The sequence below is a fragment of the Mytilus trossulus genome, chromosome 2 (genome assembly GCF_036588685.1).
Source record: "Mytilus trossulus isolate FHL-02 chromosome 2, PNRI_Mtr1.1.1.hap1, whole genome shotgun sequence".
Taxonomy (NCBI): Eukaryota; Metazoa; Mollusca; class Bivalvia; order Mytilida; family Mytilidae; genus Mytilus; species Mytilus trossulus.
In genome coordinates, this window is record NC_086374.1 from 82,171,135 (window position 1) to 82,274,772 (window position 103,638).

The following is a 103,638-nucleotide window of genomic DNA, read 5'->3' on the forward strand; positions in this document are numbered from 1 at the left end:
CTGCTGTACCAAAAATTTGAAATTATTTTACCTACTGTGTTTGTTCTGCTCACACATTGATGGCAATATAATGGAAGTTTATGGAAATGTCATGTAAGTGTTAGCATTGGCGGATCCAGGTTCCCCCTTCTTTTTGGAGGATCAATGCATTTGAATGGGAGCATATATTTGGACCCCCCCTTTTTTAAAATGGCTGGATCTGCCCCTGGTGAGGTTTAGCTAACTATAAAACCAGGTTTAATCCACCATTTTCTACTTATGAAAATGTCTTTACCAAGTGAGGTTTCCATTTGTTTGATTATACAGATATGTATGAGCTTTTGAATTTTGTTGGTATTCCATTCCCCTCCCCCCTTTTCAGTCAGTTACTAAACTTCTATACTTCACAAAAAATACAGTAACATAAAACATAACCATAAACCTCAAATAATAGTTTATAATTCAAAACACAAAACCCATATTCAGTAAACTTTTATTTATTGTAACAAATATAGGAAACATATACCCTGGACTGTCTGGAATAATTATGGTCAGTATTTTATTAAATAAACCAATCAAAACACATATTCGTAATTCTCTTAACGTTGCATTTTACAAATGTTACAGATACAAAACTACATACAAGGGCCTGAAAAAACAGAACATTTTTTTTTAAATGGCCTTATAATATCTTTTCATACACAAATTATGGAAACTGAACAATGTACAAAATGAATACAGTTATTCAAATTTGGAATTAAAATTAAAATTACAATATTTTGTTTCTTTGTATGAGGAAATCTCCTATGTGACACAATTAAAATGACTAATGAAACAGTTATTTCATTTTTTTTAAATTTGATTTATTTTTCTGAGATATTATTGCTTTGTAGGTATAGACCTAATAAATAAACAATCTTGAGCAATACACTTCCCCTACCATCTAAAGCAATATCAAAAGACATATTCTACTTTTTATATACCGGTATATCTTAAAGTCCAAAAGACACAATTCTGAAAAATTTCAACAGATCAAATAAAAAATTTACCTTTGATTGTAAAGAGTCATTCTTAATCATTAGGCATGATTCAATGAAGAAGACAACACTCACAATTTATCTATTTCTTATACATTTTTGTATATGACAAGACAGCTAAAATAAAACTGGAGCAAAAAATAGTAAAAAAATGATAGAAAAAACAATAGGTTGTAATTTCCTTTGCTTTACTTATAGGGGACCAAACATGCATTTGGATGTCTCACCATAAATTTATTGAAAAATTATGAAATCATCAATTAGTACAAATAAATATTTTCAAATTATTTAACAAAATTTCCAACAGATCTATTTACAAATAAGTCAATTCTAGAAATGGTTAAACCAATCATAAATTATTTACAGTTGTTCAAATCATCTTCTAACATAATTACATTCTTTATCACTGGTATTTTTTTGTACCATATACTGTCACCTTTTTCTTTTAAATTTGTAATCAAAAGACAGTATTTTCTTTCGATTAGAGAGGGGGATAGGACCTTTATCGGGACTCTGGGATCAGCTGTTATTAAGCTCGGGATTTCGGGATTGACCCTTTCAAGATCCGGGATTTTTTTTTGAATTTCAGGACCTCGGGAATTCATGTTTTTAAGCCCAGGATTTCGGGATCAAGTCTTTTTTAGCCCGGGATTTCAGGACCAGGACCCCTCCTACACCCTCTCATTAGACTATTCAACACTCTACTGCTTTTAAAACATCTGTTTTGTAGTTCACATTTTGTAATTGGTCAGATTACTTTGTTCACAATTTGAATAACTCTAGCACTGTCTAAGTTACAAATACAAACAATGTTTAATTTGATATTTTAAGGATTTAGAAAAATTGATACACTTACTATTCTTATATCTTTAAGGTACAAAAGTTTTTTTCACAAGAAATCTTAATAGTAAAAATACTCCTAAGTCATGCACATTTCAGTATAAAAGTCGCTTAGGAATACCAAAGTTTCTAAATCGGCTACAATTTTCTCAACAGTGATTTTGTCAACTGAATAAAAATAAATCTTTAGTAACCTCAATCACTGTTGAGGGGGGATAGGACCTTTATCGGGACTCCATGATCGTGTGTTTTTAAACTCGGGTTTCAGGATGACCCTTTCGGGATCTGGGAATTATTTTTTTGAATTTCGGAACCCAGAGAATTCGTATTTTTAAGCCCAGGATTTCGGGATTTCGAGTTTTTAAGCCCAGGATTTCGGGATCAGGATCCCTCCTACTCCCCTCACTGTTCTAAGCTTTTTAAAGCAAAAAAGAATGCAAAACTGCTTGTAGGCTTCATCCTTTCTAGCAGTTATTCCATGAGTAATCATGGCCGTCTGTCCATTAATCTTTATAACTTTACCTCCTTCTATTACAAATATTATAATTTATTGATACAATGTCTAATAAAGAAAATAACATACTTCCTTGGCATTTTATACTACTCTAACACAATAAAATGCCTTTGACTGGTCTGGTACAAATTTCATTTCAATGAAAAATTCTGACACATTCAATATTTGATTTATAAATAATTTACTTAGTAATGACATTATTTTACATCTATAAACATATTTTATAAGAATGCTTTAGATAATTTTGTATAAATAACAGCAACAGAAATAATATGCAGAAAAAAATTTGTTGTTTTCTGCAAAACTGTAAATAAAAATCCAGAAATGATGAGGTCAACATATTTTAATTCCAAGGTGTCAAGGGTGTTCAACAACCTCGAAGAACCTCACTGATATTCAAAGTTGTTAAACATGAAAATATAACAATTTACAATTGTTGAAGTTACTGAAATTTAGAATACAAATGTCTAGAAGTTATATACATAAACAATGTGTTTAGTACTGCAAGAAAACAAAAGAAAATTATAAAAATCTCACTTCAAAATATCCATTATACAACGTTCATGCCATGTTGGCAAACAAAGTATAAATAGAAAATAATTAAAATGACCAAAATTTGAGCAACTTGTTGATTGTAGAAATATAAAAAACAGTGATTTTTTTTTTTAAATAATCAAAACAATTCTTACTTACAATTCTTAAATAGCACTATGTTATAGCAATATGATGATTTATCAAATATAATACTGCATACCCTGTAGATAAAATGAGGAAGTTACACTGGTGCCAGAGGTGTAATCAGGGGAGTTAACTGAGGGAGTGAGAACATGAAACGATTAAGAGAGGGAATCAGACTAGTAAGTATCTGGTTACATTTACCACATATTCAAATACAAAAAATGGGTAACTCTGACAATTCATTAATTTAAATGATGTTTTAGTTTTGAATATAAGAAAATATAGATTTTTGTCACTGAGTTATTCCCCTTTGAAGGTTTTCAGTATGAAGAAATAATAAAAATACATTGACAATCAGTTTTTTTATTAATTTCATTTGAACAAAAACATTCAAAAATTGGTAGTCGCTTAATCTGATTTAAAAAAAAAGTACATTAGAGGCTAATATAAAATTTAAGGATGATTAAAATAAGAATCCATTGATTTCCTTGAGCTACTCTTTTTAATCTTGATGCACAATTTCATGATTTCAATGCAATTTATGAAAAAAATAGTTTCAGTCATGGTCATATGTTTAGGAATGTAATTTGATAAGTGATTTATGAGCAACCTTTAACATTTAAAATAAAACCAACATGAATATTTCACAGAACTGTCTGGGAGATAACTGTCTATTATAAAATGTACTCCCTTTTATAGAGGTTATTGATTATCTCTTCGAAACATTGTATTCCCTATGTTGGTATTTGTGTAGCAACAGTTATTTCTATTGTATCTATAGAATTCATTTTTGAAACACCTGCCTAGCAATTTATCTTACTTTAAAAATACTTCTCAAGTCACTTTTTATCATTTATAACTTTCCATTGAATTTTTTTTCACCTAAGCAATTTTCTTTTATGGCAAAAAAACAATGGACCAAAATGCATGATAACAATAAGAATATACAAGTTATATCTCAAAAGGACAGATAACTCTTGTAAGTTAATAAATGGGAGACAACTGGCATGTTTTGGGGGGAAAATATTTCACCGGCATTAGAAGTGTTAAGGTTGATAATACATGTATATGTGAAATCATCTGGACTAGAGATCCCAATCAAAAATATCAAATTCATAACTGTTTAAGTTGAGGTGTGTCCATTTTTCAGTGATTTCTGAACCTCCTCTGCTGGAACATAACTGCACCATTCTTCTGATTTTGGGTCAAGGTATTCAAATGTATCAAGGAATTTTTTGCCACTGAATCCACCGACAGCATAAAGTCGATTGTTAAAACTGACCACGCCCACATTGGCTCTACCTATACTCATTGTACTTCCAAGTATGAAGTTGTTGTTGTCTAGAATTTCTACCGATTTCAGACTATTAGATCCATCACTTCCACCAACAACATGTATTTTACCTAAAAATAGATCAGAAGTATGAACAAAAGTACATTGACTAAAATGCCTTACCTGTTTAACTAATAATGATTGAATTTCATGTTGAAAGTCTATGAAGATCATGATATTAATATATAATTTAATTTTGGATGTAACGCGTCTCCCGATTGGGCTGATGTTATTTTGTTATGAGCCCATAGACATAATTTAGTCATGTGACCGTGACGTCATCAACGTTTTTTCATGGTTTTCTATGGTTTAAAATGGATATTTAGAATTAAATTTTAAGAAATGACTGTACTATTTTTTCTGTCTATTCGAAATAATAAAAAAATATGGTGCACACTGTTAAATAACCCGCTACCCGTGTTATTCAGTGTGCACCAATTTTTTATGTTATTTCTTCATAGACAGAAAAAATATTACAGTCATTCCTTAAAAGTATAATAGAAACCTTATCAATGATCCTTCAGAATAAGGTAATTAACTTTTTCAGTGCATTACGTTTGCGCGCAAAAATCATTACGATTGCGCGCAGCTTTTGATTACATTTGCGCGCATTTTTTTGACAGGTAAACTCAGGTAAAATACAGACAATAACACTTATTTATTTATTTATTTATTCGTTCAATTATTTACAAGAATAAGAACCCCATCCGTTATTCTAAGTCCCCTGCTCACCAACGAGGAGGTGGACGTGGGATTTCGAGCAACGGGTCTGGCAGTTATGTCTTCTGTTGCTTTTTTCTTTACCACTACGCGGATAATCTGCCTCTCGCATTTCTAGCATCGAACTCATGTGTATGTTCACAGTTACCATTAAAAATGACTGTCAGTTTTTATTCTGCCTTTATCCAAGATATATCCCTAGACTTCAGTGTTTTATCAATACGGAACGTAAATCCATCGTATATTAATGATTTTTCGCCACGATTTGTTTAAGAAAAGCGAAACTCCATTTTTGTGCTTTGGTGTAACTTTACAAACTAACTTAGATTTTTTACTAATTTTAAAAGCGATCACTATTCGTTGAAAAATTATTCAGTCTGAAGTATTTGCAAATTTAATTCTTATTTATATTTTTACCTGAGTTTACCTGTAAAATAAATGCGCGCAAATGTAATCAAAAGCTGCGCGCAAACGTAAAATATTTTAATCCCCAAATGCGCGCAAACGTAGTGCGCCCAACTTTTTACCCTGGGTTACAAAAAACTGTTAATCATAATTGAAAAAAAAGAAGTTGTTTGACTACCACTTATACAAATCTCGCTTAGGAAAATGAACTGTTTAATAAGGTTTCTAATTCTTACAATAGATGAGAAACTTATCAGTAATATAAAAAAGAAGATGTGGTATGATTGCCAATGAGACAACTATCCACAAAAGACTTAGTAAGTTATATTAACCATTGAATACATCATAAGTTATGGTTTGATAAATGTTTTACATACCATTGACTATACCACAACCAGCACCTCTGCGAACCACATTCAAGCTTGGTCCCATCACCCATTTATCTGTTTTAATATCATACACCTCTGTTATTCCTAGAACATTCCAACCATCTGTACCTCCAATGGCATATATAAGACCTTTGTGATAGCAGGCTGCAATCTGGTATCGTCCTACAAATACAATGTAAATTCTTTAAATCCTCAAGTTTTCGTATTCATTTTTAAGGCTAAAGTTAAGATTATCAGGTAACTGTCTAATAGTGTACATAGAAAATACATTTCAGTATAAACTTTATTATTCATATTATTACCACTGCTTTGTCTAAATGGGATTTGAGTAAAATGATAAATTTATTTTTAAGCCATCCCATATTTTGGTTGCAATCAGTTTATCACCTAATTTTTCTTGTGGACCCACCAAAACCAAATACATGTTTACTACTTACAATTTCTGAAATCTGCTGTGGAAAAACTGTGATAGGAAAGAAAATAAGAATAATACAAGTTACAAGAATGCAGGCTTTATCCTGCATAGCATAGCCAACTCATTAATCAAAGAATTTAGAACCAGAAAATCAGAGTTTGACAGATGTGAAAATTCTTAGAACCCAACATTGCTATGCTGCTGCCAAAACATGAAGTCATTCTGTGTACTGGCAACATGTGTGACATTTTTTTAAAAAGTTCATTCATCATAAGTATTGTGATCTATGAAGTAGGTGTCTGATAGATCGATAAAGTTATAACTAATCACTGCCAATCTGCAAACCATATATATTAAGTCATTCTGTTTGCCAGGACCTGAGAAAAGATTGACAAAAATATTGTTTGTACAAATGGACAGGCTGATTGCAATATAGTGAGGATATAATAATTTAATTTTCCAAGAAATTGGAATAAGATTCAAAGAATTTCTAATCTAGGTTACCATCAACATTTACGATATACAGTTTCATAGATAATATTTACCTGTATTTAATGGTGCTATTTTACACCAACTCTTTGTCTCTGGATCATAAACTTCACAGTCAGGGACACTTTTGGGTCCCACACAACCTCCAATACAATATAACTTGTTATCTACACATACCAATGCTGAAATTGAACAACAGATATAAATAGATATTACTCATTCTCTTGTATAAATTTCTTGCGAAAAATGCGACAGAGTTGTAAAAGCAATAATTTTAACTCGCATTTTGAAATATTTAATATAAATTAACCAGGATTTTTCTAAAAATCTTAAAAATTAAAATCGCATTTAAGTCTAAACTGACAAAATCGAAATAATAAATGCACGCAATAATTTCTGAATTTACAGTAGCAAAAGTGAAAACAAAAATATAGTAAAATTCGTCCTTTACTCCTGTAAGAAGGTTTGATGAAAATGAACAAAATAGAATATTTCAATGTTTAGAACATTTTATCCTGTCAGGTTTTCTTTAATTATAAAAGGAAAAACTTGCAGTTTACCCTATATATAGATATAGGAAGGTGTGGTATGAGTGCCAATGAGACAACTTTCCATCCAAGTAACAATTTATAAAGGTAAACCTATATTCTTAGTCCATCAGCTGGTAGGGCAAAAATTAAGTTCTGTGTTACACCCCAGGGTACCGCAATTTTTTTGTATAAATTTAAAGAGTAATATCTGAAGAATATTTCAAGAGGTGTTAGACTTTTGAAAAAGTGTCCAAAAGGGGTTAAAAGGGGACTTATTTAAGGGTATATCAAAATTTTTGTTTTGCACATATTTACAGAAAAATGTAAAAATAACCAAGTATACAGTACTATACTTTTTATTAAATGGAACACATCATATCTTATTAATTCGAAGGCTAATTTATAATTAATTTTTAAATCGTAGAGGTCCAAGAAAAAAAGGGGGAGGGTAATTTCCAAAAGTCATGATTTTGAATGAAAAGAAGCATACGTACTAATTTTCTTGATAAACTGGTATATTTTTTCCATTGAAACATAGAGCAAAAAGTACAATGTATATAAAGGCTGTTGAAAAAAAAATTAAAGGTAAGAAACAAAAAACATAGAATCAACGACAAACACAAACAAAAGCAACCAGAAATGCACGATTCTGTCACAAATTTATACATCACATTCATGAATAACTCGCATATTGAAACACACAAAACTGTCAGGGTTTCTAGATTTCTATTTTTTTTTTAAAATTTAACAACCGAATCACCACATTTTAAGGTCACGCAGAAGGTCAATCCATATAATCATCGTCAGTTTGGTCATCTGCATCTACCGAATTATCATGATCATGATTTCCATCATCTTTGTTGCATCGTTAGCAATATTAACGATTTGATAATGCTTATATCTACAAGTTTTCGAGCATTAACATACAGCTATCTGTTCTGCATGGATACACCTTGTTGAACACATGAACATCTTTTTTGGTACAACAAGCTTTACATGAACAGCATATCATAATTATCAAAGCATCTAACGCTGGTGGTTGGTCTAGCAAATTGATACTGATCAAAGCGTTCTAAACAATCCAACCATAGTTGTTTGGGAACAGAGCAGTGTTGTGTTTAAGAGCAGATTTACAAATCTTCGTCTGAAAGTTGGCTTGTTTAATGTGCTTTAACATTGCATCTTTTGCATTTCAAAACGTTCTGATCTTTACTCATCGATATTTGTTTATTGCGTAGCCATATATAGAACACGAAAACCTCTCAAGTGTTTTGACAACTCTTAGCCAACCTCTTCAAAGGTTTCACCAAGATGGAATAGACCTTCTGAAAAATCCACATAAAGTGTCAAAAAGCCGAATGCTTTGCTTTTTTTCTTTACCAGACAAAACACTTACTGAATCAAAACCTGTATTGGCGTGAAATCCTGGCAGTTTTCTACAAACATTCTCACCAATTTTCGCACACATTGATTGCACATTTAACAATCTGCATTTGGAAGATGTATCTGTCAGACTTACAATGTTTCTTCCATTCCTAAGAACACGATTGTGATGGTTTAGAACTTATCGTAATGATTTGCCCTCCCAATGACCTGCCGTTCTAATTTTCTATGAATATTGTGGGATACTAATCAGTGACAAAATCAATGCGGGACAACTTTTCGAAACTAAAAGGATGGTTTTTAAGAATATAATTGCCAAATCGAAACTAGTGCTTGGTATCCTAGTAATGGTTTAAATAACTACCATGTCATCAAATATCCACATGCTTTCCTAAGGAATGAGTCTTTTCTAAAAGACCACTCAGGACAGATTTTAATTTTTCATTACATGTGTACCATCAAAATTTGCAAAAGACATTGAAAGAGGACCTAATTCAAAGTGGAGAACCTATCGAATAACCAACTATCTTGTCTGAGCTATGACAAGCAGGCGACATTTTTTTTCATCTGCTCTCAATGTTTTGTTGTTCTTATCAGCCATTAACTGCTTGCCTTTTATTTCCTTTTTTAAAAATGTAAGCAATGATTTTCTTTTGAGTGTTTTGAAGATATCGTTTGTCTTTTGAATGAGCTGTTCCGTAATGAAAATTTCTGAAGCAAATTTTCCCTTTTCATACGCGTTTTGAAGGTCGCACAATAATTCCTAAGAAGCAATAGAACTCGAGAACAAGCCATATAACTGTTCAGATGTTATAATGGAATTGGCCAGCTTTGCAGTGTCTGAAACAACTTCAAAACATCAGTTTCGTCTCGCTTCATTCGAATTTTTCTGAGTTCTTTTTGGGCGGATGTTTCAGGGTTAACCATTCCTACCAAATCTTTAAGCCATTTTTTTGTATCTCTGAGAAACCTAAGAAAGTAAAAAGTATTGCCAAATCCCACAACTGACTATTTGACGTTCGTTCAATGCGATGTTTGTCGATTGAATGACTTAACAATCTTAAGTCAATCACTACATAGCTAAACACAAAATGTTTTCAAGCACACCTTCATTGAGTTCGAAAGAGTGCACCTTTTCTGAACGCAAAAAAATCACCTAACTAGAATTTTTTTCATAAATATTTCGTTACACATTTACTTTATAAAATATTTTTCCTCACAAAAACATCATAAATCGACAATTTAATGTTTGTTTTCAGTTGCAAATTGATAATGCTTATGTGTGAATACATTGTACATGTTGTATACTGAATCAAAGACGGTAATTTGATGATTCCCGGTTTTTCACGAGTATTTGCACGTACATATATTTTATTGAATAAATCATATTTTAGACTATAATATACATACTGCAAATGATTTAAACATTGCACTTTGATTAATTCTCAAATTTAATTAACTAAAACGGGTAATTGAACAACGATTTTCTTTATGAAAGGAGAAAATATGCCTTAATCTAAACCCAAAAAACCGGATTGTTTGTAATGTAAAAAAACTTTTTTTTTAAAGAAAAAATCTTCCGAGTTACATTTAATATGATCATTTTGTATCTGTTTTAGTTGTTTAAACCTATACTTTATTTTTTTTAAATCGCTTTATATCAAAAATTTTAATTAAAAATTACTTGGTCGTGATTGATAAATGAGGGGACCATTGGAAGGGACGTTTTTAATCCTCTTTTGGACACTTTTTTTTTAGTCTAACACCTTGTATTTTATCAATAAGATAATGAAGTTGAATTCTATCAAAAAAAATCGCGGTACCCTGGGGTGTAACACAAACTCATTAACTAGCGCGCTTTTGAGAACTAGCTGATGGACTATCTTTTTCTAGGCATGGTGGTTGGTAGGTGAATCAAACAGATGTTTTTAACTAGATAACCCAATGATGATTGTCACTAACTTTGGTTTAATTTAGCTCAGTACTTTCAGAGAAGATGAATTTTGTAAAAAAAAACCTGTTTTGTCAGATTCCCGTATCCCACTTACACTATGTACGTAAGCAATTCTCATGTTTTTGTCATTTCCCGGGTCCCACTAGACCTCATTTCCTGTTTTCAAGACACAATAATTTGACTTTCACGTGTCATGCTTACAAAAAATCAGCAATCCTGCATCACGCTTAGACCCCAATGAGACCCACTTGAAGGGAAATTGCAGTTTTGAATAGACTAGTTGTTTTGATATTTCTGTATGATTTTTATTAGGTACACAGACTGTCTACCAAGGTTTTTGTTTTATAATAACACCAATTTCACATCTACCACCAACCACCAACATTTTTAACAAGCTAGTATATAATACTGATTATGACATCACCAATGAGAGGTGAAAAGACTGTCATATCTGAAAACTGGTACAAGTGTGCAAGACTGTCAAGAAGATGATATTTGTCTCAATTTCTTTAATCATTTTTTGTCACCTGCTTAAAATTGGCATAAAAAAACCCTAAACAATCACACCTTTAATTTACACCTTGATCATTCATCAGGTATCTAAACATGGGTAATATTTGTAGTACAGTAAAGTGCATCAGGCTAGCAAATAATCTTCTAACAAAAGTAAGTTATTATATGCACAATTTCTTTACAAATTCTTTATAAATGACTAGTTTGTCTTCTTCTCTTCTGTTTTGCTTTATTGAATTGGAGTATATTGATGGTGAGGTTACAGATTTGAGGAAGATTTCATTTAGTTGTGATTGTGAGGTTTTGTAAGTTGATTATTGTTATAAATGATTCAATAATCATCTGACAGTACCCATTGTCATATTCACTCCATCTGACCAGTGACCACTTCCTCACCAGAGGACAATCTAACAGTACCAATTGTCATATTCACAGCATCTATTCATCATACATAGTCCCCTACTAGTCAGAAATTTATTGTAGTGGAACAAAATGCTACCTTGATCTATAACTTGTCATTGTGTAAACTATACTAGAACACACCCGTGAAATCGCGGGCATTCAGAGAGTGGTTGCAAGTATGTTCACCTGTTATAGGAAGAATTTTGTAAAAGAACTGGTCATTTAAGTAAATGTTTTAAGTCCAAGGATCACAAATCTTCACAAAATGATGAGAACGGAACAAAATTTGAACTTTATATGTATTTGTCATGATAAAACTATGTACCAATAGTCTATTTTCCAATTCCCATAATTGACCCTGTATTTAGAGATCCCATTTTTAGTTGTCTCCCTTATAAGGAACATTAATTTTATTTACAATGGAGAGCTAGCAGAAAGAGCAAATTTACCTGTGCGAAATGTGAGTTAGCTTTAAGTAATTCAAATCTTTTAATTACATTAATTTGTTGTTAGGCTAAATACTTTTGACATCAGAATTTATTTTTCATAATTAGCCCAGATTTAACCCCTAATTTGTCTATTCTCCAACTATAGTGACATATTTTTTACCTTGAGATACTTTGGCTTTAGCCACTTGAGATATTGTTGACCATTTATTTGTCTCATAATTATAACATTCTACTGTCTTCTGTTCTATTTGACCATTTGAACCACCAACAGCATATATAACATCTTGAACATTTTCAGTAGAAAAGCGCCCTCTAGGGACCGACATATCTGCAGCTGGAATCCATTTGTTTGTCTGTGAGTCATAGAACTCTGTTGATTTCATACATTCTCCTCTGTCATAGCCACCTGTTGAATGAGATCCAATAAACATTATTGGTAAACAAGAATATGTGTACACAAGATAGAATGCCCTTATAGATACCAACTGCATACCAAATACCATTGATTTATCATGGTGGGGGTCTCATTGGGGGGTTCCCCAGATCCCGCTTACTGTTTTGTCAGATTCCTGTATCCGGCTTACACTTTGTACGTAAGTAATTCTTATTTTTTTGTCATTTCCTGGGTCCCACTAGACCTCATTTTCCGTTTTCACAACAGAATAATTTGACTTTCACATGTCATGCTTACAAAAAATCGACAATCCCGGGTCATGCTTAGACCCCAATGAGACCCACTATGGTGGTTCCACCTCGTTCTACACTAAATCCCCATATTATCAATAATTTCCGTACCGATCCGATGGCATTTTAATAGAAAACCAGAAGTGGGTACGCGCAGCCTAGAATGGCAATTTGACTATTCGTACCCGCATGCGGGTACGCGCAGACACTGCCTACTTTGATACTTGTGTAGTATACATTTTAGTTAAGATTGTTTAAATGTTATTCTTTGTTGTATCTATGCTATTAATGGTTATGTTCATAATTGAGCTTTCTTTAATAAAATATTTCGTATTTCGTATTTATTTAAATAAAATACATTTTATATCTGTGTTGTTACATTTATTGTGTAAATTTGTCCATCTGTTTTGCAACTTGGAAATTTGCCTTAATAAAGATACAATAAAACTTTTGTTGTCAGCTAAATTAGCCTCTGTGTGTTCTTTGATGTCATAACTTACTGTTTTTGTATTTGTTCAACATTAAGAGTTAAATAAATCACACTCATTTTGAAAAGATAAACCGCCATTTTTTTCTAATGTATCAGGTGATTGCAAGTCATGTGGGTCAGTCATGTGACTTTATGCTGTAAAGTGATAATTTACTCTAGGAGAAGTTTATTTTTATAAATACGTTTTTACTTTATAACGTTTTTTAAAACTTTCAAGAAATTAAGATTGAAAACATGATAATACCATAATTGCAACCTGAATAAATTTAATTAAGAACAAGGTCAACCTGTCACTGATTTGTTTTGACATGGATTAGACCTGTTGATGAGGTGTGATAATCCACATTAGCAGCTAGAATCATTAAACAAAAAATAAAAATAATGAGATTTTAACAACTTATTACAGCACTAAAAATATCAAAAGACATGTTCAAAACAATTAGATTTTAGAATGATTTACACTTACCACAGGCAAATAGCTTGTTATTCACAACCTTCAGACCAAATCCACACCGAGGTACTGTCATTGATGCTAATGGTGTCAAGGACACGGCTCTTTCCAAGGTCATACCATTGGTGGTGGGTGAATCAGGTGCTTCTGATCCACTGTCTGGTGGACTGTGGGCCTTCGTTCGACAATGTATGGATAAAACAGCCAAGTCACCATTCAGCATACACAAGGACATAAAAGTTTTATCTTTGGTTTGGTAGTCAGCTATAACTAACCATTCTTTAGGTGAGATTGGGTTTTCAGGATTGATGTTAAATTTCAGAACATTTCCATTCAGTGGACTGTTTAAATTGGCAACTGGGTCTTTCTGTGGTACTACCTAAAACATACACGTGGAATTATTTATATGTACTACATCTCATTCACAACTTACTTTGAAGTATACCACAATATAGAAATAATTAGTTAAACATGTGTATAAAGGTCACCTTCAGGGCCATATTTGAAACTACAATACAGGTGACCTTTAAAGTAATCACATAAGCAACACGACGGGTGCCACATGTGGAGCAGGATCTCCTTACCCTCCCGGAGCACCCGAGATCACCACTAGTTTTTGGTGGGGTTCGTGTTGTTTATTCTTTAGTTTTCTATGTTGTGTCTTGAGTACTATTGTTTGTCTGTTTGTCTTTTTCATTTTTAGCCATGGCGTTGTCAGTTTGTTTGAGATTTATGAGTTTGACTGTCCCTTTGGTATCTTTCGTCCCCTTTGAAATGAGAATAAAAATGTATTAAAACAATGGGACAAGAAGATCAGACTGATATTTGCTAAAATAATAAACAAACTTACTTGTCTTTTCTTAATACATTTATATTCACGAACATCTTCTTCTTCTTTCGTCCTTTCATCATTAATGTCCTTAAAGTCTGTCAGAGTGTTGTCTTTGTTTAAATATAATATATTAACCTATAAAAATAAAACTTGTATTGATTTTTTTATGTTACTGAACCATGTAAATGAGGTCAAGGACAGCTGAAATGTGTGAAATAGAAAACTCACAACGTAAGCCATCTCTAAACAAAATGTGGGATGTTTAATTGGGGTCTCATTGGGGGTTCCGATCCCGGATCCTGCTTACTGTTTTGTCAGATTCCTGTATCCCGCTTACACTATGTACGTAATCATTTCTCATTTGTTTGTCATTTCCCGGGTCCCGCAAGACCTAATTTCCCGTTTTCCACCACAATAATTGACTTTCATGTGTCACGCTTACAAAAAATCGGCAATCCTGCGTCACGCTTAGACCCCAATGAGACCCACTTTAATAGCTCTACTTCCATCAGAAATTTAAAACTGTATATAAAAACGTTAGCAAAGTCCCTTCAACCAGCTGATTAGCATTTATGTTTATGGCAAAAGAACCAGAAATGAGCTGTTGAAGGCCTATAGTTGTTAATTTTTGTGTCATTTTGGTCATTTGTGGAGATTTGTCTCATTGGCAATCATACCACATCTTCTTTATTATATTTAACATTTTACCTGCATTGGATAACTATTACCTGTTCTAACAAGTTATCTAGCCTGGGTTTTTCTGTATCTATGCTATCTCTAGCCCAACTTAGTACTAACTCTGCCATATGATGACTGTTACTCGGCTCTATCAATTCCTCATCTGCACCTGTTTAGTACAAACAACTAAGGGTTCAGACTAAGTTAAATAACTTGTCAAATAAAAATAACATTTTTGGCATACAGAAGGATTTTACACCAAATTGAAATGCTTGTAAGCACTAGGAGGTAAAGATTTCATTTATTTTGCAGTGGGAACTTTTATTGTTGCATTGTGGGAATTGAAGGCAATATTTTGAATTAGAGATTATCATTTGTAACTTGAATATCTTGGTACATATTTCATTGGCAAATTGATTGACATGTACATGGAAAGGATGTAAAGAATATTGAATAAATATTCACCACAATGCACTACCCGTATGTGTTTTTGTGCTCTCAAAAGGTAGTGATGAGGTCTAGAAAATACCACTACATAGTCAGTCCCAATGGTGAGATCAATGTTAACCCTTTACTCCATAATGACGCCTTTTGACGCCTGTGTAGTACCTCAGTTGAAACGCTTTGAATACAAAATGTCTGCATCAGACATAAAAAAAATAGTATCTTAATGAAAAGTATATTCATGAGAATATCTGATTTGAATTACATTGATGAAATATTTATTTTCACAATGCATTAATACTTTAAACCCGATGATTTTTTTTTACAAAAAAAATCCTATGCAAATCAAGTATTTAAGAGAAAACATTTAGGGATACCAATTATTCAGGTTATTGTTCCAATCTAATTACTCTTAAATAATGAAAAGTAGCAGGTCTACCAGAGATAAGTTTTACCTGTCATATTTCTGTATTTAAGGTTTATTATTTTTCAGCATTCAAACCAAAGGTAAAGTATATACTTACCAATAATTTCAACCAGTACTGTTGACAGACCAAAGAATAGTTTACTGCATGTCACAGTATTAATGTTATTTTGGATAAAAAGGTCTGTTTTTTTCCTCAGATCATCATCCACAGCAAATCTACGAACACCTGAAAATGAACAAACTACATTATAGATACTCAGTAAAGAAGATTAAACTATCAACATTGTGTATAATATTGACAGAACTGAATTTCATGGTTTTGATATACCGGGTAACATGAAATCTGCATATTATCAATACAAAGTTATAATAGTTGAAGCAATTCAATAATAACTGTAATTGTACTTATTTTCACGAATTTCACGGTTGGCTTATAATCGCGAAAATAAATACATGCAAATCTAAATCAATCCTTCAAACTAAAAGGCAATAATTATTAAAATCACGAAAAATAAATACCCGCGAACATGTTTGAAATACACAATTCGCGAAAATAAGTACACACGACAAAAGTACAAGTACAGTAAACAAGAATGGATGAGTATTCAAATCATTTTCCATAAAACTAAGTCAATAAACTGATGGTGACATCTCTATTAAAATAAGACTTTTTGTGTAATGAGACTGTTTTTAGATATCTAAACATTTTTTGTTTGTTTATCACAGCACAGAAATGTTGATATCAATATGCTGCCTTTTTTCATATAGGTAATGGGAATAGTTGACTTTTTTCCATTTTGTACCTCACTTCCAACATTTTTTGAGTATAGTTTGTTTTGAAATAATACATTATCAACTTATAAACCAACTATTTCAATAGAATATTCTGTAATCATTTAATCAAAACTTGCATTTGAAAAAAATGTGCGCCACATGTTTCATTTCATCATATGTATATATATAAAAGTTGCAAAGTAAAGGAAAGTACTTTTTAAGCAACCCTTCTTCATTTTTTATTGTATATAACCCATGTTAAAATATATCTTTTATAAAATATTGTCAACCAAGCATCAATATAACATATATAAGACATAATTTATTAGAGAAAGATTATAAACTTTTGAAAATAGAAACAAGCATTTAAATCCACCTAAGTTTTGATTCAGAGTGGGGAAATATTGAATGCCAAGTAAGTCTACTTGAGAGATAAAAAATAACCCTATCATTTTCTAGTGACTTTTGAGCATGATTTTTGTACTCGAAAATCAACCAATCAAATTGCTGGATTTCATATTTCGAGCATGATTTTTGTGCTGAGAGGACTGAGCAAAGTTTTATGCCTTCAAGGCCACGTTTTTTTTAATGTGATTGACTTTGATATGCCAAAAACAATGCCAATGGCTTTATCTTAAAATGATTAGGAAATTTGAATTCCTAATTAAAAGTTCAAATAACATTGATCCAATTTAAAAGAAGCATTGTGGATTGTGTAATATGAATAGTTGGTAGATTCCAAAATAAACCCACAAATTAGAAAAATAATAAATTGTACTATTAGTAAAGAAAAGATGTCCACTGCAACATATTAGTAATATGGACCAAGGATGTTTTTTTTGACAATGACGTTATTATTATGCGCAATACCATAGCACATTACTAGGAGAATAATATTGACTTAACCAAAGTCCCATATGAATTTGATATCATTCATACAATGGCAATCTACCAAATAGTTGTTTATTTCTTTGTCCTAGAAGGTTGTCATTTTTTATTGTACAACTTTAAATTATTTTACACATTAGGTGACAATTAAGGTGTATAAAGTGATTCCATGATCTAAACCAATGAAAGATGTCATGATTTTTTTCAATGATCTGTTGAAACTATAAACACATGTATCTATTTTAAATGTGTTTACAATAGATGTATTTAAAAACCACACAAGACTTTTCTGGTTTGTAAAAGCTACTGTACTGATATGTACATATAATAATTACAGTACAACACAATACCTAATCCCTGACTCCAATCATTGCTTTCATGCATCTGAAAAAGTAATCATGACAAAACACTGTCAACCCCTATACATATAGTCAGACCTGAGGATGTATCGCTCAACTCTATATTGGGGGTCTCATTGGGTTATTTTCATTCTTCATGATCGACGCATTTTTGCTATCGTCATTTGTTTTTCTACAGATTTTTTTTTATATTTTCGTAATCCGTAATTAAGTATATTTATTTCTGTGAATCATGATTGACAAAAATATCAACTCATGAATCGTGATGAGACTCTCCAATCAGGCGGCCCCTCATATTTATTCATCATAATCTTTTTTTTTTGCTATTTGTGATAACCTTCTTCATTCTTTACATTCTGATGTTTCTAACGCAGCACTGTTTCAAACAGATGCTTGATGAACGTTTAAAGTGCAGGGATACAGGCGATCCCCTTTAACTGGTAAATGATGTCATAAAGGCAGCATAATTGACCATTTTTTTCCAGTGATAGACAGACTCGAAAGTGGTCTATTATTTGACGGTCTCTAATGTGATGTGAGTAAGCTCAATTTGGAACAATCACATTGCCAATTGATCTTCAAATACATTTTTATTTCTGTGTTTTTTTTCTGTTAAGTTTTGGTATTGTTGTTCTATAAGAGAATATCAATAATAGCCATGTGAAGTCACATTCACCTGGACTTTGCTGAGGTCTTTTTATAATACATATTGACTTCTATTAACTGGCAACAACTGTCAAGTTCATATGTTAATGTAAAGCAACAACAAAAAATTTAATTCTTGAAGTTTATATCACTAAACAGGGTATCTAAAGGACCTCCTTAGGGCTATTCCATTAAAAAGTATGTGGGAGGGTAGGAAGGGAAATTTGATTATTGAATGGGAGGCATGGGTCTTTTATCAAAATGCATCAACATAACCATTATGCAAAATTATCTAAAAAATGCTTCTTGGTTGTAGGGATATTTTGAGCGTCCCTTCCTACCCTCCAACATACATATTAATGGAATAGCCCTTCATATAATCATTGATTCAACAAGTGAAGAGAAGTGAAAAATATCTCAATAGATAATTGACGACAGATGCATAGTGATGGCAACAGCTCACATACCATATGGCTTGGTAAGCTAAGAAGGCGTGTTTTATGACCCAATGAAGTCACCAATGGAAATACAAGAAGTACGACACTCCAAAATGTTTTAGGATAACCCTTTTAAAACCGCCAAAACGGCCATTGAGTCATTGACTTGCAAATACAGATATGCACAATTTTAGCATTAACGGTTAATTCATGTTCCATTGCAATCAAATTATTATTTCCAACAACGAGTGCTTCCTTTTAATCCTGTTATTTAGAATTGTTCATTTCGGTGAAAATGGGGATTAAAAAGTCTTTTCAAAGGTGATTATTTGTAATGGAAGTAGAAAACTTGGTAAATACTGATAAACTAAACAATCCAAAGGAAAAACAAACCGATAAATAATTAACAAATATGTGAGACATGTAAATGTTTGGGACAAATATGATGAAATTCATGCTTTTTATGGGTTGAAAGGTTTTCTGTTTCTGTATACCCAATAAGTTAATTCTAATTTTTACAAAATTATTTCATTCTTATTAATTTCAATGAAAGTAGTGTTTTAAGGCCAAAACATTTGTGATTTTATTTCTTTTTAGTCACAAAATTTTAATATATAAAAAATATCCTTTATAATAATTCATGAAATACCCTAAAAGTCTTAAGCTTAATATTCATGATACATGTACTTACTATAAAATTATGGTACATAGGATTCCAATTCTGGTCAATAAAAAAAAGTTTCAAAAAACGTTTAGCTTCATAATTATGAGCTTAAATTAATTCTCAAATCAAATCATAAATGTTTCTTTGAAGTCAAAAAATGGACAAAAGATTTTTTGGAAATGTTATATTGAAAATTAAATAAATCTTTTCTTTTTCAAATACAAACACAGATTTGTTTCTGTGTTTGGCAAATGTTTATAAATAGAGTTTGTCTTTAATGATATAAATCGTGTGAATTAAAATTTACAAATATTAAGGTGTTTTTATTTTTGGATCTTACCATTTTTGAAATTTCTTTAAAATTTCTTTTCTTGAAATTCCACTAAGGGGAGACAACTTTAATCTGGAGTGGAAGCACCATTCTTCATCATCACCGTGACAACACACTGGCTACAATCCACAATAACAGAAAGGGAAGAAACAAGGAGTAAGGAAATTAAGAAGATTATGGGAACATCTACCTATAAAAATTTTATAGGCAGATATAAAATACCTAAACAGTTGGCTACGGAGAGATTGGAAGCTAAAAACTGGGAACAAATTCTGGCAGCGTCGGCTATTTTCAGTCTGACGGCTGCTTTGTACACCGCCTTGACATGTGGGCCAGGAACTGCCAACCTGAAAGGAAAGCAAGCAATGAGCATGATATGGTAAAATAAACAGTCGAAATAACTACATAACTAGAGGCTCTCAAGAGCCTGTGTCGCTCACCTGTTACTGTATTTACTGATGTCGGTCATCTTGGTTGGTAGGTGGGGTCATTAGACACTTTTTTTAAATAGATACCCTAGAAATGATTGTGGCCAAGTTTGTTTAAATTTGGCCCATAGTTTCAGAAAAGAAGATTTTTGTACAAGTTACAAAAATGATGAAAAGTTGTTCAATTTTGACTATAAAGGACAATAACTCCTAAAGGGGTCCTCTAACAATTTTGATCATGTTGACTTATTTGTAGATCTTACTTTGCTGAACAGTATTGCTGTTTACAGTTTATCTCTATCTATAATAGTATTCAAGATAATAACCAAAAACTGCAAAATTTCCTTAAAATTAACAATTTTAGGGCAGCAACCCAACAATTAGTTGTCGGATTCATCTGAAAATTTGTGAGGGGAAAGATCTTATTCTGATGGACATTTAAATCTTGAAAGATTTGCCCTTAATGTCTTACTTTCAAAGATATAATTCAAAAACTGCATTTTTCCGCTATGTTCTAATTTTAGCCATGTCGGCCATTTTGTTTGACAGGCGGGGTCATCGGACACATTTTTTAAACTATATACCACAATGATAATTATGGCCAAGTTTGGTTAAATTTGGCCATGTAGTTTCAGAGAAGAAGATTTTTGTACAAGTTACAAAAAATGACGAAAAGTTGTTAAAAATTGACTATAAAGGGCAATAACTCCTTAAGGGGTTGACTGACAATTTTGGTCATGTTGACCTATTTGTAGGTCTTACTTTGCTGAACATTATTGCTGTTTACAGTTTATCTCTATCTATAATAGTATTCAAGGGAAACTTCGCAAAAAAATCAAAAATTCATATTATGTCCATTCTGTATAAAAATGCTCAAATTTATAAATATTAAAGTTTTATTCCGCTAGATAAGAGATCACCATCGATTTTAAATTTTGAGTATCAGTTCTTTAATTTCCGCCATTTTGTTATCTTGTCCAAATAAAAATCACGATATGTCTATAAACCATAAAGAAACAAAACTACAGTAACCGATGTTGTCGTAATTACGTGTCGATATCTTGTCAATCGTACGGTTGTTTTATCTTACTAACTAACTTGATTCGGAAAATGTTCTTATATTTTTAATAACCATATAGTCTGTTATTTTTAAACTGTTAATATTAAAATTAGTTAAAAAGTCAAAGTTCAAATCATTAATAAGAGTTCCGTGAAAATTGTTTTCGAAAATCTAATTCGTTCATAATTCTTTAAAGTAATATACTTTATTCAAATAAATTAGGATCTTCGCTCCACTGATCACCCGCATGGCTTAAGGTATTACTCCCAAAGGTATTGTGACGGGTGTAAGGTGACACGACCAGGTATTCAAGCGATTTCCTGTCGGGCCTGCAAGTTCATGCATCGTTTCACTTCTGTAGGTATTGATCAGTGTACACGGCCGATAACTTATAACTTTCCATTTTGAACTATCAGGTGCATGTATAATATACATCTCTGTCTTGCGTGTCCGAAAGTGATATAATATACTAGCCATTACTTAAATCATACGCTTGTTTATAAATAAAATTTCTGGTGTAAAGAATATTATTTATATAAAAAAAAAAAAAATGATACAAAAAAAAAAAAAAAAAAAATTGAAGATATACAAATATACGTATTTTTTCCAAGGGTTAATTTGGGGAAAATCTGTCTCTGGGACAATGTAATATTTACTCGTTGTCAATAGTAAAGGACATAGTTGGATCATTCCAGAAATGTTGATTAAAAAAATGTGCGCACTTGTCGACGATTCGTTTATACGCCCGAATAGAAAGTTACGGAACTACAGCGCAATTTAAAATATATACATGTATACATTGAACATAAGAAAGAAACATACATTTTGTGCAAATTGGGGTAAAAGTTTTGTAAATAGACTAGTCCACGTATACCAACAGTATGTAATCATCCAATTCGATAGACTATTGTATACCAAAAGAAGAAGAAGAAGAGGAGGACCAATTTGATTTAAATACAGGTCGATCTATAACTTGCTTTGGTTCATCGAAGTTATGAACATAGTAAAATCACAGATTTATATATCAATTAGATTGTTCTCGAATAAAGAAAGAAATTCGTCATCACCACAACTGTTCCGACATATGCAACTGGACGTACACTAATAATCCCCGAGGGATGTGAATATTTTCTAGGAAAGCTATTGAGTATTAAAGTTTCAAATCATTTTCGGGATTTATTTTCTTTCTTGATATTCAATGACAGCAAATTTAAAGAATAAACTGCTTGTCAGATATTTGTCCGCTTTAGGGGTATTCTTGCCAGTTGAACAGACTTATAAATTATAATTACATTCAAAAATAGGGAAAGATGACATTAAATTCGTTGTCTTTTGTTTTTAAACATCTTTGGTCAAATAGTTATTAAGTATTATACGTTGTGAGACGAAGACTACTTTAATAAGGACTTCCCCGATTATGATTAAATTTGGTTGACGTTTTTCACACTTGATAAAGAATATCTATTCGTAATTTTTCGATTCCATTCCAAGAAGACCTTAAATTTGCTGTCAGTGTTTTAAGACTTCTCAAGTACAAAAGTATTTTTTCTTTATTCGTTCATATTATATTCCGCTTCGGTAGAGTTATCTTCAGTGAGTTCCAGTTATTAATTTGTACGTGGCTTTTAAAAAGTCTAAATCTAAGTGTTCTCATTCATTTATTTGCCTAATAAAGACAAATAAAAATACTTTGGTAAAGCTATTTATAATTTCTAAGTTCTCCTTTTTATTAGACATCAATCAAGGACAAAAGGTGTAAATCATTTCAATCGGACATATGAATTAAGTTTCCCGTCTTTAACCAAAAATTGTGTATTTCTTAGTAAATTAACTTATTTGAATTCAAATAAATAATAGCACCAAACATAATTAAATAATTCCACGGCGATCAATTTTTATTTGTCACCAACTTGAATATATATTTTAAATATGTGTATTGGATGCTCCCCTTGTCTTATAATTCACTGATCCGAATAGACAGTCACACCTGGCAAGGTGTGCCCGAGAGGCGTGGTTAAATACCGAAGTGCAAATAACAATTTACCTTTCAACAAGCCATCTACGAGTATTGCTACAGAACCGTGAATACACACATCGTATCAACCAAGTCATAGCAGAGATAGTAAAAGGTCAATAAGAGTACACGAACATATTGTCTTTACAGATTATTGTACTTTACTTTGTTCACCTTATCAGTCCGAAAATACATTAATTAAAAATCAATTTATAACTTTTTGTGTTGTCTACAAAAATAATTCGAATATATACGTTTAACATAGAAAATTTATCTCATGAATATGTACAATTGAACGTATGTGCGTTTTATCTTCTTATTATCGGATGGTTATTAGATAAAGCATAAGTCATCGGCGCGCTTACGATTACGTTAAAATATGATTAAAAACCAAGACTTTTAATGATTGTTTTTTAAATCCCGGCATGCAAAAACCAGGAGAAAACGTCACGACCTACAGGAAGTAGTTAATATTTTTTCATTAAATATTGAATTTCTCCTTTATTACTGCACATATAGCGATAAAACTTTGTGAATATATATATTATGTCATAATGAACAGATTTAAACCATAAGTAAAAAATCGTGAATTTTCCCTTTAAAGATAATAGTCAAAAACTGCAAAATTTCCTTAAAATAACCAATTCAGGGGCAGCAACCCAACAACAAGTTGTCTCATTCGTCTGAAAATTTCAGGGCAGATAGATCTTGACCTGATCAACAATTTTACCCCATGTCAGATTTGCTCTAAATGTTTTGGTTTCAAAGATATAAGCCAAAATATACATTTTACCCCTGTGTTCTATTTTTAGCCATGGCGGCCATCTTGGTTGGATGGCCAGGTCACCGGACACATTTTTAAAACTAGATACCCCAAGGATGATTGTGGCCAAGTTTGGTTAAATTTGGCCCAGTAGTTTCAGAGGAGAAGATTTTTGTAAAAGTTTACGGACGACGGACGACAGACGACGGACGCCGGATGCCAAGTGATGAGAAAAGCTCACTTGACCTTTCAGGTCAGGTGAGCTAAAAAACAAAAGCTAACAAAAGATGCAGGGTAAATAAATTTTCTTCAATTCCTTGAAATAATGCAGCACAAAAATTGCAAAATTGGCAATAACTCTAGAATTGGATGTTTGATATTTCTGAAAATTGTAAGGTTGCTTAACCTAATCATATTTTTTTCTCATCAGTTTTGCTCTAACTGCAATAAATTTTGAAACAGACATGGCATGATCATAACTGTCAAGTCTAAAACATTTGACTTTAGAGAGTGATTTTTTCTAGAAAGTTCATAATAGAAAACAAGGACAACAAGGGATGTAAAGTAATGACGTGAGAGCACATGGTGTTATAAAAAGTTATTTTATAACAGATTGAATTATATTCCATATATAGAATTGCTCACAATCATCAATACTCTTACTCAAAAGTTCCTGCCATGATCAGTCCAACTCGGTCTGCACAGTTATGAAGAATAAAATATAAAATTGCTCAAAACAGAAGAATCAAAGAACATCCATGCTAATTAACAGTGATTAAGTGATCTTATTTAGAAAAATTAATATATGTTGGTCATTCTTTAAATGTTTTTGGAACAAAAACAATAAAGTGCAAGTTAGTACAAACATTTATGAAGACCAATTACTGGCCTTAGGCTGTTATCTGTTCATTGGTCAGGTTGTTGCCTCTTTGATATATTCCCCATTTTCATTCTCAACTTTTATTAAATTTACCAAGGTATTTTTGTATTCGAACACCACCACTCATGTAAATGGTACTTGCTTGCTCAGTATTTACCTTTCACAAATATGTTACAAATTATGCATTCCTGTCATTTTGGGAGAATTTTTTTATTAATGCTATTTATTACATTTGATTGCAATGAAATACCTTGATTTTCCAGTAAAATAAAACCCTGATATTTCTGCATATGATAAAAATTCGACAATTCTGACAGAAATAACCTTTTCTATCGGACCACAGATGAATTATCACGATGTGATTGGTTAAACGCAGTCAAGTGGTGACCCCCTATGAGACCGTATGGGGTTAGTAAGTTTCATATGGGGTTCATGACACGTTAATGGAGACGTCATCTATTAATGTTGTTGTGTTTCATTGTATATTTTTCAACAAAACGCAGCAGAAAAAGTCCAGCGTCCGATAAATTCATTATACAGTTAACTACTGACCCCCTACAGATCCATAGCGGGTGAATAAAATTGATGTTTTATTGTCTTGTTCTGTCACTAACAACATATTCTGAACATTTTTTATAACAAGTAAAATACATGGAAGAAATAAATTTACTCTGTTGTTCACTATATAGTGTTGATTTACTGTACGTAAATACCAACCTGCCAGTATAGATATAATCCAATAGAAACTGAAAACTTTCATAGTCTATGTCCTTTAACTTATACATGTTCTGTGTTTGCCCTTCTTTCTTTTCCTTTTTATCTTTCTTGAATATTTCCAATAAGTAAGTACTGGAAGATGCCACAACGGCTCTGTGAACTGGAGTTTCATGCCGCCCAATGACTAGAATGGCATCACACAATTGCTTCTCTTTACGAAGTGTATTAAGGTTAGTCAATAGTTTGGTTTTGTGACCTGTTGCTTGATGTTCAAGGTCAGCCTCTATCTGACTTATGTGTATGTCGTCGTTGCCGTTTGTAATGATATCCATGGTAACCAACTATAACTTGTTTTCCATTAAATGTTAAATGAATCTGAAAATAGAGAAAAAGCATATAAAATTTAATTAGTAGATTATTTAGCTTCCTGAATTTTATTTTAAATCCATTCAGTTGTAAACTCCTTTGGACCAAAAGTAAGAACATGTTTACATATCCTGTCTAGCTAAAAGGTAACTATTCCGAGATTTAACCTCAGACAAGCAGACATTCTAGTTTTTGAACTTTTGCCTTTTTATCCTACTTTCTTTATATTAAGTTATAATATGTATAATATTGTGTTTAAAATTATACAATGAGCTAAAATACAACTAATAGAAAGCTTAACATTGAGTACTTTTTAAAAGCTGCTTGTTTTTAATATTTTCAACCTGGATGTCCTATATATATTTTTTAGTAATCCAAATCTATTCAGTTTTTATTCTTGTTACCAAAAACATCATAATACTGTTAAATATCTTAAACTTTATAATTTAAAATATGAAATATAATAAGTGTTTATAAAATTAATTTTCTATAACTTTTAAACATTTTGTGCTTAATCAAAGAAAAATGGATGACAGGTTTATACCTGCCAATGAAGATGAACTGCTTAAATCACTAAATAAACTCTATCACAGATACCAGGATTGAAATTTTATATTTGCTCAAAATGCTTGTTTTGTCTACAAACAACTCATCAGTGACGGTCAAATAAAAGTGTAAAAAAAGCCACTGAGGCCACCTTATATATTTTGAAAAATCTTTAAAGTAATATTGGATCTTTCGGTTATATAAGGTTTCTGGTCTTGCAAATAGATTTTTTACCAATGATCTATATCTGGCTCTATGAGGGAGGGTAGGAGGGGTCCTGATCCCGAAATCCCGAGCTTAAAAACACAAAATCCGATGTCCTGAAATTCTAAAAAAGATTTCCAGGATCCTGAAAGGGTCAATCCCAAAATCCCAAGCTTAAAAACACCCAATCACAGAGTCCTGATAAAGTTCCTATCCCCCTCCTCAATGGCTGGCTGCAATAATTTCTATCAGAACAATACTTGGAACAACATATTTGTGAAAATTTAAGCAGTGGTCATCCTTTGTTTAGCCTTTCAACAATACTTAAATAGAACTCAAACAGTCATAGTGAAATGAAAACTAAATGTAAACAATCTATTAAGACTATAAAATTGAGAATGGAAATGGGGAATGTATCAAAGAGACAACAACCTGACCATAGAAAAAACAACAGCAGAAGGTCACCAACAGGTCTTCAATGTAACGAGAAAATCCCGCACCTGGAGGCGTCCTTCAGCTAGCCCGTAAACAAATATATACTAGTTATGCATTAGTGATACAAAAACTGATAATATAACCTCTAATGGTATAATTACTTTGGACCCATTGTTTATACATTTAATCTTACCTTAATGAATATCTCAAATATTATCTCTTGACAAAAGAGTTCATGGTCTTAGGAGTCTAATCTTAAACAATTATATACGGTGACCCAGGGCAGTGGGACAGCCACAACATAAAAGGTCATGTAGTTTCCTTTTGAGCTAGTGAACTAGAGATGTACTGTAAACATTAACGTTATTCCATGTCAAGTTGAATCATATTGAGGGCTTTCTTCTTCATGTTTTTATAAAAAGGGTCAATATTTACTCTTCTTCAGCAAAATATGAAGTTCTTACAATAATCATATATTATGGTAACAAAATGTGGTATGATTACAAATTTAGATAACTATCCAACAGATTTCAAATGACAAAGAAAAAGCAATCCAGGGGCAGATCCAGGGTTTTATTAAAACCCAAGGGGGGTGTGTGTGTGTTCCTAACCCAGTACAAAAGTGGTGTTCCAACTAAAGTCCCCATTCAAATGCATTGATCGTCCAAAAAAAGGGAGGGTTGGTCCCCCCTTGAATCTGCCACTGCAACCAGAGGTCACTTTGCAGTTAAAACAATGAGAAAAAATAAATTTGTCTATAAAAGGCCTGACAAATGTCAAATCTGTAAAAAAAAACCGACATTTGCTGTTGAATTATTTACAGATATCCAAAGTGAGTTTTTATTATTGCAATACCCATCCCCCTTCAATTCACATTATTTACATTAATAAAACCCTCACAATAATTTCTGAATTTAACTCTCAGGGTAATTAAGTTTGGTCCAGTGGTTTTAGGAGATGATCTTTGAAAAAGGACAATGTTGTGATGGAATGAATGAACGAAACGAGATGGCCTTTAAGACTAGATGAGGTTAAAAAAAAAAGAAAACCCCAAAAATTTCAGTCGCTAATAAAACATTGCCCCAATATAGCCTTTTTGTGTGCTGAGGTGGCATAGATCAAACATCAATTATGCAATTAAATAAATATCATATTCATACAAGATAAATATTAACTTACTTGATTACAATGTAATCTTAACATACTTCATGTACTTCTAAGCATACCTGGCTTTACAGGTAGACTCTTGTGTAACACAACACAGAACTTGTTATATAATAAATACAGACATAATGACTTAAGATTTAATCCTTTTAGTTTTTGGCATTGCATTAAGATCCTTATTTATTACCAATTTTCAAATGTTTGCATTGATATTAAAAACTTGTAATATATATATATATAAGATTTGATAGGAGAGGGTAGTAAATGCCCTTTACTGTCAGGTGTCAACCAGTCACTTAAGGCTACTTCTATTGACAAATTGGTTAAAATTTCACCTGCTTTGTCGTCTAGGTCTCAAATAATTATCGTTAGTGTCATTTGGAAAATTTGACAAGAATTTTTACTTTTATTCTTATTGAAGGTACCCCCCTTACTACCCTCGTGTGAGTGCCAATGAGACAACTCTCCATAGTCACAATTAGAACCAGATGCTCCACAGGGCACAGCTTTATACGACCGCAGAGGTTGAACCCTGAACGGTTGAGGAAAGTGTGGACACAACATTCAAGCTGGATTCAGCTCTAAATTTGGATTGTGATTAAATAGTTGACACAGCATAGGTTTCTGTCACAGAATGAATGTGGTCTGATGAACTTAACAAATTTTTTTGCCTTTGAGCAATTCACTATGCTGTTGAATAATAATCCTCTCAAAAAAATATTTGAAGAAATTTTATTTTTATTTATGAAATCTGAAATGAGAAAAACTTTCCCTTATTCCAAACCTGATCTCAATTCCAATTTCTAATGGAATTTGCAACAATAACTGCTCGTTTAAATACATCATAAAATATTAAAATGTAAAAAAAAAGTGCTTGTTATCACTGAATGGTAAAGATTGTTTTAATTTATCAGTTGGTAGTAATGGTGAAAATACATTGATTATTGTATAAAACAATGATTTAAGTTGATTCAACTACTATTCTGGACAAAGAAAGATAACTCAAATTTACAAAGAATATTGAAAATATCTTGCTTTTGCACAAATATCTATTCTGGACAAAGAAAGATAACTCCAATTGCTATTGCACAATATTGTGAAATTAGATATTTCTTGCTATTGCGCAATACTGTCAATTGAAGATTTCTTGCTATTGAACAATACTGTGCAATTGAAAATTTCTTGCTATTGCACAATACTGTACAATTGAAGATTTCTTGCTACTGCTGAATACTGTGCAATTGAAAATTTCTTGCTATTGCACAATACTGTACAATTGAAGATTTCTTGCTACTGCTGAATACTGTGCAATTGAAAATTTCTTGCTATTGCACAATACTTAATAATTTTGAATCCTGATTTGGACCAACTTGAAAACTTTGCCTATAATAAAAAATCTAAGTACATGTTTAGATTCAGCATATCAAAGAAGCCCAAGTATTTAATTTTTGTTAAAATCAAACTTAGTTTAATTTTGGACCCTTTGGATCTTAATGAAAACCAATTTGAAAACGGGACCAAAAATTAAGAATCTACTAACACAGTTAGATTTGGCATATCAAAGAACCCCAATTATTCAATTTTTGATGAAATCAAACAAAGTTTAATTTTGGACCCCGATTTGGACCAACTTGAAAACTGGGCCAATAATAAAAAATCTAAGTACATTTTTAGATTCAGCATATCAAAGAACCCCAAAGATTCAATTTTTGTTAAAATCAAACTAAGTTTAATTTTTGACCCTTTGGACCTTAATGTAGACCAATTTGAAAACGGGACCAAAAATAATAAATCTACATACACAGCTAGATTCCGCATATCAAAGAACCCCAATTATTCAATTTTTGATGAAATCAAACAAAGTTTAGTTTTGGACCCTTTGGGCCCTTATTCCCAAACTGTAAGGACCAAAACTCCCAAAATCAATCCCAACCTTCCATTTCATAAACCTTGTGTTTAAATTTCATTGATTTCTATTCACTTATACTAAAGTTATTGTGCAAAAAAACAAGAATAATGCTTATTTGGGCATAATTTCATAGATTTCTATTCACTTTTACTAAAGTTAGAGTGCGAAAACTAAAAGTATTCGGACATTGACGACGACGCAGCAGACGCCAACGTGATAGCAATATACGATGAAATTTTTTTCAAATTTTGCGGTCGTATAAAAAGTAAACCATTATAGGTCAAAGTACAGTCTTCAACACAAAGCCTTGGCTCACACCGAACAGCAAGCTAGATAGGGCCCAGAAAATGGTAACCAATATAATTCAGTAACAATATTCTGCATCTTAGAAGGAAATTCAGAAAGAAATGCATTGTTTAAAATGTAAATCAGGCTTAGTTTTCTCATTTGAGTTGTTTTACATTTATCTATCAGATCTGAACCCTCCTACCCTATACCTCATGCCAATGCACTGTAGAATAAAGAAACACAAAGCAATATGCACAGTAAACCTCAGTTTTAAAGAAGTCTGGATGCAGGAATACACATATCAGCTCTAAATAAGTTTAAGCTCAAAAAAGTTCTGAATATGTAATTTACGTCATTACACTTTATGACCTAACTTGAATACACTAAACAAGTACATTTATGTGTATAAGTTTTATACTAACTCTTTTTTGTATTCCAGTTCTTAAAATGGTCTTTGTGCTTTAAAAGGCATAAAACATTTTAAAGTTATGTAAAAATTTCATTTCCTCTGCTTTAAGAAGATAAAATATGAATAGTTATTTATGGATTCAAATATTTAAAACATAACTTTACAACAGGGGGCGAATAAAAAAAATGTACAGATGTATAAAAAAAAACTAGCAATTAAAAGTATTTCAAAAACCAAAACACTTCTCAAATAATCAAATAAAAACCAAAATTTACTTACAAGCACCTGAACAAAGAATATGAATTGCAAATTTGAAACCATGTGGTTATATTATGACATCATCAATTACAGGTGTATGGTCATAACTTCAATGCCCTATTGGTGATTGCTCTAGAGGTGAATGACCTCTACTAATGCATATTTTAATGTCAAGGTGATAAAACTTTGATTAGTGTACCTTTTGTAAAATAGATGTTAAAAGACATTTAAAATAGGCTTAAGATCTAAAATATCAACCCATAGTTCCATTTAGGAGTAAATTTAAAACCCAAGATGATATCATCTCTGATAGATGTATGTATAGAGGTTGCACATTTATTATCCAATCATCTTTAGTGACATTAGCCAACATATCACTGTGGTACTAGAATCACTAGACCCACAAATAAAGCTTACTTTAAACGCCTAAATGTTAATATGGCTACACAATGACATTATTATTATTTATCATGTAACTCTCAAATATAAGCCTATAGAGAGACTTGTATAAAAATCTATTATTGGTCTTAGGTCTTACTGTCACTAAATTGATGGAAACACAACAAAATGAAAAAAGTGCTACCTGGAGAGAATGCAGAAATTGATTTCATCTTAATGTTTCCATCTTTATTGAGGGGGGATAGGAGGGGTCCTGATCCTGAAATCCCAGGTTTAAAATCACAAAATCCCGGGGCTTAAAAACACAAATTCCAGAAGTCCCGAAATTGGAAAAATAAATTCCTGGATCCCGAAAGGGTCAATCCTGAAATCCCAAGCTAAAAAACATCCAATCCCAGAGTCCTAATAAAGGTCCGATCCCCCTATTCATTATGCCCTCTTCAAATAAAATTGAGAATGGAAATGGGGAATGTGTCAAAGAGACAACAACCCGACCAAATAAAAAACAGCAGAAGGTCACCAACAGGTCTTCAATGTAGCGAGAAATTCCTGCACCCGGAGGCGTCAAAGACCTTTTATATTTCTAAATAATCCATGATCTCTGATATTTCCAACTTCATAATGACCTCTTTAGTTTCTCATAAAACTCCACTACCTGTACATATTTCAATAACATGTATTATTCTTAATTAGGGAACATAACTAAATTTGGTTTACCTTGTACAAATATTAGCATTGTTTCTATAATTTTACTATATATATACTAATAAACCATTATATCTATAGTCTATACATTTATATTGTTGGTTACCTTTGGGACTTAAAATTAATGACAAAATCCAAGAATAGTTATAAATTTCCCCAATTTTACAACATATATACAATATTTTTTTATTTTTTTTTGTACATTTCATAATTAGGGAATATACCTATGCTTACCTTAAGTGGTTTATATTATGACAAGTCAAGAATAATTGACATTGACAGGTACAATATATATATATGTCATGTATACAAAAGGAGAGCACAGAATTTTATCATAGATTGTGGAGTTCAAAATAAAGACACAATCATTTAAAGTAGTACTACAGGTTATTTTTTTTTAACTGTATCAAACCTTTGGTTTTCCCGTTTTAATGGTTTTACACTACATGTAGTAATTTTGGGGCCCTTTATAGTTTTTTGTTCGGTGTGAGCCAAGGCTCTGTGTTGAAGGCCGTACATTGACCTATAATGGTTTACTTTTATAAATTGTTATTTGGATGGAGAGTCGTCTCATTTGCAATCACACCACATCTTCCTATATCTAATTAAAACAATGTGCATGTTTCAAATAGTGTAACTCTGTTATATATGAACTTAAGAGAAAGAGAGGAATCAATGAACTTTAAATTTTACTCATAAATTCAATAAAGTTAAATATTATTATCGGACTACAGATAAATTATCACGTGATTGGTTAAACGCCGTCACGTGGTGACCCCCTATGAGACTGTATGGGGTTATACGGTTAACATCTAACCCCCTACGGATCCATAGAGGGTGAATAAAATTCATAGGGGATTCGGCCTCTCCCCCTATCATGGCTATGGATTTTACTAACCCTCTATGGATCTGTAGGGGGTCAGTAGCGAACCAAATAACTTATAAGGTGTCATGTTTGAAACAAATTTGATTTTTTTTGTTAAATTCCTACTTTCTTAATGAGCAATTTGTTAAACTGCAATAGGCACAGAGCAACACTTACAGTGCAGCAGTCACAGTAACAAGCAACCAATGATTCCCCCCCCCCCCCCCCATAAATATGGATAGGAGCCAAGCATCAAAACCTTGTCTCACATCATGCACATCTATATTATCATATTTTTCTTCAGTTAAAACTTATTACAATGTCTTTACATTAAAAATAAAATAGAAGTATATATATTAATGTAAGACATTTTAACTACAAGGACATTTAGAGGACAAACATAATTGCTGTATCATCTACTGAATATAAAATTTACATAAAGAACTTCAATCTGATTTTAATCAATTGCAAACATTATGTAAAAAAAAATATATGAATATGCAAATCACTAGTTCTTAATCTGTTTCCTGTAGAGTTTTAAAAATCATTGGAAAATATCATTTATTCATTTTCAAGGAGTTTACAGCTTTTATTCAACTTATTCAAACCTACAAGCTCGATAAGTGCTTTAAAATATTAAAAGTTTCAATTGTATTTATAAAACCACGCAGCCTTTGAAATATGATGAGCTACTTATATCATGAGCTGATAACTAAACACGGAAAATATATGATGGATCTTTATCTGGTCCTTAATCGCTTTCTGCTTGGGAGGCTTTGATTTATATTTAAATTATAAGTTCATTTATTTTTAGTGTTGTCAAATCGTACACTTTTGCCTAACCGGTTACTCGGATAATCGTTCGACCAATTAACCGGTTAACCGGTAATTTAAGTTGGTGTTCGAAAGCCTTATCAATAGAACCCTACACATAGATATAAGATGTGGTATGAGTGTCAATTTGACCTTTCATCCAAGTCATAAATACGCTTTTAGAATTGATCTTTTCTTTAGCATTACAAGGCTTGGCTGTGAGGATTCCTGGCGAGGTTTGACTTTTAATAATCAAAAACACCGTATCCAACTATAGCGTGTGTACCAACTTCAGATTAAAAAATAAAAAAAAAAACAATCTTTATCTCGTAGAATTGAATATGTCATATGTCTGAAACCGATTATTCTTTCCTTTTCTCTTGTTGTCTCCGAAAATAATGGAGTGTGTTTCACTTTGAAATGATTTTTTAAATTAAAAAAAGAAGATGTGGTATGATTGCAAATGAGACAATTCTTCAAAGAGACCAAAATGACACAGAAATTAACAACTATAGGTCATTGTACATGCTGTAAGACCTGTTTCTTCGCAGAGTTTTTCTTTAAGCATGTTACTCGTACTTTTACGTATACATTGAGTACATTCACATTGGTTTGTATTTCACAATTTTTGAATTTAAAGTAAGTCTAACCCTTGCACTAAGGAGGTTGCACATTTAAATTTAGGTTTACACAAAATAAGATCGAAAATGAAATAATGAAGTAATTAGTAAAATTAAATCTCATTACTGATTTAAAGTTACTGTTAAAAAAACATTTTTACTAATTATGTTTTTTGAAGATCCTACCCAGAACTCTAATTAATTTATTTAGGATTAACAATAGCAATCAATATACTGGACAATTGATCTGTCAAACTAATAACCTCGAAGACAATTTTTAAATAAAACATAACTTTTAATGATTTGATTTTCAACACAAATTTATATCAAATCTATCGAAATTAAAAAAAAGTCCGGTTAACCGGTTAGCGTTTTTGGTATTCGGTATTCGGTCGTTCGACCGATTAACCGGTTAACCGTTGACAACCCTATTTATTTCACAAACAATGTGCCTTCACAAAGTCAGGATATCTTGACCAAGTGTTGTTCAAAAACCTAAAATAACCAATGGAAAACAACCTCACAAATAAGGCATGTAGCATTGAACTGAATCTCTTACAAAGAGAGATGGCTCATTTAATTCAGAATCTCTAATATTGAAACATGGGATCATCTGACTAAGAACCCCTATCATGGTTATGTTCAGACTGTATATATTGGAAATCATGTGGTTGGTCCTATTTGCTTCATAAATGTCATTATATATTTGGCTTCACAAGATTAAGTACAATAACATTGACAAATCATAGACAAGAATTCATCAATTAATAAATTGAAACTAATTTACAGTCATTTAGTCTCGACCTTGACATGTCAGCAGAAGTGGTATTTGACTTTCAAATTACATGTATGCCGACTTTGAAATCTGGCATAGGGTTTTCAAAAATTCTACATCTAAAATTTGATGTGAGTCATGAAGTTCAGCTGACTAATGATATTTTTGTGTGTGAAACACATAAGAATTGATGAGTTCAAGTTTGTCAAGAAATGTTCATAAATAAGAATAAAAGAAAATTGAGCACAATTTTGCACTGAAAACTTAAGTTCAATAATTCAATTAGTTTGCTTCATGTGTTGAATTGGGCCAAAAAAATAAACTATTACCTGAAAAGTATGATATGAAAATATGTCTTAATCCTTGGGATATGAATTGATATATTGACTTCTCTTGAACTGAATTTTAATGTGCGTATTGTTATGCGTTTACTTTTCTACATTGGCTAGAGGTATAGGGGATGGGTTGAGATCTCACAAACATGTTTAACCCCGCCACATTTTTGCGCCTGTCCCTAGTCAGGAGCCTCTGGCCTTTGCTAGTCTTGTATTATTTTCAATTTTAGTTTCTTGTGTACTATTTGTTTAGTATGGTGTTCATTATCACTGAACTAGTATATATTTGTTTAGGGGCCAGCTGAAGGACGCCTCCGAGTGCAGGAATTTCTCGCTTCATTGAAGACCTGTTGGTGACCTTCTGCTGTTGTCTTTTCTATGGTCGGGTTGTTGTCTATTTGACACATTCCCCATTTCCATTCTCAATGTTATTTTATAATTATAAATATTCAAATTGATAAATGTTTTTTTTTCTTCCTAACTGCATAGTGCCATTACAACTGAATGCATCTTTTAGAAATTTAATAAATGCACATTTCATGCTTCATACCACAAATTGAAAATACAGACACTATTTTCACCTATTAAGTGAATTTATAAAAAGAATATTTCAAATCACAATTAAATATAAAATTGTTAATTCAAGGACTTTAAAAAATAGAGAATATTAAAATTGCATGTCCTATATTTCAAATTCAAATATAATTACATACATGACATAGTTAAAATTAACAAACAAAAACAAAACAAAACCTTGACACAATATTAAATTTAAAACCCTCGAATCTACATGAGTAAAAATAGCAATCTTAAAAGACCTTACCTATTATGTAATACCTGTGCTGACATACTCTGTCTAGTGTTAGTAAATGTTAAATAAGGAATATTTTTAAACATACATCAAACACTTGTCATGTCTATACTGAAATTAGTACATGTTATACATGTCAGATAATATCTTAGTAGGTCAAAATTAAGTCTGGTTCAGTTGCCACTAGAAAAAATATCATAGATTTGGTCATATTTATTAATTTAAGTTTACATATAAACTTTGAATATAAATTTAGAAGAAAATAAGGAATTTCTACCCTAGGGAAAGATTAGGATAGCTGTATTTGTCAAAACTTTTGGAATATATGAATTCCAAATGCACAGGAACCAATGGCCTCATGAATTTTAAAACGCTCCTCTGATTTCTATGGCGGCATCCTTAAGACTAGTGGTACCTGAATAAGCTGCTATGTCTTCATAATTCAGGGATAATCACTTTGAAAGAATAAAATTTTGAAAAATTTGGTTGATAGATCTGTAAATCAAAAATTTAAAAATAACCTTGTATAATTTGTACTTCTTTTTTTAAATTCTAAAATTGGATTGTTGTTAATACATGGCTTCCTGAACTTGCTGTGATTTTATTTTTCGCAGGATTTTTATAAATGGTTTATTTCAAAATTGACATTCATCCATTGCCTTAGGACAAGTCCCTAAAACTGAACAAAAAAAATCATTAACACATACAATATAACCAAGATATGGTTGCTGGCTGCTTAACATTGAGTGACTGACTGGTTCGTACCAGTTTACTGCATTAACCTAAAGAGATTGAGAAATGTAACTTCCCAGGAGAATTTCATTAGCTCATTTAAATAGGTCTTTGAAATATCTTTTTGAAATTTTGAATAATCAAACTATTACAATTTATTGGTCCTAGCATGCCATCAGCATCTACTAAAAAAACCTATGTTTTACTTACCTAAATTTGTAATACATCGGTCCAATCCTTGTACTATCTAATTATACATGTGGTCTGTAATATACAATTAACAACATCAATATGTAATTAATAATTCATAATCAATGTCTTGGCAAAATCACAACCACTTGTATGGAACTAATAACAAAACATTTAAACCATGTGTAACCTTGAACCCAATATTAATTATTCAACCATTGATAAAATTATATGTATTGACATTATATCCAATCCTGATCCTTATTGGTGTATTGGAAAATCAGTGTCCTTAAACTAGGTCAATGTTGTCCTAAGATTAGGCCAGTGTATTGATCAGCTTTTGTTTCAAAACATGTTTATTTACTTGTGTGAGTTAAATATTTACAAACTGAAAGGAAGCATGAGTTTTCTCAATGTTTATCTTAAATTGTAAACAGTTGTTCTTTATACAACTATTTGTCAATGCATATATATGATACACTCCTGTATAAAGAGAATTATTGTAACCAAGAACAGTAGACATTGGTCAAACACCCAAATTTTAAAACAAATTTAATCAAAGGCTAGAATGTCAATTTTATTTTAGCCATTTCAATTCTTTAAGGATAAAATCTAATAAGAATAGGTCCAAAATAAGCAAGCTTAATAAGTAAAACTGAAGATCTTAAAATTAACAGTTTAGCAGTATGGGCATTGCTCATTGTTGAAGGCCATACAGTGACCTATATTTGTTAATTTCTGTGTCATTTGGTCTCTTGTGAAGAGTTATCTCATTGGCAATCATACCACATCTTCTTTTTCATATAGATTAAGTCCATTCTAACAGGGAAATATTAAAAATCACTTAAATACATGTCCTGTCAAGTGTCAAATACACAATAATAAATACATGTGTATAAACTTCTATGGAATATCATGCATAAAACTAACTGCAACATTTCAGTCAGTCACAATTCATTTCAAATATTTTAACATGAAACACAATATATGTATGTAATGTTAGAATGAATTCCTAATCATCTAGGCCACACTTAAAAGTATTTTGGTTTGCCCAAACCCTACCCAAAGGTTGAGACAGTGGGTAGGTAGGTAGGCATTTTCTTTTTTTTTTCTTCAAAAAAAGAAATTGAAGTATCAGATGTTTATTAGTCATCATGCCTATCTGATAAAAAAAACCTTCTTCAAATCAGGACAATAAAAGAATTTGAGTAAGCAGCTTTTTTCTGGGTAGGTAGCGTTTGGGCAAACAAACCTATTATTTATTATGGCCCTAGGCAACCCAGACATCTCTACAAAATATTAGAGCTGCTAGCACACTTTAATGCAAGGTACATAACTTTAAAAGAGAAAACAAAACAGTTAATACTATTTCAAAATATAGTTTCATAGAAAAAGGAGTTTTATGAAAAATTATATTTCTTAATTTGGCACCTGCATTCGACATGTTCAAATAACAACTAATCATCAAAACAAGAATGTGTCCATAGTTCATGTGGATTCCCAACTCACACCATTAATTTTCTATGTTCAGTGGACCTTACAAATGAGGTAAAAACTCTAATTTGGCATTTAAATTAGAGAGAGCATATCATAGGGAACACATGTACTAAGTATGTTGATTACTAAGTATGTTGATTGGACTTCAACTTCATCCAAAACTACCTTGACCAAAACCATAAACCTGTGAGACGACTGACGCACAGAATGAAAAATATAATGCCCCTAGGTGTATTCTTGCCTATGTTATAACACTCAGAACATCTGTGCATTGTTAACTTCAAAAGATGTATAATGACGTCATTACCTATTTTGGTAGTCACCAGTTCCAGTTTTGGTAATTAAGTAATTTTCCTAAATAGTAAATGGTAAACCATGATGGTAAATGGTTTACCCAAGTGTAAATACTGGGGAGAATATGGATAAGACTTCAGTACAACTAAACACTGGGCAAGGAACACACACCAATAGTCAAAGCAATTTTAATTTACATGTACAGATACCATGTACAAGACCAAGTAACCGGAGAGCCAACAGTATTACAATGTCAGAGGGGACTTCTTCCATATAATGTAGGTTTGTTAGTTCCTTAACAAGTTGCATTTAGAGAATAACTTCTCGAGAGAAACTTTATCTATTGGCATAAAGTTTAATTTACCATTTGCTGATTACCAAACTACAGTTAATAATTTTCTGGGTACGTTTTTCCTCTATCCATTTTCATTAATTCTCAATATTTTAAGGGTAATAAAGTATTCATTTGTTAGAATAGAATACTGTTAAGTTATCTTATATTTGTATGTATTGTTGATATTTAATGCATCTTAAAGTTAATACAAGTTGATTTTTAATTAATGAGTCTGTTATTCTTACAAAGATTGATATACCATACATTTGTATTTACTTGAAATATCTTACAAAACACATTCTTAAAGCAACACACTATTATAATTAAGGGATATACATTTATAGTTTAACACTAAGGCCCAACTGCTTGGTTTTCTTTACAATATTAATATGGATCAGGTAATTATTAGAACTAGTGGCTATCAAGAGCCTGTGTCGCTCACCTATATTTATTGTTGTTTTTTAAATCATGCAAAATAAGGTTAAAATAATAATAAATAGTATAAGTTACTATATTGGATACCTAAACTGCATAAGTGTCCTTACAAACAATGGTATATTGCTGGGTCTTCCAAGTGTTCCGCGAAACCTCTTTCTAAATTAATATAAACATCTATTTTATCAGTAATCAAAGATAGGCTTCAATGTTTATATTGTGAAACTGCCTATTCTAGAGGTGACCTGAATGAGACGTCCACGTGGATACTTATAAATTCCAAAGATCTTTTAGAGTACATACAGTCTTATTCTCTTTCATCTTGCAATAGTATTAAAACTTTTACTTTTCTACACTTTACACAAGTATACCACATTCTAAACTAAAAACCAAATTGAAAGAGTTGGTATTGCTGTGATCCATAAAAAAACAATGGTCAACAACGGTAGATACAAGTATCTTGTCTTAGGAAGGGATAAATCCTATATTGTAAAGGATAACTCTGATTCAAACAAAAAATATTCTGAAACTGACATTATCAAGATGCTTGATTTTTTTATTGACAACATATTTGGTACGTTCAGAGGATATGTTTTTCAACAGACTGTCTGCATTCCAATGGAAACCAATTGTGCCCCTCTTTCCAACTAGATCCTTTATTATTATGAGGCTGACTTCCAAGAACTTCTTAGGAAGAAAGATAAGAAGTTAGCAATATCCTTTAACTCTACTTTCCGCTATAAAGATGACGTTCTTTCACTAAATAATTCAAAATTTGTTGAAAGCATCTATCCCATCAAATTAGAGATAAACTTAAAAGGATACTACAGATACAGTAAAGTCAGCCTAATAATAAGCCTTATCTTGACTGACATCTAGAAATTGACAATTAGGGTCAGATGAAAACAAAACTTTACGACAAAAGAGATGATTTCAGCTTCCCAATTGGGAACTTGCAACATTCCAGCAGCATCTCCATACGGGGTATATATCTCCCAATTGATACAATATATTCCTGTGCTTGCATTTCCTATTATGATGTTCTTGATAGAGGGTTGCTGCACACAAGGAAGCTATTAAACAAAGAGTTCCAAATGGTGAAGTTGAAATCATCCCTTCATAAATTGTACGGATGCCATCATGAGTTGGTTGACCGTTATGAAATAACCATTTCACAAATGATATTGGATATGTTCCTTACGTCATAACTACTATCCCTTTCCCTTTCATGAATGTGACCTACCAAATTAGACTATTTACTGGATTTGTTATAGCATAAGCAACAAGACAGGTGCTACATGTGGAGCAGGATCTGCTTACCCTTCCAGAGCACCTGAGATCTGACACCCCTAGTTTTTGATGGGGTTCATATTCTATGTGTGAATACAAAATTTCAATCCTGGAATCTATGATGAGATTATTGGTAATTTTGATATTTTTATAAATTATCCTCGTCTCATAAGGTTTTGTAGTATTAAGAATGCACATCACAATTTTCATTGAAAAAGCATGAGTAGTACATTTCATACCAAGAAATCTGATCATATGAGGGTAGTAATGGGGATGCCTTCATGGTGAACATGGTGAATAACTGTTAAAATTTTTGCCAAATAAAGTTAACGATATATTTGATTCATATTTGGAGCATGACGATAGAATAAGCACTTCCTTGGAGACAATAAAAAAATTATTAAAAAATTTGTCATAAATTTTTCAAAAATAACGGTTCCTATCGTCTCATATTGTGTTTTCGACCGTCTGACGTTTTTGACCTAATTCTACTTTCACTTCCCGTATGCTGCGCATGCCCCCATGACGTCATATTCAGCTGCTATACTTAGTAACAATCGCAAATGATACCACATGGGATGAACATTTTTCAAATAAACTTATTATATTAAGTATTTACGTTTTTTTATTTGATATCACATTTTTGTACCCTTTTCACTAATACTAGTTTTACCTTCCAAAAGAATCCGTCTAAAATATATGAATTTTCTAAAAACTTATGGCAGAGGTCTTTTTGCATGCAGAGTTAACTTCAAGGTCATTAAGTCACATGACTGTCAGGTGGTTAGTTGTAATACTTTAAGTTAATTTGAATACGGAAATACGCATGCTCCTTACAGCTTTTTACCGAAAAAATAAAATATCAGTTAAATTTTATTTACAGAAAAAACAGTGTCAGTGGAAATTACAGACAATGCTCACCAACCTCACTTCACAATGGATTAACCAAAGTATTTAACAAAAAAATACAAGACCATACAAGTCTTCCAAAGTGCCTCATTCTGAAATGTGTACAACTTGTTCAAAAAAGACATCAAAATAATATTTTATATCTTATAGTTGTATATTTAACCATTTAATTCTTTAAGTCATAAGTTTGGTCACGTCTAACACTTTGATATAAACTTTGGTATCAAATTTAAAACCAATTCCTGATATATGTACGACATGTCGTTTCCGACTTTTGACCCGTTTTTTTAGATAGGTCGAAAACACAAGACGCTTGTTTTTGTCAACAAAGGTGCCATCGATCTAATGAACTCAAATGAAAAAATAAATTAAAGATCGAAATATATTTCCGATACAATTATTTTATGCACAAGTATACTAGCGACTCTCAAAATATTAGGTATGTCTATGTTCAAACATATAACAGGGAATTTCGGAAAAATATGTTAGTAGGTCGAAAATACAATACACGAGGATATAATCATGATAATCATTTGAACATGTTCATATGTTGAGACCTCTGACAAATCATGATAAGGATATCTTGACAAATTATGGTAACTTCTTAATTAACAATAACAATAACAGTGGCTGAAAATGGCCGTTTGACACCTGATCCTTAAAGGGCATTACTACCCTCATATGTGTGAGTCAATGTGACAGTCATTATGTGTACACACATTTCTTGCTATTTGAAGTTGCTGTCAGTAAATATTTCAAAGCAAAATTTTCTGTCATTGTCATGACGAAAACAAAGGCTTCAACGTTGTGATGATGTAAGAGACAAAATAAATTAGCCTTTCATTTCAAGACGTCAAAAAAAAAAATAATTTAAGACCCAGTTTTAAATTTCAAGAAAAAGGGGGACACACATTATCCTACTGGACAAGAAGACTTTGTCGCACTGTTGAGTGTTGAACGACGAATTGTTTAAAAATTCAACCTATATTTAACAAAAATTCACACTCACAGCAATTTATTTATTTGTCATTTCAAGGATGACACTATTCACTGTAGGCTAATTTCTATTTTCAATATATACTTACCACAGTCACCATGCGCGAGCTCTTTTCACAATTTAAGGAATGTCTGACTACCAACTGAAATGTTGTATAAAATATTGTATACTTTCTTTAGGGGAATATACATTTAAGGAAAACAAATGTGTTTGGATATAATTTGAGTCTAATTTAGATTTAATTGGCATATACACATTTAATCAAATCCAAATTATTTTAATTTCTGAATGTTGGAAAAATAAATCAAACCCACCTTAAATTTTGCAGTTACTTCCCCTGTCATGCACAAAACGTCACGAAAACGTGAGGAATCGTCTTCAAAATGTCAGCCTCCAGTACAAAACAATATTAATTTCCTGATTTCTCATAATATTCATCGAAGAACTTCCTAGTTAGCAATGTCATCCCTTGATACATGGGTCAGCGACAAACTGCATGACATCTTAGGAATATCTGACAAATACATCTCACAGTATCTGATTGGTTTGTGTAAAAAAGCATCAAGCTCAGATGGATTCATTGACAACCTCAGAGAAACTGAAGCAGTTGACATTAATCCACAAGTTATTCAATTTGCGAAGGAATTATGGGAAAGGGTATAACTTAAATAGTTTTTAAATATAGCATTATTGGGCTTTGTGTGTGATTGGCATAGGTATGTATGTATGTATTGGTAAATGCCTCCGATATCCGAAGAACCCCTCGAAAGCTGCGAGGGTACAGTGGCATCCATGTACACTTACTATCGGGATTAATGGAGATGTGTCACTAACGTACATTTATACGACAATTATTTTTAAAGGACAATTCAATCCCCACCCAACACAAAGGGAGTGCTAGGACACCGGGAAGTCTGTTATTATGGTGGAGGAAGCCGAAGTACTCGGAGAGAACCACCAGGCCACTCGGTGGAAACAGACAAATCAGAGAGATATCAGACGATTGATCTCCAGGTCAAAGTAGGGGACAACTTTGACCAACCGAGGCCCCCAAAGTACCCAAGCTAGTTTAAACTTCGGTCTGGGTACCAGAGATGTGTGTGAGAGGGTGAAAATTACCCTTCTGATGTATTGATATTTTTAGCACCCCGATTCGAACTCGGGACCTTCAGCACTGTAGCCATCGGTCTTAACCACTAGACCACAAACTCACATAAGGATCATTTCATTCGAATGTATAAATTATAATTTACATTCCCCTTTGAGACGCTTTCGAGACAAGACAGCAATACTTCCATGAAGGGGGATATGACCTTTAGCCGGACATAAAATATTGTATACTTTCTTTAGGGGAATATACATTTAAGGAAAACAAATGTGTTTGGATATAATTTGAGTCTAATTTAGATTTAATTGGCATATACTCATTTAATCAAATCCAAATTATTTTAATTTCTGAATGTTGGAAAAATAAATCAAACCCACCTTAAATTTTGCAGTTACTTCCCCTGTCATGCACAAAACGTCACGAAAACGTGAGGAATCGTCTTCAAAATGTCAGCCTCCAGTACAAAACAATATTAATTTCCTGATTTCTCATAATATTCATCGAAGAACTTCCTAGTTAGCAATGTCATCCCTTGATACATGGGTCAGCGACAAACTGCATGACATCTTAGGAATATCTGACAAATACATCTCACAGTATCTGATTGGTTTGTGTAAAAAAGCATCAAGCTCAGATGGATTCATTGACAACCTCAGAGAAACTGAAGCAGTTGACATTAATCCACAAGTTATTCAATTTGCGAAGGAATTATGGGAAAGGGTATAACTTAAATAGTTTTTAAATATAGCATTATTGGGCTTTGTGTGTGATTGGCATAGGTATGTATGTATGTATTGGTAAATGCCTCCGATATCCGAAGAACCCCTCGAAAGCTGCGAGGGTACAGTGGCATCCATGTACACTTACTATCGGGATTAATGGAGATGTGTCACTAACGTACATTTATACGACAATTATTTTTAAAGGACAATTCAATCCCCACCCAACACAAAGGGAGTGCTAGGACACCGGGAAGTCTGTTATTATGGTGGAGGAAGCCGAAGTACTCGGAGAGAACCACCAGGCCACTCGGTGGAAACAGACAAATCAGAGAGATATCAGACGATTGATCTCCAGGTCAAAGTAGGGGACAACTTTGACCAACCGAGGCCCCCAAAGTACCCAAGCTAGTTTAAACTTCGGTCTGGGTACCAGAGATGTGTGTGAGAGGGTGAAAATTACCCTTCTGATGTATTGATATTTTTAGCACCCCGAGTGAGAATCGAACTCGGGACCTTCAGCACTGTAGCCATCGGTCTTAACCACTAGACCACAAACTCACATAAGGATCATTTCATTCGAATGTATAAATTATAATTTACATTCCCCTTTGAGACGCTTTCGAGACAAGACAGCAATACTTCCATGAAGGGGGATATGACCTTTAGCCGGACACTGGGATCAGGTGTTTCTAAGCTCTGACAGGATTTTGGGATTGATCCTTTCGGAATTCAGGAATTCTTTTTTTTTCGAATCTTGGGTTATCGAAATTTCAATTTATTTAAATTTTGGACATCTGGATTTCTTAATTTTAAGCCCCATGATTTCAGTATCAGGACTCCTCCGACCTCTCTTCAATCAGTCATGACATCTATAGTATGAGTCAGCCATATTGCAATAACCTCCATAGGTGTTCATGTGTCCATACTTTTTAGTGTAACTGGAGAGAATGATTCTATATAGACTCAAACTTGTGACCTGTATGCCCCAACTACTGCCCCGCACCACAGATTTTGCAGTCTCAAGTTCAGAAGGAGTTAATGTGACTTTGCCACCAAAATCATGTTCTCGAACATGTCGAAGGTCAATTTTGGTGCCCAATTAAATAATTCCAGTGTTAGATAGAATATTTTAAGCTAGGGTACAAATGTATGCGTTATGGAAGTCATAATGATAAATGTATGTTGAATCCTGAGGTGCATGAAGCATGACAGGACAGCTACCCTTAATACAAGTGGCAGATACATTCTACCTAGGTTGCCATAAATAAAGCACATTCATATATTATGTATATAATGTTATAACATATATATGAAAAAATTACAAATTATGAATAATGTAAATACATTACAGTATATAAAATAACCATCTGCATGAATATATTACAATATTTTTTATAATATGAATAAAACTATTTCCCCAAAAAAGCTATGAATGATGTGTCTTATTCTTAACAAAGAATGGCTCTCTTGTCCCATGTATTTTTCATGGTACATGAATGGCTGACACATCATATGGACATGATAGCTACATAGATGTGGTGTCTTGCATTGCTGACTCAAATCTCCAAGGGCTCTGTTGACCTCATCTTCAAGTATAAATTAAGTTTTATTATTGAATAGTGTTTTTAATATAATATATTCAAACAAACAAACAAACAAACAAACAAACAATTATTTGTATTAATATTATTCAAGTATTAATGTAGTTCATGCTAAGTAATCTGAAATAAAAATGAGTTTGCAAAGTTTTAGTTACAACACTTATTATTCATATTATATCATGCTAAGACTACATGTACTATAATGTGTGTTGCAGTTACATCCCTTGTCACACTCAAAATGTGAGGAATACGTGAGAATTGTTTTCAATATGTCGGCCTCTTAGTAAGTACTAAAAAAGATATTTTATCTGAATTTTTATAAAAAATGCAGTTGCCATTAATGATGAAGTATTATTCTTGAACAGGTCCAGACTTTGTTATATTTCATCTATTCAGAAAACCTGAAAAAAACAAATACTAAGTAGCATGTGTTACATGTATTGCTGGGAGTACTATTGTGTATTTTATGCATATGTCCAATGGCCTTAAGGAGAAAAAATTTAGAAGTTCTTAAATTAATCTTAATCAATATTTTCAGGCACCAAGAAAAGCTGTTACAGAAAAGGCAGGCAGAGTTTTAGAACGTCAATCATTAGAGCTACAAAAGAAGAACCAGAGTTATAAGCTTGTATCTTCTGGAAGTGAGGAGGATGATTATTCTGTCCAACCAAAGGTAGACAACTCTATCATAAAAATATATATAGAAAAGGGTTGTGTACAATAAGATTTGAGTTAGCTTACATAATCCATAAATACTGTGGATTATTTATTTTCGTGGATACCAATTTTTGTTGATTAAGAAAAAATTGTATATTTGTGGATATTTAATTTTGTGGTTTTGCTAAAGTCTGCATACAAGCCTACAGAAAATTTGTCATTCATTAGACATTTAATTTTGTGGTTCACCTGTACCAATGAAATCCCCAAAAATTTGTATCCAATGAATAATAATGAATCCACAGTAAAAGAAAAGGCATTTGGGCAGGCAATGAGACAGCAACTCAACAAACATAAACCAAAAGAAATCTAGATGTCAACATATATACAAAAGAAGATGTGGTACAGTACTTGCAACCTTAGGCGTTACTATTTCAGCGATCAATCAGCGGTCATCGATCAGTCACCGATCAGTCCAGTTCGCGTCAAACTCACGTCAGCAATCCGTCAGACTTCTAGTAAAAGTAATTGACTGATCAGACTGATCGGACTGATAGAACCGATCGACCTTGATGACGGATTGACCTGTAATACGTCACATGATAAAATAATGCAAATTACGGAATCTAAGTTTCGCTTAGTTTAATTAAAATGGCGACTAGTGAAAATCGAACGTTCAATGATCATGATGATACATTTTGCTTACATAATAATAATTTAGCAAAGTTTTATTGAAAAGAAATGTACAGATAAAACCTAACATAAATATTATTATTAAAGAATGGTATTTTTGTTTTATTTAGGTTATATATTTTCAAACACGGCGGGTTTTAAAACGGTGTCTACATCGCGATTTTTATTTTTTTATTTTCCAAACATACTCGGGAAAAGCAACGATTTGTATAGTTAGAACAAGGATTTGCATAGCTATACAAATCCTTGTTATCATCATAAAATTCATTAAAAAAACTTATCATAATCAAGGACTTTCTATATATATTCCTGTCACAATCGAAGCCTATAAAATTTTAATAAAAAGAAGACTAATTTTGAATATTTTAAACAACACGAAATAAAATGTAAGTAAGATTTATCTGACACTCTCAATTTCATAAAAAAAACTATTCTAATCTATAGAGAGTACAAAAATCCAAGAGTGGTCAATAATTTTTAGCAAAATGAAGAAATATTTGCATTTAAGGCAACGCGTACAAAAATTAAATATTTTTTTCCTTACCGTAGGCATATTTTATGAAGAACAGCCAATTCTGATGTACAAAAAGTACTGAAATCATATGACGGTTAATAATGTGTATCAAAATAAATCAACAACTGCATTCTTATTCAACAAAAATAAAAGTTTAAGTATATAAATTCTCAGTATATCTCAATTCTGATTAGAAAACTTGTCTCAAGATTGTAAAAATAACTGATTTCAAATAAAATAGCATCATTTCTAACAAAAAGTATTTATTTTGGTTATTTTTAACAATGCGAATAAAATTTTAGTATGATTTCTCTGACACTCTTTTAATTTCATGAAATAAAAACTATTCTAATCTATAGAAAGTACAAAAATCCAATGGCGGTCAATAATTTTTAGTAAAATGAAGAAATATTTGCATTTTAGGCAACGCGTACAAAAATTTAATATTTTTTTCCTAAACGTAGGCATATTTTATGAAGAACAGTCAATTCTGATGGACAAAAAGTACTCAGATGATATGACGGTTAATAATGTGTATCAAAAGAAATCAATAACTGCATTCTTATTCCACAAAAAATAAAAGTTTAAGTATTTTAATTCTCATTATATCTCAATTCTGATTAGAAAACTTGTCTCAAGATTGTAAAAATAACTGATTTCAAATAAAATAGCATCATTTCTAACAAAAAGTATTTATTTTGGTTATTTTTAACAATGCAAATAAAATATTAGTATGATTTCTCTGACACTCTTTTAATTTCGTGAAAAAAACTTTTCTAATCTATAAAAGGTACAAAAAATCCAATGGCGGTCAATAATTTTTAGTAAAATATTTGCATTTTAGGCAACGCATACAAAAATTAAATATCTTTTTCTTAAAGTAAGCATATTTTATGAAGAACAGCCAATCTTGATGTACAAACAGTACTCAAATCATATGACGGTTAATAATTTGTATCAAAATAAATCAACAACTGCATTCTTATTCAACAAAAATAAAAGTTTAAGTATTAAAATTCTCAGTATATCTCAATTCTGATTAGATGACTTGTCTCAAGATGGTAAAAAAGACTGATTTCAAATAAAATAGCATCATTTTTAATAAAAAGAAGACTAATTTTGGTTATTTTAAACAATGCGAATACAATTTTAGTATGATTTCTCTTTCACTCTTTTAATTTCATGAAATAAAACCTATTCTTATCTATAAAAAGTAAAAAAATCCGATGGCGGTCAATAATTTTTAGTAAAATGAAGAAATATTTGCATTTTAGGCAACGCGTACAAAAATTAAATAATTTTTTCCTTAACGTAGGCAAATTTTATGAAAAACAGTCAATTCTGATGTACAAAAAGTACTGAAATCATATGACGGTTAATAATTTGTATCAAAATTAATCAAGAACTGCATTCTTATTCAACAAAAACAAAAAGTTTAAGTATTTTAATTCTCATTATATCTCAATTCTGATTAGATGACTTGTCTCAAGATGGTAAAAAAGACTGATTTCAAATAAAATAGCATCATTTTTTTATAAAAAGAAGACTAATTTTGGTTATTTAAAACAATGCAAATAAAATTTTAGTATGATTTCTCTTTCACTCTTTTAATTTCATGAAATAAAACCTATTCTTATCTATAAAAAGTACAAAAATCCGATGGCGGTCAATAATTTTTAGTAAAATGAAGAAATATTTGCATTTTAGGCAACGCGTACAAAAATTTAATATTTTTTTCCTTATCGTAGGCATATTTTATGAAAAACAGTCAATTCTGATGTACAAAAAGTACTGAAATCATATGATGGTTAATAATTTGTATCAAAATTAATCAAGAACTGCATTCTTATTCAACAAAAATAAAAGTTTAAGTATTTAAATTCTCAGTATATCTCAATTCTGATTAGATGACTTGTCTCAAGATGGTAAAAATGACTGATTTCAATTAAAATAGCATCATTTTTAATAAATAGAAGACAAATTTTGGTTATTTTAAACAACGCGAATAAAATTTTAGTATGATTTCTCTGACACTCTTTTAATTTCATGAAACAAAAACCTATTCTAATCTATGAAAAGTACAAAAATCCAATGGCGGTCAATAATTTTTAGTAAAATGAAGAAATATTTGCATTTTAGGCAACGCGTACAAAAATTAAATATTTTTTTCCATAACATAGGCATATTTTATGAAGAACAGCCAATTCTGATGTACAAAAAGTACTGAAATGATATGACAGTAAATAATGTGTATCAAAATAAATCAATAACTGCATTCTTATTCCACAAAAATAAAAGTTTAAGTATTTTAATTCTCATTATATCTAAATTCTGATTTGAAGACTTGTCTCAAGATGGTAGAAATAACTGATTTCAAATATAATAGCATCATTTCTAATAAAAAGAAGACTAATTTTGGTTATTTTTAACAATGCGAATAAAATATTAGTATGATTTCTCTGACACTCTTTTAATTTCATAAAAAAAACTATTTTAATCTATAAAAAGTACAAAAAATCCAATGGCGGTCAATACTTTTTAGTAAAATGAAGAAATATTTGCATTTTAGGCAACGTATACAAAAATTTAATATTATTTTCCTTAACGTAGGCATATCAATAAAAAGAAAAACAATTTTGGATATTTTAAAGAATGCGAATAAATTTTGTATGATTTCTCTGACATTCTTTAAACTTTATAAATAAAACATAAATTTTAACTATATACAGTGAAAAAATCAAATTGTGGTCAATAATTTCCATTCAAATGAAGAAATGATTGCATTCTGGTTGAACAAAATTAAAAGTAAAAAGATACTTCTTCTTCAAATATTCAAATTTTATACAAAATTTGTCAATAAAAGGAATTTATAGCAACAGATTGAAATTGAAGTTACAACATTTTCAAATATGAGAAGAAAAATTTGCATTTTACGCAACGCGTACATAAATTTAATATCTTTTTCCCTAAAGTAAACATAATTTATGAAGAACAACCAATCCTGAAGAACAAAAAGTACTGAAATCATATTGCGGTTAATAATTTTTATCAAAATATTAAATAACTGCCTTCTTATTCCACAAAATAATAGTTCAAAACTTCAATGGCGGATTATCGGCATTTTCATAGGTAGAAGTTCATATTAACTGAGACATATTATGTATTACATGTATATATGTTTCTAATGTTTACAATATTTAATACAAAACTATTAATCAACAGAAACAATTTAAGGCTTTAATTAAGCATCTAATATAACTGTTATACTATTTTTACTTTTTTATTGCAACCAAATTAACGTGTAAATTATGGCGTCTTCGTTGAGGTCCGCGTTCATGGATCGTAAACACTGTTGAGTTCGGTTTACATAAGAATTTGAAATATATACGTATCCGTCCGATCCGTGCTAAATTTGATTTACTGATCGATCGATGACCGTTGTCACGGTCACTCCCACATAGCTTATTTGACTTATCTGACAGATCCTATGGGTCACCGATCACCGATCAGTCATCGATCAGTCAAACATCCGTCACCGATCATTCACCGATCAGTCAAGTTCACGTCAAACAGTAACGCCTAAGGTTGCAAGTACTGTATGATTGCCAATGAGACAACTATCCACAAAAGTTGTTTACACGTGTCAAAACAATATGTTAAATTCTTATTACTTTTGAAGTAATAAACTAAGCAATGCTATAAACACAATAATTTTTTTGGAGGATATGTAGCTAAAAGTTGTTTTTTTTATCTTTCAGAGACGGAAGGCAGAAAAAAGACAGAAGCACCTACGAAAGAAACAAGAATCTTCAGATGAAAGTGATTCAAATCCAGATAGGTAGGAGTCTAGTTAAACCATAAAATTACACTGCAGTTCCTAAAAGACTTGTTTTTAAGCTGTTACAGAAAATTAAATACATGTCCAATTTGTATAAACATCACATATTAACAGTATACACTTATTTCTTGCTATGAGAACAATAAACTTGCTATTATCTAGTAAATAAGTGTTTTACTATACACAAAGTTAGAGGAAATGTTTGTTTCCAGTAATAAAAAAAAAAATTACTGGCAAATTGTCTTTTTATGCTTTATTTTCATTTAGAATTTAGAATGAACATTGCTGTTATTTTTATTTTGAAGGGGGATATTATCTTTTCAGGGACCTTGATGCAGATGATAAAATGGATTCAGACTCTAGTGATTCAGAAAAAGAAAGGCTACAGGATCTGGAAGAAAGGGACAAATTTGCAAACAGACTTAGAGAAAAAGATAAAGATTCACAGAGAAAAGTCATGTCAAAATCAGAAAAAAAGGTAAAAAGTGGTATTTCTTAAGCAAATATTTCACATGTAGTTTTGAAATCTTCATTTAAAACAGAAATGCTTGTGATAACTTATACAGAATTGGTGATGAAAATCCAGAAGATGTTTAATCAAAACAAAATGATCATTTTGTATACCTGACAAGCTTTTAGATTCTTGTAAAGCTTCACTAAAATGAGGAAATATTTGGTCAAAGGGGCACAACTCAACTATTACAGTAAAATTTCTAATTATCCTTTATCATGCTGTTCTGACAACAACAATTCCAGATGAGCCAGTTTTGTACTTAGCGTACTAGCCTTAAGTGGGTCATCAAAAAATCGAACGCCAGTTGGGGATATCCAAAGACTTAAAAATTGATATTTGCTACTTCTAAGCTAATCACACTGTATTTAGAAGAAAGAACAGACTAGTCAGCTGTTGAGTCAGGGTAATGTTTCTACAAGAGTGACATGTCTATATGCAAACTGTAAATCATGAAATAAATGCATTAAAATAAGCAAGGTGCCAATGAGACAACTCTCCATCCAAGTCACGATTTATAAAAAATCCTAATAATAGGTCAAAAGTACCGTCTTCAACACAGAGCCTTTGGTCACATCTAACAGTAAGCTATAAATGACCCCATATGACTATTGTAAAACAATTCAAACTGGAAAAACCAATGTTGTAATCTATATAAAAAACTAAAAAAAAGATAAACACTATTCAAACAACTATTGAACATCAGGCTTCATACATAGGACAGGTCAATAAAAATTCAATGGGTTATTGATATATATATATAAACTGTACTATGAAAGTACTTTTATTCATAGGGAACCAATTTTTGTGGTTTTCGTTGATGACTGTATCCACGAATTTAAGTATCCAACGAAATTATTTAACAGTTGTCCAAATCAAGACATGGAAAGATCCTGATGTTGGTTTGACTACTGATATGACCTAGAGAATATATTGAATCATGCCAAATCTGAGCTGTCACAGGACTATGAACTACAGCTACAGGCAGAATTATACCCATTTTATCTTTAATACCTAAACTGTACAACTTTTGATTGTTTAATTCTCTTAAAAAAATATTTTTGATTAATGAAAGTCAGATTTTTGGTATTCTATGATCAAATGTTCATTTTATATCTTTGTACATATGGGAAATAATAATTTCAATCATGCTGGGCTTGCTTTTGATAAGAATTGTTTTATAATTGAAGATACATTTATAGCATTTGTTTTATGTAAGTGTTTTATTTAGGTAACATTTTTATGACCAAATTAACACCTTTGATGGTCATTAATCTGTTGATCGCTCTATCTGGGTTAGTCATTGTGATGAATACGATTTACATGGGTCAATGTTTATTTTGCAATTCCCTTCTATCCAAACAATTTGAACCTTTGTTTCTAATGGATTCAATTTTTTTCCCCGAAAACTAAATCCACGAATTTAAAAACCCACGAACATGTTGCACAAACCACTAAAGTTGATACCCACAAATTAAAGTACTTTCACAGTATTTGTACATACTTGTTTCTGTTTTTCTTTTGTCATGGTATTTTCTGTCTTTCATTAATTTACACTTTCTGATTGTTGTTTTTTTTCAAATTTTCTTTGTAGGCGTATGAAGAGGCAACAAAACGTCTGCAATTAGAAAGAGAAAGCAGAAATAACATAATACCAGACTTAAGGAAGAAATCTCGAAGAGACTACTATAAAAAGAGACATAGGGATAAATTAGACGATTTAGAGGCTGAAATCATAGATGAAGAATTTTTATTTGGTGATATGCCGTATGTATTTTGATTCCATTAATTATGTGATTTATTGCATTGTCTGTTTTGAAACCGATGTGGAGTTAGAAGAAGAAGATTCACAGTTCTTGAATAGTGGTGGACCTGAAAAACTAGTTAGGTCCATTAATTTTGAGTGTTCTAATGGTCATGTGACTCATATACAAAAAAAGAAGCTAAACATTTATCAGGTTTGTTTTTTCTATTGAAATCCTGCTATGCAGCGATTCTGTTTCAAATTATATGCATGCTTTAGAAAAGCTATTTACGTTTAAAGTAACAGAATCTGTGTGCCACCAAGAAATGACAATACCATTGTTATTCAACATGATTGTCAATTTTAATTTCTTTAGTTTGGAATTGTTTAGAATATGTGTTTCGAAAATAAGTGTTAAATACACATTTTTTTTTACTTAGTTTAACAGAAAGAGAAAAGAAAGATATGAAATACAAGAAAAAAGTGTTGCAATTGGCAAAGGAACATCGTAAAGCTGGTGAGAAACAGAAAGCAGACCATTATTACATGCCTAAAGATGATGTTAAACCTACAGAAAAGTATGAAGAAGATGACACAGAAAAAGGACCAAATTATGAACAGAAGCGCTGGGAAGAAGACCATGTAGGGGCAGCTATTATGAGATTTGGTGCCAGGGATGCCAAAGAGAAGGCTCGAGAGAAAAAGTCTGTGAAGGATTACGATGTGATTATGGACGAGGAAATAGAATTCATTCAAGCTTTACAGATGCCAGGAACCAGAAAGGTAAAATCTACCCGTAGAAATTATGTGTCTGAAAGAGTTAGAAAGCAATATATATATTCTTCATACTTTGTTTCACTTTTATTTCGTATGTATGGTATTTTATACCTCAGAAAAACTGAATTATAAATTAGGATGCAGGTTAAAGCAGTATTTTTTGGAATGAGAAAACAAATTCTTTCAAATAATCTAATACAATTTAAAAAAAGTGATTTAAAGTTGTGGAAAAAAGTCTTAGGTTGTATTACTTAAATTAAGTTTGTCACTACAGAACTGAACTTTATATAATCCATGTCACATGATGGTTTATCACAATGTTAAAGACCAATTATTATTTTTTAACAGGATGAACCAGATTTGTCTGAGAGAGAGATGAAGAAAATGACAATAGAAGAAACACAGAAAAGTTTACCTATTTATCCATTCAAAGAAGATTTAATTGCTGCCATGGAGGAACATCAAGTTCTAATAATAGAAGGAGAAACAGGCTCAGGAAAGACAACTCAAATACCACAATTTCTTGTCAAAGCAGTAAGTAGTAAGGGAGATCACTCAAATATAAAAAAGAAGATGTGGTAAAATTGCCAATGAGACAATTATCCATAATAGACCAAAATGACACAAACATTAACAACTATAGGTCAGCGTACGGCCTTCAACAATGAGCAAAGCCCATACTGCATAGTCAGCTATAAAAGGCCCTGATAAGACAATGTAAAACAATTCAAACAAGAAAACTAACGGCCTTATTTATGTAAAAAAATGAACGAAAAACAAATATGTAACACATAAACATAAAACATAAACGACAACCACTGAATTACAGGCTCCTGACTTGGGACAGGCACATACATAAAAATTGTGGCGGGGTTAAACATGTTAGCGGGATCCCAACCCTCCCCTAACCTGGGACAGTGGTATAACAGTACAACAAAAGAAATACCACATTTCTTGTCCAAACAGTCTTCTTCTTTATGTAGATGCCTCCAATGTTGGAGCACACAGCTGTGTTCCCTTAAAGGATTAGTTTTTAACAGGGTTAGACAACTCTAGTACCACAAAAGCTCATCCAGAACTAAGTACCAGGGGAGACAACTTAAATACCAAACTATATCAATCCAGAAGTCAAAAAAAGGGGAGACAACACCATGCCAAATTATTAGTCTACAGAAAAATCTGTACAGTATTATAGGGTTATTGCATGAATATTGGGGAATATTGTCCCGAGTAGAATTTTATATTGCACGAGCTTGCGAGTGCAATATATGTTCTATGAGGGACACTATTTCACAATATTCATGCAATAACCCTTTTATTGTATAGCAATATAATATTTGAAAGTAAAAATTAGTTTAAACTAATATTTTGTCGTTGATGACGTTATGAATTTTGTAGATTTATTGCACTAGTGCAATATTGGAATATATTGCACGCTAACTTTTGGTTACTTTCTGTGGGAAATGTTATATTGCTATACAATAAATCCCTTTATTCTTTATCAAGTCTTTACCCTTTGTTCTGAAATAAATTTTTAGCCTCCTTGGATTTTCAAATATTTTGGCCTTGAGCATCAATGAAGATTCAAGAGATATAAATTGTTGAAATATTCATCTGGGACAGTGTAATTTGTAAACTAAGTTCTTATAAAAACTCATAGTATTGCAAGTACATGCTTTCCTCAAAACAAAAAATGAAATAAAATTTAATCTGTGTAAATTAAAAGTAAAAATATTATTAGTGGATGATCGTGGATCAGCAGGGTTGTTAATAAACACTACATTGTTTTAGGGATATACTAAAGGAGAAAAGAAGATTGGGTGTACCCAGCCAAGGAGAGTGGCAGCCATGTCTGTAGCAGCCAGGGTAGCAGAAGAAATGGGATATAAACTGGGGAATGAGGTCAGTTCAATCATTGATGTACAAGTTTATGCATGTATTGGATACTAGGTTTTTGTTAAGATTTTATTTCATTTTTTGAAACTCAAACTGTCACATTTTTCTGTCATTAAGAATATCGCAATAATTTCTGAATTTACCATTTGAACTAATAGATTATAGATTATAAATCATAGAACCTGTCAGATGAATGTAATGGAAACTGCATTGTGGTTATTTTTTAGGTTGGATACAGTATAAGATTTGAAGACTGTACATCAGAGAGGACTATGATAAAATATATGACAGATGGTATGTTGTTAAGAGAATTCCTGTCAGAACCAGATCTAGGAGGATATAGGTAAGAATTTGGGGTCATTGTGGTACGATAAGGAAGGAAAGAGGGTAGATTTAAGAGGCTTAGTCAAACAATATACATTCCTTATCAGTACAAGACATGTATGTTTTATAAGAAACTTTTGATTGGCTGAAAGCAATTCTTAGGCACATCCTACATCTTATTGTATTTCTCTTTAAATTCACCATTCATGACAGCACATGCTTCTAATGACAACTTCACAGCAAGGGAAATAAAAATTTAAAAAAAATATTTATTAAGTATGCGCGAGGTTACAAAAAATTCCCCTAAAATTGAAACATTTTTTTTTCATTACACATTTTATTTTTTAGACTATAAGTTGTTACTTTATGATAAGTTACAAATATCAACCCAAAAAATCAATTAGTTTTGGCCCCAGATGACTTGTGAAATGTTTACATCATTGAAAAAGCTTCAAATCATCTCTCTTTGGTGAAAAAATGCATTTTTTTGGCATTAAAATGAAATAACTTTTAACTCATAGGTGACCTATATTTTTATTAATTTTTTTTCAAATAAACTGTATTTTAACTAAACTATTATTAAATTAAGTGATTTCTGTAATTAAGTTCTTTTTTCATTTCAATATTGCCTTTTTGTCTACTATTAGTTCAACAGAAAAAAGTATCTTAATAAAAATGCATGCTTTTTTCGAAGGCAGATTCTGAACAGTAACCCCATATTTTATTTTATTTTTCTATTAAGTATAGAATAAAGTTTATTTATAGAAAAAAAATAGGGAAATCCTATATTTAAAAAAAAAAATGATTTAAACGGCAAGCCCCCTAAAAAGCATAAAAATGTTATTTACTATTATTAATAAAAGAATAGAAAATATTATTATTTTTCTCTTTTCAGTGTAATGATAATTGACGAAGCCCATGAAAGAACGTTACATACAGATGTATTGTTTGGATTAGTTAAAGATATCGCCAGATTCAGACCTGACCTTAAACTTCTTATTTCTAGTGCTACCTTGGATGCAGAAAAGTTTTCTGAAGTATGATAAATTAATGTCATTTGAAAACATTGATTAAATTTAAAAACACGAAAAAAAACAACCCGTTGAAACAAAGGTTCCAATACAAAATTACACACAACCAGACTCTTATAACATACACACACTCTTTTCAGTGATATTTAGGTTAAAGATTTTTTTGCCACTAAAATTTATTTACATATAAACTATTAAATCCATTATTTATTTTCTGACTTTTGAAATTATGCTTATTGTTTGCTTATTTTTCTGTTTCTTGTTATTTTGTTACAGTTTTTTGATGATGCTCCAATATTCCGTATCCCTGGTAGGCGGTATCCTGTAGACATATACTATACCAAAGCCCCGGAGGCTGATTACTTGGATGCTGCTGTTGTCTCAGTTCTACAAATACATGTCACTCAACCTACTGGAGATATTCTGGTGTTTATGACTGGTCAGGAAGAAATAGAAACATCCAATGAAATGTTACAGGTAAATGATGGGCATCGATTGTCCCCAATCTGCTGGAAATATGAAATGTTATAGGTAAGATGGGAGGGGCTTTTTATTGTTTTCAATCTGTTGGGAGATAGGATAATTTGCTTTGCTGTCAGAAGAAAATTAGAACCAATCAGTGATATATTAATTAGCATATGTAGAAAATGTGCATACCTGGCAACTGTCACTATTTGCGGGGGATTTCCCCATGGGGGTTCCCAAATTGAAATTTTGAAAGAGCAATTTTGTCCACAATTTTAAACAAAACAATTAATTTTACAATGACTAGGTTTATAAAAGTATGAAAAAGCCAAAAAACAACATTAAAATGTATTTGAAGGCCCCCTTAGAGGTTTTAGGGGGCTATGACAGCCATCTTGCACGCAAAACCCCCATGGGCATTTTGAAAAGTTGGCAGGTATGAATGTGAGTTGTTTTAGATGCTTCAGAGAGCAATAATAATCTGTTATATTTGTTTGTTGGGTATAGGTTATACAACTCTAGACATACAAATTACAATGAGAAATATGGGTTATGTCATGGCCCAGTTATAGTATGTGTGGACCCAAGTATCACACAAAAACTTCTACATTTAACTTAACAGTTTTATACTAACCAATCAGTTTATGAACAATATGTTTTATTTATAGGAGAGGACAAGAAAGCTTGGTAGTAAGATAAAAGAATTGATTATTTTACCCATTTATGCAAACCTTCCATCAGACATGCAGGCAAAAATCTTTGAACCAACACCACCAGGAGCCAGAAAGGTACTGCTTGAAAAATGTTTGTTATTAAATGTTCACTGCTGTGTCAATAACTATATATAGCCCATACAGATTCCTTGGAAGCAATTAAGGCACAAAAAGAGTCACTTGTGTCCACTATAAATTCAGAAATTATTGCGATGTTTTTATTATTGCAAAAAATGAAACGGGTTATCATCACAATAATTAAAATTTTCATTTTAATTTTTTTTTCTTTGAATCAAACAGGATTTTTCTGACTATTTTAGTCTAAAATGACAAATTCCCTATAATAATGCACCCAATAATTTCTGAATTTACAGTATTTTATCCCTACCATGAAATGAAACACATGTTACTTTGTCTTTATTATAATGGAAGCCATAATTGTGAGGTATACATGTTTACATTTTTTACTATTTCTCTGTTTGAGTTATTACCCTTGGACTAGTTTGAATGTGATAAAAGCTGAAACATCGATATTTTTACAACTTTATATTTATTAGCTACGAGCACAAGCCCCCTACAAATGCAGCTGTTTCTTAAGAAAAAATAGAAGTTTTAAATTATTATGTAAGTGAATAAGTGTATAGATCAGAATGAATATAAGTTAACAAGAAATATGCTCTTTTCTTTTTTTCAGGTCATCTTGGCCACTAACATAGCAGAGACCTCTTTGACTATCGATGGGATCAGTTATGTAATTGATCCTGGATTTTGTAAACAGAACAGTTACAATGCCAGGACAGGAATGGAGTCATTAGTTGTAACACCTATATCTAAGGTAATCTATAGTCAAATCATTACTCCCAGAATAGCCATAATGAATCATTAGTTGTTACACCTATATCTAAGGTATTCTACAGTCAAACCTTTACTACAAGGAATGAAATCATTAGTTGCTACCCCTATAAAAGGTATTCTACAGTAAAACCTACACTTTCCAGGCACTGTAAATTCAGAATTTCTTGCAGTGCGGTTTTTGATAAATAAACTGATGTATGAGATTAATAATTCAGAATAAGGTGGCTTAGTTTTATTTATCCCCTTCTATCAAATTAAGATTTTTTTTTTTTAATTTTTTTTTTAAATGAGCACTCAGGCTGAGATTAATTTGAATACCCTAATCAAATATAGATTGTTTATTTGATTGTTGTGATTTTTTTTTTGAATGACAGGGATGAAAGTCTTTTCATCTTCCTGACCATTTATGTAAAACAAACTGTTAAATTTTAGGCATCAGCCAATCAGAGAGCAGGAAGAGCTGGGCGTGTGTCAGCAGGGAAATGTTTTAGACTGTATACAGCATGGGCATATAAAAATGAACTTGAAGATAATACAATACCCGAGATTCAGAGAACAAACTTAGGAAATGTTGTCTTACTGCTCAAAAGTTTGGGTATAAATGACTTGATCCATTTTGATTTCATGGATCCTCCACCACATGAGACATTAGTTCTGGCATTAGAACAACTGTATGCTCTAGGAGCATTAAATAATCGGGGAGAGTTAACAAAACTAGGCAGGAGAATGGCAGAATTTCCTGTAGATCCAATGATGTCAAAGATGATACTGGCCTCAGAACAGTGAGTTTTTATCCACTTGAGGGTTTGGGAATTTTAGCCCCACCCAAGATAGTAAGGTGTTTATTTGTTATTGTGTCTGTCTGTCTTTGTAACCATGTGTCTGTCCATTATCAAGTTTAAGGTTCAAAGTAGGTTACCTTTGAGTTGTGGTCAACACAATGATGTTACTTTTCAAAGAATATATGCTAATTAGGGTTTAACCCAGATTGCACAGTATACTGACCATAACAATGTGGTCATTGGAATTCTGTCATGGAACAGTGGTTTTCAATTAATAATCAATTTTCAATGTTTAATTTGCAGCTTAAGTTAGGAACTACTTTTGATAGACTATGAATTTTTCTATAAAGTTGCATTAATATCAATACACCTCAGTTTGTTGATCAGTTTGAGGTCCTGTCTCCAAAGTCATGGTCCAGCAACTAAAAATTATCTACTGTCCATCAGGTTGTGTTTTTCTGAATTTTCTACCAACAGGTGAGACATATCTGTGTCAACAGTTTATTAGAATAAGATTGAAATGTTACGTCTCAGCACTTAAGTCTATGTCTTTAGACTGTTTTCTTATTAGATGAATTGTATTGCATGAAAAAAAAAAATTCTGAAAGGGACCTAACCTATATTCTAGTTGCAACCTTACATTGTCAAGATAGTGTGCAGAAAATTTAAAAAATGATTAAATTGTTATTTTTTTATCCTATGACAATGTATTACATGTTATATTAAATGTTTAATATTTTTTTTACTGTTTTTACAATTTAAATTTCAGGTATCAGTGTGCAAAAGAAATTCTATCCATTACAGCAATGTTATCTGTTAATAATTCAATATTTTACCGTCCCAAAGATAAAGTGGTTCATGCAGATACTGCTAGGCAGAATTTCTTCCGACCAGGTGGAGATCATATGACATTACTTAATATTTATGAACAATGGGAGGAGACTGACTACTCCACTCAGTGGTGTTTTGAAAACTTTATTCAACATCGTTCAATGAAACGAGCGAGAGATGTTAGGGACCAGTTAGAAGGATTGTTAGAAAGAGTCGAGATTGAGGTCTCTTCAAAGCCTGGTGACACAATCGCACTTAGAAAGGTAATAAATACACTGACCTGCATTTGTTGTTAGTTTTTTTTATTAAAAGATTCATATTTGTTGTGTTGGAGCCTTTGTGAGCTGAATTTATGGTATTGGTTTTTATACGACCGCAAAAATTAAAAATTTTTTAGTTTGTGTATTGGTATCACGTTGTCGGGAGCGGTGGGGGCATCGTCGTCAGCGTTGTCTGAAGACAGATGGTTTACGGATAATAACTTAAGTACAAGTAAATAGAAATCAATAAAATTTTAACACAATGTTTATAACCACAAAAGAAAGGTTGATCGTTTATCTAGTTTCAGGACAATAAGTTTTGTAGAAGTACTTCAATTGCTCTGAAATTGTACAACAATGTTAAATACCATAAGTAGAAGGTTGGGATTTATTTTAAGGGTTATGGGGCAAATAGTCTAGAAATAAAGGGCCAAAAAGGGGTCAAAAACAAGCATTTTTGTAGTTTCAAGACAAAAAATTGTGTAAAAGTGTATGAATCTTTCTGAAATTATACAACAAGATTCCATACTACTAAGGGATGGTTAGGATTGACGTTAGGGGATTATGGCTCAAACCATATATGAATTCGGGGTAAAAAAGGGGAAAAATACTGTGATTTGAATAAATACAATAATTAAGAAATTATGATTGTCTCAAGATCATTAGCTGTAAATTTATTTTTAGAAATTACAACAATCAATTAATATTAATTTTAACCATGACTGTATGTCATTTTATTTTTTATTGTCAATAATGACCATATAAGAATAGCTTTGATCTGTATCGTATGTATGATGCCAGATGAGAAAAGTAATATTTTATGACATATTTTAATGAGTAGTTATTATTGACACAGCAGAACCCAATAGACTCACAAGGAGACAATAGACACCCCATGAGAACACAATTGACACACCATCGTATCACTAGAACACAATTGACACACCATAATATCACTAGAACACAATAGACACACAAGAAGAACAAAAATAGACACACATAATGTTGAATTAGTTGAACTTAATTTTTGTGAGTCCATTGGGTTCTGCTGTGTCAATTGGGTTCTTCTTGTGAGTACAATGTTTTGTGATTTTCTTGTTGATAAGTAATTGGATATTTGTTGAGATAATTTAGTTGATCAGTATCTAATTTAAAAAAAATGATATATTACTTCTTCTTTTTTCCAGGCCATCACAGCTGGATTTTTTTACCACACAGCTAGGTTATCAAAGGGAGGTAATTACAGAACTGTCAAACACCAGCAGACGGTTATGGTACACCCTAACAGTAGTTTGTTTGAGGATCGACCAAGATGGCTTATCTATCATGAACTTGTTTTCACAACCAAAGAATTCATGAGACAGGTGATTATATATACAAAGATAAATAAACAAAAATAAAATTTATAATACAGGTGTCAGATTTCGTTAAAATTTCAGTATTTGCTTCTCAGGTATTACTATCTGCTGCCTGTTGTTGTGTTGAGTATTTGTAAAAAGCTTTATATTTCAGAAGGTACAAGACTTGGATGCTTCATATCTTGTCTGCAGATACCTAATGTTATGCTGTTTCTGTCTGTCATATGTCCATTTTCCATCAGACCTTGACCTCATTTTGTGGATCTTATTAAGGTTAAAACATGATGATAAGTTCTGTTTCACAAATACTGTAAGCAGAAGGTCAACTATTTGAGGTTTATGGAATGATTGTAATGGGTACATTTCAGTCTGGTAGGTTTCATCTGACCTTGACCTAATTTTCATTGTGCATTGATTAATGTTTAGTTTTCATGTTATGCTCCATTTTTCAAGTACTAAAAGCAATAGGTCAACTAATTTCGATGTATGGAATGATTGCCAGGTATACATGTCTGACTGCCAGGAATACATGTCTGACTGGCAGGTATCATCTGACCTTGATCTCATTGGTCAAAGTTAAGTTGGTTTTTTTTGTCTGATTTTGAAATACTTATAGTAATAGGTCAACTATAATTGGTGTATGGAATGATTTACATGGCTGGCTTGAAGTTTTGTTCCATTTTTCAATTACCATAAGCAATAGGTCAACCATATTTCAGGTTTAATTTTTTTTAAGGTGTAACAATACTTATCTTACCTTGAACTCATTCTCATAGATCTTTAAAAATGTTAAGTTTATATGACATTTCATTATTTTTTTGCAATGGCTGGACGACATTTTTAGCTAACCTGGCCCAAAGGGCCAAGTGAGCTTTTCTCATCACTTGGCGTCCGGCGTCCGGCGTCGTCGTCCGTCGTCGTCGTCCTGCGTTAACTTTTACAAAAATCTTCTCCTCTGAAACCACTAGGCCAAATTAAACCAAACTTGGCCACAATCATCATTGGGGTATCTAGTTTAAAAATTGTGTCCGGTGACCCCGCCAACTAACCAAGATGGCCGCCATGGCTATAAATAGAACATAGGGGTAAAATGCAGTTTTTGGCTTATAACTCAAAAACCAAAGCATTTAGGGCAAATTTGACATGGGGTAATATTGTTAATCAGGTTAAGATCTATCTGCCCTGAAATTTTCTGATGAATCTGACATTCCGTTGTTAGGTTGCTGCCCCTGAATTGGTAATTTTAAGGAAATTTTGTTGTTTTTGGTTATTATCTTGAATATTATTTTAGATAGAGATAAACTGTAAAAAGCAATAATGTTCAGCAAAGTAAGATCTACAAATAAGTCAACATGACCAAAATGATCAGTTGACCACTTTAGGAGTTATTGCCCTTTATAGTCAATTTTTAACCATTTTTCGTAAATCTTAGTAATCTTTTAGAAAAATCTTCTCCTCTGAAACTGCTGGGCCAAATTATTTGAAACTTGGCCACAATCATCATTGGGGTATCTAGTTTAAAAATTGTGTCCGGTGACCCCGCCAACTAACCAAGATGACCGCCATGGCTATAAATAGAACATAGGGGTAAAATGCAGTTTTTGGCTTATAACTCAAAAACCAAAGCATTTAGAGCAAATCTGACGTGGGAAAAATTGTTAATCAGGTGAAGATCTATCTGCCCTGAAATTTTCAGATGAATTGGACTACCTATTTTTGGGTTGCGGCCCCTGAATTGGTAATTTTAAGGAAATTTTGCTGTTTTTGGTTATTATATTGAATATTATTATAGATATAGGTAAACTGTAAACAGCAATAATGATCAGCAAGGTCAGATTTACAAATAAGTCAACATGACCAAAATGGTCAGTTGACCTCTTTAGCAGTTATTGCCCTTTAAAGTCAATTTTTAACCATTTTTCGAAAATTTTATATATCTTTTACTAAAATCTTCTTCTCTGAAACTGCTGTGCCAAATTGATCCAAACTTGGCCACAATCATCTTTGGGGTTTCTTGTTTAAAAAATGTGTCCGGTGACCTGGCCATCAAACCAAGATGGCCGCCATGGCTAAAAAATAGAACATAGGTGTAAAATGCAGTTTTTGGCTTATAACTCAAAAGCCAAATAATTTAGAGAAAATCTGACATGAAGTAAAATTGTTAATCAGGTCAAGATCTATCTGCCCTGAAATTTTCAGATGAATTGGACAACCTGTTTTTGGGTTGCGGCCCCTGAATTGGTAATTTTAAGGAAATTTTGCTGTTTTTGGTTATTATATTGAATATTATTATAGATATAGGTAAACTGTAAATAGCAATAATGTTCAGCAAAGTAAGATCTACAAATAAGTCAACATGAACGAAATGGTCAATTGACCCCTGTAGGAGTTATTGACCTTTGTAGTCAATTTTCAATCTGCTTCCTTTGTTTAATATTCACATAGACCAAGGTGAGCGACACAGGCTCTTTAGAGCCTCTAGTTAGTTGAGTTAGATTTATATCCTTTCCAACTTGAACCTAGATTGTGGTATAGACTTTACTACAGCACTGAACTTGTCTATGACCTCATAAATTTGGAAGTGAGGCTAAGATTTTATTATTAGTATAAAAACAAGAAGATGTGGTATGGTTACCAATGAGACCAAATAATGTATAAGTTAGCTACTTTAGATCACCATATTGGCTGCTTCTAAGTAACTGAATATGACATTTGTTTTTCTGTTGGTTGATATAGTTGAAAATTTTCTTTTATCAGTGTTTATGGACTTACACATTTTGAAATTACTTTGGAGTTTAGTAGTTTTGATATTAAAAATGTTATGCCCCATTTATGGTCCACTCAACATAGAAAATGACAGTGCAAGTTTCAGGCCAAAGTTTTTGGTCAAGGTAGTTTTTGATGAAGTCTAATCAACTCGAAATTTAATACATTTGTACACATGTTCCTCATGATATGATCTTTCTAATTTGAATGTCAAATTACAGTTTTGACCCCATATTTAAGGTACACTAAACATTGAAAACAAAAGTGTAAGTGGGGCATCCATGTACTATGAACACATTCTTGTTTAAGTAAGTTTTTTGTGTGCGGTTTATTTTAATGAGTATTGGTCTGATATGCTTTGACCTCATTTTTGTCGAGCTGCAACTTTTGTTGCAGAAAGCTATACATAGGGATAGTGATCCGGCGGCGGCAGCGGCAGTGTTAGCTCACTTCTTAAAAGCATTATATTTTAGAAGGTGAAAGACCTGGATGCTTCATACTTTGTATATAGATGCCTCATGTTACGAAGTTTCTGTCAGTCACATGTCAAATGTCCTTGACCTCATTTTCATGGTTCAGTGATCACTTGAAAAAAAAGTTCAGAGTTTTTGCAATGTTGAATTCTCTCTTATAATAAGTAATAGGATAATTATATTTGGTATGTGCTTACCTTGCAAGGTCCTCATCCCCGTAAGACAGTTTTCACTTGACCTTGACCTCATTTCATGGCTCAGTGAACAAGGTTAAGTTTTGGTGGTCAAGTCCATATCTCAGATACTATAAGCAATAGGGCTAGTATATTCCGTGTATGGAAGGACTGGAAGGTGTACATGTCCAACTGGCAGGTGTCATCTGATCTTGACCTCTATTTCATGGGATCTTGACCTCTATTTCATGGTTCAGTAGTTATAGTTAAGTTTTTGTGTTTTGGTCTGTTTTTCTCATACTTTAAGCAATAGGTCTACTATATTTGTTGTATGGAATGATTGTAAGGTGAACATGTCTAGCGGACAGATTTGGTCTTTTTATCAAATACTATACGCCAAAGGTCAACTATATTAAGTGTATGGAAATATTTTATGATCTATATATTAGTCCCTCAGGTTTTATTTGACCTTGACCTCATTTCCACAGTTCATTGCTCAGTGTTAAGTTTTTGTGTTTTGGTCTATTTTTATTAAACTATAAGTATTAGGTCAACTATATTTGTTTTATGGTCCCATTGTTAGCTGTACATGTCAGCCTGGCATGGTTCTTCTGATCTTGACCCCATTTTCATGGTTCATTGGTCTGTGTTTAGTTATCTTGGTTAATGTAAAGTTTATGTGACGGTTGTAATAAAAGCTTTATATTTAGGACTATCAACATAATATCAATGATTAGTAAAGAAGGCGAGACATTTCAGTGTGTCCACTCTTGTTGAACAATTGTGGTGGTCTGTATCTTAGCAAAATCTTTTATCATTAAACAGTGTAATGTATGTGACTTTCCCAAGTCAGGAGCCTGTAATTCAGTGGTTGTCCTTGTTGATGTGTTACATATTTGTTTTTTGTTTATTTTTTGTACATAAATTAGGCTGTTAGTTTTTTTAGTTCGAATTGTTTTGCATTTGTCATTTCAGGGCCTTTTATTGCTGACTTTGTAGTATTGGCTTTGCTCAATTTTGAGTCTTTATGGTGACCTATAGTTGTTAATTTCTATGTCATTTGGTCTGTTGTGGAGAGTTGTCTCATTGGCAATCATACCACATCTTCTTTTTTTATATATTAAACAGTATGTTTTGTTTTGTTTAAAAGTATATTAGAAAGTTTTAGCTTCATCTTCTTTCAAATTGATGTTAAAAGACATGTTAAAGGATTGGCTCAGGCCATTACCTTAGAAATTAATTTAAACATGTTTGATATAACAACAATATTTGGTATGTAAATTTATCATGCTGAACATGTGCATTTGACAGTTTTAACTTGTCCTTGAACCTAGGGTCAGCGTTATTAGTGTTATCAGCTGTAACATATTTCAAATGTTGCAGAAGACATTACATATATTAACCCCAGTCATTCCTTAAAAAGCACATATTTATAAACAAATAAATCTAAACCAATGTGCATTCAAAGCCTTGGCAGTGATATTGTTGGCTTTTTTCTAAACTACCTCTACCCTTTTTTATTGGGAAAATATGCGTTTTTTTTATCAAATTGTGAAATTTATAATAAATCATGAATTTGACTGGAACTTCAATTTGCAGACCCCCTTTCAAGATTTCAAGAGGTAAACACTTATTTTCAGTGATGATACATAAATAGACCCTCAAATCTGCACATATAGTCATTTTAGGCATGAAAAATGTTTAAATGAACGTTTTTCAGTTTGTATTCATACACAATTACAAAGCCTTTATTCTCCTGTAATTTAAGGCAAACAATATCACTGCTTGGTATACAAACCTTAATTAAACAGGATGATTTTTTTTGCAGTTATTTGAAATGAATTTAGTTATATTCCTTCTTTTATTTTTGAAAGTTGCTGGATCTAATATTGATTGATTGATTGATTGGTGTTAGCTTTACACTATAATTATCCCTAAATAAAGAAAGCCTCTGGCCTTTGTTAGTCTTGTATTATTTTAATTTTAGTTTCTTGTGGACAATTTAGAAATTAGTATGCGTTCATTATCACTGAACTAGTATATATTTGTTTAGGGGCCAGGTGAAAGACGCCTTTGGGTGTGGGAATTTCTCGCTATATTGAAGACCTTTTGGTGACCTTCTGCTGTTGTTTTTTCTATGGTCGGGTTGTTGTCTCTTTGACACAATCCCCATTTGCCTGCTCAATTTTATACCAACAAAATTGATATCTATTTATAACATTTCAGTTAGGAACACACAAACACACACTACAGGTTATTAAATTGGTTATGCACATCAGGGCTGCGGATACACAGTTGTTTTTATGTCATTTGGTCTCTTGTGGAGAGTTGTCTCATTGGCAATCATACCACATCTTTTTTTTTATATTTTATCCAGGAAAGGCTTTTTGAAAATGAGTTAAACTTCTTTTTTAAATTTGGGAATGGAAATGGGGAATGTGTCAAAGAGACAACAACCAAAGAGAAGATAACAGGGGAAGGCCCCCAATGGGTCTTCAATGCAGCAAAAAATTCCCGCATCTGGAGGCATGTTTCAGCTGGCCCCCAATCAAAAATTTATACTAGTTCAGTGATAATGAACGTCATACTAAACTCTGAAAATATACACAAGAAACTAAAATTAAAAAGCATACAAGACTAACAAAGAAATTTCTCTAACACTCTTCTTGTACTGTACAAAACCACCCAGCCCTAGATGAGATGTGCCATCCCTGTGTCCCATGTATGCTTTTAAGACAACCGTTGTACATTTAGACCATTATAAAAAAATCTATGAATGTATAAATGAAACCTAATCTAAGGTGGTTTATTTAACATGTGATATATATAATTTTAGGTAATAGAAATAGAAAACAGCTGGTTATTAGAAGTTGCACCTCATTATTACAAATCTAAAGAACTGGAAGATGGATCAGGAAAGAAAATGCCTAAAAATACGGGAAAAACGCGAGAAGATGTGACGAGGAATTATTGAGGGAAGAAACTGTTATGGAGAGCATTATGTTTAACTTTTATAAAAACTGAAACAAACAAATAAATCAGAATACACATGTAGTGATATTTGCTGGAATTATTTGTACATGTTTCTGAAAGCATTACTGAATCTAATATGGATCAGTGTCTATGGTTCAAGAAAGTTCCTATAACAATTAGTGGGAATGAGATCCATTACAATATTTATGTTGAGTAAGTGAGATTCATATTATTATATTTATTATACTTCAATAAAAGATGTCTGCAAATTTATGTTTGATGATATTTGATGCAAATGGTTCTGTGATTCAGTATGTAATATGATGTATATTAAGAAAACAAACTATTTATTTAGAGTTTAATCTATCACTACTGTTTTTTGTTGATCCTGGGAATTTTGTTGCAGAAAGCTCCAGCGACGGCAGCAACATAAGCTAACATATTAAAAGTTTTATATTTTAGAAAGTGGAAGAACTGGATGCTTCATACTTTGTTTATAGATGCCTTATGTTACAATTTTTCTGTCTGTCACATGTCAATTGTCCTCGTTTTATGGTTCAAAAACTACTTGAAAAAAGTGAAGATTTTTTGAAATGTTGATTTCTTATTACATGTATGAATAAAAGGATAACTATATTTAGAATGTGCATACCTTGTAAGGTCCCCATGCCCTTCAGACAGTTTTTATTTGACCATAAAATCATTTTATGGATCAGTTAACAAGGTCAAGATTTCATGTTCAAGTCCATATATCAGATACTATATGCAATAGGTCTTCTATATTTGGTGTATGGAATGATTGGAAGGTGTATATGCAACTGCTAGGTGTCATCTGACCTTGACCTCATTTTCCTTGTTCATTGGTCAATGTTATGTTTTTGTTGTTATGTTTTTTTCTTAGATACTTTAAGCAATAGGCCAAATTTATTTAATGCATAGATTAATTGTAAGGTGAACATGTCTGTCTGACATGGTACATCTGACCTTGACGTCATTTTCATGGTTCATTGGTCAATGTTTTTTTGGTTTAATCGATTTCTAAGAAACTATAAGCAATAGGTCAACTGTAATTGATGTATTGAATGATTGTAAGGTGCACAAGCATTTCATGTTTGGTTTATCTGACCTTGACTTCATTTTCTTGGATCATGTTTAGTTTATGTGATACTTAAAGTAAAGCATTATATTTAAAACTATCAACATGAAATCAATGGTGAGTAAAGAAGGCGAGACATTCAGCATGTGCACTATTGTTTATAGTTTGATTTTATATTGCTTATTGTGTATTAAAGTTATAATAGGATTTATCTTTGCATTACCTAAAAAGTAAAATAACAAAAAATACCAAACTCTGAGGGAAATCTAAGTTCATAAGAAAATGGCAAAATCAAGAGCTAAAATACTTCAAATGAAAGGATAACATCTGTCATATTCCTGACTTGGTACAGGCATTTTCATATTTAGAAAACGGTTGATTAAACCTGGTTTTACAGCTAGCTAAATCTCTTACTTGTATGACAGTCGCATAAAATTCCATTATATTGACACCAATGTGAGCTAGATGTCAGAAAAAAATATGTATTCAACAGATATCATAAGTATATATGAAAGAAACATGTTTTCATCTTTCACCTTATCTTGTCAGAATGAGATTTTGAAATCACTAGACATTCATAATTCCTAAACAAAGATATTTTTCAGTACCACTAGATTATTAAGATATTTAAATTATAGGTCTTTAAGGATGTTTGCTACACTTCCAAAATAACAAACTTTTTAAAAGACTGTTATAAATTGATAATATGTAAATAAAGGAACTAAAAAAACAGAAGAAAGTAAAGGGTCTGTGTGCTTGTTTTTCAAGATATTAGTCATTAGAATTTTGGCAGGAATGACTTCTCTAGATTTTTCAGACAATTAACATTGATCAACGGGTTTGTGATGAAAGTCAGACATTTATTTTGTATTTAGCTATCTTTATAAAATGTTGTTCCTGTTACGATGAGATTAAATACCAACAAAAGTTGACCTTTTCTACTAGTATCTGAGAAGAACACTTGATCATTAAATAGAATGTTGTCCAATGAATCGTAGAAATTGATGTCAAGGTGAGATGAACTTTGCCAGAAGAAGTTTATACATTTTAAATGTCCAGTGTTAATATTTTTTATACGACCGCAAAATTTGAAATTTTTTTCGTCGTATATTGCTATCACGTTGGCGTTGTCATCTGCGTCTTATACTTTTAGTTTTTGCACTCTAACTTTAGTAAAAGTGAATAGAAATCTATGAAATGTTAACACAAGGTTTATGACCACAAAAGGAAGGTTGGTATTGATTTTGGAAGTTTTGGTCCCAACATTTTAGGAATTAGGGGCCAAAAAGGGCCCAAATAAGCATTTTCTGTGTTTTCGCACTATTACTTTAGTTTAAGTTAATAGAAATCTATGAAATTTTGACACAAGGTTTATGACCACAAAAGAAAGGTTGGGATTGATTTTGGGAGTTTTGGTTTCAACAGTTTAGGAATAAGGGGCCAAAAAAGGGCCCAAATAAGCATTATTCTTGGTTTTCGCACAATAACTTTAGTTTAAGTAAATAGAAATCAATGAAATTTAAACACAATGTTTATGACCACAAAATGAAGGTTGGTATTGATTTTTGGAGTTGAGGTCCCAACAGTTTAGGAATTAGGGGCCAAAAAGGGACCCAAGTAAGCATTTTTCTTGGTTTTCACAACATAACGTTAGTAAAAGTAAATAGAATTCTATGAAATTTAAACACAAGGTTTATGACCATTAAAGGAAGGTTGGTATTGATTTTGGGAGTTTTGGTCCCAACAGAATAAAGGGCCCAAAGGGTCCAAAATTAAACTTTGTTTGATTTCATCAAAATTGAATAATTGGGGTTCTTTGATATGCAGAATCTAACTGTGTATGTAGATTCTTAACTTTTGGTCCCGTTTTCAAATTGGTCTACATAAAGGTCCAAAGGGTCCAAAATTAAACTTAGTTTGATTTTGACAAAAAATGAATCGGTTGGGTTCTTTGATATGCTTAATCTAAAAATGTACTTAGATTCTTGATTATTGGCCCAGTTTTCAAGTTGGTCCAAATCGGGGTCCAAAATTAAACTTTGTTTGATTTCATCAAAAATTGAATAAATGGGGTTCTTTGATATGGCAAATCTAACTGTGTATGTAGATTCTTCATTTTTATACGACCGCAAATTTTGAAAAAATTTTCGTCGTATATTGCTATCACATTGGCGGCGTCGTCGTCGTCGTCGTCGTCGTCGTCGTCGTCGTCGTCGTCGTCGTCCGAATACTTTTAGTTTTCGCACTCTAACTTTAGTAAAAGTGAATATAAATCTATAAAATTTTATCACAAGGTTTATGACCACAAAAGGAAGGTTGGTATTGATTTTGGGAGTTTTGGTCCCAACATTTTAGGAATTAGGGGCCAAATAGGGCCCAAATAAGCATTTTCTTGGTTTTCGCACAATAACTTTAGTTTAAGTTAATAGAAATCTATGAAATTTTGACACAAGGTTTATGACCACAAAAGAAAGGTTGGGATTGATTTTGGGAGTTTTGGTTTCAACAGTGTAGGAATTAGGGGCCAAAAAAGGGCCCAAATAAGCATTATTCTTGCTTTTCGCACAATAACTTTAGTTTAAGTAAATAGAAAATAATGAAATTTAAACACAATGTTTATGACCACAAAAGGAAGGTTGGTATTGATTTTGGGAGTTTAGGTCCCAACAGTTTAGGAATTAGGGGCCAAAAAGGGACCCAAATAAGCATTTTTCTTGGTTTTCGCACCATAACTTTAGTATAAGAAAATAGAAATGTATGAAATTTAAACACAAGGTTTATGACCATAAAAGGAAGGTTGGTAATGATTTTGGGAGTTTTGGTCCCAACAGTTTAGGAATAAGGGGCCCAAAGGGTCCAAAATTAAACTTTGTTTGATTTCATTAAAATTGAATAATTGGGGTTCTTTGATATGCCGAATCTAACTGTGTAACTTTTGGTCCCGTTTTCAAATTGGTCTACATTAAGGTCCAAAGGGTCCAAAATTAAACTTTGTTTGATTTTGACAAAAAATTAATCGGTTGGGTTCTTTGATATGCTGAATCTAAAAATGTACTTAGATTCTTGATTATCGGCCCAGTTTTCAAGTTGGTCCAAATCAGGGTCCAAAATTAAACTTTGTTTGATTTCATCAAAAATTGAATAAATGGGGTTCTTTGATATGCCAAATCTAACTGTGTATGTAGATTCCTCATTTTTGCTCTTGTTTTCAAATTGGTCTACATTAAAGTCCAAAGGGTCCAAAATTAAACTTAGTTTGATTTTAACAAAAATTGAAATCTTGGGGTTCTTTGATATGCTGAATCCAAACATGTACTTAGATTTTTGATTATGGGCCCAGTTTTCAAGTTGGTCCAAATCAGGATCTAAAATTATTATATTAAGTTTTGTGCAATAGCAAGTCATTTCAATTGCACAGTATTGCGCAATGGCAAGAAATATCTTATTGCAAAATATTGTGAAATGTCAATTTTGTTTTTAATTAGAGTTATCTTTCTTTGTCCAGAATAGTAAGCAAGAAATATCTAATTGTAAGATTTTTTTTTATTTGGAGTTATCTTTCTTTGTCCAGAATCAACTTAAATCTTTGTTATATATACAATATACAATGTATATTCACTTTTTACTACCAACTGATAAATTAAAATAATCTTTACCATTCAGTGATAACAAGCAGTTTTTTTACATCTTAATATTTTATGATGTATTTAAATGAGTAGTAATTGTTGCAAACTCCATTAGAAATTTTAATTGAGATTAGTTTTGGAATATGGGAAAGGGGGATGTGATTAAAAAAATTGGGTTCAATTTTCTCATTTGAAATTTCATAAATAAAAAGAAAATTTCTTCAAACATTTTTTTGAGAGGAATAATATTCAACAGCATAGTGAATTGCTCTTAGAGAAAACAAAAATTTTAATTTCATTGGAACACATTCATTCTGTGTCAGAAACCTATGCTGTGTCAACTATTTAATCACAATCCAAATTTAGAGCTGAATCCAGCTTGAATGTTGTGTCCATACTTGCCCCAACCGTTCAGGGTTCAACCTCTGCGGTCGTATAAAGCTACGCCCTGCGGAGCATCTGGTTGGTCCTGTTTTCAAATTGGTCTACATTAAAGTCCAAAGCAAAATTAAACTTAGTTTGATTTTAACAAAAATTGAAATCTTGGGGTTCTTTGATATGCTGAATCCAACCATGTACTTAGATTTTTGATTATGGGCCCAGTTTTCAAGTTGGTCCAAATCAGGATCTAAAATTATTATATTAAGTATTGTGAAATAGCAAGTCTTTTCAATTGCACAGTATTGCGCAATGGCAAGAAATATCTAATTGCACAATATTGTGAAATAACAAATTTTTGTTTAATTAGAGTAATCTTTCTTTGTCCAGAATAGTAAGCAAAAAATATCTAATTGCACAATATTTTGCAATAGCAAGATTTTTTTTTAATTGGAGTTATCTTTCTTTGTCCAGAATCAACTTTTAAAAATCTTTGTTATATACAATATACAATGTATATTCACTTTTTACTACCAACTGATATATTAAAATAATCTTTACCATTCAGTGATAACAAGCAGTTTTTTTACATCTTAATATTTTATGATGTATTTAAATGAGTAGTTATTGTTGCAAACTCCATTAGAAATTTTAATTGAGATTAGTTTTGGAATAAGGGAAAGGGGGATGTGATTAAAAAAATTGGGTTCAATTTTTCTCATTTGAAATTTCATAAATAAAAAGAAAATTTCTTCAAACATTTTTTTGAGAGGATTAATATTCAACAGCATAGTGAATTGCTCTAAGAGAAAACAAAAATTTTAAGTTCATTAGAACACATTCATTCTGTGTCAGAAACCTATGCTGTGTCCACTATTTAATCACAATCCAAATTTAGAGCTGAATCCAGCTTGAATGTTGTGTCCATACTTGCCCCAACCGTTCAGGGTTCAACCTCTGCGGTCGTATAAAGCTACGCCCTGCGGAGCATCTGGTTTTATTTGCTGTGCATTTAATAATTTCTGTTGTTACTGGATACCCCATGTTCAATCTTTTCCATTATGGTGATATGAATATTAATCCTTCTAAATCTACACATTGAGCCCGGGTTAAAAGGTAAATATCAATTGTACGACTTGTCGCTTATTCCTGGCTAAATTATTCTGACTCTTGTCCAACCAGTCTATTCTACGACCTCTCACGCTCGAAGGTAAATATGGAATCATTAATCAATGAAGTTGGTTTCATATAGTATTTCTTTAGACCACTGAACATAAAAAAATGAGGCCAAGGTCAGATGAACCATGCCAAAAAACATGTGAACCTTTCAATCATTACATAAACAAAACATTGACCTCTGGTGTAAAATGTAAAATCACAAAAATACTGAACTTAGATGAAAATCAATTCGGAAAGTCCATAATCACATGGCAAAATCAAATATCAAAACGCATGAGAAACGAATGGACAAGAACTGTCATATTCCTGACTTATTACAGGCATTTTCAAATGTAGAAAATGGTGGATTAAACCTGGTTCTATAGTGCTAACCCTCTCACTTTAGTGACAGTCTCATCAAATTCCGTTATATTTACATTTATGCGTTAAATAAAAAGACACAATAAATAAAATAGTCAAAATATGGATACATCAGTCATCATCGTATAACGATTTTAAAAGGAACAATTTACCAGAACACAAAAATATCTACTATCTACGAGCACATTGATTGATTTGAGTGTCTGACATCAGATATTTTTTATACGTCACATAAATTTGTCGTTCAATGTGCATACAAACAATTTTTAAATTTACATAGGCAATGTAAGCATACAGGGTTAAAAAAATCAAAAGTATGTAAGAATAAATTTCAGAAATAGAATGAGATTTTAAAATAGTCTAAAAGTTATAGATAGAATTTATAAGAATCCAAAAATAGTTCATTCTACTACGCGATTGAATGATTTTGACGTTTGTGGTTCAACGTATATAGTAATTCATAATAAATTACCCGGAACCAAATGTTCCAAACAGTTTGAGCATCAGTTAACTAGTAACTGTTACTGCCAAATTTTGATCTACAAACTAAAAGAGCTATAAAATGACAAAAAAACAATTAACCCCTGATAAACGCTACGCACAATGATTGGTATTCTTTTTTGTACAATATCATTAGAGAGGCCTTTTTTGTTAAATGCTTTACCCTGTGCGAAAGATATAACAATTTCAAAGCTATTATAAAATTTTAGAATTTCGAAACTGCAAATATGAAATGATTAGAACAACAAGTTTTGCAAAAATGTCACAGGACTAAAACTGTCAATTGACTATTATCTAGATTTATTACCCTTTAAAAAATTGTTCTATGGACTTTTCAAAATGATAAACATAGAAAAACTGTAAAAATCGAAAAATGTAAACAAGGAAATTGGTGTCTACCAATCTTTTCATATGTTGGACAATTGCTTTGAGGAGGGTCATTAAACTGGGTAAGAAAGGTTCAGAAGACTTTGTAAATATATTTTTCCATCCTTCTGTACAGTAAACACATAATATTATCCTAGTACCAAAGAAAAAGCAAATTATCTTATCTCACTTGAACACAATCTAAATGAAAAGCAAAAATGTGTATAACAGCACAGAAAGGTGCAATAGTGATGATTTTAGATGAGGAGGATAAATAATTCAAGGACAATTGATCATGAAAAAAAAAATCGAAACTAGTTGAGGTAATTTGGCTCCTTTTGCAACCTCCATTTCCCCACTGAACAACAAAAATGAGGGTAAGGTCAGATTAACCATGCCAGATAGACAGATGCACCTTTCAATCTTTACATACACATAATTATGTTATTATGGTAAGTTTTTCCCTATATCTAAATGGTTTGATCTTTTGATTTTGTGTCATTTGATAAGGGACTTCCCGTTTTGAATTTTCCTGGGAGTTCGTTAAGCCCTGTTCGAAGAACATTTAGTTTTAATTTTGCAATCATTCTCTATGAAATATTACTCCTGTTGTTATAACGAGTTTATACACCAAAACAATGAAAAACAAGTTGACACATTTCTACTAGTATATGAGAAAAAGACTAGGTGTATTACTATGTGTTTCTTTATTGTACAATGGCTAGAGGTATTAGGAGTGCGTTGAGATCTCTCAAAAAAACTGGATCAAAATGACATTATACTTGAACAAGGGAACACATCAACAACTTCTTCTTTTGATTTCATGAATATTATGGATAAAAAACAACGAAATAATAGGTCTCATGACATCCATTTTCAATGAACAATTATATTCAGGTGCCATCTGAGGACCACCTCTAGGTGAGGGATTTTGAAGACCTATTGGTGACCTTTGGTGGTCGAGTTGATGTCTTTTTTTTACCCATTTCTATTATTCTCAATTTTATAAACAAAATATAATCGACCTATTGTTTATATTATCCAGATTTGACATAATTACCAAATGTTCATAATTTTTTGAAAAGCAGTAAATAAGTGACTGTTACCGCCCAAATTTTAATCTGCAAACTAAAAGTGCTTTAATGACGAACAACCAATTTAGTACTGATAAAAGGTGTGCACACAATTGGCCATTTTTAGTCGAATATAGTTATGGGGACCCTTTAGGTTGAATGATACACCAAGGGGAAAAAGATAACACTTTCAAAGCTATTCTAGGTAGATTGAAACTGCAAATATGAAATAATCACCAAAATAAGATTGGTAAAAATGTTGTTATCCACTCGTTTGATGTGTTTGATGTGTTTGAGCTTTTGTTTTTTTCATTAAATTAGGGACTTTCCGTTTTGAATTTTCTCGGAGTACAGTATTTTTGTGATTTAACTTTTTACACGAATAAAACTGCCAATGGACTATTGTCTTTTTTGATTGCCCTTTAATGATGTTTTTTATCAATTGGTTTTACAATGAAAAAGTCGAGAGAAACTGTGAAGGTGAAATAATGAATGAGGACATTGTTATCTGTAAATCATTTTATAAGTAGGCATAGTAAACAGCAATTATCAATTTAAAAAAACTGGTTTTACCCGAAGGGAAATTTAAAAAGGCAGTCCGAAGGGAAATTGAAACCACGACCTCCCACACTCTCTACCACTAAAACACCAAGGCAGTCCGAAGAGAAATTGAAACCACGACCTCCCACACTCTCTACCACTAAACCTCAAAGGCAGTCCGAAGGGAAATTGAAACCACGACCTCCCACACTCTCTACCACTAAACCACCAAGGCAGTCCGAAGGGAAATTGAAACCACGACCTCCCACACTCTCTACCACTAAACGACGATGGGAGTCTGAAGGGAAATTGAAACCACGACCTCCCACACACTCTACCACTAAACCACCAAGGCAGTATCATATAGTATTTGATAACAGAATATGTTTGAAACTTTGAAATGAAACATTGAAGCCTTTTATTTTTAAAATTTTTAAAAAGGCAAGAGTAGTATACCGCTGTCGAAATTTCATCAATCGATTGAGAGAAAACAAATCCAGGTTACAAACGAAAGCCGAGGGAAACATATCAACAATAAGAGAAAACATCGAAACAACACAAACAAAGATGTGCAACAAAAACCAAACGACAATGCAACATCCATAAAAACGAAATATTAGATAACAATTGCCTGCATGAAAAAATGTTGGGTTAAACCTGGTTTTATGCCTAAGAGAGGCAAAAGATACCAAACTGATATTTAAACTCCTAGATTGAAAACAAATGCCTTGGCATAAATGAAAAAACGACAAAATCACAAACAGTACACAAACCAAAACAAAGACAACTTAAAACAGAGCAACTCAAAGATGATAGATTGAAACTGTGAATACGAAATAATCACCTTAGCAAGATTTATCAAAATGTCACTGGACTAAAACTGTCAATTGTACTATTAATTTGGTTTATTGCCCTTTGATGATGGTTTTATAAACTTTTTTTTGTGTAAAATGATAAAAAGAAATAACTGTGAAGGCGAAAAAATAAATAAGGAAATTGTTATCTGCAAATCATTTCACAGTTAGGATGGCTGCTTAGTGGAGGGTCATTTGATTAGCAGGATAAAAGGAAGGATTGGGGAAGACTTTGCAAATATATTTTTTCCATCTTGATGTACAGTAAACAAATTATATTATCCTAGTACCAAATATTTTTTTTTACCTCGTCTCACTAGAACATTGAACATTGTAGTAAACAAACATAGCATTACCAAATCACAGCTTAATGCTTCTGCTGAACATTTGAAGGTCCTTACTCACTGTGTATCATCGCCACCGGAAATTGCCATACAGTTGAAAACAAGTTGCCATACAGTAAATTTGTGAAATGCTTTAAATTGAATGAATTCTTAACTTGTTTACTTTTTTTTCTATTTCTCTCCGCTTCGTTAGTACCCAATATCCGGTGGCGATGATACACAGTGTTACTATGCAATGGTTACCTAAGCTACACAAAAAACAGTAAACTATAATTTCACATATATAAACATTGCCCAACTTATTCGATAGCTTGCAGCTCCTACTCAGACTTTGTAAAACGTCACCCGTTTTTGAACAGAAAGTTGATGACCGTGGTGGTATGCCAAAGAACGTCTCGTCCTTTTTCTTAAAAAAGTTCATCGGAAGGTACCAAGACCTTGTTGATAAATATTCCGTATGATGGTCTTGATGTATATATTCTGCGTACTGACGTTGTTTATTTTCTTAACAACGTGTTATATTGTTCTTTCATTTGTCTTTGTTCTATTAATATTACTTTTACTGTTTGGATTGTTCTCTGTGATATCCATTTGACGTGGATCGGTACCTATACATCCCGTCAATATGATTGTGTTATCTTTCATTTTGCTGACGTGTTTTGTATATGCGACTGGTTGTGTTTCTTTGGTTCTTATAACGTGACTCTGTACTTTAATAGATCCCGTCAGTATGTTTTTGTTCTATTATATGTCATTATGTTATATTTCTATTATAAATTGAGAAATACGTTGAACCACAAACGTCAACAATATTTAATCGTGTAGTGGTATTAACAATTTGTGGATTCTTATCAATTCTAAAAAAACTTTTGGACTATTTTAAATCTCGATCTTTTTCTGAGATTAATTCTAACATACATTTGATTTTTAAATCCTGTATGCCAACATTGCCCATTTGAAATTATATATTTTTTTATATGAACATTGAACGACAAAAATTCTTCCTATGTGACGTATAATGTTTCTGACGTCAGACACGCGAAGCAATGAATGTGTTTTTATTTGATATATGCTTTTGTGTTTTTTTGTTAGATTGTAACACGGTGTTGAATGATGTATCCCTATTTTGACTATTTTATTTATAATGTCTGTTAAGCTCTATTTACTAAATATAACGAATTTAATGAGACTGTCAAAGTGAGAGGTTTAGCGCTCAACAAACAGGTTCAATACACCATTATCTACATTTGAAAATTCCTGTACCAAGTCAGGAATACGACAGTTGTTGTCAATTCGTTTTTGATGTGGTTTGTTATTTGATTTTTGCCATGTGATTAGGAACTTTCCGATTTTATTTTCCTCGAAATTCAGTATTTTTGCGATTTTACTTTTTGTCATCTCGGTCTCTATTAAGTGTTCTACAACTAATATTTCAGTGCTTTTGTCATATTTTCGGAATCCTCTGGTTTTATCCATTTGAATGCCTTAAAAAGATTTGCCCATTGACCCATCATTTTTCTTTTTAGAAATCTTTTACATGTATAATGATAAGCAATCTGTAAAAGTCTTATAACATTTTAATTATTTTTTAATAGTTTTTTGAGAACTTCAACTTGTCAATGATCAAGAAATGAAAGTAAATCTGAATGCAAATATATTTGCTGCAACTCATCTAAAACCTTCTTCTCTAATGAAATGGGTAATTATGCTAGATATACTTTTTGACGATGTGATGAGATAATTGAAGCTTTTAATTTTCTCCTTACTAATATTTATGTACGTTTCGACATCAAAGTTTATCGACAGGTTGTAGGTATACGTATGTGGGCACTTATTGCCCCTTTTAATAGCAGACTTGTTTTTGTACTGTTATGAATCACAGTTTTATAACAAAAGCCAGTAAAGACCCGTCGAAATTGCATTTTCTCAATATACTGCTGAAATTTAGCCGAATAATTTTACTTTAAATAAATCAAACTTAAACAGTAATAACCGTCCTTTTCTAGCTTTATATATTTAAGTTTTAAACGGGAAACTCCCCGCTAACATTTACGACATAAGGGTGAAATAATACATAAGGAAATTGTAACCTGCAAATCATTTCATCGGTATGCATAGTAAGCAGCAATTAACAAATTTGGAGTCAGGTTTATACCAGGAAAGAATTTGGACACATGACCTCCCAACCATTTTAGCACTTAACTATCAAGGTAGTTTCATACAGTATTTGATATAAATATGTAACAAGATATTCTTTGGCCACTGAACAACGGAAATGTGATAAATGTCAGTTAAACCAAGATAAACAGTCACTCCAAAACAATATATGTTTGGAATTTTGCTTTGTTTATCCAGAAATGGACATAATGACGAAAAATTCAAATCAACAAGCTAGTAACTGTTACCGCAAAAACCGAATCTACAAACTAAAAGTGCTTTCTTGACCAAACCGCTCCCCCCCCCCCCAAGAAAACTCCTAAAATAAGTTCTGCCAAAAGATGACATATTTTTATACAGTACTCATAATGAAGCCTTTTATGTTGAAAACTATAAAAGAGAGGCAAAGTAATATTTAAACGCATTGGTTGAAAACAAATGCTATGGCATAAATCTAAAAACAACGAAAACACAAACGGTACACAAACCAAAATCATAAACAACTCAAAACAGAGCAACTCGAACATGATATTTTGAAACTGTGAATCAGACATAATAACCTAGGCAAATTTAATTAGAAGGTCATAAGACTAAAACTGTCGATTGTACTATTAGTTTGTTTTATTGCCCTTTAATGGTTTTATAAACTATTTTTTTCCTTCAAAATGATAAATAGAGAAAAACTGTGATGGCGAAAAAATAAATAAGGAAATTCTTGTCTGCAAATGATTTCATATGTAGGATGATCGCTTAGTGGAGGGTCATACAATTAGCAGAATAAAAGGAAGGATCGGGAAGACTTTGTAAATATATTTTTCAACCTCATGTACCATAAACAAATAATATTATCCTAATACCAAAACAAAATTTATTATCTCATCTTGTTTTAACACAATCGAAAAACTGTTTAAATTGAAATTAATAATTAGTTATAAAAAACAAATGAAATGTGCAATGAAGATGTTTTTAAGTGAAAAAATCTAAAATTCAAGGACAACAGATCATGAAAAAAGTGAAAACACATTTCAAAATGCGATGTTTTTACCAGTTGCGGTTATAAGGAGTAAACTCACAAAAAACAAGGCTCAATTTGCATCTTCATAGCAACATATAGGTTTTACCACATCTTAATTTAAGAAATTTTAAGAATGCTGAGTTTCTTTTAGTTTACCTTGGATAAAACTAAACCTGATTATTTGATTATTTTATAAACGCCATTTTCGACACTATTGTGTTATTTCGAGGCGGTCGGATTATATAGGTGAGTGGAAACATAGTCAATAAAGTTTGAAGTTAAGTGCACCTTCCAGTGGTGCAGGTTTTCAACTCACAACCTCAGTGTTTGTTAAGTGTACTGTGCGTCAATGAGTCTGACGTGGAAAACATCCTTCGTATATTTAAAAAAAAACTGTATGGGCTTTGCTCATTGTTGAAGGCCGTACGGTGACCTATAGTTGTTAATGTTTGTGTCATTTTGGTCTTTTGTGGACAGTTGTCTCATTGGCAATCATACCACATCTTCTTTTTTATATATTAATTGTTCATGTTTGTGTCATTTTGGTCTTTTGTGGATAGTTGTCTCATTTGCAATCATACCACATCTTCTTTTTTATATTAATCTGATTTTCATTATTTGACAGTCCCAATGCCTTAAAATTGATGTAACAGTAGTTTTTAAATGTATATCTGATAAGTTTTTACAGATTTTCAAATTTAAAAGAAAATACTCAAAACGTGAAAAAATAAATACTGAAGGAATCAGATGAAATTGGCATTTCGGTCATAAGAGCTCACTCTGAACTCGGGTGTACAATTGTGTTTGACACCAATTTCAGTATTTTGATTGGTTTATTTATGATTCTAAGAACTATAATCGTACACGAAATATTTATTTATCTTTTATCTCGGCTGAGTCGAAAGGATAATCGTATTCATCTATTCATACATCACTACTTCCGCCATATCATTGTAAGAACAGATTATGATATTAAGACGTTCATGGTTTTTGTTTTATTAGCAACTCGTGAAGTCTGGCAGTCAATGTGTTTATTGGATATTAACAGCCAAGATTATGAAATTTACAGTGAAATCTGTCTAAATAAACTTCTGTCAACCTTACACTAAAATCTTAATTGAAGTCATAGAGTGAAACATTTCTAATTATATATGTTTATGTGCCGCACGAAAAGCAATTGCAAACTTGCTCCAACATGTAATTTGAATATGTTAGATGCTAGCCTTTCATTTTAAAAGTAATGGGCCATTAATAGATAAACTCATCATAGATACCAGGACTAAATTTAGTATACGCGCGTAATGGCAATCATCTGCATTTCCACCTTCTTTAATATAAAGTAAGCATATACGTCAGTTCTAGCTAACTACAACAATGTTTGTGTTCCTGTCAGTCATATAATGTTCCTCAAGGTTTTAATTATTCAGACTTCATTGGCTTTAAAACTTACGTTTTTTGGTGGTCCTGATGGTAAATCCAGAAAAACGCTTTAAGTAATTTTTTTCTCGACTAACTAAATGCAGTTTTTTTCGCAATTAAAATGTGAAATTCGAGATCTAGTTCAACGACCGACTTTCAACAAACTTTAACTAGTTATCTTTTTTCTGTGGTACCAATAACACACATGAAGTCATATCGGACCTCCACTGACGTAAGATCATGAAGCACGCGAAGCACGCACTCCTCTCCGGAATGACCAAGTGGCCCAACTCTTAGTAACTCTATAACGGCCTATCCCATTAAAGTCACAGAGATTTAGGCAACATATACAAATAATAAAAGGGCATGCAAGTAGAAGAAAAACATTCCAAACTGTGATTTCCTGAACTGTGCTAACGTAAGACAACAAAGCAAGCACTCCTCTTTGCAAAGACCAAGGGACCCAGCTCTGGGGAACTTTATAATTGCCGATCCTATTAAAGTCACAGAGGTCCATGCAAAACTTATCGATAAAATGTCATGCAAGTAGAAACAGATCATTTCAAACTGTGATTTCTGGACCTCAGCTAACGTAGGATGATAAAGCAAGCACTCCTCTCAATTACCAAGAGTTCCAGCTCTGGGGGTCTCTTAAGCCGCCTATTCTTAAAATTCCCGGTGCCAAGTCAGTAAAATGTCATTTGTTATCTTATAGTTCGTTTTTGTGTGCGTTGGCAGGAATATGACAGTTCTTGTTCATTCTTTTTTATGCGTTTTGTTATTTGATTTTGTCATGTGATTATGGATTTTCCGAATTAATTTTCCTCTAAGTTCAGTATTTTTGTGATTTTACTTTTTGCATTGTCGTCTGGATTTTTACTGCATTTCAGTGTTTCTGTGGTTTCATTGTTTTCCTCTCATAGTTGATGTCTTTCCCTCGGTTTAATTTGTAACCCAAATTTATCTTCTCTCAAACTATTTATGATTTTCGAACAGCGGTTTACTACTGTTGCCTTAATCTATCCATGAAATTCACACAGATGCCTGCAATGACCAAGTGGCAAACAATACCTACACATTTTAAAAAGAAAGCTTACAAATTGAAAGGATTAAGGTTGGGCATAAAATGAATTAGGCAATTGCATATAAGATCATTACATGAATAGAAATGGAACAAATATTGTTTTTCAATATCAATGTACTTACTTATTTGTATGTAAATATCTATTTGATCCTATTTGGGGAAGTGTGTCTGTTAAAACATGGGTCATAAAAAATATGATTGGATTGCTTATTTGTTTGAATAGATATGATTTTGAAGCTGAAATGATTGGAGGAAGACTTATAAAAAAAATCATTTACGTTCAAATTATACGGTAACTTTTTATTATCGGAAATGTTTTCTCTGTATTTGTCTTCATCATTAACACTAGTACTGAAACCTAAATTTTAAAAGCCAATGATGTATAACTAAGAGATCTTACCAAAGGGCCATACACAATATATTAAAAAGAAGATGTGGTATGATTGCGAATGAGACAACTATCCACAAAAGACCAAAATGACACAGACATTAACAACTATAGATCACCGTACGGCCTTCAACAATGAGCAAAGCACATACCGCATAGTCAGCTATAAAAGGCCCCGATAAGACAATGTAAAACAATTCAAACGAAAAAACTAATGGCCTTATTTATGTAAAAAATGAACGAAAAACAAATATGTAACACATAAACAAACGACAACCACTGAATATACAGGCTTCTGTCTTGGGACAGGCACATACATAAATAATGTGGCGGGGTTAAACATGTTAGCAGGATCCCAAGCAGGATTCACATCGGAGTTTAAATTTCAGAACCCGAACCGTATTCTAACAGACAAATGACTGATAATTTAGGTTATTGACCTTAAAAGATAAGTGTTATAAACTGTTGACCTTTCATTTATAACAATAGTTTATAGAGAAAACTGTTAACCGCAAATATGATAGACAAGGAAAACAATACTATTATGTTTGTGTAGTAGTCTTTAATATTATGATGGATGCTTAAGTGGGGTTAATTTATAGGAAAGTCTAGTAAGATTTGTAAATATATTTTCATCCTGATGATGACCTAACAACAACATGTTTTTCCTAGTTACAAAGTGAACAGATATTGGTTTTAATTTGATTTAAACACATCAAAAACTGGTTATTTGAAAGTGACAATTCCAGGAAAATTAATTAATAAAAAAGTATAAACAAAAATCAGACTGTCATATTTTTTGCAGGGGATGGGAATCAGATTCTAGAAAAAAATAGAATCCCGCGAAGCAAAATGTTTTTTTTTTTTTTAATTATGTGAAAGTTAACAATACGAAGTCCCTTGTATTTAAAATAGGAGGGAACTTGACATGAAAAAAAGTTAGCTATAAGTTTAATCCACCATTTTCTATGTTTCTTTGTATTTTTGTTATTTTACGTTTTACTTCACAGAATTTATAGTTATGCATCCCCATATTTTTCATATAGAAGTAGAGCCAAATAGGATAGAACAATTCAAGCACAAACATTTGTATGTTTCATTATTGTTCTGACTATTTAGGTCACCGATTGACACGTTGCTTTGTATATGTTAGGAAATTTAGTATCAATGCAAAATCAGTCGTTTGCATATAATTTACGATCTTTGGATTAAATTGCAATTTCTACAATTGAATTGGTCCCACTTTTGCAGGTAACACTTTCGTGTTGTTGTTTTTTAAGAATCTTTGTTTCTAAGACGAGGAACAATAGTTTTAGTGTCATAGACAAACTGTTATATTATTATATTTCAGATTAGGGTCACCATATCAAAAATGCCATGGCATTTGTTTTGTTTATAAACTATTTAACCCCACAGACAATGTATCTTTATTTAACATTCACACCAAATGAAATTATCACTTAACAATATCATTATATAACAAGAACATGGCGATGATGACGTTTACACTAAAATCTGTCTAAACAATCCTATTTAAACTTGACACCTGCCTTTACTGATTTTTATCGGTCCTGTCGTGTCAACAGTCATCGTCCCATTCTCTGTTCCTATCCCATTTAAGACCACACTTATGTTTTCCTGGTTTGTTGGAATATGTCACATTTTCCAGCTTGAAAATATATGAATTTATGATGAAAACTTTCAGAAATATATGATAAAGTAAAAACAGTTCGAACTACGTGTACATGAAAACCCCTGTAATTTTTCACGGCCGAAAGTAAATATTACATAATCTTAGCCTTAAATAATCAACTTTTCCAACACACCACAGGAAACCCAACCAGTATAGGAAAAAACTACAGTTTTGCCTGAGCAATATAAAAAAGCCAAACATTTCTACGATCTTCATTATACGAAAAGGTTTGAATATTATAACCTCAGCAATCCCTATCAATTATGTACTAAAGAGGACCCGAGGTTTTTTATCGATTGATTTACCAATTTAATTTGGGAACATTATCATGTTTCTGACATATAAGAATTGACTTTATAAATGTCACGGGTCCGAAACGCTTTTCTGGATTTACAGTCATTAGAAACTCCCAAAGCCAAATGTTTGAATGTCTATGTTGTGTAAAACACCAAAACAAACGAAGGGCTCATTGGACTTCTAAATAATAACCAAACATATCAAAGAGCAACTTTGCATAGCGGAGTTGAAATCATTGTTTCTTTATAATATGAACATTTATAATCGGATAATTATAAAAATGGTTTGTTATTAATCATGTAAGTACCGAAAGTATAGACTCCTAAGCTGATGATATCCAAGGTAATGATAGTTCACCATAGATTTCAAAATATTGGAACGCTTTCTCTTTTTAGACAACTTTGTCAAAGTTGTCGGTTAACTCATATTCTGTTTTATTTTGGAATAAATCGATACTTTATATTGATGCGTATCTATTTTGGCCACTCAAAGGGTTATCTGAATGTATGAATATGGGCTTTTTTTGTATTAGTTTTCAAGGGGAGGGGTGACAGATATTTAAGTTCAGATGATTTTCAAAATATTATTTTTTTTTTAACATACTAATTTATTAATTGTTATTTTCATTTCGCGAATGATCAGTTTAATATTATGACAGAAATTAAAAGTTCGATAAATTCACATGATAAACTCCGTATTAGATGAATTATTTGATAGACAAAATGTTTTTGTTTTTATGAAAATGTGATCAAATGTCATTGTCTGGCAGCTGATCAAATTGTTATTAACTGCATATAAATATAGGAAGATGTGAAATGATTGTAAAAAAATAATCTCTCGACTTGAAACTAAATGACGTACAATATATAATTAGATATGTAGGAAGATGAAAATATTAATTTCAGTAGACAAGGAGGGAAAAAAGCCGGTAAATACTGGTTAAAATCGGTCTTCACTGAACAATACTAGCTATTTGACATTCTGAAAGTTTACAGTCACGCAAAAGGCTATTTATTGAATATTTTGTTAAACTATTTTTATCTTTCAACTTTCAATATATATTCAAATCAGTATAAAGGGGCATTATTTGTCAATTTGAAATTCATTTTCACCGATTTCACTAAAAAAATCATTTTTTTACATACTGGAACGCATATCCAAATTGCAATCCATTTTTGCATAAATAGTTATCAATGCATGCACGCGATAAAATATATAAACATGTATTTAAGTTTAGACGCCATCGAGATAACATTCGAAGACTGCCAAAGGTTACAAAACCTGACATAAACATAAACATAAATAAAAATAAAAATAGATTGTGACAAGGTGCAATTCGATTTTTCGATATCTGTTTGATTTCATATTATAGAGTTAAAGTAATCATCGTTTTTATGTGTAACCAATCTCTGGCTAAGGGGTAGAATTCCGATTCAATGAGTTTGAATTATTCATTTGCAATCGAATAATTCCACAGCGATGTTTTTAACTTACTATAACAAAATCTAAAATGATCGAACGAAAACAAATCACATTTCAATTTTTTATATCTTGTAACTAATTTCCCTAAAAAAAAGGGAGGGAAATCATTTGTAAAATAGAATTGAGAATGAAAACAATGTTTCATACAGACAACAACCCGAAAAAAGAGCGTAAAGGCGATTAATGGGACTTCAAAATAGCGAGAAAATCGCGCACATGGATTCGGGTTTCAGCTGATCCTGCACAAAAATGTGTACTAGATCACTGAACATGGACGTCAGCCTCAACTCCGAAACATATAAGTGATCTAAAATGAAAATAAAACCTACAAAAATAACGAAGGCCAGATGCTCCTGACGTTGGACAGGTGCAAACATGCGATATCCACCCTATATAACTCTAAGAAATATAGGATAAGGAAACACACGGAAATACGCACAATAAAAATCAGTTTAAAAAGTGAGAGTCCGATGTCAGAATAGGTAAAAAAAGAAAATAATTAAAATAACAATTGAAAGTTAATTTTAAAAACAATACTAGCTTTTTTTTTAATTGTCTTTATTGTTGAGTTTGGGCTGCCCCTTTTTGCCTTCACAAGACAAAAAATATTTCAATGTCCTAAAAACTTTTTACTGCATTCACGGATTCAGCCTTTTTTAAGCCGTGTATAAGTGGAAAAACCAAATTGCCTACCACTGGTGCTGTCTAAATAACTTGATTTAACTAGTTCCGATATCAATACGCCCAGGTATGGTATATTTATTTATTTGTCTTTGTGACACATTTAATTGATTTACTCATCTTCATCTGGATCATATGTAAAAAGTAGTTTTGCTTTTGATTACCATTCACCGATTTGAATCTCGCCAGCTCGCACATGTTTCTTTTAATGATAGTGTCGGATTACTTCTGTCGTTATGCGATTTAATTGGTTTTGAAAAAAATCATGAATTATTCGACACGATTTGCAGTGTAGATGTCATGTAAACTTGATAAGGTATAACCACTTTGGTCTGTTCATATAGTATTTTACGGTATCCGTCTGTAAATAGAGTTATCTATGATTCAGTGTATGACCTCAATATCTAATACAGCTGTGCATTTTTCAGAAAGTGGAATGATGTAATAATTCACATTCACAAGAACAAAATAATAACTTGGTGTTGACCGTGTGGACATATTTTACAGCGCAATACACTCAAATGGAGTACGTACAAGTAAATTATTTAAGATATTCTAATGCATGCATAGGATGGGACAAGGTATTTGTTTTTGATGAGAAATGGAAAATAGACAAATGAAAATATGATCATCATGTTTGTCTATGATTACTTTGACATGTGTTTCCTACAATCTTGGAGTGTTGTTATTTTTTATCTCACGATGAGGCAATTTCATATCTTTTCATTTAGCAAGTTTAGTGCCTTTCCCTTATTTGTTTGTGCATGGTAAATAGTTGGACCTCTGTTGACCTTAAGTTGGCTCTTTTCATCCTGGATGAATATTTAACTTGTAAAGTATAAGTACCTTCTATCACTACCCAGTTTTTATATGCAATTAACTTTTTTTGCACAAATAAGAAATTTTGATTCCATTATTCGGAAAAGAAACTTTCAAAATAATAACCACTAAAAATCCGAACTGCAAGGATATAAAAAATGGAAAGTCCCAAATCAAATGTATATATATATGGCACTAAACTTCGTTTTACCAATATACCACACCTTATCACAAGTGATAAATACCTTAGATTTACTTCTTGGTTGCTCAAACCTTTCGAATTTATGCTGCGATATGATAAATGAGCAATATCAATAGCTCATAGTACGTCTTGTATTTTCCTCTCGCTTTTTTTCTCTATATCCCTGTATTAAAATAAGAAGATGTAGTGCTTGTACAGACGAAGTGAAATTTTAAATGAACCTTTCGAATCTATTCCTTAGAAGGAGCATATCGAGTGATGCTGTTTTAGTCCAAATGAAAATCCTAGTGTCGCTTCGAAGGTTCTAAATCGGACCAGGATGACCAATTACGTCCGCTTTCCAAATGTCTTCGCCTCATGAATTACTGAACCAATTGAAATTAAAGTAGCCAGATATTTTCCATATGTTAATAGTTTAGTATGTAGATGAAACGCGCCTCTGGCGTATCTAATTATAAGACTGGTACCATTTGATAACTATAAGCATGTTGAAATGTTTTATTGTATTGTTCATTTGTGTATTTCTCTGTTCTTAAGGTTCTTTCATTTATTTTTTTTGCTGTGGTCCTGTAATGAAATGTTGTCATTTTTGAGTTGTATTTAACATTGTCAGAAAAGCGCGATGTTTGGCTATTCATGAAACCAAGTTCAACCCATCATTTTTTCTTAAAATGTCCTGTACTAATGTCGGAAAATGGCAATTGTTGTCTTTGGTTCGTGTCTGTGTATTGTATTATCTTTTGTTTTTTTTGTTGCAATTCAGTGTTTCTGTTGTTTCTTTGTTTATCTCTTTTAGTTAATGTGTTTCCCTCGGTTTTAGTTTGTTACCCAGATTTAGTTTTTCTCAGTCGATTTATGACTTTTGAAGAGCTGTATACATCTGTTGCCTATAGAAGTATAGTGGACATTATAAATGTAGGTGGGCGATTCATGTTCTTTTTAGTCGCTAGTTAATTTAGCTTTTAAACTGATTCTATCACATGGTCCTAATTGCAATAACATAGAGAACACATCTCTTCGTAAATTAGTTAAAACTATTCCTCTATGATACCACAAAGGCAGTGTACTGGCTATACTTTAAGTCATTTAAGATTTTATCAGCTGTTTGCGTGTTTTTTTTACGCTTTGGATTTCCATATATTTTTGCATCGTGCTTTACCTTGTATTGTCAAAATGCGGACTTGGTGCAGTAAAATAAACGTATTTACACTTTTGGTATTTAGCTGTATCTTGCCTCCAAATGACCTTAGATCGACTCCGAATCACCTTTTGACGTCAAGCAACAATCACTTTTAAATTGTGACGTCAAATATTTGAAATTATGATGTCAAAGTTTACGGGAACCTGTGTGATGTTACGTAATGGCGGACAAATTTGCATACAAGTGTAAATACGTCTATTGGAAGCGTTAATGTTACAACTACCACCCGGTAGATGTCTCTGCTAGTGGATCATTATTATGTCAGAAAAAGAGCCAGTATTTTGGTACTGGTATGCAAATACTGATAAATTTGCTGATAAAGAATTTTGAAAACCAGTTTAGTTAACTTGAACGAAATGTATTTCCTTCTAATATCTCGGATTCTTTGTCGTGGTCTGTCTTTATCTTTTATTCTTGATTTTATGAGCTTGTCAACGTGTGTAACTTTGTTCAGATTTCTGATACATATTGATATGTTATGTATTGGTCTTTAGCATCACTGAAGATACATATGTAGTCGAAATGAGTATTCCTTTGAATTCTTCAGTCGTAGAGTAGATGAGTATTGTTAATTGACAAACTGATAGCTCTATGCCATTTGTTATCTTCTGTCCTTTTAATAAAAAAAAATAACAAACGAGAAAAATAAAATAAAAAATTATCAAATGGCAAATTAAAAGCTCAAACACATAAACATGTCATATTCTTAATGAAGGCAAAAAAATGTTTTTTTTTCAAAAGTTTATTGCGCACATGTAAATCAAGAAACACGTGGTATATCACGGGCGAACCTTGTAAAGGTTAATACAACAAACGTGTCGTGTCACGAGCGAACCTTAATTTTTTTTCAGAAATACGTATTTTTTACTAGCGAGACAAATGAAGGTTAATCCGTCGATGTCTTGTCGTTAGTTTTTCTATATTGTGTCATGTGTACTATTGTTTGAGTGTTTGTCTTTTTCATATTTAGCCATGGCGTTGTCAGTTTATTTTGATTTATGCAATTGACTGTCCTTCTGATATCTTTCGTCCCTCTTTTATAAATGTGAAGGAACCGTGGAAATCATGTCATACATTTGGGAAGTGGCCTGGAGGAAGACAGGTATGGTATGCAAATCGGAATATGTTAACTCTTCTAGCCCAAATTCTCTCCAAGGTGTTATAACACTTTATAATGTCGAACGCTTTGGCTCTGTGTGTAGGTATATGCCCGTTTTCGTTTGTATTTTCGTCTATAACAATTTGTTTGGTACTTGTAATTTCTACATTCTACTCGTTATTTAAGCATTATGAGAAAAAGTAAAATAACAAATATACCGAACTCCGAGTGAAATTCTAGACGGACAGTCACTACGCAAGTGGCAAAATCAGTCTCAAACACATCAAACGAATGAATAATAACTGCCATATTCCAGACTGGGTACATAGAATTGAGAATGGAAATGAGGAATATAGTAATATATAGAAATTACTGTTTTTTGAGACAAAGTGAGTTTCCCAAAATTATAGCTGTTCTACATTCCACTGTTCTGTAAAATTAACTTGTAAAATGATTACTCTTCCCACACACAATGCGATAAGTTCTCTTTTAACTCTCTTCATATACAGCATAATAAAGATGTAGTGAGTTAGCATATTCAGTCATCTATAATGACAAACGTCTATTCAAATCAACTGAATCGAAAAATATTTATTCCATAAATAATGTCAGTTGTTCTAAGTAGTATTTTATAATCAGAAGTTGGGAGACGTAAATGTATATAACAATGCAAATCAAAAGTGTAGTTTGACAGTTGTGAATGTAGAAAATTATTTCATCATACTTATGTCAGAGAACTTCTCATAATTTATTTCACTATCAACACATGCCTTTTGTTAAGTTATTTTTGATTGAATAAATTTTGCACGCTTTACTTAAGAAGAATATGAACGGCAATATATTGGTCACAGGGTCAACGAAAAATAAAAGTCCTTTAAACCTGATGCTAATTCATTAGTATAACAAAATCAAAGTTAATGGGACTACAAAAGATAAGAATAAATATAAACACATTTTACATTCGAAGGCTAATTCATATGCATAAAAATATTATTAACCCTTATTTTTATTCAAATCCCTTTAAGCCAGGACTAGAATATGTTTTTATTTTGCAAATGAATAGTTTCATAATTCAATATTTGTGGCGGTTATTTTTCTTGACTTTTAGGTAACACCCCAAAACATTTAAATGATGAAGTATGGGGTCTGTTCATTGTTAAAGGCCATACAGTGACTTTTACAGTTGTTAACATCTATGTATGTCATTTGTTCTGAGGTGACAAGTTGTCAACTTGGCAATTATACAACAAATTCTTCTTTTGAAATCTAGTGGATTAACGTTAATAAACGAAAAATTATCAAATCAATTAAGAAAATTCTGTGTATTTTCACTAGCATCACTGAAGAGACATGTCTTGTCGAAATGCGCATCTGGTGCAAGAAAATTGGTACCGTTAATTTTATTACTACCACTGAGTCGATGCCTCTGCTGGTGGACTATAAGTCCCCGAGGGCATCACCAGCCCAGTAGCCAGTACTTCGGTACTGGCATGAAAATACGGATTTTTTGTGTTATTAAAATTTGCTGTTACTAAATATAAGAAATTATTATAAATCAAGGAATGTATCTCCCTCATGCAAAGCTCTGATTCCTTTCACGGATTTGGCTATACTTTTTGAACCTTTTAGATTATAGCTCTTCATCTTTTATGTAAGCTTTGGATTTCAAATATATTTCGGCCACGAACATCACTGAAGAGACATGTATTGTCGAAATGCGCATCTGGTTCAAGACAATTGGTACCGTTAATTTTATTGTATACTTTTTTTTTACCAAATTTTATTCTATAATTGATACAAAAATCATTGGATGATAAATGGTTTAAGTTTGAATGAATTACCTCAACAATTAGAGATTGATCAAGTTAGCTTCTCAAATAAACTGAAACTGAATGAATTTTTTGAAATTGTACAGAGATAATCACTGATATTTATTCTTAATTCTTACGAAGTTAGGCATCAATTGAAAATAAAGATATACACTTGCATGCACGTATTTATAAAGATTCCATTATCCATCTTATTTAAAAACAAATCAATTTCATTAATCTTCAAATGACTTTTAGATGATTAATTTACATAGAAAACTAATGACTGAGCAACACGAACTTCACCAAAAAGAGCGGTGCTCCGGAAGGGTAAGCAGATCCTGCTCCACATGTGTAAGCCGTCGTGTCGCTCATGTTATTACAAATCCGGTATATAGTCTAGTTCGGTATGTCACATTCATGAAAAAGGAAGGGAATTATAGTAGCGACGTAAAAAGATATCCGATATCATCTGTTAAACGGTTACTCCATAACGGTCAACCTACTCGTGATTGCGTCCGTAAAATTTACGAAGGGATGATTTCAACTTCACCATTTGGAACTCTTGATTTAATAAATTATACCGATCGTAAGAACGAAAATGTGCTGTTGACGTATATAAACTTATATATATTAGGAGTTATTTTCCTTTCATTGCGTTTCACTTGTACACATACAGAGTTATTTCCCTTGCATTGGGTATCAGTTTTATAAAAATTTAACAAATATTTTTTAGAAATTAATAGTTTGCACTTATCATCTGGTGTAGACCAAATCATTGTACGATTACGTACGAAATAATCTGGTTTAATTATACTGTCCGATAAAGTAGGGCTTTACATATTTTACTACTATTTAAAAAGTAAAAGTCTTATTGGTAACAGATTGAGGAGTTTCCACAACAAGGAAATTGACGTTTTATAAATGATTGTGATTTTTATCCTTATCAGATCTTTAAAAAAGTCACATTTATAATTTCTTTAAAAGATTAAATCAAAGAGAGTTTAAACGTGTCAGCGATCTTCACATGGGGTAAAGTTGTACTAGAATAAATTAGCCAGTTACACTCTTTATTTACCTATTTTGGACCAAAGATTTTTAATTTTAGACTTTTAACCCCCGGGAATAACATTTATGTACTGAAGTAAATATTACTAACCAAAGTCTTTTACTAAATTTAAGAGGAAATCGACGATTGAGTTTGACATAAAGGAGAAGACTTTTAACTTTGTATGCCTTTGAATTAAAATTGTACTCTTGCTAACATTGGTTTCACTCAAGCGACACGTTGTCCGTGCACCTATTCTTTAACATTTAGTTTAAATAAATATTGTTCTGACTAATTTGTACTAATTGTCATATAGTCAGTGTGATTTTCAAATGAAACTAGCATCAAAGATACCAATGTTCTAGCGTCATTGACTTATTGAAAGGGTTAGTGATCAACGATAAATTTGCATATTTGGTTTAGTTTTCGAAATAATCATTCCAAAAATACATTTTCTAACAGTTTATTCTAATTATTAATTATTATCAAATTATCAAATTTTGGATGTTAGTTGTATTCTGATTGGCTGAAAGTTTTTTCTATGGTTTATCAGCTAATAGACATAATTAGGTCATGTGAGATTGACGTCATCAACATTTTTATCATTGTTTTTATTAATTTTGTTTTGTTAAATTACCTTAAAAATGTGATGATAATAGTTATCAAAAGTACCAGGATTATAATTTAGTACACCAGACGCGCTTTTCGTCTACATAAGACTCATCAGTGACGCTCCTTACAAAATAGTTATAAAGTACAAAGTTGTAGAGCATTGATGATTCAAAATTCCAAAAAGTTGTGCCAAATACGGCTCAGGTAATCTATGCCTGGGATAAAAAAAAAATCCTTAGTTTTTCGAAAAATTCAAAGTTATGTAACAGAAATTTATTTAAATGACCACATTATTGATATTCATGTTAACACCGAAGTGTTGACTACTGGGCTGGTGATACCCTCGGTGACGAAACGTCCACCAGTAGTTGCATCGACCCAGTGGTGTAAATAGTTATCAAAGGTACCAGGATTATAATTTAGTACGCCAGACGCGCGTTTCGTCTACATAAGACTCATCAGTGACGCTTATATCAAAATATTTTTTTAAAAGCCAAACAAGTACAAAGTTGAAGAGCATTGAGTATCCAAAATTCCAAAAAATTGTGGCAAAAACGGCTAAGGTAATCTATGCCTGGGATAAGAAAATCCTTAGTTTTTTGAAAAAATCAAAGTTTTGTAACAGGAAATTTATCAAAATGACCACATTATTGATATTCATATCAACACCGAAGTGTTGACTACTCGGCTGGTGATATCCTCGGTGACGAAACGTCCAACAGCAGTTGCATCGACCCAGTGTTGTAAATAGTTGTCTAATGTACCAGGATTATAATTTAGTACGCCAGACGCGCGTTTCGTCTACATAAGACTCATCAGTGACGCTCATATCAAAATATTTATAAAGCCAAACAAAGAAAATCCTTAGTTTTTTGAAAAAATCAAATTTTGTAACAGGAAATTTGTTAAAATGATCACATTATTGATATTCATGTCAACATGACATTTATATAAAACGCTACGCGGGTTATTCAGTGTGCACAATAAAGACAACAATAGTAAAATGGTGTTCAAAAATCAGAATCGATTGAGAGAAAGCTAATCTGGGTTACAAACCAAAACCGGGGGAACCAATCATAACATTTTCAATGTTTTTTCTTATTATTAGCCTTTAACAAAAATCACTCAGTAAAATAAATTTTCTTCATAATACAACCTGATTGAAATTATAATAGATTGTTCCACAGCATGTATCACTGTTTTTTCATGTATCTTAAACTTAAATTAATGGACATAAAAATTTTGATAACAAATTTACCGAACTCAAAAGAAAATTCAAAAAGTCCATTACAACTGACCAATTAAGGAAACAAGTGAAAAACAACTGTCCTGGTACTGCATGTTTTAAAAAAAAATCAAATCTGCTTCACAGGACAAGCAAGGATTTAAAATTCTCTCGTTTAAAACGCCCGGCGAAGACAAGCTATTTGCAATGAAACAGAGAATCTCTTTAACATACCCATAAAAGAGGGACGAAAGACACCAAAGGGACAGTCAAACTCGTAAATCTAAAACAAACTGACAACGCCATGGCTAAAAATGAAAAAGACAAACAGAAAAACAATAGTACACATGACACAACATAGAAAACTAAAGAATAAACAACACGAACCCCACTAAAAACTAGGGGTGATCTCAGGTGCTCCGGAAGGGTAAGCAGATCCTGCTCCACATAAGGGGGGATAAATCTGGTTTTGTAGCTGGCTTATGAGTACAAGTTCGTCTGACAAGGCTCGTTTAATCATTGTTCTTTTAATGTTATATTGTTAATGCTTTTTGTGATTATGTCTATTTCAAAGATACTATGAGTATCAAGTCAATTATAATGGTTTATAATAAGACGTATATATGTCTATGTGATATTGATCTTATTTGCAAGTTTCAATGGTCAACGTCAAATTGTTAAATGTAAACTAAATTTGAATGTGACCTTTAACATAAATCTTGTCACCTGGTTTGTACTTTCCTGCGCAATGTGACGATGGCACATGAGAAGCAGGATCTGTGTACTCTTCCGAAGCTCATTAAAACACCCCCAGTATTTGATGGAATTCTTTTTGATCTAATTTTTGGTTTCGTTGTTGTGTTTTGTGTATTCTTATGTCTGTTGATCTCTTCTATTTTAGTCATGGTGTAGTTAGATTATTTTCGACATATGAATTTTACTGTCCCTTTCGTATCTTTCAATCTGTTTCGAATGTCCATTGAATAGAGACGATCTTACTTGCCTTGTAAATATTGACACGTCCTACACGTTTGTTTTCTTATTTTGAGCTAAATTTCTCCCCACCAGATTGTCTACTTTTAATTTAATCCAAACATTTTCTATTTTGCATAATCCATGAATGTTCCATAGCTGCGTTTATATAAAACCAGGTTTTAATCCACCATTTTCTACATATGAAAATACCTGTACCAAGTCAGGAACATGACAGTTCTTGTCATTCGTTTTTTTATGTGTTTGTCATTTGATTTTGCTATCTAATTATATTAGGGACTTTCCGATTTGATTTTCCTCTGAGTTCAGTATTTTTGTGATTTTACTTTATTATATATTTTCCGTTGAATGCTGAGAATTGCCATCTGTTTACAAATCTAAATTGCAAGGACCCAGTTATTATCTTGAATAAAACAAGCATTTCATATCTAAAAAAACTATAAGTATTTAACCTTTATACCGTATAGTTCATTCGGAATGAAATTTTGATTCATATCTATCAAAGGTACCGGGCTTTTAATTTGATACGACAGGCGCGTGTTTACACAATACTCATCATTGACGCTCAGATAAAAAAGTAAGAAAGCCGAAAACGTACAGGGTTAAAAGAATTTAGATTCCAAAATTCCAAATAGTTGATTGAGTTTGTTTTGATCCAATTTTTGGTTTCTATGTTGTGTTTAATAGGGCTTAACTTATTTCTACAAGGGATATGAAAATCCTTAATATTTTTTCAAAACAAAATCGTTCTTAGCAGAAAGTCAATTTAAAACAATGACCATACAATAACCATAATTCTGTGACGAAAGTTTGAGACCAACTGAGATCATCCTCTATGTAACCTTTGGTGGGGTGTCGGTAGTTTCTTGTTTCTCAGTATTCAGTTATTAAACAGATTTCTGTTGATTGTTGTTAGTTTTTTCGTTATTATTGCTGACTGTAATTTTGATGAGTTTTATTCTTTCTCGGAGTTTCAATTCCTTGCATAACCATCATCAAATAAATTTCTCCTCCAAAAGCATAAACAATGTCGTGAACTAAAAATAAAATGTGCCCGACAGATTCAAGAAATGAACACATCTTTTATCAAAAGAGTTGAAAAAATTAATTAAGACTTAATTAATTTAATAAATGAAAACCAAAATATCAAACTCTCCAACTTTGTCAGTATTCAAAGAATCACATATTGGACATACGCATTCTAAAAGAGATATTATTGCAAACCATTTGAAACGAGAGAAGGTTAAATCAATATATATATGGATATATCTCCTTACTTGTCTTTTAAAATAGTGCTGATAAATGTAAGAAATATTTTTTTCTAGGTTTCATTTTTTTAAAGACATATTTACTTAGGGTATTCCAAGGACGTAATTATATAGTCAAATCCATCTAAGGCTAACTTTGCCTGAGATTGTTGAAACTTTAGTCATCGAGTATTTTAAAAATTCATGAACGGGCAATTCAAGAAGTGTGTGATAAATTATATCAATACCGAAGTTCTGCCAACTACCCTGATGATACCTTCGGGACTGAGACTAGCTGGTTTTTTTTACTCGGCCATTGGTTATCAATTCATATATCAGATTTGTAATATTGCCAATAAATATTGTTTCCTCGATTTTACTAACATGACTATTCAGACCTCTACTTCGTCCTCTTGATAATTATATGTATTAAGAATCAATAATCCGACTTGAGTATACGGTATGAGTTTTATCTTTTGGTTGAATGGCGTACGATTGCCTATGATTACTCATATTTACTTTATTTGAAATTTGGTGGATAGTTTTCTCATTGACACTCATACCTCATCTTCTCATTTTAATATAAGGGTTTATTTCGGTAACAAGATAGCAAATATTGAGTTATTGCCTATCCATGCTATACGTCGAGATGCAGTAACTTATGGTCATTTATGATAACTTATGATAACTTATGATTACTTATGATACTGGAATTCGCATATTTGTCTCTTGGGTAAAACAAATTGTCTACAATTATTCATAATTGCGACAAAAAGGCTTAATCTGTAGTTTTGACTTTTTCTATGATTAACAGTTTCTGTATGCCACACTACGACCCAGTGACTGTCGTTTTAAACAATGTATGTCGCGCGTTATTTATCGTTAGAGAAATCAGAAACTATTCTAGATACCAAGATTAGATGGTCTATGATAATTCATTCATTCCGATAAAAATCTGTTGCGACATTTGCTAATCACCATTTGACTGGATATCTTTTTAAACAACAAAATTTTAAAATGTCTTTTACTTTCAGTCATTTAATTTTTATGTTTACGACATTTGTATATCTATTGATAAAATAATTAATAATTTGTCATGTGTTATTAATTTGTCAAAATTGTAGTTCCCGTGTCGCCAAACCTTCGTGTCAACGGTTTTTGTTGATAATACTTCCATCCTTGTATTTCTGCTAATTTGAAGGCGTTAGGTTGACGCAATTTAACGGGAAATGATCATATATCCACCAAGTACATATATTTCCAAATGTTACCTGTTTTGTTCAAATTTTCCAAACAGTTGCAGTTGACTAGTGAAACTATAACTTACCTTAAACACAGAATAGTCGCTATCGATTAAGATTTTAATGACGCTTCACATATGGTGATATGTTTTGTAAGTCCGTTTCTCCGTCCTGTATCACGCTATAAGTTCTGTTTAATTTTTATTCTTTAAGTGTTTGTTTACATGTTTTTAGCTATTGTGATTGGCATAGAATGGTTCTGTCCAAGTCCGGTATATGACAGTTGTTTTCAATTTTTTCAATTCTTTTTAGATTCGAATTTTACATTTAATAGGGATCAATTTGATTTTTTTACCGAGGAGGTCTGTATATGTGTTCTTTTACAATTGTTGCATTCATCAGTAATTCTGTTTGTTTAATGTTCATCATTACGGTGTTTTATTGTTTTTGATATAATGATATAACTATCGGTTTGCCTCAAAATGGTTCTTTGCTGTTTCTTCGACATATATATTGAGCTGAGGATATTTTCGATATTTTCGATATATTGCATTCTTCAAAATTAATCTTGATTTACTACAAAAATCTTAATCCACCCTTTAATTCATTGTTATACAGAACATATGAACCAAAACATTGCTTGTTTTCATCTGACTATCAGGACTATACAATTATTCTTGTTGTATTTGTAAGTACGATAATGCATACGTGCAAAGTCATTCCAATAATACCATTTCCGTTACTATTTAAATGTACGAAAATAAAATATGAATTATGATTATAGTAAATTAGTTATAAATTGTATTTATCTGAAAGAAGATATCCCACTATCATTTTGAAATATAATTTAATGTCGTGTTAAGGTGTTATAAATCCAGTTTATACAAAGAATAACATGTCCCGGTCATTTTTCTCAACGGGTTTGTCTTTTTATAACACCTGTGAGGTGACAGGTGAAACATGCAAAGTA

The 103,638-nt window shown here is 31.9% G+C and overlaps 2 protein-coding genes across 4 annotated transcripts; one reads left to right on the forward strand and one right to left on the reverse strand.

Annotated features, from left to right (window-relative positions):
* Positions 1–460: 460 nt before the first annotated feature.
* LOC134708139 (influenza virus NS1A-binding protein-like) lies at positions 461–43,746 on the reverse strand. 3 transcript variants are annotated; one of them, XM_063568450.1, is made up of 12 exons: positions 43,664–43,746; positions 37,841–37,894; positions 25,997–26,371; positions 20,357–20,481; positions 16,134–16,262; positions 15,216–15,334; positions 14,506–14,622; positions 13,671–14,034; positions 12,191–12,436; positions 6,856–6,981; positions 5,884–6,057; positions 461–4,452 (listed from the first exon to the last, which is right to left on the reverse strand). In XM_063568450.1, the coding sequence occupies exons 3-12, from the start codon at positions 26,326–26,328 to the stop codon at positions 4,172–4,174; spliced, it is 2,013 nt and encodes a 670-aa protein (XP_063424520.1). In that variant the 5' UTR covers positions 26,329–26,371; positions 37,841–37,894; positions 43,664–43,746; the 3' UTR covers positions 461–4,171. The 3 variants fall into 3 exon arrangements, with proteins under 3 accessions (XP_063424520.1, XP_063424521.1, XP_063424522.1); XM_063568451.1 differs by lacking the exon at positions 43,664–43,746 and adding an exon at positions 43,588–43,641; XM_063568452.1 differs by lacking the exons at positions 37,841–37,894; positions 43,664–43,746 and adding an exon at positions 36,911–36,981.
* Positions 43,747–45,079: 1,333 nt separating this feature from the next.
* LOC134708141 (pre-mRNA-splicing factor ATP-dependent RNA helicase DHX16-like) lies at positions 45,080–70,909 on the forward strand. Its single transcript, XM_063568453.1, has 17 exons — positions 45,080–45,403; positions 47,545–47,679; positions 52,629–52,708; positions 53,033–53,186; positions 54,814–54,986; positions 55,404–55,746; positions 56,089–56,274; positions 57,532–57,642; positions 57,864–57,979; positions 58,856–58,997; positions 59,268–59,468; positions 60,125–60,244; positions 60,864–61,004; positions 61,457–61,806; positions 62,576–62,900; positions 64,085–64,261; positions 70,504–70,909. The coding sequence occupies exons 1-17, from the start codon at positions 45,206–45,208 to the stop codon at positions 70,639–70,641; spliced, it is 3,090 nt and encodes a 1,029-aa protein (XP_063424523.1). The 5' UTR covers positions 45,080–45,205; the 3' UTR covers positions 70,642–70,909.
* The last annotated feature ends 32,729 nt before the right edge of the window (positions 70,910–103,638 follow it).

Coding starts and splice junctions, on each gene's coding strand:
- LOC134708139 (XM_063568450.1), bottom strand. CDS start 26,328: ATGGATATCATTACAAACGGCAACGACGACATACACATAAGTCAGATA. Junction 16,263..20,356: donor CTCCGTAGCCAACTGTTTAG/GTATTTTATATC, acceptor GTTCATTTTCAG/GTGTTCGTAGATTTGCTGTG. Junction 14,035..14,505: donor AATGTATTAAGAAAAGACAA/GTAAGTTTGTTT, acceptor TGTATGTTTTAG/GTAGTACCACAGAAAGACCC.
- LOC134708141 (XM_063568453.1), top strand. CDS start 45,206: ATGTCATCCCTTGATACATGGGTCAGCGACAAACTGCATGACATCTTA. Junction 54,987..55,403: donor TTTTTATTTGGTGATATGCC/GTATGTATTTTG, acceptor TTTTTTACTTAG/TTTAACAGAAAGAGAAAAGA. Junction 56,275..57,531: donor CACAATTTCTTGTCAAAGCA/GTAAGTAGTAAG, acceptor ACATTGTTTTAG/GGATATACTAAAGGAGAAAA.